The sequence below is a fragment of the Anabrus simplex genome, chromosome 1 (genome assembly GCF_040414725.1).
Source record: "Anabrus simplex isolate iqAnaSimp1 chromosome 1, ASM4041472v1, whole genome shotgun sequence".
NCBI lineage: Eukaryota > Metazoa > Arthropoda > Insecta > Orthoptera > Tettigoniidae > Anabrus > Anabrus simplex.
Genome location: NC_090265.1, coordinates 803,387,285 through 803,531,463, shown reverse-complemented (window position 1 = coordinate 803,531,463; position 144,179 = coordinate 803,387,285). Strand labels below are relative to the sequence as shown.

The 144,179-nt window shown below is 38.7% G+C and overlaps 1 protein-coding gene across 4 annotated transcripts; it reads left to right on the top strand.

Annotated features, from left to right (window-relative positions):
- Positions 1-39,876: 39,876 nt before the first annotated feature.
- fl(2)d (female lethal d) lies at positions 39,877-131,817 on the top strand. Of its 4 annotated transcripts, XM_067136319.2 has the most exons (6): positions 39,877-40,198; positions 44,332-44,527; positions 111,934-112,058; positions 114,952-115,130; positions 130,561-130,715; positions 130,803-131,817. In XM_067136319.2, exons 2-6 carry the CDS (start codon positions 44,341-44,343, stop codon positions 131,720-131,722), a joined length of 1,566 nt encoding a protein of 521 aa, XP_066992420.1. In that variant the 5' UTR covers positions 39,877-40,198; positions 44,332-44,340; the 3' UTR covers positions 131,723-131,817. The 4 variants fall into 4 exon arrangements, with proteins under 4 accessions (XP_066992420.1, XP_066992423.1, XP_066992421.1 ...); XM_067136322.2 differs by lacking the exon at positions 44,332-44,527; XM_067136320.2 differs by lacking the exons at positions 39,877-40,198; positions 44,332-44,527 and adding an exon at positions 44,552-45,281.
- The last annotated feature ends 12,362 nt before the right edge of the window (positions 131,818-144,179 follow it).

Genomic DNA, 144,179 nt, shown 5'->3' with positions numbered 1-144,179 from the left:
TACCATTTTTACACTAATACCTTAATTATCACAATACTTCACCATTGACAATGTTAATACTGAAAACTTTACTTTTATAAAACAAATTAATACCCTAGACCCAAAAATTTAATATTTTACACTGTTTTAAGCTTCGTCCAATTACCGCACACATGGACATGGACACGTACGACGGTGTGTCGAATTTTACGCCCGTCGCGATTTATGTCGTCCGACGCGATACGCCTGTTTCATACGGCCCTCTTGAAGTGTTCATGATAGCGGTTCGATCCTCCTAAGTACAGGCTATTATTCCCTCAAAGTACTGTTCGTCACACAGTATGTTATTTACGTACTTATTGCGGTGCAATTTATATTACTCATGCTTACAATGCAATTATTGACTTCACTATGATATTTATAACTGGCAAACACTGTCCTAAGTTAACTACTTCCAGTTCATGTTGCTTGAGCGCGATCACATTTTATAAGTACTGGCGGATGCTCGCGCCATTAAATGTTGAGTTACTGTACGCCCGACGGATTTGAAGTCAGCTGCGAACAACGGTTCAGCTCCAGAGATTCATTTCAAGTGTGGTTGCGAGTATCCCTTGCGCCCGTATATATGGATGAAGCTTTCCCTCGCGGATTCATTGACGTCATACCCATGAGGGAGGGGGTGGATTTTTAATATCGGCACTTGCACTCCGAATTGGACGTTAAAATTTATATCAAATTAATCCACTCCGCTAGCATATTTACTGGGTTAAATATGAACACCTGACGATCATAGATTCAGGATATACGGGTGGATTTAGCTCCTCACATTTCGCGCCTTTGGAAGCGTCCCTTACAATGTGGTTTTCGTCCAGCCAATGACATTCAAGCTGTCTGGATTCCAAGAAATCCAGCCTTCAATTTATTTAATTTGCCAATAATTATTGATTATTTTTCCATGCGCGACATCTAATAAGTCCAGTACGTCGATCCGTGTACTCACAATAATTTATTACTGATTACTTTTGAAGTTACGAGAATATCTCGTCCATCATTCCTCAAGATGGTATCCCTGAGTCTCCATCTAAATTTTCGTGATTGGCCTGCAAGTCGTCACGTGATTTAAGTTTCCACCTGCGATAACCTAGGCTAGCGAATGTCCTCGCAACCACTGTACTTTTCCATTCAACCTTTCCTGGAATTCATGACGTCGCGGACATTTCCGTCCGCCCAAAATATCCCAGCGCACTACTCATGTTGCAAGCTTCCTTTGCGTCAAACTACCCCCTTCTCTTTCTGACCATGGCTTATTTGTGGACTTGTATTTTTCCTGGTCGCCAACTAATGGGCTCTCCTGCTGTGAAGCAGATAAATTCTGTTGTGTCGAGCTAATCAGTCAGGCTCCAGTCTGTCGTGTTCCTTAGCTCATATTTCAACACTACACAGATGAAACATTTTCAACTACACTTCTGTATTTCAATAAATGCACTATTTCCCTTCATAAATCAAATCATGATTGACTTTGGGCCTAAGTCACTCGGGTTCAATACATACATACATACATACATACATACATACATACATACATACATACATACATACATACTCACTTACTTACTTAATTACTGGTTCCAGTGTAAGAAAGCAGTGTCTAGGAAGCTTTAGAAAGAAGGAAATTGTTTATCCTCTGTCTCAAGTCCTCCATTTAAGTTTGTGTGGCACTGACGCTCGTGCGGTTTTAAATTATAACTGTGCGTGAATTGTTTATCTCAAAATTTACACTGGTGCGGAAGAGATGTCTCGCCCTTTAAGCAAGGCGCTATTTCATCTAGTTTCTCTGGATGGGCTTTAGAAACATATTTCCTAAGAATTTTTATACTCATAACTTTTACAACATTCAGAACACGAGTATTGGACATTGCTCATTAGAACGCTATGTAAGTAGGCCTACCTACACTGAAGAAAAACTAAATGAACACGTGGCGCGTAACTAAATAGACACTATAGTTGGGCACACCAAACGAAATACACTTATCCCACAGGTACAGTTACGAACACTATCCACAAGTAGATATATATTAGAAAACACACACACGTAATTTTCTTCTCAATATAACTACTCGTACACTTTCACGCTGTCAACACGAAATCGTCACTGCCCGGTTCTCTTCGTATGTATTCGTACTGTACCTCCTAAACCCTATTATAGTTCAGTTCGTTCGTTGTTTTGACTCGACGTTAGCCTCTGGCAGATCAGTTAGTTCACTTCAGTTAGTGAATGGCATATGTTAATCCAAGCTCGCAAACGTTTGTTCTACCAATATAGGCAACACTCCATACCTCAAAATTATGTCCGGCTTAAACATCATATAGCATACGCTCGAAAGACGTTACATCACAAACGTCGTTTAGCTTGGCGAAAGTCCTTCTCTTCACTTACTCGTCAAGTTTCTATCACAACATTGTGGAATGTTATACGGGCTTTAACAAGAGTTACGCAGCATGCCCCTTCAATGACAATTCCAAGACAGGTATTATCTGATTTTCTTGTTCGTGAGACTCCCGATTATGTCGTCTCTAATTATGTCCCTTTACAAGAAACGTATGACACACGGTTTTCAGTACTACTACAGCCGTGCGACCACCAGGAATTAGAAGCGGTCTTTCAATCTTGTTCGAATTCATCTCCAGGTCCTGATAATGTATCGCATCAGATGCTTAAACTATTACCGATTCGAGCTAAGAAAGCATTCTTAGAGATATATAATGATGCCTTTCGAACTTTTATTCCGCCTCCTCAATGGAATGAGTTTTTTCTTATTCCTATTCTCAAAAATAGGCAAATACCCTCTGAACCGCACAATTGAAGGTCCCCTCGGAATAAGACTCTATGGCACAAAACTAAAACAGGAAACAGAAAAAAGTCTGAATAATGAGAAAATGAAAAATACATATTTTGAAATAAATCAGAATGCTTAAAGACCACTTGAAAACCGAATGATCACACATTAATCTTGTTAATGTGGTAAGAAAAACATTTCTCATTTTGAAATCATGGAATAAGGGTCTAAACCACATTTTCACAGTTTAATACAGTGTTACTTATTTGGAGATGAATCACTTCACTTCACTATAGAATCCTCTGAATTCTTGAGACATATAGTCACACATCTTCAGTAGGTAATTCTTTTTTCTTTCTTAATGGCCAGCGTTGAGCCGTAGAGTTGGCAATTTTTATGGCAGGAATAGTGGCTGATTCCGTCTGTTCTTGACACCTTTAACTAAGGTATATCTTTCTCGAGGAACAATCAAATTGTGGCATCTTCTCATAAACGCAGATGTGGGGTCATCTTCAGAAAACTTCGGTCACATAGCTTCAGTAACCTTGAATTTAGGGTCTTTGTCCAACATTTCGTGTCTTTGAAGTCAGAACTCTGGACAGACAGACTAAACATGTCTGAAAAAGTTATTTTACAAACCTGCAGTGAACTACTGTCACTACCTTTTGCTGGAACGTGGTATTCAAAAGAATCTTTCCGACGTGAAGTGGCATCTGTTCTCTTATTTCACCTCCTTTTCGGTTCAGAAATTTTGAGGCACTTATTCACAAGAAACAAAGACTGCTCATTAAGGTCCATGGTATAGTATTCTGTACACTACTCCTCCTTTTCACAGTCAGTGGGCTGAATACACCCATTCTTGTTACAGAACTCTGGATCATACACACGGCCCCGAAACAACGAAGAAGCACAAAATTATTATAATGTTTTACCCTATACCATTTACCGTAATGATAATTAAATGAATGGTTTGTATAATGCATTATGTATTAAACAATGACCAAATTTATTCTAAGGACCTTACTTAGCACAACATAACCCATTTATTATAGACCCTTATTCCACTCGCCTGTTGTGGCCTCGTTTTTGCTTCTTTTATAACGCCCTTCGTTGCTGTATAAACCTCACCCCTATTTCGTTTCCTTTTACATTCATTATCCTTCCAGTTATCCATATTTATCTAAGTTTTTCTGGTTTTATTCAAGTTTTTTTAACTCGTTGGACGAAAGATTCAACACACTGGCAGCCATATTGAATGAGTGACATAGACCCTTCTTCCAGGCAAAGCAGCTTTTTAACAGAAAAATCACCTATTTCTGTTAAAGGTATGACTAACGTAGTTCTCATGCAATAAGCTGAGATGATATAGACCCTTATTCCGCAAAAAACTCAACTTGCTGGAAAATGTGGCTTAGACCCTATACCGCGGTATAGTTTTGGGATCTTGTATTCGTAAAGTATGTCAAAAACGTATCAGATGTAAGGCTTTTCAGGCGTTTGCTCTATTAACCAGAATTTCGTCTTAGGTATGACTCTAGACTCATCTGAGTGGGATGTGTCAGACCCTACCCACTGACGCTGGGGTGTATGCAGGTGAAGCCCTTATAAGAGGCACAGTCTGATAACTGCATACGGGAGATAAATCTCCACAATGGAATTATTGCCCGCCTAGCAATTCTGAATGGAAAATTCTAAATTCCCATGGAGGGAATTAGATATTTTTCACTAATAGAGCATGTCAAAACTTATCAGATGTAAGGCTTTTCAGGCGTTTGCTCTATTAACCAGCGTTTCGTCTTAGATCTGACACTAGACTCGTCAGAGTGGGATGTCTCAGACCCTACCCACTGACGCTGTGGTGTATGCAGGGGAACTTATCAGAAGCCCTTATAAGAGGCACAGTCTGATAACTGCATACGGGAGATAAATCTCCACAATGGAATTATTGCCCACCTAGCAATTCTGAATGGAAAATTCTAAATTCCCATGGAGGGAATTAAATATTTTTCACTAATAGAGCATGTCAAAACTTATCAGATGTAAGGCTTTTCAGGCGTTTGCTCTATTAACCAGCGTTTTGTCTTAGGTCTGACACTAGACTCGTCAGAGTGGGATGTGTCAGACCCTACCCACTGACGGTGGGGTGTATGCAGGGGGACATCATCATTTATCGTTTTTATTCCCCACCCAAAGGGCGGGGCAGGCCCCTTAGATCGTAACGCGATCGCTAGGGCCAAGAGAGGTGAAGATAACTTAGAGATGGAATAAATGAAAAAGGTGGGTAAGCGATTTGACAGATTGAAGGAGGAAGGGCTGCGCTGCTGGTAATGAAAACGGATGATCATTAGACGTGAAGTTTTAAGGAAGATGGGAAAAGTGAATATTTACACAAGAGTGGCGGTTTGGAAGTCGCTGGGAAGGGTGAGGTGGTGAAGTGTTGAGACGATGTGGTAGAGGACGGTTGTGAAGTATCTAAGATGTTCAAGTGTCGGCGGTGGGGGGAAAGGGATATTCAGATGGTGAGAAAATGGGCGGACAGAGTGTGGAGGTTGAAAGAAAGGATGATCTGGCCGGGTGTAACGGTGTGGTGTAGGTATGGGGTATCTAGAGCGGGGAGGAGAACGAGAAGTTTCGACTTCATGAAGACGGCCGTAGAGGGTTGCACCGTTGGCTATGAGTTGGTCGACGGCTGCTGCAGTATATAGTTGAAGACGCACTAAGTACGTGGGGCCATGGGCGTTGAAAATACGGGAGGCCTTCCGGACTGAAATGTCGTGAAGACGAAGGTGACGTTGAACTTCTGTTGCTGGAAGGAGAGGGTCTACTCCCCGAACAACACAGCTGTAGACAGCAGTAGTGGATGAGGTTGACGGCGGTGATGACAGTAGGCTGGCGGCTGCTGCTGGTGCGGTTGTAGACCGTGGTGCTGATATTGCTTCAGTTGGTAGTCTGAGTTGCTGTGAGTCGGACCGTTGAACATGGTGTTGAGTAGGAGGAGGAGGAAACGTCATGATGGGGAATGGGTGAGACAGAATGGTAGTGGTGGCAGGAACGGTAGAGACGGCGGAAACGAAGACGGTAGTGGTGATAGGTGTGGTTGTAGTGGTGGTGGTAATAGCTGGGGCGATGGCAGAATAAGACGATGTCAACGGCGGTGTAGCAGTTGTAGACATAGCAGGCTCTGGGTCCATCAGCAGGGCAGGACGACGTGAAGTGTATATGTAGTCCGGTCTAGGGAAGTGCAGTGGGGATGCCATTTTCGAAGAGACCAGGTTGGAGTGGATCGAGGACTTAAGTGAATATAGCCGACTTCCAATCGCGGTGTCAGCCTTTGTGCTTTGGGCTCGGCGGAGTGCGAGTTATAGATGAGGCGTCACCCCGGCCGAAAAAATACAGAATCGATGTGTTTTCCCGCTGGCGAATTTTATTTATTTCAAAAGGTTATTACAACTCCTAACCCAAGAGGGTTAGGCGGGCCATCAGCCGAACGGGCGGCTCATAGGCCATAGTACAAAGAAAAGTTAGTAATACATATAAATATAGGAGTATGCATTGTGCAAACCTGTATATATATAGAAAAAAGTTAAGCATTTACAGCAACAGGAAGAACATATATACAAGTTAAGAGAATACAACGAATATGGGTAATAAGTCAGTACACAGATGAAGTAAACGTGTTGAAAGGTTTGAAGTGAAAACACGTATCAGTAAAACTTAATCAACAATATTAAGGGCACTTAACGAAAAACGGAACTTAATAGGGGGAGAACGAAGTAAGGAACAACACTGCGAAAAAAGAGCTTGAGCACTAACACTGCACTGGAAACACACAGTTCATAGATGGCACTTGCGGTGACGTAGATATAGTCGGTGGGAGGTGATGTACCACCGCAGCCAGGAGCATGCAGAAATGACAACATGTGAAAAATAAATGTATGAAACCATATAGAGTGGTGGAGAGCGGGGTGGTTGGAAATTAATAAGGGGTGGGATAAAGATGAGCATGAGGAGGGGTTCGAGTGTCATGGAGAATAACATTAGCTAGGGGGGATAGGGGAAATGCTTCTGTAATAAGTGGATTATTGTAACGAATACCGTTTGTAAGATAAGTGAAACGGAGAGAGTGGAGATGTGTAAGTAGGAAAAGTATACAATGGTTGAAAATTGACAGAGGGAGTTTCATAAGTCAGTTGATAAGCTATGCGAAGTGCGTGTCGGTCATATTTTAATAAATGATAGTAGTCTAAGGAATGGGTGTTCATCCAGGTTAGGGAGGCATAAGTGACAACTGGGCGTATAAAAACAAGGTAGACACGTAGGATTTGGGTTTTAATCCCCAAGAATGAGCCGTAAGGGAGCGGAGGGCACGGAAACGACCTAAAACTTTACGATGTTTTGAAGAAAGATTTAGAGTTCATTTAAGGTTATTTTGAAATTTTATGCCCAAATACGTTAATTGGTTAGTTTCGGTGAGAGGTTGATCATACATTGTTAGATGGACTTTGTTAGAGGGACGACGGATGCGGGATTTGGAACGGAATAACATAAATTGGGCTCTACTAGGATTAACGGATACATGCCAAGAATTGAGCCAACATTCCAAAGTATTCAGATATTGTTGGAGCTTAGATTGTAGGGAAGTATAGGTGGGACAAAGAGCTAAAACAGCAAGGTCGTCCGCATATTGATATAGACGTAGGGGAACAGAGGGGTGGGAAATGTCATACATAAGCACGGAATAGAGGAGAGGGGAAAGAGGGGAACCTTGAGCAAGACCCGAAGCGATAGGAAAAGTAAAAGAGTGCGTGCCACGATGACAATATCAGCGCTACGGGAATGGAGATAGTTATAAAGAAGGTGAAGAACAGTGGTAGGCAACGGTAAATGGCTGAGTTTATATAAGAGGCCTGGGCTCTACACAATATCAAAGACCTTATCGACGTCCAGACATATTAATGCGGCTGGTCTATGGGTTGGGAGATACATAGTGAGAGAAGAAGTAATATAAAAAAGATGGTCCTGGGTACATAAGTGAGGGCGAAACCCAGCTTGAGAGGAAGGAATAAGATGTAAAGAATGTAAATATTGGGACATCCGGCGAGTGAGAATACCTTCAAAGATTTTAGAGAGAACTACTAGAAGGGAAACGGGACGTTAGGAGCGAAGGTCTGACGGAGGTTTGTTAGGTTTAACGAAAAGTAAAGTAGTGGCTTTACCCCAGTGTCGAGGATAAACACCAGTGTAAAGCATAGTGGTGTAGATGCTAGAAAGAAGGTGAATTAAGAGCATGGGGGCTTCGCGAATATGTCGATATGTAATACGATCACTACCAGGGCTGTGTTACGGCGATTACGGAGAAAGTCGAGAATTTCACTAGGGGTAATAGGAGCATTAAGGGGATGAGTGTAATCTACTGTAGGAAAATGGCTAAAAGAGGGCTGTTATTGAGGGAGAGTAGGCTGGTAATACTGATAGATGGTAGGTTCATCAGGATGTTCATGAAGAGGGTTGGTAGAAGGAGAAAATGGTGGTGTAATGAGCAGCAAAGGCATCAGCTTTATATTTATCAGTCAGAAGAAGAGTAGAATAAGTACGGATCGGATAACTAGGAAGAGGAGGACGGGTATGCGTCAAGCGTCGGAAAGTGGTCCATAAATTTAGAGAGGTCGGTACAAGCAGTCGTCCAATGTTTGTGCTTAATAGCTTTAATGTAAGAGCGGGCGAGACGAAGTGTCTGACGATGTTGTCGTAAGGTATTGGGGTCCCGAGTTCGAACATAAGAATGATACAGATAATGAGGAAGTTTAAGTAAAGAGAGGGCTTTAGGAGGTATGAGGGGGTTTGGTAGGGTGGTAGGAATGGCGAGGGATGTGAAGTTGGTCTGCCTGAATAAGAGCTTGTTCTACCCTATCAATTAGAGAAAAGAGATCAGGCAAGGAAGTAGGAAGGGGACAGTCAGTTAATAAATCAGTTACAGTTTGTCGATAATTTGTCCAATTTGTGTGTGAATATCGTCGCGTGGGAGGGGGTCGGGAACTAGGGGTCCAGCGTGGTAGGAAAGGTGAGGGAGGGTTAGAAGCGCGGTAGAGTAGTCAGAGCCTAGTTCTAAACATTTAGTAATGGTAGGAGAAGGAGCCAGAGCAAGAGATAAAATAAGAGCATCGGGAGTGGTGTCAGAAATCGGACGGGTAGCGAAAGGGAAGGGGATCTGTACGCCCCGAAGGTGAGAAAGTAGATCCTGAAAAGTGGTAGTTTGAGTTACAGTATAAGAATGGATATTAATATCAGCAACAAAAACGTAAATTTGAAAAGTATTAACAACATACGTAAGAAAATCAGGAGTGGGCGGTGTACGAGGGGTTAGGTAAAGAGTAATAAAGAAGAGAGATAATTTTAGGTAGAAAGGTTTCAAGTATTAAATATTCTAAAAAAAATTTGAAAAGTGATAAAATGCCCTTTGGTGGTAATATGTTTTAACCCCAATAGCAACTCCTCCACGACCTGCAGCGATAAAAATTATATTGAGAGAAATGAGGATGGAGATTAGGAATCAAAAAAGTTTCATTTAGAGAAAAACGTCGGGGTCGTACAGAGAGAGGGAGGTATCCAATGGGGCGCGATTGGCGGAGACTGAGCGGATATTAGCAAAATATGCCTTGATAACAACTTACTAATCAAGGGAACTGTATTCAGGGGAAAAAATGCAAAACGCATTTTATTCCCCGAATAAGCCACATCTAGATGTGTATTAAACACCAATCGCGCGACCAGTTGGATCTGGGTAAGGACGTGGGGTCGGTTAAAAGGAAGGACGTTCTGAAGCACCATCGCAACAAAGCGGATGATGTTTTCAGAACTTGAGGGCAGGAGAGCGGTATTGGTAACAGGGGTAGGGAGGTCTTGGGAAATGACAGGTACGACGGATTCAGGTGGCATTGTAGATGCCTTCAAGGCTGCAATCTAGTCTGGTGTTCTTATAGGCACCGTTGTCCAAAGACTCAGCAATCCTGTAAGGGCCAAAATACAAAGGACAAAGTTTTGCATAGAACTTTAATTACGGGTTTCCGAATTAACACCTTGTCTCCCACTTGCAAGGGTTGTCTAAACTTACGGTTCCTACTCCTTCGCTGTCTGATGTCGGCAGCATGCCTCAATTTCTCTAAGGCTTTAGCGATTCTCGCTTCTCGATCGATTGCTGCATCTGGCGAAGCAGGGAGAACAGCATCCCATGGACGATGAGGAGTGTGCCCATGATGCACCAACATTGGAATATCTCCAGTAGATTCGTGGATACTGGTGTTGACTTTCTTCTGCATAACTGGAAGCACTACAATCCATTTCCAGTGTTCTTCTTGGCAGTATAAACGACAGAATCTGGCGATTTCCCTCATCAGTCGCTCAGCAGGGTTGGCTTCTTGATGACGAATGGAATTCATTATATGATGAATTTCTAACTCTTCTATACCCGCCTGGAATTCTGCGGATGTGAACTGGCTTCCATGATCTGTCAGCAAGAATGCACGTTTCCCCATCTCAGGAAAAAACATTTTTGCGGAGTCTTCTTAAAATATTCCCGGTGTTTGCCTTCTGGATAGGCAACAACATGGTGAATTTCGAGAAGACGTCGACGACGACTAAGACGTGCTTGTTACTTCTGGTCGCCTTCGGAAGTGGGTCGTACAGGTCGAGCGCCATCTCTTCCCGTGACTTCTCTGGGATGATAGGCCTTGGATATTCCCTCATAAAATTATTATTCGGTTTAATCCGTTGGCATAAGTCGCAAGTTCTTATAGTCCATCTAATATCATTCCGGAGGTTCTCCCAGATGAACTTTCCTTTATTACAGTGGCCACTTTATCCACTCCAGCATGTCCTGTGATGAAGTGGAAATGCCAGACGATGGCCTCTCCAAATTTAGCCGGGGCATAAATCCGTTTAGTGGTCCTCGTTGCGTCAACATACTTATAGAGTAGGTCGTTGTCCCATGAGAAATATTGGGCTTCCTGCCTAATGCGGGCGTAGTCTGGATCGTGTTGTGGGATCGATCCTTCACAGAAACGAATGATTTGTCTTAGCCTGTGGTGTCTCCGCTGGGCTTGGGATAGATACCGATGTCTTCTCAAAAACTCCTGATCATCACTATCAGTGACTGAAATCGGGCAGGCTATGGCAGCATCTGCGGGATTCCGACTGAGGGCGTCGGCAAGTATGTTTTTCTTTCCAGGCCGATGCACAATCGACACACTGAATTGCTGTACGAATAGCGCCCACCTAGTGACCCGTTCATTTGTGAGGTCGGAAGATAGAATGAAAGTTAGTGCCTTGTGGTCCGTATAGATAGTGATCGGAAACCCAAAGACAACCTTCTTCCAATATAGGAGCGAATACACAATAGCTAAGGCTTCTAGCTCTGTGTGTCGGTGTACACTTTTTCATGCGCCCTTAGCTTCCGACTTACGAACGAAATGAACAGCTTGACATCGGGCTCACTAGGATCGACTTGATAGAGAACTCCTCCGATCCCTATCCTACGGTCATCACATTCAATATGGAAAGGCCATTCATAATTAGTATAGCAGAGCTGCACATTATCCTGAGCATACTTTTAGTGGCAATAAAAGATTGCTAACATTCAATAGTCCATTTCCATCGATTATTTTTCTTCATTAATTCCTGGAGAGGCGCTACAGTCCCTGTGTACTGAGGATAATGTTGCGAAAAAAATTGGCAATGTCCAAGGAATTGCCAAACTTGCTTAATTCTGCAAGGCTTAGGAAAATCCACAATGTATTGAATTTTAGCAGGATTCGGGCGGATGCCCTCACCGCTGATGACATGACCAAGGAAAAGAACTTCCGTCTTGAAAAATTGGCTTTTCTTCAAATTAATTTTGAAGTTCTTTTCGTACATCTTCTAAGTGCTGCTCCCAGGTATCGGATGCTACCAATACATCGTCTACATAAATAGTGGCGATGGCCTTTACTTCTTCAGATAATTGGATTTCCAACACTCTTATCAAGACGGCTCCCGAGTTCTTGATGCCAAAGGGCAACCGGTTGAAAATTTATTTGATATTATCAAAGATAAACACCGTAAAGAGCCGGGCGTGCTCGTCCTATACAGTATGAAAGTAAGATGATGTCACGTCAATGCCTGAAAAATATATCTTTTTATATAAAATCGCTTAATGTCATCTTTAAGCGGAGGAGGGTGGTCGTACTCAAGTACCAGGGAGATAGGACAGGAGACAGGGATCTGCACCCAGATGGCCTTAACGTGAACCGCAGTGGTACATATAAGTTGGGAAACTTGTTTAGAAGGGTTATAGGCAGGTACATTCAGGAAAACGGGGTGGCCTAGGGAGCGGTGTTAAGCGAACAGGGAAATGGAAATCAAGTAGGGATGACCATGTCCACTTGATCGCTGCATGTAAAAACAGCGTGACATTAGTGCGACACACGCTCAGTCCCGTTCTTATTATGATAGAACTATAAATAAAGTATGTACAGTGTGTTTGATTCACAGCTCTTTTACGAAAGTTTAAAAGTGGTATAAGATCTGAAACGGAGTCAACCCTGGCACAGGTTCTCAGCTAAGTAGATATGCGTTTTAGGAGGAGAAATAAGAGGAGAAGGAGGATGAGGAGGAATTCTAAGTCTATGAGGAGGTAGTTATAAGCCACTAGTTCTATAAGGAAGATAGATCTCTGTTACGAGGAGGATATTCAGATAGAGGTTAGATTAGCGTTCCTCGTAGAGAGGTTAGGTTAACACGTCATAATGGCGTCATAACCTCAACTACCAGTCACTTTACCGGGTGGACATTTCCAAGGGGAGCCATTAAAGAGCCTGTGTGAGGTTAGGTTAGCGTTCGTGAGCAAGGTAATGTTAACCGATGTGTGACTACTCCAAGGGCGCCCTCCTGATTCACTCCTCCATAGCGGCCCGTGACCTTTCCGAGTCGGCTCCTCCATGGGGCCCGTCCGATTATGATCATCCAAAGCGGCCCGTGAGGTTAGCATTGCCCTCGTTCGTAAGGGAATGGCGTCATATCCTCACCTAGGGTTCAAAATACTCCAGTTTGTCAAGTTAGGTAAACATTGCCCTCGTACATGTGAGTATGACTTCATAGCCTCACCTCGGGGTCAAAATCCCCCAAGATGATTCCCTGACCAATCAGGCCCCTCAAATGGAGTCTGTGAGGTTAGGGTCGTTCTCGTACGCAAGGTTATGACATTATTCCGCGTCTTAACCTTACCGATAGGTCACTGAACCCGGGTAAGTACTTACATAGATTTACTACAAGGTCAATCACCTAGAACCTACATAGCTTTACTACACAACAAATGGGAGAAAATGCTGACTAAGCACCTATTGTTTTAGAACATACTTTGCATTTCTTCTACCCCATACTATCTGAGGTCTCTGACCACCCCACCTTGGAAATAGAACTCCAGGTCCCTTCAGATCGTAGAAACTGTTATGTAGTCTCCCAAACAGCTTACAATTTCAGGAGAGTTGATTTTGAACGTCTGCACACTGAGTTAGGAATCATAAATTGGGTAGCAATATACGGATGCACTCTTGCCGGTAATGTAGAAGTCTGTTTTACACTAAGGTACACTCGGCGATAAATGCATCTGTTCCTAGAACATTCAAGGTAAAGTGTTGGAAGTATACGGTTAGGTTTACGGACGATATAATAAAAACAATTAAAGGAAACTTCAAAAACGAAAGCACATTTCGGAATATTGAAATAGACGCTTTAAAATATTAACGTAGGAAGTAAATTTGGCGACAAGATCAGCTTATTAAAGGTATACAGCATCAGTAGAACAAAATGTATCAGGTAGTAGGAATATATTTTGGTTTATGTTGAACATAAAAGATAATAGTAATTGCAATGCATTCAAAACGTTTACACATCGGCGCTCTAAGCATAAAAGTGGTTGAAACGGCGACGAAGAAACTTAATCCGAAGTTTTCCGCGGGACCAGATCAGTTACCACCTTATGTAATTAAAGATTGCATGGCCAATCTTAAGTATCCCCTTATCTTCATTTCAAATGTGAGATTTAAAACGTTCGAATTTCTAGCCTTATGGAAAGTGTTGAGATTGTGTCCAATATTTAAGTCAGGAGTCCCCACGCTAAGTAATAAGTAGCGGCCGGTATCCATTTTGTATGCCTTTGCTGGCAGGGCCTAGTGTTTACAGTGCGCTATGTCTTCTGGTATAGGCTAAAGCAATTTTGTTACCTTCATAGATCTGTCTCTGTCTTATCCTTGGTATTGACAATACGGAAGTGACTGAGGTATGAGGGATGCTAGTAATGCCAATCATTATGCAGCCAGTCCCTGCTATGAATGTTGTGAAAATGTTGCTCATAGGGTCGGTTGGTGTATGCATTTAAGTGGGCTTGGCAGACTGATATATAGTAGCAACTCTGGCTCGCCGAGGAAAGCAACGGGAAACTACCTCACTCTTCACTTCCCTAGTACGCCTCTTCAGTGATGCCTAGGCCATCTATGACAGCTGATGGCAGAGCTGTTGAGGATCACACCAGCGGCATCGCTGACGGACTGAACATCCATTTTGTCAGCAGTGGCAATGATGTTTTGAATTTGTACTATTCTTAGAATATCGAACCACGTAAGACCTTTAATACCAAAAACTGCATGGATTTCTGTCGAAAAAAGATCTACTTTGGTTAATTTCACGCAGACGGTATCCACAGCTCTCGAGATTGGCGATCAAATGATTTATATATTCACGGATTTTGAGAAAGCTATCGACAAAATAAATAATGATATACTTTTAAATACATAAATAAAATGAGTTAGTGTTCTCTCATTCATTGTTATGTCCTTTCTGTTCCTACCTGAGTGGAAAACTACGTGTCGTATGGAAGATATAATTTCCCGTAAAATCAGGAGTAATTCAAGAGTCTAATTTGGGCCTGTTAAAATTCTCGCATTTATCAATGATTTACCTAACCGATCGAGTGAATTATTCTGATTGCCTAATATATTCTGATGACTTCAAAGTATTCGAAGCCATTCAGCCATTAGCGACTATGAACATCTCCATTTAGGCTTGAATAATATCACGGACTCGACGAAAGGTAATAAGTTATATCTCAACTTTCCAAAACGCCGTTCGCCCCAAGTAAGGCACTCACCCTCTTCACTTACAAGTTTGGGTGCGATGACCTGAGAGCAGTAACAGAATGGAAAGACCTCGGACTATTATTAGACCGGGAGCTGATCTTCACTCCTCAGGCACAGATAATTATGATAAAACACTGTATGCCTAATATATTAAACTATATTGGAACAATGGCGAGGTTGTTCTGTGTTTACGTTAAAAATACTGATATATAATAAAATTATATTTTCACACACCAAGACAAAAATGGAGCCTCCATTGTTCGGGTGGCAGTGCGCTGGCCTCTCACCGCTGGGTTCTGTGGGTAAAATCCTGGTCACTCCATTTCATATACGTGCGGGAGAGGGTTTTGTACGCGTACTCCGGTTTTCTTGTCATCCTTCATTCTACCACAGCCTGCTAATAAGAACAACGTGCTCGCTTATTTACTCTCTCATACACACACACACATTCAAAGCAACTAATAATTTTACGATGGTCGGAAAACATGCAGAGCCGATAACAACTCGTGAAGCAAACTCCCGCACTCCACCAGGAAAGGGCAGTCTCAATCGAGCAAGCAGAAGGACGGATGTGCTGAAGTATGGGGATACCGCTAGAGCTCTATCGAGCGAGGATTGGGAGTTGGCTATGCAGGAGGAAGAAGAAAACGGACTTGTGCAAGAGGATGAAGGGTGAGGAAGTATGGGTGTTGGCAGGGCTGTTGGTGGCGTTGGTGTTATCAGCGCTGCTCATAATAGGTGGAGTGGAGTTAAACGCAGGGCCAGGCCCAATTGGTGCCCTAGGGTAGGAAGAAATAGAGGCGCTAAAAGAAGTGGTGAAGGAGGCGTGTCATATAGACCAACGCAAGGAGATTTTACGTAACCATTCCAAGGAGCTAAATGAATTGCGTCAGTGCGTTAAAAGTGAGGTGGACGAGCTGAAGGAGAAGGTGGGGAGAAATGAGGCGGAGATGGAGAAAATGCGATTAAAATTCCAGGTGCTGGAGGGGGAGGGGGTGGCTAAACTGAAGAGAGAAATGGCTGATGGGATCCAGGTACGAATGAGGAAAAACATTTTTATATACGGAGTGGAAGAAACAGCGAAAGAAGGTAAGGTGGCTTTAGTTTATAAGATAGTGAACTTGATACGGGACAGAATGAAGATAAATTTTAGTGTAGTAGATATTGATGAGGCACAGAGTGTGGGAAGAGTGAAAGGTGGAGTTGGGAGACCAATTAAGCTCACGCTGATGTCTACTCTGATGGCGGACATTGCCCTAAATAACGCGGGGAAAGTATGGTTGAGACAGGACATACGTAGTGAAGCGAGCAGAGGGTTGAAAGTGCTAGGAAGACACATGTGGCATGCGAGGAAACAAGGATTGAGAGCGTTCATTAGAGGAGACGAGTTGGTGGTGGGAAACAGCCGCTGGGCAAGAGAATGGTCAATAGAAAGGCTGCAACATTTGGACCAAAATTATTTACAGACGATTACAGAAAAGAGAGCGATAGGAGTGACAAGAGAAGAGGAGAGCTCGGTGGTAGATCAGGGAGAAACGGCGGTTGGCGAGAGGGGGAGCGAGGACCAGCGTGAAGAAAGAAGAGGAGGCAAGAGTTGGACAGGAAGAAGAAGAGGACGATCAAGGAGTGGAGCATGACGTCAACAATCATGTACCACTGGGAAGTGCTGGAGTGGAAGCGGCGGCAAGTACCCGGAGAAAGGTAACGACCGGGACAAGAAGTGTAAGTCTGGAAGATCTATGGGGGAAGAGAAATAAACGGCAGGAGGAGAGGGGAACAAAGAGTCTGTAAGGGCTGTTAAGAAGGGAGAGAAGGATACAGAAGGTCTTCGTAGAACTAGAAGTAAGTTAAATAAGGCTAATAAATAAAAATAAGGGAGATTAGGATGTGGTAGGGGAGGGTAGTAGGTAGCTAGGGTGGAGGATAGGCGTGATGAATATTGAAGGGGTGGGAAGTAAGTTGGGGAACGAAGAGGTTTGCAAGATGGTGGAGAGTTTTGATATAGTGGCCCTCCTAGAGACATGGCTAAAAGAAGGGACAAATTTAACCTGGAAGGGGTTCGTGATAAGGAATGAAACGAAGAAAAAGCGGGAAAAGAAGGGGAGAACTTTGGGCGGAATTTCATTATTAGTTAAAGAAGAACTAGGTGATCAAATCAAAGAAATAGAAAATGATCTTGAAGAGGTAGTAAGGGTTAGGTTTAAAATGGGAGGGGGGAAAGAAAGAATGTGTGTTTGGGTTTTATGTACAACCCTCCAAGGGTATCAATATATGCGAATGATTACTTCTTCGATGGCCTGATAGAGGAAGTTAATATTATTAGTAGAAAGTACGAAGGGGATGGACTGATATTGTTAGGGGACTTAAATGCAAGAATAGGAAGCTCTTGTCCAGAGTATGGTAAAGAAGTAAGGAGAGTAGAGATGGGAGATAGGAAAAGTGAAGATAAAGTGAGAAATGTTTACGGTCAGAAGTTGTTAGAAGTATGCGGGGCTTGTGAATTTTATATCCTAAATAGGTGGTGGTAGGGTGATAAGGAAGGAAAATTGACTTATATTACATACGAAGGAGGTAGTGTTATTGATCTGATTATGAGTTCGGATGATATGTTGGACAGAATTAACAGGATGAGAGTGGTGGATTGGCTGGGATCCCACCACTCCCCGGTATATATAATCGTAAATAGGGATGGGGGTGTTGAATAGAAGAGTTCAGGAAGAGAATGGAGTGTGGGAGGTCGCAGAGTTCCTAAGTATATCTGGTCAGAGGAGGGGAAAGCGAAGTTATGCAAATATCTGGAGGAGGATGAATTCCAGATCATCAGAGAGTGGGGTTTGTGGCAGCAGTGAAAGGTAATATTATTGACATAACTGTAGAGCTTTTGGAGTATCCGGGGAGGAAAATAGTTGAGGAGAAATCATACAGGAATAAGAATAGAGAGGTGGGAGAGGGTTGGTTCTACAAGGAATGTAAGGAAAAAAGTAAGGCAGTGCTGAGAGCGTAGGCTGAGTTCAGGAAACATGGTGAGAGGGGGTTAAGGGAAGAATTTTGCAGGATGAGGAAAGAATTCAAGAATATGATAGGATAGAAGAAAAAGGTTTGGCAGGAGGCTCAAACGGAAGCTTTAAATAGGAAGTGCAAGAACAGGGAAGGAGAAAATGTGTGGGCGAGGGTTAAAAAAATAAACAGGGGGACGAGTAGATTGACGAAACCGAAAATCGGGTATGGAACATGGACAGAGTACTTCCAGCAATTGTTAGGAGAACAGGAAGGGTGGGTTAATGTCGAGGGAGGTGATAAAATAGATAGGGGGTTAGAGAGAGGCTGCCAAGAGCTGGAAAAGAGAATAACAGGTGAGGAGGTGAGGGTAGTGATAAAAATTTGAAGACCGGGACTGCGGGTGGGGAAAGTGGAATAACTAATGTGTATTGGAAGGAAGTAGCAAAAAATAAGCAGGTGATAGTGTGTCTGGTAACATTCTTCAACAAGTTATTGAGGGGGCGAAATTCCCTAAAGAATGGCAGAAGGGGATAATATGTCTTATTTATAAAAATAAAGAGGACAGGACTAATCCCAGTAATTATAGAGGTATAACCCTGCTGGATTCCCTGAGCAAGGTGTACACAGATATTCTAGCAAATAGATTGAGGAAGTGGACAGAGGATTACTCAATTGTATCGTGTTTTCAAAATGGATTTAGAAAGGGGAGGATGACGGCTGATAATTTAATGATCGTGAGAACCTACAGTAATTGATAAATATGTAAGAAAAGTAAGAGCCAAAGTATTTATTGCCACAATTGACTTCCAGAAGGCGTTTGATACAGTGAGCAGGGAGGCCCTGTTTGAAAGATTGGGGAGGGTTGGGATGGGAGAGAAGATGAGAAGAGCGATCAGAAGTATATATGAGAAAGTCGATTGTAGCATCAAGTTGGAAGAAGGGGTGGTGAGTGGAGTGATTGAGTCGAAAGTTGGGTTGAAACACGGATGTAAATTGTCGTCAATCCTGTTCCTATTGTTTATAAACGACCTACTAGGTGGCCATGTAGAGAGAAAATGGGCTTACCTAGTACTAGGCCAACATGAAATTCCAGGATTAATCTTAGCCGATGATGTGTTGTTGCTGTCGTTAACAGCAGGGAGTTTGCAAAAAATTTGAATAAAGTAGGGAGTTTTGCGGAGAAATGATCATTGAAGATCAACAGTAAGAAGTCTAAGGTGATGGTTGCAGGAAAGGGAATAAAAAGAAACCGGGGCTAAAGTGGTCAATAAACGGGGAAGAGATTGAGGTGGTGGAGAATATGGAGTACCTGGGGGTGATGCTGAGTAGAAATGGTAGTTAGATGGAGCAGATTAGGCGTATTAAATGGAAAGCCCAAGCAGCACTCTCAGTAAATAGGATATTGGAAAATAAATTTAGGGGAGCAAGCTATGCTTTATAAAGTATGGTATTCAACACGGTAGTTAAGGGTAAAATGCTATATGCTTCGGAGATTTGGGGAGTAGAAAAAGAGTGTGTGATATTAGAGCAGGTAGAGAGTAGATTCTACAAGACTGTTACAGGCCTACCCTTGTGCACAGCGAGTGCAGGTGTGAAGATGCTGTGTAAGGAGTATATTAAGATCGATATTTTAAAAAGAGTTCTTGGTTATTAGTGTAGATTAAGAGAAGGGGTAGGGGGCCGGATGCTACAGTCGGCCTACCAAAGTCAAATAGAGGATAATTATGGTGACCACTGGGTGGACAAGGTAAAGAACACCTTAGATAGTCTGAGGTTGGGCGAGTTTTATAACGTTAAATGGGGCGGAAGAAAGGGAACGCATTGGAAACACGTGATTAAGAGGGCGAGAGATATTGCTGAACAAGAATTGGTGGCCGATTGCCGGGAGAAGGCTACCCTAAAATGTTTCTGAGAGTAAATCACATGTTAAATCTGAGAGTGGCAAATGTAAACAGGGGGGTGAGAAGGGGGTTGATCTGGTGGTTGTTAGGTGTATATGTTAACAAAGTTGGACAAAGTTAAAAGTAAATGGGTTGTGCGTATTATGTGGTGAAGAAAGGAAAGACTTTCATTTGCTGACATAGTGTAAAGGAATGCTGGAAGAGAGACGGATGTTTAACAAATATCAGTTGGAGTGGATTTCGCAACCGTGCAATGAAGATGAGCTCTTGAGGTGGATAGTGGTGGAATGGAAAAGTCCTGGGAATTTGTGTAGGTTTTTGTCTAAAACCAGAAACAGATGTTCAGTAACCTTAAAGGCGAAGTCTCAGTTGTACCAAGAGAAGGAAGATAGTGTAGTGGCATGTCATGACACAAGCAATGTACTGAATCAGCACAGTGAAGTGATCGACCTTCGTAGCTGCTGACTAGTAGCCGTGAAGGGGAGAGGAGAGGTGCTGGCATGTGCCACTACAGAAAGACTTACTAGCATATGCAATAGTTGCTAATTCAGGCGGGTGACACATGCCATCACGTATCCAGGAAGTGAGGTGGTTTTAACATGTTTTGCCGCTTTTTGCCCTTTTAAATTTATTTTTAAATGCCATTTTAATTTTACTTTTTTAATTGCCTCTTTAATTGTAATTATAATTTTAAATTCAGCTGGCAGTGAGGTCAGTGGACTACCTTTTCCTTGTGTTCTTATTTCATCCTGCTATGTCCACTAATGGAGGATATCATTGTACTCTTAACAAAGTATTGTATATGACATCTAGGTTTCCTTGTTTTTGTTCTTGCTGTAATTGTCGTAGTTTTGTATGTTTTTCTTCTTTTTTCAATTGAGGATTGTTATTTTTCTCCGTTAAGATCGATTAGGTTGTGTAAACTGTAAGATCGGGAGAAAAATAAAGGTGTACCACTACTACTACTACTACCACCACTAGGAAAGACTTCCCACTGCAGAGCTTTTCTCATGAACGGAGGCCAGAGAAGAACGAACAGGGAGACGCCACGAACTATGGAACGTATTATGAGACGGGCGGCATTTTGAAAACGCCATTTTGGAAGAGGCCTCATAAAAGATATTTTGCAAAACTCAAATTTATTTGTGATCATAAAATGAATTGACATTGATTTAGTTACTAATTGACCACCTTATGGTGTGGTGGTTAGCGTTAGTGGCTTGAGGCCCCTTCAAGCATAGTGCTTGCTTTGCTTCAAACCGATTTGGCAGCCACAGTATGACACACGCCATCGACGGCCGTGTGCTGGTAACCATCTCCAATAGATTACCTATAAAATACGATTTCTCTCGATCAACATTTCATTTAAATATATGTATGGCTATGCAGTACCCAGTGTAAGGGGTATATAAACAAACAGGACAAATGCAAATAAAGAGCAGAAAACAATAGCTTAGAAAATAATAATGTTGCCATATTATTATAGGTAATATGCATCTTATACTTATGTATCATTTCATGAGCTGCAACGTGCCTATGGTAAACACAGCTAATGATAAACGGTATAACAAAAACTCAAAACACGCACACTTCAGTTTGTCACTTATTTTCTCCCAAACGGCGGAACCAGAATAATGGCTAATTATGCTGACTCGCTACTGTACGTCTTTTAGGTTGGTGGGGTATTTTCCCCTATATTCAGAGCGCTTGCTTTGATCATTTACTGATTATGCTAGCTTGCTACTATACGTCTCTTATGTTGGTTAGGTATTTCCCCCGTCATTCACACTTCTTTGTTTGACAATTTAGTCCCTCTCGCTCTTTCTGTCTCGTCAAGGTCAAGTTGTTGAAGCTATTAACAGAAAGATCGGCAACAGGCCTACCTGCTTTTCATTTTCTAACTCCACACTGTATGTCCTGTTACTATTTATTCGTATCAGAACCAATACATCATATATAAATTATTAGTTAAGAATTAGAATAATGATTGGATAACTGGTAACTGATAAAAACATATTAGAAGTACATTCATATCATTTCGACCAGAATTTGACGAGATCTCGACCATTAGGTATGGCCTTCACAAACTCTTGCATAATGCGTACGAGAGGGCAGGAGTTGCAATGAAAGAGGTGCGCCATGGTTTGTCCTGCTCCGCAGCTACAGAGGGTTGCTTCATCAGATAGACCTCATTGTTCATATTGATCTTAGATCGACCCACCGCAGACCGTAGCCTATTCATACTCTTCCATGTAGACCACGATCCTTCATAACCGGCTGGGAGAGTTTCAGATGGATCCATCCATCCATTTAGATGAGGGTTTCTGGATCTCCAGGAAGTTAGTTTTGATGATTGAGGTGAATCCGAAAGGCAGTCAGTAGAATGTAGAAAACTTTATTTCAATCGTTGTCGAACAGGTTGATAATCATGCAGTAAATGTGTGTGGGAAACGAAACGCCTGTTTTAGATTTTTCATGTTTGGTAGCAACTTCACGTCTAATATCTGGAGGAGAAATGCTTACCAAGCAATATATTTTATCACAGGGTGTAGATCTTAGGCAACAAATTCTAAGTCGGCAAGTTTCATTTGAAGCAATGTCTATCTGTTAGGCATGGCATGATCTATGCCACACTGGGCATGCATATTCTGTTGCAAAGTAGCACAGTGCTAAAGCAGTAGTTCATATTGTTTGAGCTTGGATTCTCCAGTTGGTACCACGTAACTTGCGAAGAATGGAATTTCGCGTAGATACTTTGTGTTTCGTGTTAACAAAATGTTGTTCAAACGTAAGTGCACGATTCAGAGTTACTCCTAGATATTTAGGTGTTGAGCAATGATCCAAGAAAGCACATTCCCAGAAAATCTTGAGTTTTCTTCTTGCCTGCATATTCTTTATGTGAAAAGCGCAAACTTGCGTCTTTGAGATGTTAGGCTTTACATGGTTTTCTCTGTAGTATGGACTCAGTTAATCTAAGGCTTCCACTAGTCTCCATTCAACACTCTCTATCTGATCACCCTGGGTGACAATAGTTCCATCATCTGCATAAATAAAGCTATTTTTTCCTTTTGGCAAGGGTTGATCATTCGAGTAAATATTAAATAATATTGGAGACAAAACACTACCTTGGGGTAGGCCAATCCCGAGGTTCTTCCAACAACTGTGTTGCTCTTGGAAATCTACAAAGAATCTTCGATTTTCAAGAAGACATCGAAGAAATTCAGTCAGTTTTTGTCTTTGTCATCTTATAAAATTTACTCAACAGAATTTGGAGACTAGCTGTGTCATAGGCCGCAGTTAGGTCGATGAAGACTGCCCCGGTTATTTTCCGATTTTCAAAACCACCTTCAATATATTGGGTCAAATGGCGAATTTGTGATGTACAGTTCTTCCCTCTTCTAACACCAGCTTGCTCTGGGATCAAAGTGATTCAACTATTTTGGTAAGCCTTACCAGAGTCATTCCTTCCAATATCTTGAATAAATGACAGAGCAAGGAATTTGTCTGTAATTTTTAGGATTCCTGCCCGTGGTGCCCGTGCATAGGTAGTCGGAATTGAATTTCCGTTACTGAACTGAACGTCTACATCCAGATGTATCATTAAAGTACTATCTGAAATGATTCATTCCTGTTGCTATGTAGATTTTACATTCATTACAATTCACAGTAATTACTTGATACATATCATTATATCACCCTAGAGCCTAGACACCGATGCTCTCCTTTATGATTTAATTCCAGAAAATGTACAAACATGTTATTCCTTCATCCAACCATTTCTCCAATCCCCCACCCCGCTGGATCAGAGTGAATAGCATAGTAAATAGACCTCCTCTAAGGAGCTTCAGTGAGTCCGATCTTGTTTAACTCATTCACATGCGATGTACGGATAAAGATGAAGTAAATATCCGGTATGAAAATGTACTGTATGTCTATGCGAATGACATGGCTATTGGTTCAGAGAACGTAGATGGACTGCAACGACTTACTTGTGGAATGGACTGAAGGAAATGAAATTTACATAAACGAGGATGAAATAGAAATGGTTTTTCAGGACAGGTGGTAAACTCCCGGAAGCTGACCAAATAATGTGTAGAGAATGAGCCACACATCGTAACCTGCTTGTCTTGTTTTTATATTCTTCAGATATCGCATTTTATGCGATGTCTTATGTCAGTCTGTCGTGGCTGCTTAGCATCAGGTATGCCGTGCCCGATGTGTAATTTATCCCTATTTTGGCAGATGTGTAATGCCATGAGGATCGCCAAAGCATTTTTTTCTATCTTATCTGCATGTTATGTGATCTTTGAGATTCGGAGGGTGAGAAAGAATAATAAGATGAAGACGATGTTTAGTGATGTTGCTTTCTTCTCTTACAGAAGGTATTATAAGCGTTATTCTGTAGGACTCGCAGAGTTTGGAGACGGAACTATGACTAATTATTCTCGAGGTAATGTTCGTTTCTATCATTCTCGGTTTGAAATGTTTGTTCCTATCATTATCGTTTTGACATAAGTAGTAAAACTGTTTATAAGAAGGTGTCTTGATTTGTGTTATCTTTCTTTTATATCTTATTTCAGGCTTATTATCCGTTACCTCCCTTCTTTTACATGTCTGTTTGTGTGTGCTCATTTTGGCTAAGAGCGAAAGGTGGCATCGGCCCGATTGTTCATGTACATGAAGGGTTTGATTGGAGACTTTTACTTTTTCTTTACCTTCGACGTCTTGGCTCGAGTTGGTGGTCTACATTGTGGTTTTTTGCTGATACTGTATAATTCATGTTCGTGTTCTGCACGATATGAATACTTATTTTGCAGTGAGTAAGTTGTTTACGTTGCGTGTTTGGATTGGGTGTGCTATGCCCCTTTTGTGGCAATGCAGGTTTCTGATCTGTGCTTTCAGATCGAACTCATGAGGCGTTGACAGAAGCATTTTATGTTGCACGATTCTTGTCGCCGTGTGTCGTGTCACTGTACTATTGTACTTTATATTTCGTATGCTGGTCTCTAATTGTGTGCGTGAATGTGGTGTGATTACCGGGCCTATTCTACTTTTCAGTACTGTACCATTACGTTACAGTTGAGACGGGCATTAACATGGAGATGTCGCGGATAAAAATGGCGCAGAGCAGCTTCTGGCGGTGTAAATGTATACGGAATGTAGTCATATGGCAAGTCGATCGTAATTAGAAGGCGGAGGATGATATTGACCGACGAGAAAGAAAAGAGTTTCCTAGATAGAACAACCATGGTCCGTAAAAATAATTGAAATCAGCCGATTCTTAATCTTCTTTGAGAGAAGAAAAACTGCGCTTAAGAAGGATAGCAATTTTCACTGCAAATTAAGAACATTCATCGCGACAGAGAAGATTATCGTAAAATACACGTTCAAACGAGGGATACAGCTATTTTACATCCGTAAAATAACTCAAATGCGAAAGGAATACGTACACACTTCGCTTCCAAATATCGAAGTAAAGAAAGCAACGGACTAGTGGAACGGTGTCGAGAAAAGGGCCAGTAACAGTACAATAAGTGGCCGTATATTATCAAGAAGCGCAGAAATGACTGTCAGAAACTCTAAGCAATATTCATTAGGCGATACATTTGACAGAATGCAGGCCTAATTGAATATATATATATATAATTTAACACTGTTTCATCAGTCATAAGGAATATGAATACCATCATACGTATTGGAAAACCTAAAATGCAAGAGATTGATATATATTCTACAAGATTTATGCTGTCTCTTCATTGCATGGACACTGGAGACGTAATGGAGCTCGCTTAAACTGATGGTGAAGGACTGCTCAAGATGCTAGCTCAAGCCAGACTGCCTGAACCGTTCCCAGCCGTGACGTAATCCTGGATCATGGATGATTACTCGGAGATGTCGTAGTTGAAGAAGAAGCCAGCAGCTAACCAGCCGACACGAGATAAGTAATATGTTTCAAGGTATTCATTTTAAAATTAGTATTGAATGATGAGAAATATTTATATGAGTGCAAAAAGTGCCTACAGTTAAATTCAATGTGCCAATAAGTGAATATTTGTGCGTGAGTTTTAGTAAGTAACCGCAAACATGTGCCATTTCAAGTTATTGTAATGCAGAGCTCGTAGATGATTTTAGGTTAATGTAAACAGAAACGGAATGTGTATATCAATGTTTAAGAGCCAATCTACTTGGAAAGATCAATTAGTGACGAACCAGATGAGGTTAAGAAAGGAGTCTGTGATGTATGAAAATGTAACCTAGATATTACTAATACTAGATCGGCAGACATGGCTAAATACGATTATGAAATTAGAAGAAATTGATTTAATGTTAGGAAGTTGCCATTTATGAATAGATATTGAAGTCAATGGACTGTTTTAATCGTAACAAAGAGGTTATTAAGAAGAAGTTAGATGAGAATATGTTTTAATATGCGGAGGTATCGGGAGGAAGAGATATATGGGAGTAATGTAACGATATTAGTGGTTGGAAATATTAATTGTTCCTTGTATAAGCAATGGCTGGATGATGTTATTGCGGAATTCTATGTTGGTTACGGTTATAGTATGGTAGATAATACTGCAAACGATGGAGTTAGGTCATGTCTGAATGAATATAAGATACAGTCAAAATATTAAATGGTTGATTGGTAGTATTTACATCAAAGATATCGCTAGGTTATTTGAATATCAGATGCATTATAGAGTAAATATAGGAGTATGAAGGAACATCGCTTAACAGGACAAACGTCTTATAATGTGAATGTGGACTGGTAGAGCAGAATTTAACCTAATTTTGTCACAGCGGTGAATGATATGAGAGTTGATTTGAACTGCAATGCCACGTAAATATGTAATCGTTTGGCGCGAGTTTCGTTGTTTGAACTGATTGAATATCTTAGTTGTGGCACTCACTACCGAGAATATTTTATTTCTTCTGGCACAAATGAAAGAATATAATAATGATATACTTGGTATTAGTATAGATAGAATTATTTAAAATGCATTGATGTTTTGATAACATTACTTGGGAAACATATTGCTTATCTAATGTCACGAGCATGTCATTAGGAAAATCCAACGAAATTCCAAAGAAAATCCAAATAAACCAAACAGGTAGAAATATCACTCCCTCCTAGTAAATAAAGATTTAACCCTCTCTTACCCCATGATATATGTTGAAATGATGAACTGTGGTTATATAACAGGGCAATAATGATAAATAATGAATTCAAAGATTGTAATTTAACAAATTTCAATTATGTTTATGGTGTTGATTTTTGAATGCAAGGATAGTAATGTAACTTAACTTCATTTTCTTTTCGCTATTACCCAGAACTTAATTTTTATTTCATTAATATGATATTAGCATGCTAATAAATTAGACATAGGACTGTTTATGCGTTTTCTTTCTGAGAGTAACTTAAAATACGTAGCCATAAGGTAGTAGCAGAGCTAATAATATATATTTATGTTAAGTTAGGAGCATTTTCACGGAACATTACCAGGTTTGGGGGGAATTGAATGATTAATTGCGTATATTATCACTCTTCAACGGAACCTGCGATTTGTTTATATGATTGGAGAACCGAATTGAAATACTTTACCCTGAGTAGCTAGCTGAACATATACTTCCAACCACCGTACATGAAATACGCAGTAAACCCCCGCTTTATGGAGATTCATGGAATTATTGATAGGTGGGAGGGTGTAGTACCTACCTATTATTTATTACAATAATTGTTCCCATTTTGTTTGACTTTCATTTCTGGCCTTCCTAGCCGATTAATCTGTTGGTTTTGGATTTTATCTTCATTTTAACGGCTTTCTGCCGCGTGTTTATTTATTTCTGTTTACTATGGCAACCCTTCCATTACTCTTTTGTGTCCCATGTTTGTTCTTTTCAGCCGATCTTGATTTCGGTGGCATCGTTGATTTTATTGGGGATTTAATCTCCGTGGAGTTTGTTAAAAAGTCGACAGTATATATTCTAATAATGTACATCGGGATGATCACCGTATTTGTCCTATTTCGAGAAAGAAATACTTTGGGAACTGATCTTGAGCGCTGTTCTCACTGTGTGGATAGAGAAATATTATATTATAAAACAGATTCGTCTACCGTGCTTTCTAGAGGAATACTAAAGATTTATGAGTTTGTGTAGCACTCCCTTTGGATGGATCGTTGTTGAACTGCATGTATGTGAGTAATTGACTTCACATATCCCTATTCATTTGTTCTATTCCCTATTCATTCCTTTCTTGTTTGTGATAATAAATGTGTTTCATTTAAATTTACCCCTGATATGCGTTATTTTATTATTATTTTTGGGACGTGACTCTTTCACTCTGTTTATAAGTCTAAGAGGCTCGGATTCAGCTCCTGGCAATTTTATTAGGCAGCTTCGACCGATCTAGTGAAAATAGGTAGTAGTAGGTAAGTTTGTTAAAAGATAATTCTTAAAAGAGTAGATTACTTAAAATATCTAGTTCAGTTCTGCAATCAAGTGGGCTTTGCTTCCGAATACACCTCAGATCGAGGAAGGTTTCGGCGATCGGAGCAATGAACGATATAGGGAATAACAGCTATGCAGCTCTTTAAGGCAAAAGTGCATCTGTGTGCATCAAAGACCACCACATCGCGTCCGGCTTATGAGCTGATGAGTGAAACTTTTCTGATTGAGGACCTCGCACATGAGCTAATATTGCCAGCTACTATAGCCTGCGAAAAGCTCCTACAAGATCTGAAAGCCAAGAAAGTGTAAATTTGGGAATCCTTCTATACTACCGAAGCTATGATGCACAGGAGGTGGATGGGCCTGCTGCGTCACATTGCGACACGAATTGTGGTCCATGGTTCTCATTTTATGTTGTGCTCGTAAACAACACCGTCTCTAGGGATGCACAGATGTACATATGCCATTGTGCTTTTCTGCTTTTAATGTTATTGACTGCATTCAAACATCATTACAAATACTGTATAATAATGATAAAGATAAAGTAAATATTTATAGAGGAATCAGCTTGATACCAGTTACTTACAAAATGTTTTCCAAAGCCCTGCTCACTAGACTTGAGAAACAAACAGACCATCTAATTGGTGAATACCAGGCAGGTTTTCGAAAAGGAAGATCTTGTACAGAACAAATTCTTAATCTCAAAACTATCTTCCAAATGCGCACAACCAGACAAACAGTCATTACTTTTGTAGATTTGAGAAAAGCATATGACTCTATGGACCGTCAACCACTTTTCAATACTCTAGAAGAATTTCAAATGGATAAAAAACAAGAGAATTAATCAAACAAACATTAACTGACAATACTTCAAAAGTTACATTTCTAGGCGAAATATCTGAGGCTTTTGCTGTTAACACCGGCGTCCGTCAAGGGGATGTTTTATCGCCGTTGCTGTTTAACTTGGTACTTGGGAAAGTAAGCAGGAGCTGGGAAAAGGAAACTAAAGGAATAACCCTTGGAAGACTACGTAAAGACAGAATTCACGCGCAATGCCTGGCTTTTGCTGATGACATAGCAAACCTTTCCAATAATAGGCATGAAGCAATTCATTCCATTTAAAAAATACATGAAATTTCCATCACAACGGGGCTTCAAATTTCGTATGAGAAAACTCAGTACATGGAAGAAGCCTCACGATACTTAGATCGACAACCTATGATAACTAAATTCGGCAAAATTGTTCAAGTGAACCAATTTAAATATTTGGAAGAAATTATTCAGCCCTCTGGTTTGAACCGCAAAGCAATTTGCAAATTACAGAAAGCATATAGGATCACTTGGAACAGGTATAATAAAAATCAATATCCCGGAATGCAAAACTTAAACACTATATGACAGTGATCAAACCTGAAGCGTTATATGCCTCATATTGAACCGGTTACGACCTGTACATAAGTATTTTTGAGCATAAGTTACGTTTATTTACCACGCTTAATGTTCCGAGCGCGGATGGTTTGTCTACCAACAGCGAGGACCAGCTAGCGAAGTGTATGACGACTGTGAGCTGTGACGTAGCCACAGGGGCTAGCTAGGCCGCCCGCTCGTCTCAACACGTGTTGCCAGCCTTGACTGGTATTTTCTGGATTCCACGTCACTTGTTCTAGTGAGTTCGATGGAGAAAATTTGGAAATTTTTATAATAATTGTCCTAGCGAGTCGAGCGATATGTCATCTTGTTTAGGATCACCTAAACGTCCCAATGCTCGAGTTTCAAGCAAATCCATCGAGGGATTCGGGAGATATTCAATCAAACCGTATTATGACGTAGACATCCCGGATTGAATAAAAAGGGAATCTACTGTAGCCTATTCACACAGTCTCAGCTGAGTAGTCAGCGAGGATACTCTTGCTGCTACTATCATCGTGGAACTCTGTCATTATACAAGTGTGGGAAGACGATTCTTCCAAGTTTTATAAAGTGGACTCATAAGACTTCGAGTGTGGTAGAAATTTTTCTAAGTCTTCGTAATTGAACTTGGAATATTTACAAGTGTTCATTGAATGGACTTGTATTATTTACGTGTCATCGAAGTTGGAATTTTTCTAAGTGTTAACTAAATGGACTTGTATTATTTCCATGGGTTCGAGACCCGAATTCTTCTAAGTGTTCACTGAACATTATTTACGTGTCTTCGAACTTGGAATTTTTCTAAGTTTTAACTGAATGGACTTGTATTATTTACGCGGCTTCGAAGCTGGAATTTTTCTAAGTGTTCACTGAACGGACTTGTATTATTTACGCGTAAACGAGATTGGAACTTTTCTAAGTGTTCGTAAAATGGACTTGTGTTTTTTACGTGGAATATTTGCAACTGTTGAGGAACTCATTCTTCTAATAGACAGTGATTGATTAACATTGCTAGTGATGAACTTTAACTTTCCAACGGCTTTGAACAGAGTTAGGATTTCACTTGCATTTACTCAAAGACTTGTACATTTGCCAGTGTTGGTTTAAAAGACTTATAAATTTCGTCAGTGAATTTATTTATGTGAATGGACTTGTGTTTTCGTCAGTGGTCACTCAAAGACTTTATGAATTTCACCAGTGATTAACTTTAAATATATTCAGACTTCCAAGTGAATGGACTTGTGTTTTTTTCGTTCGAGTTTAGGCAAAGACTTGCACCTTCGCCAGTAATGAACTTTGAGTTTAACTATAATTTCACAAGAAGGGACTTGTGTTTTTTCATTGCCAAAAGTCATACAGGGAAGGGGATCTTCCTAGTGATGAACTCTAAAATTATTAATACCACTCATATCATTTTAGGAGTGTTGGAAGTCTTAATGTACAATTATCAAGATTTCTGCTTATAAGTTGATCATCCAAGGTGTTCATGGACTCAGTGCTACTAGTGACCTTGGGAACATCAATCCTCTCAGTCTCATTGGGCTGAGGTAGTACATGACTATCTACAACATCGCCTGGATCATCGGGGTTCAACCCGGGCCTCAGAGTTCGAGACATCTCTACTCGCCGTCAATCCAGACAGTCCAGCTGCCTCTGTCTGGAGTATCTGGAGTCCCTGGAATCCCTGGAGTCTTCTGAAACGTGCTTCAACCAGCTTGGCTTGGTGAGCTGGAGAACCCAAGGCATACTATTGGAATACGAGGAAGACAGTCCATTTCTACTTAGAGGTGATGTGCAAACTCATGACTTATTTGAATAAACTCTTATACAATCAGAGTCAAAGTTTTTCTGTAGATACGACCCTACCTCCTGTACCGAGCCCTAGCTACGATTAATCCAGTTTTTTTGCCCTGAGATCTCTATTTCATGCCCCTATCAAACTTAATCTGAGAGTCGGGCTCTTTTACTGGTACAATATACCTTAATCATTGGTGGCGGATCTTTAACCAAAGACATTGAGAAACAAGATAGGAAAGTTTTACGAAAAAATTTGGCCCAGTTTGTATAGATGGAATATTGAGAAAAAATAATCCCAAGAGATATATAGTCATTCTGAAAAAATTTCTCACACTTTTCGGGAAAGACGATTGAAATTTTATGGACACATTATCAGAATGACCACTAACAGGCTAACTGAAAGGATTCTCAACCTGACCCTTTCGTCTAAAACCAAGAAAAGCTGGCTTCGTGAAATTGAAACAGATCTCCAAGAAATCGACACCTCAGAAGACATTCATAAATATTCAAGATAAACTTAAATATTATAATTAAGCGGTCCGCCTATTCAATACAATATATAATTTATTAATATCTAGGACATGTTTCGTCCCCTAAGGGACATCATCAGCTAATAATAAATTAATATTTATATATCAGAAATAAATATTAAAATTGGAAAGACACATTAAAATTTTTGACAATTTAAAATAAGATCTTCAAATTTTGTTAAAATTGTAAGTCATAAGACAGGTAAAACAGTTAAATTGTCCATATTTATCTTGTTGATGTTCTTGGAAAATACCAGTTTTGCTTATAAAATCTTAAAATATCATTTGCTGTAAATAGCACACTTGATTTGTATTCCTTGGTGAAAGATTTGTTGAAACTTAATAAGCATTCCTTAGATGGTATACTAAAATTTAAATGCTTCAGAATTTAAAGTCAGATCGGGGCCGTGATGGTAAAGTTCTGTGTGGCAATGGATATAATTTTATCTGAAATTAAGTAATACGATTTTATTACACTACATTATATTTATTTCATCTTCCATTTCACGTTACTTACACTTATATTATGTTTTATTTTTTCATTTTAATTCATTTTATTTTTTTATTGGCCCCGATGTGCGGAGAAGGACTCACTTCTACCGAGGTAAGTGTGCATCTGCTTTAAAACAAGTACCGGTAGTTGATACGCTGAGCGGGGAGTGTGGAGGGGAAGGAGGAGGGTGTGTCCTAAGTTGAACAACCTGAGTGTCACCGAGCGTGTGACGTGTTACAGTCTGGCGTTTCTTCCTAACTTTCGCTTTTAATAGTTCTTCATATAAAATGTTATACTTCTCATAAAGCTCATTGATATTATTTGTTCGATTGTTTCTCTGGTCCAGATAAATGTAGATTTCCTCATATATGTTTAATAAATGGCCTTTATTTACGGCTTTCAGTATTTTGAGGTCATTATCTATGTTTGTAAACATGTGATTGGAGTCGGTCATGTGTTAGCTCATGGCCGAGTATCTGTGTATTTCTTGGCTCTGGTGTGTTCCTGATATCTTATAATGAAGTTCCTACCTGTTTGTCCTATGTAACGTTTTAAACAACTAGCACATTTCAGTTTATAAACACCCGAATTTTGGAATTTATTATTATTATTATTATTATTATTATTATTATTATTATTATTATTATTATTATTATTAACGATATGAGTGTTATAAAATAATTTCGAGTTTGTGTTGTTAGTCCTAAAAGCGATTCTAAAATTACGTTTTTTGAATAGATTCGTAATACTATATATTTTACTGCTATTATATGTAAATACGGCAAATTTCTTATTCTCTTTTTCTTTTTGTTCTTGTATTAACGTTGTCTTAGGCTTACTTTTTACTTTATTTATAATCCTGTTTACAAATTCTTTATTATAGCCATTCTTGTATGCTAAATGTTATATAGTATTAATTTCTTTTTTAAATCCTGGGTTTGAAAGCGGAATATTAAAAGCTCTGTAAATCATGCTAAAGAAGCCGGCTCTTTTATGAGCTCCTGGGTGTAAAGAATCATTTTTGATCATGTTGACGCTCTGCGTTGGTTTTTTGAAGATGTTAAAGGAAAGGTTTTGACTATTTCTAGTAATTTTCAAGTCTAAATAATTTAAAGTGTTATTTACTTCAGAGTCAAGTGTGAATTTGATATATGGATGAAGGGAGTTAAGTTGGTTTAAAAAAGTCTGGCCATTAGTAATTCTTTCATCTAGTATTACAAAGGTGTCTTCTACAAATCTAGACCAATGGTACAAACCATCAAGTTTGTTGATAATTTTAGTTTTTTCCATGTGATAAATATAAATTTCGGCTACGATGCCTGATGCGGGGGCACCCATGGGAAGATCTTTTTGTTGGTAGATGTTGTTGTTAAACATAAAATAGTTATTGTTTAAGACAAAATCTAGGACTATTAAAAAATCACTTATTTCTTGTTGGCTCAATTTAGCATGATTTACAGAGCTTTTAATATTCCGCTTTCAAACCCAGGATTTAAAAAAAGGAATTAATACTATATACCATTTAGCATACAAGAATGGCTATAATAAAGAATTTGTAAACAGGATTATAAATAAAGTAAAAAGTAAGCCTAAGACAACGTTAATACAAGAACAAAAAGAAAAAGAGAATAAGAAATTTGCCGTATTTACATATAATAGCAGTAAAATATATAGTATTACGAATCTATTCAAAAAACGTAATTTAAGAATCGCTTTTAGGACCAACAACACAAACTCGAAATTGTTTTATAACACTCATATCGTTAATAATAATAATAATAATAATAATAATAATAATAATAATAATAATAATAATAATAATAATAATAATAAATTCCAAAATTCGGGTGTTTATAATCTGAAGTGTGCTAGTTGTTTAAAAAGTTACATAGGACAAACAGGTAGGAATTTCATTATAAGATATCAGGACCACACCAGAGCCAAGAAATACAACAGATACTCGGCCATGAGCGAATACATGACCGACTCCAATCACATGTTTACAAACATAGGTAATGACCTCAAAATACTGAAAACCGTAAAGAAAGGCCACTTATTAGACATATTTGTGGAAATCTACATTTATCTGGACCAGAGAAACAATCGAACAAATAATATCAATGAGCTTTATGAGAAGTATAACATTTTACATGAAGAACTATTAAAAGCGAAAGTTAGGAAGAAACGCCAGACTGTAACACGTCACACGCTCGGTGACACTCAGGTTCTTCAACTTAGGACACACCCTCCTCCTACCCCTCCACACTCCCCGCTCAACGTATCAACTACCAGTACTTGTTTTAAAGCAGATGCACACTTACCTCGGTAGAAGTGAGTCCTTTCTCCGCACATCAGGGCCAATAATAAAATAAAAAGAACATACATACATACATACATTATCATTATAGACTGTTATGCCTTTCAGCGTTCAGTCTGCAAGCCTCTGTGAATTTACTAAACGTCGCCACAATCCTCGATTTGCAACTAGTGTTGTGGCCTCATTTAGTTCTATACCTCTTATCTTTAAATCGTTAGAAACCGAGTCTAACCATCGTCGTCTTGGTCTACCTCTACTTCTCTTACCCTCCATAGCAGAGTCCATTATTCTCCTAGGTAACCTATCCTCCTCAATTCGCCTCACATGACCCCACCACCGAAGCCGGTTTATGCGTACAGCTTCATCCATCGAGTTCATTCCTAAATTAGCCTTTTTCTCCTCATTCCAGGTACCCTCCTGCCATTGTTCCCACCTGTTTGTACCAGCAATCATTCTTGCTACTTTCATGTCTGTTACTTCTAACTTATGAATAAGATATCCTGAGTCCACCCAGCTTTCGCTCCCGTAAAGCAAAGTTGGTCTGAAAACAGACCGATGTAAAGATAGTTTCATCTGGGAGCTGACTTCCTTCTTACAGAATACAGTCGATCGCAGCTGCGAGCTCACTGCATTAGCTTTACGACACCTTGATTCAATCTCACTTACTATATTACCATCCTGGGAGAACACACAACCTAAATACTTGAAATTATCGACCTGTTCTAGCTTTGTATCACCAATCTGACATTCAATTCTGTTGAATTTCTTACCTACTGACATCAATTTAGTCTTCGAGAGGCTAATTTTCATACCATACTCATTGCACCTATTTTCAAGTTCCACGATATTAGACTGTAGGCTTTCGGCACAATTTGCCATTAAGACCAAGTCGTCAGCATAGGCCAGACTGCTTACTACATTTCCACCTAATTGAATCCCTCCCTGCCATTTTATACCTTTCAGCAGATGATCCATGTAAACTACAAACAGCCAAGGTGAAAGATTACAGCCTTGTCTAACCCCTGTAAGTACCCTGAACCAAGAACTCATTCTGCCATCAATTCTCACTGAAGCCCAATTGTCATCATAAATGCCTTTGATTGCTTTTAATAATCTGCCTTTAATTCCATAGTCCCCCAGTATGGCGAACATCTTTTCCCTCGGTACCCTGTCATATGCTTTCTCTAGATCTACGAAACATAAATACAACTGCCTATTCCTCTCGTAGCATTTTTCAATTACCTGGCGCATACTGAAAATCTGATCCTGACAGCCTCTCTGTGGTCTGAAACCACACTGGTTTTCATCCAACTTCCTTTCAACGACTGATTGCACCCTCCCTTCCAAGATGCCAGTGAATACTTTGCCTGGTATACTAATCAGTGAGATACCTCGATAGTTGTTGCAATCCTTCCTGTTCCCTTGCTTGTAGATAGGTGAAATTACTGCTTTTGCCCAATCTGAAGGTACCTTACCAAAACTCCACGCTAATTTGACTACTCTATGAAGCCATTTCATCCCTGCCTTCCCACTATACTTCACCATTTCAGGTCTAATTTCATCTATTCCTGCTGCCATATGACAATGGAGTTTATTTACCATCCTTTCCACTTCTTCAAGCATAAATTCACCAACAACATTTTTCTCCTCCCCATGAGCTTCGCTGTTCACAACACTACCAGGATGATTTCCTTTTACATTGAGAAGATGTTCAAAATATTCCCTCCACCTCTCCAGTGATTCCCTGGGATCTATTATGAGTTCACCTGAATTACTCAAAACACTGTTCATTTCCTTTTTCCCTCCCTTCCTAAGATTCTTTATTACTGTCCAGAAAGGTTTCCCTGCTGCTTGACCTAGCCTTTCCAGGTTGTTACCAAAATCTTCCCATGACTTCTTTTTGGATTCAACAATTATTTGTTTCGCTCTGTTTCTTTCATGTACATACAACTCCCTATCTGCCTCGGCCCTTGTTTGGAGCCATTTCTTATAAGCCTTCTTTTTACGTTTACAAGCTGCTCTCACTTCATCATTCCACCCAGATGTTCGCCTTTTCCCGTCTTTACACACAGTTGTTCCATGGCATTCCTTGGCTGTTTCTACTACAGCATCCCCGTATGCCACCCATTCACTTTCTATATCCTGAATCTGCTTAGTGTCTACTGTTCGAAACTTCTCACTAATCATATCCATGTACTTCCGTCTAATTTCCTCGTCCTGGAGATTTTCTACCCTTATTCGTTTGCAGACAGATTTCACTTTCTCTACCTTAGGCCTAGAGATACTTAGTTCACTACAGATCAGATAGTGGTCTGTATCATCGAAAAATTCGCGAAAAACTCGTACATTCCTAGCAGATTTCCTGAATTCGAAGTCTGTTAAGATATAGTCTATTATGGATCTGGTACCCCTAGCCTCCCATGTGTAGCGGTGAATAGCCTTATGCTTGAAGAACGTATTCGTAACAGCTTAACCCATACTAGCACAGAAGTCCAGCAAACGCTTCCCATTCCCATTAGCTTCCATATCTTCCCCACATTTACCAATCACCCTTTCGTATCCTTCAGTTCTATTCCCAACACTCGCATTGAAATCGCCCATTAGCACTATTCTATCCTTGCTGTTTACCCTGACTACGATGTCACTCAATGCTTCATAAAACTTGTCAACTTCATCCTCATCTGCACCCTCACATGGTGATTACACGGACACAATTCTAGTCCTAATTCCTCCAACTGACAAATCTACCCACATCATTCGCTCATTTACGTGCCTAACAGAAACTATGTTCCGTGCAATGCTATTCCTGATAAAGAGCCCTACCCCAGACTCTGCCCTTCCCTTTCTAACACCCGTCAAGTACACTTTATAATCTCCTATCTCTTCCTCGTTATCTCCCCTTACCCGAATATCACTTACTCCTAGCACATCTAGATGCATCCTCTTTGCTGACTCAGCCAGTTCTACTTTCTTTCTTCCATAAGCCCCATTAATATTGATAGCTCCCCATCGAATTCCATTTCGTTCGCCAAGTTGTTTCCAAGGAGTCCCTCGCCTGTCAAATGGGAGTGGGACTCCGTTACTCCCATAGGTCCGAGGCGTGCTTAAAATGTTCTGAGCTCGGTCGATTCATGAAGCAGGATGCTGCCCTACTTGCACATAGTCCAAGTGAGGATCTCTCCTCTAACGGGTTATGGACCACCGGTGGATTGTATAGTCCTAGCCGCCTGAGCACAAGGAGGGCCAGGACTCAGAATATGTCCGAGATGCCCACTCCCATTCCATAGCAACTGGTATCCCGACTCTCAGGACCACTTACTAGGCCACTCAGCCGTTGCCCATGGTTCACGAACTAGGACGTGACTACAGTAACCCACAAACATGAACCATAAAAATAAAAATAAATAAAATGAAAAATAAAAAATAATATAAGTGTAAGTAACGTGAAATGGAAGATGAAATAAATATAATGTAATGTAATAAAATCGTATTACTTAATTTCAGATAAAATTATATCCATTGCCACACAGAACTTTACCATCATGGCCCCGGTCTGACTTTAAATTCTGAAGCATTTAAATTTTAGTATACTATCTAAGGAATGCTTATTAAGTTTCAACAAATCTTTCACCAAGGAATACAAATCAAGTGTGCTATTTACGACAAATAATATTTTAAGATTTTATAAGCAAAACTGGTATTTTCCAAGAACATCAACAAGATAAATATGGACAATTTAACTGTTTTACCTGTCTTATGACTTACAATTTTAACAAAATTTGAAGATCTTATTTTAAATTGTCAAAAATTTTAATGTGTCTTTCCAATTTTAATATTTATTTCTGATATCTAAATATTAATTTATTAATAGCTGATGATGTCCCTTAGGGGACGAAACATGTCCTAGATATTAATAAATTATATATTGTATTGAATAGGCGGACCGCTTAATTATAATATTTAAGTTTATCTTGAATATTCATTGATCGATTATAGTCAATACGGGATTAGTATTACTTGAAATGAAGCTGTTAAAGCTGATCGCTTGTAATCAGAAGACATTGTAGAGGACAGATTTAAATACAGAACCAAAATCGACAATCACCACTTCGAAGACAAACCCAACATCGGAGCTACTATAACTTGGACAGAAGAACGAAGGAAGAAGTTCAGCGAGAGGATGAAGAGATTTTGGGAGGAAAAGAAGGCCAACACATCAGCTAAGCAAGTTCAACCCTGCTCCTGTGTTGGGCATAACGATGTAAAAAAAAAAATGATACAGCCCGTTCTCTCATCTACATGTGGCTTGATGCGCTGTAAATTTACAATAAAGACCAGTTAGAGACACTCGCCAGTAGATCTGCTTTGACAACACTTATATCAAATACGTAAGCGGATATATATATATATTTTTTTCAGTAACTACTGTAGATTCCTTTTTTTTTTCCTTCAACCAATATGGGGGCCGTGCGTCATCCTTTTTGTTTTTGTTCAAGCAATGTACTGTCGATTCTATATTATTCTGTGCTTGTTACCGATTTATCAGTCCATAAGATTATACTAAACTAAATTTGCTTGTGATAGTTAGTTGTACCTATCATTTTTTAATAACTTTATTGGGTTTTCAAGAAATACATTGAGATACTGATAAAGTTGATGATAAAGGCGGGCTTATGAAAAAGTGCACAAAAAGTGTACTCGTTGGAATTGAAATCGTTCGTTGGTGGAGGTGCGGCTTCCTTTTACTACTGGGGTGCTTTCCTTCGCTGTAAAGGAGGGACGTCGGATCTATCTTCATTTTAGAGATAAAGTGCCTCTGTTTTTAATGTTTACAGTGTTGCATCAGTGGTTTTAAATTTATTGAATTTTGAGTTTTTTTAAATCATAATAACATAACTTTGTAGCGAAAACTCTTACAAACATATTCCGTTTGTGATCTAGCTGTGAGGAGTAAACTCGCCCAAATCGAAACCGCCCTGCGGTCGAAAGTGCTTTTACCAAGCTAATGGCGAAAATTGATTGGAGCCAGTAGATTATTTTGATAGATTTCGACTTCTATTTGTGTCTTTTACCGTTATTATTTGATCTGTTTGTGAAAAACGAAAAAGAGGGTCATTTTATTACTCAACTTACGTCTCCATGTGACTTGTTTGTCGTATTTCAGTGGTTTTAAAACATGCTTGTTCTCGAGTTAGTGGTGTCTGTGTACAGACGGTCATCAGATACATTTTGATGTGTGACTTTGTTATGCAGATTTTGCTTTTTGGAACTCATTTAATCTCATTTGAAGACTATTACGGTGGATAATAATAAAAGGTAGTTTCACTCAAGTAAAAGTAACATTTTTTCTTGCTGTGGGATTTATGAGCTTTGTTTCACATTTCATTACCCTTTGACTAGGTTATCTGAAATAAAGCTGCGATGATTGCTGTATGTATTTGCTGTGCAAGGAATTCATTTTACTCCTTATTTTGTAATATATTCTGAATGAAGGTCCTAAACATGTGTATAAGTACTTAAGAGTGATTCTCCACTTGCATGTATGTTTAATGGTATATCTAGTGCAGTGATTATAACTTACTTTTCGGTTGTAATTACTGATGAAAAAAGCAAGAGTAATTACTAATGGCCCTTACGTTTCCAGTCAGTGGATATTTCAGCTGGGTTGATGACTGTTATTGTTAGTATTTAAAATATTGGTTAGATTACGTTAGAGCACCCAAAACGTTTAGTCTTAACAACCCCTTTTATTGAGACTAAGAGAATTAGGAGTTAATGGATTGTGTGTGAGGAAATACTCGATGGAGAATATGTGTAGCAAATTTGTTTCTTTCATAGAAGTAATTATTTCGTGAAATAAAATTACATTTGAAAGTATGTGTAGGATAGTTGATTTTAATGTAGAAAAATGAAAGACTCTCCTATAATACTGTTAACTTCTACTTGGCAAAAGCAATGGTCTAAATAACTAGGAATGAAAATAATTTATTGCCTGTTCACTCTAGAATATATTCAGGGCACTTATAGTTTGCTTGATTCCCCTGTTTCGCTTGTCTGCTTCTAGGAGTGTATATAAGGCCTTTATATTTCCAGTCAGTGGATGTTTAGTGGTATATTTAGTATAGTGATCTGTAATTTACTTTTTGGTTCTAATTAGTGAGGAGTCTTTGACAGCTTACAATCTAAAAGGCCTTCATTTAATTTTAAGTTGATATTCTATCTCTCTCCGACTAAATTTGGGGGCTGTTGCCTACTCAGATGGCCTGAAAAAATTGGAATGTTACATGACCAATGCGATGACAGCCTCAACCTGCCAGTTGGCTCTGGTGACTAGGTTTGCTTCCTCTCTCTACAGAGAGACATATATGAACATGTTGCAGTTATGGTGGTTTTACATTTACTGTTCAAGTCTAAATTGAGTCGAAGAACAAATATTTAAATCCTACAAACACTCTACAGTACATCCAGCTCTTGTTTGACGAAATCTGAATGATGCCCTGCTTAAGATGGCAAAACGGATCCCAGTAAAAATAGTTACAAGGGGTTGTAGGAAATAAAAAATAAAATGTATTAGCAATCTCAAACTTGCATATGGAAAGTTAACTTAAATGTAAAAAGCTAATATTACTCGCGACACTTTTAGTGATACCTGGTCCCCCCTAGTGCTGAATCGGTATACCTCGGCAATCTTCGAGATTCATATTGGCAGCCTTTGAGCACAAACTATGAATGGCCGTGCGACAACTGGCGTACACTTTAATTACTAGTACTGTTGTTATTTACACAGCAAAGCCAAAATATAGAATTCATGTTAAGAACAAGATTCAGATCGAGAAATATTTTATAATGTGTGACACAGTTGTTGACTTAAGATAATGAAGATTTAGAAAATTCCTATTGATGGATCATATTATCGATTCAGTTCAGATTTCATTTCCATTCAGTTGGCAGTATTACCAGAACCTGGCTAGCTCCCTCCTTACTCCTCACCCCTGTACAAAGAAGAAGCGCTAACACTTTTGCGAGTAATATATGAGAAGACAGAAGTCTTAAAAATGTTACTGATCTGATACACAGTACTGAAAATCCTTCATAGCATGTATGGAGGTGGCTTTGCTTTTTTTTTTGTAATGATTTGGATTTATCTTCCTATTGGATAGTATTTTGGCAACATAAAGTTTATTGTACAGTGTACAATATAACTTTTCCTTTTGGGAAGGCCTGCAGATAATTGTCTTGGGAAACTGGTAGAAGGATGTAGGTTGGATGAAATCAACATTACTTTCTTTAAAATATATTATGGTGCCTTACATGATATGTAGTATATTTGTACTGTTTATGAGTCTGTTAATTTCAGAATGAGAACCAAGTGCCTTGGTCTATTTTAACAAAACTCACAGGCAGAAGCTGACTTAAGTGAGACTGCAAGGTACAAGATGCAGAATAATGCCTTTACAATTTTTGACCACCGTCCTGAATGGATTTTTTTCTGATGTGCCTTGCTCTTTCTTGGTGTTCTTTATTGATGTCTTATGCACCTTGGCACCTTTCCCATTTTTACCCCGTACACATTTAGCTTTTTCTCATCAGATTTGACCATACATAATCCTATAAAAGTAGCTGCAAATAGCCTACCGGTACTACATATAGGCCTATAATAGAAAAAATCAATGAGGAATTTCATACGTGCATTAAAAAATTATCTGAAATGTATAGCGTTTAAAGAATGCTTTTAGCTTCAGCTTTTTATTTTTTAAATTGTGCTGGGTTTTGTCTCGAAATCTTCTGCTAGACAAAAGTTATAATTTTTATAACTTTAATTTTTAACATTCTTACTGTGTGTTGACTTAATATAATTTTCTTGTTCTCAGATAAGTTCATTCAAGTAATAACTTAAATATTTAAACATATTATTGTGCCTGGTTTGTGTGTTCAAATGATTGGTCTTAAATCAATTTGTAAAAGTAATAATTATGGCTGTATTTCATTATACCAACAGGTGCTTAAGGTTTCAGGGATGCCATTGTTACTATTATCCGCGCACTTTTTAGTGATAGATTTTTGTACTCGTTGGAGAAGTAAGAAGGGTTCCGTTAATACTGCCAACTGAATGGAAATGAAATCTGAATTGAATCGATAATATGATCGATCGATATGAATTTTATAAACCTTTATTATTTTAAGCAAACAACTGTGTCACACACACAATATTTAATACTATATAACATTTCCCGTTGCGAAAAGTGTTCCTAGCATGAATTCTATAGTTTAGCTTTGCTGTGTAAACAACAACAGTACGAGTACTTAAAGTGTACGCCAGATGGCGCACAGCGATGATAAGCGATTCTTAGTTTGTGTTTCAAAGGTTGCCAATACGAATCTCGAAGATAACCAAAGTCGACCGATTCAGCACTAGGGTGTAAATCTATCACTAAAAAGTGCGCAGATAATAAATGTTCCTTAGAAGATTGATTATATGCTGGTGGTGAATTTGCTAGTACAAAGGCTTTGAATATTAATTGGTTTGATTTTGATCAAACCTCTGCCTGTGTCACTTCAAAAATTTTTACAAGCTGGTTAATGTTAATTACTTTGTGCATAATTATATTTGTGATTTCTTATTACTGTTAGGGTCTAGAGCCCTCTGACTGAGAGGGAAAAGAAGAGGAGTTCTGACTCTTTGAGAAATATTTTAAGTAAAGCAAGAGAAGGAATTTGCAAGAGACTTTCTAGGCATAAAGGTTGTGAAACAATAGTTAACTCATGGATATTGGGAAGGAAATATTACTAGAGGAGCCTGTCTGACAGAAGCAATGTTAGATTCAGCCTGAAACCTTTGACCGTCTAAAACAACCCAAGTTGTAAACTGTTGGGGATATTTGTTTGACTTCCTTATTCACTGAAATTTGTTGATGATCAATGTTGAAAAGGCTTCAGAAATATAGATGGTCATTTTTAACTGCATTTAATGATTTAGAATGCTGCCTAGCTAAGGTGGTAAAGGTATCCTTAGTTCATCAGGAAGGATGTGGGTTTGATTTACCCATCAGGAAGATGAAAATTTTAGAAACAAGTTTCCACTTCTGGAGAGCACAGGGCCCTGAGGTTCACTCCCCCTGTACCTAAAACCAGTAACAGGTTAATTCAGTGGGATGGGGGGGGGTAAAGGTAGTTGGGCATAGAACTAACTAGCTAGCTCTATCTCGTTTAGTGTCAAGGTTACGGATAGTGAGTGTGAATGCCTTTCAAATTTATGTTCTGGGCAAGCATGTAAGGCATGTGAGGTAGTAATTAATAGCATTACAGGCCTTTTGATAGTCCAATAAGAAATTGTAATTTGTGTATCCATTGTCTTTCCTAGAAATAAGTAATAGGGTGTAACAATATGAAAGCAGTGTTTGATTTTGTTTTTTTAGTAAACAATATACAGTGTTTTTTTCTCTTGTAAGGTCGGTAGGATGTCTGAGGAGCCGAGCACCTCCTCAGCAGCATCTCCAGCAGCTGTCTTGCACGTGCGTCATCTTCGTCGAGCAAAGCTAAGTGATTCACAGCTCGAGACGATAAGTCGCGAAGAGTTGTTGAGAAACTGGCGAGAACTGGACTCCTATGTGGACATGCTTGAATCCCAGGCTGCGACCCAAGAAGGTAGTAGTGTAATCTCATCATCACTGTTGCTTCCCACCAACCATCCCGTGGGGATTGGTTGACTTGTAGCTGCGCTCCACTGGGTGTCAGTGTGTCTCATTAGACCTGCCGTACTTTAGATATATTATTATTGCAGGATATTCATTGGTAGGTATAGGCAGTGCTTTGTGAGATACAATATTGGTTTAGCTCTGTAGTTGTTAAGGTGATGTGACGTGCTGTGGAGAAGAAGTGCTGTAAGTTGAACCTTGGTTCAGATGCATCATTGATACTGCTGTAACTCTGGATCATCGAGAGCTGTAGTCATCTGATTATGCTCAGCTTGATTTCAAGTTGTGTGTTCTGGCACATGAAATAGAAATCTGAGTGCCATTTACATTTTAGTTTTTGATACAATACCAGTATCAATATTATGAAGCTCAGTGCCGGTAATGTGTGCGTGTACTGAGAATCAGTATGTAAACAACGATTTATTTTACGTTTTTCCTACCCTCATAGTCTTGGTTTAAGTCTTGATACAGTTCTTCCTAGTTACGTACGTTTCTCGCAAGATACCTGTGCTCACAATGAATAATAGCCTCTTATACTACATTCAGTTGTGAAACATATACTCTGGGAGCAGAAAGAAGTGCCATAATTATAGAATCTCAAGAGCGCGCGAGAGAATCTTCTGAACAGCATGCCACGATTTGTAGAATAAACGCTGGGGAGGAAATTAAAAGTATGTTTTATCTCACCCTGCATGACTTGAATGGTGAGTGCTGGTAAGCTGTGTGATTAAAAAGTGTTTAAAGTAGGTGTGAGAACATTTCATGTGAAACACCTCTGTAATTCTTAAACAAATTAGTTTTCTTGACCTTCATAATTAATTATAATATTAGTAATGCCGTGGGGCAAGTCTTCAGTAATTTGTGAAGGAGGTAGATAGATTGCTGAAGAATGAATGTAGCTTAACCGGTGGTTAGTCTTGAGCACAAAGGTGATTTATAATAATCTCCAAATTTAACACACCTATCCAATTTATATTCCTTCCATTATGTTCTAAGACTTGTTTCTTTTTCTTTTTACAATGGATACAATTTCACCATTTTTGTGCTAAGACAGCCTCTTGCATGAGTTGAGCTTTCTTCATCTAGTTTCTGCCTCTTCTCGTAGTGATATTTATGTAGCTTCAAAAGTTCCAGTATTGGAGCAATATATATCCATAATCTTAGTAGGATATATATATATTTACTGTGACAAGAATGTGAAATCTGTAGAGTAATGTTTTCTGCTTTAGTGTGGCAAATCTTCAAAAAATAACTTTTATCATACAAAAGCAGAAGCCTTCCTCTCACAGTCTCCTTTTCCCATTGGAAAATGAGAATCTTGGTATGATATGTGGAATGTTCTGACAATTTGTTCTGTAAATTTGGAAATCAGTTTGAAGTTCAGCCCAAGGAGAAAATTGTTCTAAGATGTTATTTACTCTTTGTCCTTGCTAGATCATGTTACCTCGCTTTAAAATTCCTTTGTCTGCCCCATTTCTTATATTCAGTGTGTAAATCGGTTGCGTACTTTTTATACTAACAAAAAGTCCTGTGTCCACAAAAATTTCCTGTTATCGCAGTTAGTTTTTCTTCCTACGTTCCAATTTCGCTATAATTTATGTAGAGCTTGAATATGTCTGCTTTCCCAGTTATGAATGTGTTCAATATTTCTATTGATTTCACCTTTTACTAATCCGATAGCCTGTGTAAAGGGTATGTTTTTGTTAAAAAATCTTATTCTGAATACTCGCTTTGCAACTTGCCCTGGAAAATAATTTACTGTCCGCTTCTAATATCCGCCTAGATGTTATAGATGATGGACAGGTAACACTTCATCATTCAATTAAATATCGGTACAAGTTATTACGTAAAACGTCTCTGCCTGAAAGACTTCTGCCTCATGGATTGGATGAATCATTTAAAATGCTGTCTTATCAATTTAGATGGGACATTTTTTTTTGTAAAATTCTCCTTGCTATAAAGTATTATACAGTATATGGAATACAAGAGTATATGATTGACATAAAAGGTTGAAAATTGACAAAGCGTTTCTCTTCTTCATTGCTGACGTCTGTGATGCTTTGATGATGAAAAGTAAGATTTTTTTGATGGTTAATCAGTTACCTCAAAGGCGTACTTTCAACCGCCTTTGATGGTAATCCATCAAAGACAATAAATCCCTCTTATTGAGATTACAGTAGAACCTCGATAATTCAGAATTGGTTAATTCAAAATCCCGCCTAATTCGAAGAAAACATGAGGTACGGTTTAGCATGTTATTTAAATTGTTTACTTTGAAATGTGGATAATTCTTAATTCGAAGAACAATGTCGGTCCCATTAACGAAATTCAGGTTTCTAATTCAAAATTGTCTTACTTTTAAAAAAATAGTATTTTACAGAATAATTTAAATTCAACATTTATCCACGTCATGATAGAACTAGTCTTCTGGAACGTGCAGGGGTAGCTTTCCGCACTTTCACTCCTGTGTATCTTCATATTTGCTAAGTTTGAGTGGAATCGTAATTCTTTTGTATTCAGCATTTTAAGGAACGCCACACTATCACATAGCAGGCAGTGTACAGAGAAGTAGAATCTGCGAACAGTGGCGACGGCGACAACTGGCGAAAAAGCTTGGCCAATTCGTATGCACCAAACAATATTATCAATGCTGATGAAACTGCATTTTTTTTTTTTTTTTTTTAAGTTGAACCCAAATGGACTTATGGTTTTAAAGTAGAGAAGTGCCAGCCGGGGAATCATACAAGGTAGGGGGTCACTGTAGTGTTGCAATGCACATGGAAGCAGGATACTTTCTTCACTCATCATAGGAAAGTTTGATAAGCCACGATGTTTTAAGGGCATTGGGTACTTTCCGCGCAAGTACAGGCCATCTAAAATGCATACACTACAGTAATCCAGTGAATAAAGCACTTTCACAGGGGAGCCAGCATAGATTTCTTCTCATCTTTGAGTCGTGCTTTTTTTCTCTTTTGTTGCGTGAGGTTATGTTTGCCAGTGATTTATCTAAGTGCATTATTTTAATAACGTAAATGAACCTCGTTGGATGCATCTTGGAAAAAAAAAATTTTACCATAGCATTTGAAAGGTTTAAACTGTGAATCAAGTTAAATGCGTGCAGTAACGGGTCTTAGAATATTTTGTGACGTGGCATGAGTTGGCATTTCTGTAATTACGAGTTGGCGGTTAGTTCAAAATCACGTAATTCAAAGTCCTATTTTTGCGTCCCAACAACTTTGAATTAACGAGGTTTTACTGTATTTATTTCCAGTGAAGTTGGTGTTGTCTTTTGTTAAAAATTTTCTCATCAGGTTGTAAGTTTGAGATAAAATAATGGCAAAAGCAGGCATCAAAGACTTTTCTGTAGAACATTTTCTCTTGTTTTGAACCTCTTCTCCTGTTCCAAATATATTGAACAATATTGGTGGGCAGTCTGTACATTGCTTGTTGGAAGAAACTATATTTATGACATAGACCTACTATTTATGTGGAAGAAGCAAGAAGGAAGGTTATGGAAATGTTCAGAACGAATTAAAATTCTTATATCAGCTGGAATTCAGTTTGAGACAATAGCTTTCACTGGATAAAACTTCTGCCTTGAATGCTAGGTTATCTTGTTGGTATTTCAGCTGATGTAAGAATTTTTGTTTTATTGGGATTTTTCTTTAATCTTCTTATTTTTACCATTGCATCTTGAAGTAAACTACATTGAACATGATAAATTATTATTTATTTATTAATTCATTCATTTATTTTGTGTATGTGTCTTTGGAATGTGAATTTGAAGCTGTTAAGATACATCCCCAGAAAAAGGACGGTCATAGTTTTGCAAGGTAGTGTGTTTAAGAGCTTCTGTCGTAATTAAGACAGTAAATTATGGAGAATTTTGTTTTAAAGCATTCAGAACACAATTCATAATTCTAGTCGTAGGAGTTTATTCCATTAATAATACCCTCGCTTGTGCACATAATGATCAGTACAGCCAGTGCAACAGTACATACTTCAGCGGTGTATGGGAATGGTAATTTATCTTTTTGTGTGTGTGAAAAAGTAACACATTTTAAAGAAGAATCTCTTAAATATTATTTTCATTAGACATTGCGTGTGAAATGCCGTTCTAATGTTGAAAATTATAAAAGTTTAAAAGTGAAAACTATATGTGTGCATTGTGGAAAAGATCATATTGAAGCAATTCATGATTGTAATGCCAGCGATTCTTTTTTTAAAATTTTATCAAAATGAAAAAAAAACACTTCATGTGCAAGGCTTTGGGAAGCACAATTGTATGCTATAATCAAAATGGGAAGTGTTCAGACGTCAGTGTGCAGTACTGCTAGCCATTGTGTATTGCTGTACATGGCAGTAATGTGAAGAAAGTGGAAGAATTATGGACCTAATATCTACAGCATCTATAACCAAAATCAGCACATCACTATTGACGTGTATAGGCATCAGCAGTTTCAAAATGTAATGTTGGAAGGCTGCATATGCTACCATGGAGTTCCAGAAACAATTTTGTTTGGATATACTGAAGAACTTGAAAAATCATCCCCAGTTGGTTTAATTATGTTCATCTGGATTGCCCTTCAGAGATTAAAGTAATCAGTACTTTTTCTACTTCGAATGAGAACCATGTTTCTTGAGAAGCTACTAGTAAGCATGAATAACATATGCTACCATAGTAAAAGGTTCTAATTCCAGTGTTTCTCGTGATATTAATTTTAGGATGTTTGAGAGGAAAGTATGTGATCGTGTCAAGTTGTCCACTGTTGTCTGTTATACATGTGAAATTTAGATGACCACTGAAGTAGTTTTCAGTAATATTTCAGGAATTTTTGTGCCTTGAATGTTTGCATTCTGTGCATATGCTCTTTTCTGATTCTTTGCTTGCCACTTTACAAAGGGGAAACTTTCAATTCTAATTGTGATCTTGTTAAAATAAGCTGTTTCATACAGCCTCTTGAAAAACATTTTTATATTCCTTGGATTTTTTTCTGTGGAATTGATCTTTGGTTTAATGGCACTAATGTACCCTAAAGAATTTTCTGTAAGCTTCGTACATTTTCATTGTAAGATAAAACCACTCAGATTTGTTATGATACATTTGCTCTTATAAATTGTGTAGTTCTCATCAGATGATGGTGTTTTTCTTTTTTCCTCCTTTAAGTAGTACATACAGTAATACTGGTATTGGAGGACATATCTCTAGCAGGCTTAAGAATAGTATAGCTATATCATTCCTGTTTGTGAAGATTTTTAAAAAGTTCCCATAATTGTCAAATTTTTTAGTTAGGGTTGAAGGAAGTTAGCACGCTTAACACTGTCTCTAGACTTGGTAGACTTTTTCTTTGAAATACACAATTTATCCAGAATTGGTAGTATGCTCTGCAGTACTCGCTAATTTTGTTCTTACAGTTAGAGTATTACATACATCATTATAGACCATTATGCCTTTCAGCATTCAGTCTGCAAGCCTCTGTGAATTGACTATGTGTCGCCACAATCCTCTATTTGCAACTAGTGCTGTGGCCTCATTTAGTTCTATACCTTTTAATTGTTAGAAACCGAGTCTAACCATCGTTGTCTTGGTTTCCCTCTACTTCTCTTACCCTTCATAAGAGAGTCCATTATTCTCCTAGGTAACCTATCCTCCTCCATTCGCCTTACACGACTCCACCACTGAAGCCGGTTTATGCGTACAGCTTCATCCATCGAGTTCATTCCTAATTTAGCCTTTATTTCATTGTTCAGGGCACCCTCCTGCCATTGTTCCCACCTGTTTGTACAAGCAATCCTTCTCGCTACTTTCATGTCTGTTACTTTTAACTTATGAATAAGGTATCCTGAGTCCACCCAGCTTTCACTCGCGTAAAGCAAAGTTGGTCTGAAAACAGACCAATGTAAAGGTAGTTTCGTCTGAGAGCTGAGTTGTTGTTACAGAATACTGTTGATCTCAACTGCAAACTCACTGCATTAGCTTTACTGCACCTTGATTATTTCTTCAGAATATTTATTCTTTTATTAGCCTCTGCATTCAAATTAAAGATTATTTATTCATTTAAAGAGGAATAAATAAGTTAATTGTCAGATTTTTGTGTGTAGTTTGGGGTTAGCATATTGTGTCTTGATGGACAGTTTTTTTGACACACATAATTTATCAGGAAAGTTAGTATGCTCAGCAGTATTGGGTAATTGTTTCTTTGCTATTAGAGTATTTTTTTTTCAGAATATTAGTCTCTGCATTTCAAATTTAAAAAGTATTTATTCAGTTCGAGTGCTCATCTAGGCCACGGCTGCTTCCTTCCCATTCCTAGGCCGTTCCTGTCCCATCGTCGCCATAAGACCTGCCTATGTCGGTGCAACTTAAAGCAAATAGCAAAAAAAGAAGAAAAAAAGTGCCAATCGATTCCAGATTGATGGGTTAAAGTTGAATTGATATAAGTGATAGGTGAAAATTTAGATTATAGCATGTAAGTGCAAAATCAAACCATGTGGTGTTTCTTATTTTGATTCAGACTGATTTTTATACTGTCATACAATTATACATAGGTTTTTGCATTGCACCGACACGGATAGGTCCTATAGCGATGATGGGGCAGGAAGTGGCCAGGAGTGGGAAGGAATCGACCGTGGCCTTCTACATAGGCTGTGTCGTAATCATTGCTATTAAGTAGCTGCTAGATAAGACACTTGATACATTTAATTTTGAATGTTGGTGTTAGTGGTTCAACATACTCCTCCCTGTAAGTCTTCTGCTTCTGATTGGTGGAGATCTTCACGGTGGAGTTCAGGGATTGTGATGTTTTAACCAAGCAATTATTAGCTTTGTGTTTCCTATAAATGCTCAAACTGACTTTGGAAGTAATAATTTAAAATACAGTACAGCTAAATCATGTCGCAAGACCGTGGCTATTGCAATTAGGATTTAGTTGATACACATTGCTACTAAAACAATAAGGCATTCTGAGTAAAACAAAGATGGGTCTGCAATATTACCAATAAACAAGCAAATTAATAAAAGAAAGAACAATCAACCAGTGCTATTGTGATAAAGGAAATCTTACTTTTACTGGTGTTTCATCATCATCATCATCTTCTTCTTCCTGACTTTATCCTCTGTAACGTAAACTTGTTTGTTTCAACCTTTTCTGCAGATTTGTTTTAAAATATGTCCTCATTTTCACAAATATGGTTATCAGAGATCACTACTTGATTAGGATCACTTGCACATATTAAAGAAACCAGGTTCTGTATTATTCCTGACCCTTTTTGGACTCTTTAAGTCCATGATAAGAAATCTATAAGACAGTATTACAGACTTTGAATCAGGACTCTGAACAGTACATACTGTGATGTGTTGTTGCTATGTCTAGTTTGGAGACTTCAGTGTGGAAAAATGCTTTTGTGTTCTTAGCTGTCCAACCTGGAATGTAATTCAAACCTTCGACCTCTATTTCATTGTCACTTTCACTGGCAAATGTTGGAACAGTGTCACATATGTCTTCTTCAAAATAGCTTTCAACAGACAAATATTTTAAATCACGATACATTACTAACTACTTCCATAGCATTTGTGATGAGAGAAAATATCTGGTTTCTGTTTGTGTGTTTCTTTATTTTATCAGCATTTTTTCCAAGAATAATCATCTAAAGACGATAAAAAGCGTTTAGCGCAGTAGGGTGCTCATATAATCCTCCTTGAGAATGTATCTGGGAAAACAAATTCTTGAGTGAATCATGGCTCATTCCTAGTTTCTGAACTCCTGAGATCAGATATTTCAAGGAGGAGACAGTCACAAGGATAGCTTTCTGGAACACTTACTTAACTTTTTCCTCTTCCAGGTTATACTGCTAATAAGGCCACACATTTTACATAAACTTTCATTTTGTTGTTTTAACTGGAGACCATGCACATTTTTGCTAGGGACTTCAGAAATGGCCGCACTGTAAGAATTTATGCGATCACACCAATTATTAACAGTTACAGTGAATTCACTAGTGTTTTAAGCAACAGTTAAATCATTTCCTATCCTCTGTGGGTGGGGGATGCAGACAAAGAATACACCATGGTATCCTCTGCCTTTCGTAAGAGATGACTAAAAGGGGCAACCCAAGGGATAATGAAATTAGAACCATGAGACTACTTGTTATTAGAACCATTATGTGAGGAACACCATGGGTCAACGTTACTTGTGATCAGTACCACCATGTGAGGAACACCATGGGGCTACGTTACCTAGGGGCAGTACCATTATGTTTGGCACACCATGGATCTGGGCGTTGCTTGTGATTAGTTCCATCGTGTGCATTCCACTGTGGCGGGGAGTGGGCATTCGGTCGCATAGACTAGTGAGAGTAGGTGCTGAGCGCTGCGCTCAAATGGGTTGGTTCCGCTGTGTTGAGAATGGGTCTGCGTTACCTGTGATTAGTACCACTATAGGAGGAACACCATGGTTCTGCTTTACCCGTGATCATTACCGTTATGAGGGGCTGGTGACCTGGAATTTGGACCCCTTTAGATAATAAGAATCGTCCCAGTAAGGCATTGTGAATTGGATCCGCTGTTTGTTTCGGTTTCACGATCATGTTTACGTCATCATTCGTTTTAGATTCTAGTCAGTGGATACATTTTGAAGTTTTAATTTTTATTTTGTTGCACCTCGTACTATTAGGGGCTGATGACCTAGCTGTTAGACCCCTTTAAATAACAATCATCATCATCATTCATCTCCTAATTTGAAATTATATAATGCTGAAGCTGTTCTTCTTGCCTTGCCCAGCCAACCAGACATTGGCGATCAATATGGATAGTGTTCTTCTATCTTCAGCAACACGGTAGAAATGTTCATTGGTTCTTATTCCAGTCCATTCTTGAATGTTCTTGAGACTTTTTATTTCTTTTTTTTTCTTTTTTTTCTTTTTTTTTTCCCTGCCTATTCCTTGCTACCATGTTTGACATTAATTCTCCAGCTTGTCTTATATTAATGACCGAGCTTGATAGCTGCATTCGCTTAAGTGCGGCCAATATCCAGTATTTGGAAGATAGTGGGTTCGAACCTCACTGTCGGCAGCCCTGAAGCTGGTTTTCCATGGTTTCCCATTTTCACACCAGGCAAATGCTGGAGCTGTACCTTAATTAAGGCCACGTCTGCTTCCTTCCCACTCCTAGCCTTTTCCTGTCCCATCGGCGCTGTAAGACCTATCTATGTCAAGGTGGCATAAAAGCAATTTGTAAAAAAAAAATATGTTCATCCTTTCAGTGCCTCTCTAGTTTAGATGACTGAAATTGATTTTGTGGCATGTTTTAATTTTGTGGCTGTCATTCTTATGCAGAGCTTCCACAGGTTCTTTTGAGATAACTTTTCCATCGGAAAATTCAAAGTTTGTATCGAGAAACCAATTCCTAATTAGTTTCAAGAGGTGAGGGGTATCTGCAAAGAAGTATGCATTTTCTGACGTTCCTGGAAGTCCATTTTTTCCAGCGTTTTAAGTCCAGGAAGAGGGTAATGCTGTTTTTGTTACATATAATTGTAAGTTGTATTCCCTAAATTCCTTAACATGAAAGCCGCCGATGTATCTTCATTAGTCAAATTCATGTGGTTTTGCTTGTTTGTGAGGTTTTTCAGTAAAAATTCCTTTCAGAACGTTCACCATTTTTGTGTGGATACTCTGAACAAAATTTTTTAACCTCCTACATTGAATGAACTCCCTATACAAATTACTTATGGACACACAGCTTTAATGTAATTTGGTAAAGTGAGTATTTGATGTGAATTTTGGGTGAATCTTTACCAATTTTCATCCTACTGTTATTGCATACAACTACTGTACAATCATACCGAACAGTTTTGCTATGCTGTTATTACACACAACAACCGTACACTTATATAAAGCATGTTTATATGATGCAACCTGAGACTTAAATCAAGTCAAGTTGAACTCTTAGCAAGACTGACTGTGGGTGGGACCCCTCAGCATTACAGGTCTCCCTGTGATGTCATAACCTTATTATAGTCAAAGCCTTCTGAACACAGAAAGCCCTGTTGTGGGCAACCCCTTATATACCAACCTTGCCTTAGACTGTACTTAAGTTAGACCTGACTTCGGTGGGAGTGTAACTACAGGCCAAGGAAATGTTTTCCATAGACCTGTAATATCAGTGCACTAAGAAAGTCTCCTGATCATCCTTATACATTGCTACCAAGCATTGTGGTACACATATGAACATGTGCAAATTACATTTGGCATGTTTGAGGAGTCTGCACCTACTCACTTTTGTTTTATGTTGACATGTGATTCACAAGCATTAATAACGGACAGTGGTAGATTTAGGAAACTAACTGGTGCCGATCAGTATTTATAGTGTTAGAAAGACAGGGTGAATCTTCCCTCCAGGAACAAACACAATGTTCCATGATGTTTTCGGTCTTTTCATGCTTTGCATTGTAGGCTGTTCCATGATTCCTTACCCCTGAGAGATTTCTGTTGGTAAATTTTTCCTTCAATTATGAACTTTTTTTTCACTAGGGCAAGATTAACATGAAACATAAAAAGAGTCTCTCTCTCTTCCTCTGCCCCCCCCCCCCCCCTACTGCACCCTCCTTCACACACACACATATACACACACTATCAGTTCTCCGCTCAGAAATATCTATAGGTTCAGAGTTTTCCTCAAAGTGTACATGCAAACCAGCATCAGCAGTAAATAAGAACCTTTCGTGCTATTCCAAACCCCCCCCCCTCCCCCCAACTCTGTTTGAATTTCTTATCACCGTCACCTGTGTCGTCCTGCATCATTGCCACCTCTCGAATCACTAAAATAATTGTCACTGTCAGCATCACTGCATTCTGAATCTAACAGTATATGCACAGTAACATTTTTGGCTAAATCCTTTGTTTTTGGCTCCAGAACCACTGTTAAGTCGCCATGCTGGTAGCACTGCCTACTAGATGCAAGAGTAGTGTTTTGTAGGCAGGACAGGCAAAGATCTTGAAGATGATTTACCTTGCCCCCCTTCTCAAGTTCATTGATCAGCAAGACAATACAGCCAACACTCAATAGACGGCAGAAAGTTTTTACGCTTGTAAGCGGCTCGTGTAATGTGCAGTGCTAATTTGAAATGGCTTGACGCTTGAAAGTGGTTCACGCAACTAGCGGGCGGTATATCATGATGTATATAAGCAGTTGATGCAGCCAAATGGTTAATGGTAATGCTGAACCTTATATCCACCCCCCCCCCCCCCCCCCCCCAGAAGGTTACAACAGCTGAATTTTCCATTTTCAAACATACTTTTTTGTCTACTCTCGTTAAAAATTTGAGAATCGTGAATGCTAGAGACCTAGAACCCAGAAAAATATTGAGTTCTTATTAATAGATGCTAAAATAGTGTACAATTTATTAATTTTGTTAGCTGAACTTTCAGGGGAAAAACATTTTTCTGATAATATAATTTTGTGAGTCTTCCCATCCAGGATTTGTAATCCAAATGTGTGTCCCATGTACAGCTCCAGTGACGTAGAACAAATTTATAATGATTTCCGATGTAATTACACATGTTATATAGGCTATTAATAAAATTCATACAGTAAACTCGCACAACTCTGGGCACTTAACAATATCTTGGAACTTTCTCATTGACAGTAGTAGCGATGGCAGTTGAGACAACATAAATGAATCACTTGTCTTTGAACTAATTCTGTGCAGATCTATGTTATTGTATTGGATTTCTCCTCTTGCGGAATAATGCAGGGCAAGGAGATTTCTGTTTTCTATAGAAACTGATAGCACTCTATTAGAATCACGTTCATATAGGACTCACAAGATCTATTAGATCTCTTGTATTGGCCTTGATAAAACAATATATATTCTTGAAAGTAATACCATCGTTCTTTAGGGAGATAATCAATCTTATTCCATAAGTCTTCTCATGTCTCATATTTCGTGAACTAATGCAAATTCACCTACAAACTCAGTGTGAATGAAGATAGTTCTCAGCTAAACTACCTCTGGACCAGGACCAAAATGAGTCCACACTGAAGCCGGTTCATTGTCTGACTTACAGAAAAAGCCATCAATGAATAACAGAAACATTAGTACCAGCTTGTTCTGGACTAAATACAACTATGATTAGCACCTTGTATCTGAACGATTATTAAACTTTTATCTGCTACTAACTTCTACCTCAACTTCTGTTTACAGTTCTTTATGCAGTTTTGCCATTCCATGCTAAATGAATCAATCTTTAGTCCTAGCAGCTTTTCTTTATTCCATGTGATTTTTTGTGCATGTTGATGTATCTAATTTGTTAAAAAGTTTTGAAAAGGTAACTCAGCTATGGTTTAACATATCTACATTTCCTTTTTTTTTTTTTTTTCAATTTTGAACTACCAGTTATTTCTTTCCTCCATCACATATAGCCAGACAGTCACAAAATAATCCATGCATCTTCTCATGTCTCGTATTAGTGCACTAATGCATACGTCATGCTGATTGTTGAATGTCAGACTCTGCAGCATGTTGTAGGGGGAGCATTCATGATAGTCTGCAATTGCTTTTAACTCTTGCTCTAACGATAGCTTTTTCTTATTGGTGTACAGTCTGAAGAGAAACACCTGCCATTGCTGGGCCAAAGAAATAGTCCATACTAAATACTATGATGTCTCCTTTTACAGACCATACTCTCAGATTCAAATTCAGAAGGACTACCAGAGGGTCAATCTTTGTGAGTAAAGAAACTAGTGCAGTACAACCGGCGAATTCGAGATAATGATCATCCGGCTTAACCGGAGAATATGGAAAGAATCCAGGTACGGCTCCATAACATGAGCTGCAGAGCTTCCGAACCACCAGAATGAAAGATAAAGTATACAGCGATTAGCGATCCCATCCAAAGATCGAAACCTATACAGATAGTAGTGATCTGGCAAGCCTGTTTAGATCTGTGAACAACAGAACATTAGGAGAGTACACTGAACTACAGCTTTCTTCCGATAGGTGGCTGACAGTCACCGATAATATTCTGTATGAACTGCACTCCTTGCAGTTCGGCTGGCCTATTCGCATGTGTGTCACTGAGACCATAGAGTTAGTAAATAATACACTAGAGGTAGTACCAGCGCCGCCGTCTGTGAGAGAATCACTGCAGTGAGCGAGCATGTTGAAATCTCAGACGTTTTGCAAAAACTGTACTCATCATTGTAAATCGAGAACTTTTAAAACTGTGTGGATATTGGTATGGTTTAATATTCTTACATGTCAACATTCTAAGATAGGCCTACTACAGTATAGTTGTGATGCTTCTGTTCAGGAAAGCCCAAATAGCTTAAATACAGGAGAAATGCACGATACAAGAGGATGGTTGTGATTAAGTAACATAAAATCAATATATTATTCATGTTAAGTCTTCAAACAATGTATTTTAAGATTGGGGGTATGTATATTTATCTTTCGTGTAACTGCCCGGGGCTTAAGCATAATTTTATCCAATGACCAAAAATATTCTCTTTCGTACGAAGTGAATGAGTGAATTCTTAGGCCTACAAGTAATCGTGAATATGTTTCTCCGTAATAGTAGTGAATTCTTCCGAGGTAGGTAGTTGTGAAAAATGAAAACAGGAATGTTAATACCATCAGATGATATTCCAACTCCATTAAGAAAGCAGACTCCAAAAGATGTATGCAGGTCTCAGAACCTCTGTAAATATGAGTGTGTTGATACTTGATCAACTTTTTGATCAACAGAAGAGAGGCTTTACATTTTGTAACTTTTTAATTGTTGTTTTTTGTACAAGTCATTTATTTATATCGTCGATGTCCCTTACAAATTGAGGTGTACGTCTACCTGTATTTTTTCTGTACATTTTTGGGAACACACTGATAGGACATGGAGTAAAGAGTTTGCATGGAGTTGGGGGATGGATAGATACAAGCTCAGTTGGCTTTCCATATGCAATACGAATTTAGATGTACTACACTTACTGCAGTGGACTGGGCGTCACAGCGCAGAACCACCAACATAATTCAGCACGAGCTGCCACTGGAAGAATCAATATGGGTAACCTACAAACTTTCCCATATATATTGAACAAAACACATTTATAGATTACAAAAAAAGTTTTCACACAAGAAATACCTGTTGACCTACAGTAAAAGTCTAGTTCTTAGAAATCTGTTGACCTACAGTAAAAGTCTAGTTCTTGGAGATGTAACTTTTGAGCTTCTTGCTGAACGGTACAGTAAGACTGCGAGCACCAATTAAGGCAATATTTTTTGCACAAAATGCGTTTTTATTTTCTGTAATGTTTATTTGTGAGTTTTAACTCTCTCTGATAATTGTGCAACCTTCATTCCAATCATTAAAATTGGTCTGTGTTGTCTGGAGATCCAAAATAAAGGGGATCAAAACGATGGTTCTACTAAGCATTCAGTGTAAGCCATTCTTGTGTTATTCTCACTGTATATGCCATTACAGAATCCTGCTGGAAGCTCCAGTTCTCATTTTTAAATCGTGGATTTCACCTGCTTCTCCCCTCGATCCAAAACAGTTTGTTCACAAATTTAACTGTTTTTACTCCTACACAGATACGCGACTTTGGAAGCCTGGGGATGCTCTGCCGAACTGTGCTTGAAGATTTGATCTTGTGGGCTCTTTCTTGACTTCATGGAGAGACAAACCTTAAGTAAAATTCTCACAGAGTGAGTTGACCGTGCCGTTAGGGTCGCGCAGCTGTGAGAGTGCATTTGGGAGATAGTGGGTTTGAATCCCATCGTCGGCAGCCCTGCAGATGGTTTTCCGTGGTTTCTCATTTTCATACCGGGCAAATGTTGGGACTGTATATTAAGGCCATGGCCACTACCTTCCTAATCCTAGCCCTATCCCATTCCTCCGTCACCAAAAATCTTTGATGTGTTAGTGCGCCGTTAAACAAGTAGAAAAAAAAAATCTGGAAGAACTAGAACTAGACAACAAAACTCTCGACACATTTATTGCCAGGTATTCTGAGGTGAGGGGGTAAACTGGTTTGATGTTACAAATAAAATTTCATATAAAGAAAAGTAGCACACATAATAGCATGAAAATTTCAAGTTACCTTCAGTGATGTTTAAAATGAGAAAACAATTTCTAGGCATAACTTCTTGAATATGCGAGTAGCAAACATGTTTGTTTTCTAATACATTTCTACCTTAGACTTTTTTATGATACCGGTCATCATCAAGACTCCTAAAAAAATTCTCATCTCATCCAGAGTAACAGGCCTCCAATTATCATACATACAGTATTTAGTAAAGGGTCTTGCTACTGTGCTCAAAAATTGTTTCGCGTATTGGTTAGTATCTGTTACGAGAAATGACAGATATGCCGGCGTGAAAAACAACATGAAGTATACCATGCAAGATTCATCACTAGGTAATTTACTCATACCTGCGTTCTTCGAATAATTGGGTATGTGTCCAAGTTAATCGGTGTCTGACCAGTCATCTGAATCAACACCAGATATATCCTCTGAAAATAAATTGTTGACTATTGCTGGACCTACCTCATCAGGTTCACCACTCACGTCATCAGGTGATTCACTATCACTTTCCTCCATGCAAGGCATTAAATGATTTTCCGACTCACAATCAGCACACATTTCTTCTAACATACCCCACATATCCCTTTCCCGCAAGTAATCTGCACTTTTGTACGATTTACAGGCCATTTTACAAGAGCGCAAAAAACACTGAGAACAAACGTGCGGTTACTCAACAAGTGAAGATAGCACATGTTCGGATGTCATCTTTACTAAGGAATGTGGTTCGCATGTTTATCGATCGATACATTGATCCTTCATTTTGAATCTGTGAAAGTTAGACTGCATTTGGGTGACATCTGTGGGAGCTACAATCAACTATTTGAACATACACATTTAAATGTCAATCAGCGTGTTTGGCACTGCCAGCACGCTAGTTTTAAAACGCCGATCGGCATGCTTGGCGCTGAGTGAGTTAAGACTCGTACAAACCCTGACTGACACACTCAGTTTAAATTCAGAGGCGAGATCTCGGCACCTTTCAGATAAAAACAGGACTCAAAAACTAGGTGACATATTTTCTCTACATCTCTTCAACTGCGTTCTTGAAAAAGTTGTGAGAGAATGGCACAAGGAACTAGTTAACTTGGGTGTCCAGGTAGACCCCTCTCCTTAGGTTGGCAACGGGAGCTTTTCATACAAGCCCAATCGCCAGCCTGCTCGCTGAGTCTGGTGTGCCGCCTTTACACCTGAGGCACCAGCAGCTCCTGCTTTTGTATGCTGCAAATTTGCGACAGATGCAACTTCATCCAAGCTATCGTTGCATGTTCAACAATGGCAACCGTTTGCTGTACTCTGCTTGTCCTCGAGCAACGCGGCTGGTTTGAATATGCTTGGATAGCAGTTACAGATTGTTTCACGTACCTTTGGTTCCTTCCCTTGTCAGACAACCAAGTGGGGTACCTCCGTGGGTAGTACGGCGACCTGAAATAATCCTGGACTTGCACACTGGCCCGAAGGAAAACACGGACCCTTCGATTTATCGGAGGCTCTTCCTGTCCGTTGTTGGCCGATATCCAGGTTCAGTCGTCATCTACACGGATGGTTCAAGGACAGAAACGAAGGTGGGCTGTGCGTTCATTGTCGACAATGATAGGTTTCGTTTTGCTCTCCCGGAAACCTGTAGTGTGTACACAGCAGAGTTCTATGCTATCCGTGAAGCTCTGTGGTGCGCACTGTCCAATGAGCGCTGACACTTTCTTCTGTGTACTGACTCCTTGAGTTTGCTCCAGTCTATTGATATTTATTTCCCTCGTCACCCTCTGGTGCAGCGGGTCCAGGACCTGCTGGCCAGGTGTTCGGATGCCGGCACCAGAATCACGTTTATGTGGCTCCCAAGCCACATGGGTGTAGAGGGAAATGAATTAGCAGATCAGGCTGCCAAGGAGGCAGTTTCGTTGCCTTTCAAGGTTCCAGCAAGTGATATTCGCACTCATCTGAGACATCTGGTTATGTCCCATTGGGAGATGGAGTGGCAGGCCATTCCACTTCCCGATAAAAGGAACAATGAACGTATGGAGGACTTCCTTTCGGGTTTCGCGGAGGGAAGCTGTGGTATTATGTCGTCTTCGGATCGGCCACGGTATCCTGACTCACTCGCACCTTTTGAAAGGAGAACCTCCTCTGGTGTGTATCTGTGGCGATCATCTTACCGTGGTGCACATCCTTACGGAGTGTATGGACCTGGCCGATCTTTGCCGTAGTCTTAACCTCCCGAGTACAATCTACCATATCTTGTGAGATGACGAGCAGTCAGCAGACCTCATCTGCTTTATGAGGGATAGTGGTCTGTTTTATTGTATGTAATGATGTCCTTTGTGCTAGTGTCTTTGTGTCAATTGCGCTTTTATCCTATTGACTTCATTTTAGTTTGTGTTGAGTATTTTAATGTGTTATTTTCACGTCTAACGTAAATTATGTATATATATCTGTACTACCAGGCATTGCCTTATTCCTTTGTCTCCTGTATTTTCTCTTATTTTATTAGAATATAAGGCATTGCGAATTAGATCCACTGATTGTTTTAATCTCATACTCATTTTTCATCACCATTTTTTTCTAATTCTAGTCAGTGGATACGTTTTAAAATTTTAACTGTCATATATCATTTCGTCCATCTCGTTTCATTAGGGGCCGATGACCTTCGATGTTAGGCCCCTTAAAACAACAATCATCATCATCATCAGACCCCTCTCCGGACAGTAGATTGTCTGGCCTTTGCAGATGACATGGCAGCAATCGGTGAATCTCGAGAAATAGCGGCAATCCAGGTCAGTTGTCTCATAAGGCAGGGTGCCAAAGTGGGCCTTAAAGTGTCCCTGGAAAAAATTAACTACTTTACGATCATCAAAGAAGTTAACAGAAAGGGTAAAATCAAGCGAGTGGAGGAAATCCATCCATCTTGTCAGAGAAAGCAGCCATCTCCACGAGGGTTAAGAAGATTGAATTGACCCTATTGACTGACTCACAACACCTATAACAAGCAATCCTTGTTAGGCAATCTAAAGCTGAAATACTACACAATAGTTATCCATTTGGAAGCCCTGTATGGTATGAAGTGTCGGGTCACTAAACAGAAAGGGCTTGATTTACAAATTGAAAGTCAGAGAAGATTTCTCAGGAAGATCTTAGGCCCAGTACTGGAAATTGGGGAATACCAGAGATGTTACAGCTCAGAGCTCTAGTCCCTGATGGAGAGGCTTTCTGACTGTGCCGGGGAAAAAAGGGTAGACTTTTTGTTGTCATGCGGTACACTTTTTTCCCAGCTGACTGACCAACTGCCTTTTCACCTTTTGGTGAAACAAAGTCCATACCGCCTGGGTAACAGAGGACATACGAAAACTGGGGCTGACGGACTTACAAAGCAGACAGGCTGTGAGGCTGAAGATGTGACGTGCGATATTTATAGTACTTGGCACATAAGTCTATACACTCTAAAGCAAATATCGCTGCCCTGTTGGCTTTTTTTAATGGCTCATCAATGCTGCCAACTTGACTAGTTACATATTGAAATCACGAGACATAACCATCAACAAACTAACCTCAATGTAAGCAACAGTGATGGAGGTTCCCTTACTCACGTAAATGACCAAGATATTAATAATTAAGTCGGTTTTCGAGCTCAATGAGGAATTAAGGAAATAAACACTATCTCTCACCCACACACAATTTAATGTTACATATTTCTGCCTTTTTTTAAATATACACATTACTACAACCATATTCTTCGGTGTTTGCCTGGTGTAAATAATTCAGCTCCCTTCTTGAAAATTGCTATCACTTGTCGGACTGAAGTGAAACCACAGTATATAATACACACAAGCAAATATATTACATGTAGATATGCCGTACGTCAATAAGAATACACAAAGGCTACATCTGCAAACTGTATGAAAATCGGGACAAGACAAGGTTAGGTTGATAACAAAATTTCCTTCCATTTCAAACTGAACTGATGTTTATAGAGGAGGTAATGTTACTTTCCTTTTTCGGAGGAGTTCTTGCAGATTTTTCTTGCTTCTTATACACCCTAATTGAATTCTATACATATGTATATGTATATAGTCATTTAACGACTATGTTATTAAATGCATTATCCAAGCATGCCACAATTCTACTTGCTTGGTATTACCCAAGCAGATTTACAATCTCACAGAAAAAGAAAATATGCTTTGTTATACCCAGAAATGTAACACTAGTGATTTTGCACAATACGGCAATGGCAATACCGTTTAATCCCACAAGACGTGAAAAAATAGTGACTATGTAGTGCCAACCTGCAGGATTAACAGTACCTGTAAGACGTATTGGCAAGTAGTTTCCCTAAACTGTATGGTTAGTGACACTGAATCGAATCCAGCAGTTAGAATATAACTATAAATCACCACTTTTAGTATTAACAGGGGATGAGAGTAAGGTTGTACCCTTAGTATATAAGCTTATATGGTAGGAAATATACTTGCATCTTCCACATACACCCCCCACCCCACCCCACAACTTTTTTTTTTTTTCAATTCCTGCAGCTTTCAGGCAAATTATTTTGGAAATTTTAAATTTTACTTGCATAATTTTCCATTTCAAACGGAACTGATGGGCATTTGTCCAAAGTTTTCCCTCAACGCTGTAAGCATTGAGATATTTATAGTACTTGGCTCGTAAGGCTATACACTAAAAAGCAAATATCGCCACCCTATTGTCTATTTTAATGACTCATCACTGCTGCTAACTTGACTAAGAAAGGCAGGAGACGGAAACCCACCAACTGTAGAGGAATAACACCGCTGTCTCATGGGTTAAAAATTCTAGAGAAGATCATAGAAAGGAGATTGAGAACCATCATTGAACCACAGTTAGAGGAGGATTCAGGAGTAACAGATCACAATAGATCTAATTTATAGCACCTGCATGCTGATGGAAAAGTATTGGGAAAAAGGCAAGCACCTGGTCATTGTATTCCTGGATATAGAAAAGGCCTATGACAGTGTTATAAGAGATAAGATCTGGGAGTGCCTGAAGGACTGGTAAGGAAAATTCAGATGTTGCACAAAGACTGTACTAGCTGTGTACAAATTGGGGAAGGTCGATCATCATGATTGGAGACCAAGAGTGGAGTTCAGCAAGGAAGTGCACTGTCTCCACTACTGTTCATCACTGTTATGGACAATATAATGCAGAACATCAAGGAAAAGTTACCTGAACTGAATGCAGCGGCCTTTGCTGATGATATCATCATTTGGGGTGAAACAGAAAAGGAAGTACAGACCAGACTCAACGTATGGAAATGCCAGTTCCAGGAATATAATCTCAACATCAGCGAGACCAAGACAGTGGTGATGGCAGTCAACAGAAAAGGGCGTCCAGCAAGTGTTAAACTAGGAAACCACCAGCTAGAGTGTGTGGATAGTTTTTCATACCTTGGAAGTGTGATCTCCAGTGATAATTTGGTCAGAAAAGAAATTGCAAACAAAGTGCAAAAGGGATCAGAATTCTACCAACAAGTTAGAATACTTTTATGGGATGACATGATTCCAAAACCGGCCAAACTGATGATGTTTAACAGCTATTTCATACTAATATTGACCTATGGTATTGAAGTGTGCACCCTCACAAAAAGATTCATGAAGACTGCAAGCATCAGAGATAAGATTTCTTAGATCCACCATCCAGAAGACCAAGATGGACTAGTTAAGAAATGAGGAGGTGAGGAAAGAAGCCGGAATAAAGACATCCTATTAGACCGAATTGGCACATCCACACTACAGTGGTACGGGCATGTGATGAGGATGGAGGCTTCAAGAACTGCCAGAATAAAATAAATTTGGAAAGACAGCTGGAGGGGAAAAGACCTGCAGGAAGACCTAAAACCTGATGGATGGGCATGATCAAAGTTGATGTAGTTACCAGAGGATGGACAATGGATGATGTTCCCCATTACAAGTTTATATGGACAGGAAAAAGTGGAAGAGGCTCGTTAACAATACCCAGGAAACTGGGACTGTACAATGATGATGAATTTTCCGTGTAATCATTCAGAACAGAAAATTAACTCATCCGTGAAATACAGTATTCATACAGTGTACGAGACTCAGAGCCAACAGAAGGGCGGCTACCAACGCAACATTAGATAGCAAATAACAGCTTTCAACAAACATAGATCATTTTCCAATATCTACTGACACTTCCTGACATGGTCTCAGTCATTTTATTGCTTACCAGTGCTAAAGGCCCCTTGGGTGCAATAATTCAGCTGATGCTTCTGTTTCACATTATGCTCATGTTTTCATCAGCGGCCTTGAAGATGTTGTTTTTATGACATTCATTTTAGTGCTTGGTTTTCACACCCTCATGTCGTTGGCATTATATCATTGTCACACTGTTTTTCCACTAAATTTTTTTTTATTGAACCGTTTTAATTAGAAATGTTGTAACAGAATAATTTAGTCTCTGACAAAATATTTTTATGGTTTAATCATTGACAGTGTTTGTATAATGTATCATTTCTCACATTTTTATATACTGAATTTTAGTAACTGGCTAAACTTTTAATTTCGATATTAATATAAGGTGTACTCTTGAAGATTGTTTTTAGGCTGAAGTTGCCCTGAATTGAGGGCGAAGCATGTCCCATTTAACTAATGGTATGTTTATGTAACCACTATAAGTGGAAATTAATGTATTGAATAGGTGGATTAAAGATCACCTTTATTGTTTTTGAACAGTATTATGCTGAAATTAATGATGTGCAGACATAGGAGGAAGCAGAATAACGTGTCAATCAAGACAGATTCAAAACAAAAATCAGTTCACGGACTGAAGACCGGAAATTGATAATGAAGTGCTGAATAATGTAATGGAACACTCGTATGGTTCAGTCGGAACAAGAGAAGCAAATAAAAAGGTAACACTGCCCTTAAATTCAAAATGAACAGAGGATGGAATTGTTCATTTTATGAGGTGAAATATTCTGTTTGAGGAGGAGGAGGACAGCACTTGCACAACTACAGAAGGACTTCACAGCAAGGTATTGGAATTTCATAGCTTCATGGTCCAGAAAAGAATACACCCAGTCTCAAACGGATAAGGAACTGACCAGACTCAGGTATTTTTTGACATGCTCTGCAGCACTACAGTAAATCAAAAATGGTTGCCTTGTGTGATATTAAAAACTACAGGAGTTGAAAAAAGTGTGTTGCACATTTGAGTTGGCTGTTACTGTTGATGGTAGCCTACTAGTTGCCACTGCCGATAGTATCTCCCAAATGGTATCATAGTTACGATCCAAGGAAAAGGATTGACACCATTTGAATTAATGGAGGAGTGGCTCCAAATTGTGTGGAGTTGCTGATTAGGAGCATTACTGAAAAAGTAGTAGTCATTGGTTTTGGACAGTTTTCATGGATATTTCATAGAAGATGTGAAAGAAGGAAATGAGTTGGTCCAGCACCATTCCAGTCATCATTCCAGGAAGGACTAACAAATGTTCTACAACCACAAGATGTTTCAGTGAACAAGCCATTCAAGTTCTACAATTGGAGAGAAAATGGTAGGTGTTCAGCTAAATTTAAATTAGGAGTGTCAAAATATGCCGAAATTAATGGTGTGCAGACATAGGAGAAACTTGTTCTCTACGATTTAAGAAAACCTGAAAAAATACTGCATCGTTCTGTTGAAGTGATTTGCTCGTGGATTGTACATGCATGGACTTTGATTTATGAAGCATATGTAGTACAGAGCTTCAAGAAGAATTTGCAATGTGCTTGGTTGCTCCAAGGCTCTTGTGGCATGGGATGATGGAGAGAGGATGACGAGGATGAAGACTACAACAGCGATGACATGCGTGCAATACAGGATTACACAAAGAGTAGTTCTAGCTGCAATGTGTGATATGAGGTACAGTACTCATAATGCAGAAAGAGACAATTATATACTGGGCTGTAGGCTTTAAATAAACAATGTTATGGTATTAATGTAGACCTTCAAAAAAAATTCTATCTCCTTCCTTCAGAAATAGAATTCTTGCACAGTTTTTCCTTTTCGATTTTCTTTTGATAAATTCCATATAGGGGATGGGGATTATTATATTTATTCCATAAACCATCATTGAGTATGTTTGTTTAGGATTTTGATGAACCAGGACTACTCTGGTACTGTTGGTATCCTCAATACCTTTATTGGGCTTAGACTGGTCATCTGTTCCCTGACTAGGTAAATTAGTGGACAGACATCCTGATAGGTGAGCATACTGCTCGATTTTCAGCTTCTATAGAGTTAGAAAAATCTTTTTCAATGCAGTTACTGTTAAAATATTTCTGATCACTACTAACACACACTGTCCCTTCTTCCATTGAACTTTGACAGGAAAGGAATTCTGCGAAGGTTGTATATTATCTCTCTTGCATACGTGCTAAAAAACTTAGCAATATTTTTGGGAATGCCAGGTATAGCATTCATTTTTCCTAAGTAGATTAGTAGATTAAAATGTAGTGTCATTAACTTGTTTAATGATACACTGTATTGGAAACTGTCAATCTAAAGGTCTTTTTTTTTTTTTTTGCTAGTGGCTTTACGTCGCACTGACACAGATAGGTCTTATAGCGACAAAATCTAAAGTCTTGATGAACTTGAGAAGTATAGCTAGTATGGTGTGAAAATCAGCATTCCCATAATAAATACATTGTGAGGTTGGAAGGATTGAATGCAAAGTGGCCAATGCAGAATTCAAGCAGATGAACTGTTTCAAATACATAGGAAGTGTTTAATTTCTAGCATGGCAGTACAATGGAAGAAATGAAGGAAAGTAGCATAATGAGTTCACAGTTGTGATCAGTGATATTTTGTAGTGTTGTAAATATGTTTGAAGACCATTATACTGTTTTACAGTCTTTTTTATGGACAGACTGACAGTAATGCAAGATGAATGTACACTGAATATCTATCTATATACACTAGAGTCCCGTTAGTCCAAACTGATTTTTTTTTTAAAAATCTCATTATTGAAATGAAAGAACATATTATAGAATGAAGATTTACTTGCATTTTATTAGTCATATTCTACTAGAATAACTTAATCTAAACATAATTACACTTCGTAAACCATCAATCACTGGTTGTTTACCTTTACAAAGTCTGTTAGTTTCTTTTGCCGTAGTGATTGGAACCTACTCAAATATGCAGTGTTAAACCAGCGTCTCGTAAATATCACATCAGTGAGTCACCTGTTCACATTCTGCAGCGCTACCACTGAGAGAGCGGCAGAAATATTAAATAAACATCACAAGCAGCTCTTCGCATCTCGGGCACAATACAAAAGTGTAATTCGTTACCGTATTTTAGCAGTTTAGGAGACAAGTTTTAACCTAGTTTTAGTCGTTTTTCCTCTACAGGTTCTTAACTACCCTACTGTAATTTTATACAGTATTTTATTAATGTAAATGCTAAAGAATGGACGTTTTCAAATTACAGTATGTACTGTATTGTAGAAACTATTTTCCTCAGATGGTTGAGGCGCTGGCCTTCCGATCTGAACTTGGCAGGTTCGATCATGGCTCGGTCTGGTGGTATTTGAAGGTGTTCAAATACGTCAGCCTTGTGTCGGTAGATTTACTGGCACGTAAAAGAACTCCTGTGAGAGAAAATCCCGGCACCTAGGCGTCTCCGGAAGCCATAAACATAGTTAGTGGGACGTAAAGTCAATAACATTATTATTAGAAAATATTTTCCGGTTAATCCGAAAATTTCGTAATCCGAACAGACTCTGGTCCCAATTAGTTTGGATTAATGAGACTCTACTGTATATATAAAATAAGAGCTTTGTACATCGCTCAGAATAGAATTGAAAAAAAATAATGGTATTTCTGTATCATTTAAAGTTAAAAACATCACTGATCCGTATTGAACTAATAATTACAATGCTAAAAAGAATAAGATGTTCCACCTAATCAATACAATAATTTTGTTGCACGAATTAATGTAGCAACATATTTATATGTTATGGGACCGGTTTCGACATATGTCCATGTTAATGGTTATGAATTTCATGTTTTTGGTCCGTATTGAACTGAGAATATATAATAATAATAACAACGTAAACGTTTCCACCTTTTCAATACTAAAATATATTCACAAAATTATAAATTACACGGTACTAGTTTCGACCCATCTAGGGTCATCATCAGCCGTATTAAAGCAAAGATCACTTTTCACTTGATAACATTTTCTTAGGATTTCGCCAAAAGTGATCTTTGCTTTAATACGGCTGATGATGACCCTAGATGGGTCGAAACTAGTACCGTGTAATTTATAATTTTGTGAATATATTTTAGTATTGAAAAGGTGGAAACGTTTACGTTGTTGTTATTATTATTATATATGTCCATGTCATCAGCCGACACACAAATGGCAAGAAGTCAACACAATTGTAACACTTATGACACTTTTCTTGAATTAAAAATAGTTCATGTAGAGGTTCTTGAGCACTCTTGCTGTAGATCTTGAGGTTAAAAAATGATCTGCAGCAAGAGTGCTTTAATTTTAATTTTTAAATTCATATGTTATTGGTCCTATCGAAAAGTACTACATAACAGAAGTTATAGAGAATACAAATTCTGATCATTTATGTTTTATTCAGTTTTACCGTACCGACTGTGATAAGAGTGGTATTTCAGAGTGGGAAGAAAACTGTGAAGGCCATTGAAAGCTCAAAAAATTGATCAACAATAACATTACATTACCATTGTTTGTTGTGAAAATCTTTTTCTCTTTTGCTGCCTCTCATCTCTGATAGATGGGATTACTGCTGTGTTCCGAGTATAACAGCCTGCCTGAATATTGGCGGGAAATAGTTGGGGAGTTAGATAAGTTTCTTCTTTAGCATGCCATTCCTCTTGTTCATATATTTTCTGATACTGCTAGTACATAACACACTGGTTCATCATAATATTCCAGTTATTCGATCCCTACTCTGAGGTGCTGATTGGAATGGGCAGCGTCCACACTTAACGGAATAATAGTAGAGGAGTGTTCACGGCTGTCTGCGGCCTGGTCATTCCAGCTCTGGAACTTTGGACTGTTAGATCGGCAGCGTAGTACTATAAATACAAAGTATGTTACAAGTGTTATTTTTAATACCCATCTATTCAATAACACTTGTAACATACTTTGTATTTACGTACATTTCAGTACGGACCTAACATGAGAATTATAACGTGTAGCGTAGTACTGTTCGATAAAAGTGAGAAAATGTGTGGTTTTCCATTTGATTGAATATTTCATATGATAGCATTGCTTTTAATCGCGACATTTCTGCTGGCGTCATTGTCATGAACTATGTTGATATCAGTTGGTAAAACCACTAAGACAGTCTTTCCGAGGATGTAAAATGCCAGGTGGAGAGTGAGTGTCTGCCATTATAATGAAGAATCCCCAACTTGATCGTGATTGATGGTAGGCAAGAGGGCCTACCATTACCAGTCTTCACACAAGAAAAGACGTTTGGTGACTTCCCTGTCGTGTTTCTAGGGTAACATTACAAGCTTTCCAATTTAATACAATCTTACAACGTGTACACTACTTAATCTACAGTTCTTTATACAATGTAGAATTCCGTAGGGAAGCACGGGTACATCAGCTAGTCATACACTAAAGCTGAAAGTAACGGACTGAAATGGTGTGAATGATTGTTGATATTAACACTAAATGGTGTGAAGGATTGCTGGAACAAACAGATTGGAACGGTGATGGAAAAATATTTGTTAAGAAGTGAGGAAAACAGTTAGAATGAACATTTTGGATTAGTCTGTGGATATGACTTGGCATGAGATTGATGCAAGTTGTGTGCAGAATGGTTGCTTATCTAATAGACTAGAGCCATAGGCTCTTGAAACAAGCAGCAGAGACATGCGAGATACAAGACTGCTTTAAAGATGAAAGGCGTAGACTGAAATATGTACCATATGCAGACATGTTTAAGAATTGTAAATTTGTCTTGGTGCCGATAAAAAGATTGTGTTGCACATTAAGATTTTTTATTCAGCATATGACCTTTAGTGCCAGGAGTGTCAAAGGAGATGTTCGGCTCGCCGGGTGCAAGTCTTTCTATTTGACGTCCATGAAAAACCTGCATGTCTGGGTGTATTATTATGATGAGGTAGAGAGAAGTTGGAACCTAGTGTCGGCACATAGCCTACTCCTGCCAAATAATGCCAAGGCTTAATGTCTCCATCTGATCGATGAATCACCATCAACAGCATCGTTTGTTCTCATTCCATATTAATAGTGTGGATAGGTTTGAAACTGAATCCAGGCATTTGGCACGGAATCTAGTGATTAGAAATTGTGTACCACCACCTCTCCTACCCTGCTGGCCAAAATTTTGTTGGTGAAATTTGTTCTTCCACCAGCGGGACTTGAACCGGCTAACCACGGTGTCAGACCATGGCGGCCAGGCAGGCTAGCTACAGAAGAAAATGTCCAGCATGAACATACACAGTTTTAATTTTTCTTTCCTTTTTAAAAATTGTTTGATCAAGTAATTTTTCCACATTTAATTTGTTGATAAATAAGCCCTGTTACTTGTTGATGACGGCTTTCATATTTAACCGTCTTAAGTGCCATACTAAGTGGCTCAGATTGTTGAAGCGCTGGCTTTCTGAGCCCAAGTTGGCAGGTTCTATCCTACCTTAATTCGGTAGTATTTGAAGGTGCTCAGATATGTTAGCTTGGGGTCAGTAGATTTACCGACATGTAGAAAGCTCCTATGGTACAAAATTCTGGTTCCTTGGCATCTCCGAAATCTGTAAAAGTAGAAACCAGACCGTTATTATTATTATTATTATTATTATTATTATTATTATTATTATTATTATCCTTGTTAGGAGGAATTATAAATTATGAGAAACACTGGAACTGATAAGTTCTTTTTCAGCGCAATACATATCTAACAGGCAGGGAAACAAGGGCTAAGGATTTCTGTTTAAGTCAGTGAACCTGAATGTGAATCATATTTGTGGCCACTGCTTATGAACTTTTTGATTTGAAGTCATCATCATCATTGACCATCTCCAGTTGCCCGCGTGTGGTGTACGAGCCCCCTCGATCTCTGTCCACGAACCGCCATTCTCTCGTAATCTCCCAATCTTTTCCTCTCTCCTCAACATCTTTTGGTCCAGTTTCCTCTGGGTCTGCCCACTTGTCTTTTCCCTTCTACTTCTTTCATATTCTCTTTTTTTAAATTTTAAGTAAGGTCAGGAGTGATCCTGATACCGTATCCGACAGTAGACGGTACTACCTGCGACTGTCTGGCCGAGGGTTGGGCGGCCGACACCAAACCCGACAAACTAGGGGAAGACCAACAGCTACGGGTGGAGGAGTTTTCCCCTAGAAGGTTTGATGAGACCCTTGTGTAGGAAATGACACATAAATTCATCAGCTGCTGCCTTGCAGTGAGGTAGGGGACTGCCAAAGGCTAAGGGAGAATACCCCTGACAGAAAATCCCCAGCAGTGTTAGGCTTAGCAAGTCAACTGAAGGGTTATATCGATTGCTTTCAACTACAAAACGAGTCTCGGCACGCAAAGAAAATACCGGATAGACACGACTTCTCAAACATCTGCAACGTATGATGACTGTAAGGCTGATGTTCAAGTACGATGTTCTGAGAAGAAGCCCAAAAGAAAGAGTCCTAAACACAGAATTGGAACATTAAATATCCTGACCCTGACTGGCAGAAGCGAGGAGCTGATAGATATGATGGAGAGGAGGAACCTCTGTATTCTTGGCCTGAGTGAGGCAAAGTGGAAGGGAAGAGGAACAAAAAAGCTAAGAAAAGGATACAAACTACATTGGAATGGAAATAAAACAGAAGCCAAAAATGGTGTAGGTTTTATATTAAGAGAGGACATTGATGTCATCAGTGAGGTAATATATGTTAATGAAAGAATTATTAAGTTGAACATCTCTCTTAACAAGAGTGTGCTGACAGTAGTCCAGGTATATGCCCCACAGACTGGCTGCAGAGATGCCAACTATTACGATTCAGTCGTAGTAATTACGAATTACGCATCATAATTACGCCTTTACGAATCACACACCACAAATTACGATTTTTTGTTGATTTTTAAATCTAAGTGTATGAAGTGTTCTCAGAATATTATTTTCTGATTTCTCAGTAATCATTTATACCTCTTTCCTGTCCCTCGTTTAAGAATATTTCGAGTTTTCACGCGCCGAACGCAGTGTGTGCTTCCAGTACCGGAAAAATAGGCACCTGTGAACTGGTATATCTTGCGGAGTTGTTGTCTTTGTTCGTCACATGAACAGACTTCCATGCAAGTATGCGAGTTCTTTTGCCTTTGTTTTGGCGGCGAAGTGGTGACAAACTCTGTTTCATAGTGAATACTTTGTGTGTGACTGTTGAAGAGTTACCTATTCCGATTTTGGTTGCCAAATTTACATATATTGCTTTTCTAGGATGTATGCTAATCTTGTGTTACGAAATGCGAAAGGTTTGAAATAATGAAGCGATTTCCTATGCAGAAAAATACGTGTGATGATGTTACTGTGACTAGTGACGCTAGTAATAAACGAAAAATGGTTCAAAAATTTACGGAGGAACATTCGAAATAATGGCCCTGTTTACTGCGTTCCTCAAAATCTCATTCACACGTGTTTTGTAGTGAGTGTAGCCGCGATTTTCAGGTGTACATGAGGAAGGACAAGACAATTCCGTGCTAATATGAACACAGAACTGTTAAGTGCTCTGTTAGTGCACAGGACGCACATGATATCAAAAGAAAAAGCATGTCACTAGTGGACGTTTAGCAAACAGGAATTACAAGCTGCTAAGGAAGCAACTACAATACTCAACAAAAGAAATAATCCTTCAACCTCCACTCAGATATGTACTGCAGATCACCTGTTACTTTCTCATGTAAGAATCATACACTCTTTATATGCGATCTGGTTGAATTATGCGTTATTCATTGATTTTTCAATGATATGTAAATTAGTAAGATCTCGGGGGGGGATTATACGGCCGCCGTGCCGCCCCCTCCCCCCCGCGCCCTAACGGCTGCATTACGAATTGCCTTTCTTGAAAATTGGCATCTCTGTGGCTGTAACGAAGAGGAAAAAGAACAATTCCGAACTGATTTAGAAGAAGCTATAGAAAGAGAGGAAAATATCATGATAATGGGAGATCTAAATGCTCAAGTTGGATCAGACAGGCGTGGATATGAAAATGTACTAGGTCCACATGGTTATGGAGACAGGAACCCAGAAGGAGAAAGTCTTCTAGATCTATGTGTAAGGAATGGCTTGAGAATAAACAACAGTTGGTTTCAGAAGCAGCTAAGTCATAAACTAACAAGATACAGTTGGAATGGAGATACTAAAACTCTGATAGATTATTTTATATCTGACAATGAAGCAGGAAAGACCATATGTGATGTCAGAGTTATCCCAAGTGAAAGCCTGGACAGTGACCACAGACTTCTCCTCGCAACAATAAAGCACATTGAAATGTATAGACCTCAGAAATACAGGAAACCAGAAATTAAGACATGGGAGCTAAAGAAGACAGAGAAACAAGTTGAATACACAAAAAAAGTGACCAATAAATTACCATCAGATGCATTACAAGAAGGCAACATCGAGTGGACTAGATTCAAAGAAAGCATTGTCGGAGCTGCATTAGAAGTTTGTGGTAAAACTAATAGCAAAATGAAGGGAAAAGAAACTCCTTGGTGGAACGATCGGGTGAAGATTGCTGTGAAAGTGAAAAATGAAACCAGGAAAGCCAGTGACAAAGAAATGCAAAAAGGAAGTCAAAGGAACGAATCTAGAGTAAACGAACTGCAGCAGAAATACAGAGATCAGAAGTTAAAAGTAAAGAAAATTGTGGCCGAAGAAAAACAGAAAGCTTGGACTGATTTCACAGATAAACTAGAGCAAGACAGCAAAGCTTAATTCTAAACTACTTTACCGAACAATACGAAATATAAGAAGAGACAATGAATACATAACAGCAATAGAGGAACCAGATGGTAACATAGTTAGGGAGGAGACAAAGTAAGGAAGATCATGAAATCCTATTTTGATAATTTATACAACAGTACTGGGAAAGACTCCAATGATGTAACCACGCAGGTCAGTTTAAGCTGCAATGATGAGTCTGACCAAGAGAGTCCGCCAACATGGAAGGAAGTAGAGACGGCCCTTAATAGTATGCCCAAAGAAAGATCTACAGGATTTGATGAAGTCAGTGCAGATATGATCAAAGCAACTGGTGCAATAGGAATACACTGGATTCATAGAGTAATTAATGCAATATGGAAGGATAGGAAAGTCCCAGGTGATTGGAAAAAGGGAATAATAATACCTCTCTTCAAAAAAGGAAGCCGGAAGAAATGTAGCAATTATAGAGGGATCACTTTATTGTCTCATGGTTTGAAAATATTTGAGAAAATACTTGAAAAAATGCTAAGCAAAATAATAGAACCACAACTACAGGAAGAACAATATGGATTCAGAGAACACCGATCAACTACCGATCTCATATTTGCACTTAGAATACTGTTAGAAAAGCATTGGGAGAAGGGCAAAGACTTAACACTAGTGTTTTTGGATCTCGAAAAAGCATTTGATAATGTTCCAAGGAAGACTATATGGGAATGTTTAAGAAAGAAGAATGTACCCAAAGGGCTTATCCAGAAAGTTAAAATGCTTTACGAAGACTGCTGCAGTTGCGTACAGATAGGAAACGGTAATTCTGATTGGTTCCAAACCACTAAAGGAGTGCAACAAGGCAGTACCCTTTCACCATTACTTTTTATCACTGTCATGGATGAAGTCATGAAAGAAATTAAGCAGAAGAACAATATGGACATCAATGCATTTGCATTTGCAGATGATATAGTAATTTGGGGAAATACAGAGAAGGAAGTCCAAGAGAGGCTGAACACCTGGAATGAACATTTGAAAGCACACGGATTAACAATAAATAAATCGAAAACTGTTACTATGTCTGTCAGCAGGCAGTAGAAGAAAGGAAAAATAATGCTGGAAGGTACACAACTGGAAACAGTAGACCAATATAAATATCTTGGGTTCATCATTTCAAGTGATAACAGAATACAGCACGAGATTAACAACCGCATTCAAAAATCAGCTCAGTTTTACCATCAAGTTCGGAACCTCCTCTGGAACGAACAAGTTCCCTTAAGATCAAAGCAGATTCTATTCCAATCATACTTCACCCCCATAATAACATATGGCCTAGAAACCTGCACAACAACCCAACAAGTGGACAGCAAACTACAAGCTGCAGAAATGAAGTTCCTACGAACTATGGTACAGAAACCAAAAGGGACAGCGTAAGGAATGAAAGAATAAGGGAGCAAGCTGGTGTGTACCCATCCCTGAATGAAAAAGCGACAAGGGCCCGTTTGAAATGGTTTGGCCATGTCAAACGAATGGACGATGGAAGGACAGCAAAACAATGGCTACACACAGTCGTGGCCGGAAAACGACTGGTAGGAAGACCTAGGAAGAGGTGGCTGGACCAAGTGAAAGAGGACATAGGAACAAGAGGAATCAGCTGGGATGTCGTCTTGAGAGAAGAGTGGTACATGGACAGACAGAAGTGGAGAGTGCTCGTAAACCACACCCGGGCAACTGGAGTGGAAAACTGATGATGATGAATCTAAATTATTCAACTAAAAAGCCCACGAACCTACTACGCTGGCGTAGTATGGGGGGAGGTGATGCTCCCACATGACGCGTCTCAGATGGCAGATAGGGGGGTCTTAACCGGCTTGCTGGCAGACTCGAGGGAAATAAAATACCTCTTGCGGACCAAACACACAACCCCCTGTGGGTGGGGGATGCAGACGAAGAATACACCCACTGTATCCCCTGCCTGTCGTAAGAGGCAGCTAAAAGGGGCGACCAAGGTATGATTGAATTAGAACCATGAAACTACTTGTGATTAGTACCACCACACGGGGAACACCATGGGTCGCTATTACTTGCGCGTAGTACCACTATGTTAAGTACCAAATAGGTATTTGGTTAGTAGCTATCAGGAGCACCGTGCGGTCAGGCTTTTATGGTACGTGTGATTAGTAGCACTATGTGAGCAATACCAGGGTTCTGGCTTGCCTATGATTAGTACCCACTATGTAAGGAACACCACAGGATAGTACGAGTCCCTGTGGTTGGTACACTTGTCTGTATGTTGGGTATTCAGCCCGAAAGCTGGTTTGATCCTCTGCAACTCCACCAACAGCTGTCATAAATAGCCTAGGCATCACTGAAGAGGCGTACTAGGGAAATGAGGAGCGAGGTAGTTTCCCGTTGCTTTCCTCACCGAGCCAGCCGCTGCTATTACATATCAGTCTGCCAAGCCCACTGAAATGCATGCACCAACTGACTCTATGAGCGATATTTTCACACCATTCATAACAGGGACTGGCTGCGTAAGGAATGGTATTACTAGCATCACTCATACCTCAGTCACTTTCATATTGTCAAAGCCAAGGACGAGACTGAGGCAGGTCAATGAAAGTAACAAATTTGATATAGCCCATACCAGAAGACATAGTGCACTGTAAACACTACATCTCGCCAGCAAAGGCAATTAGTACACTTATGTGATGAAAACCATAGGTTTGCATTGCCTGTAAATGGCTCTGCTATTTGTGAAACACCATAGGTCTGTATTACATGTGCGAATTTCATTACCTGTGAGTAGTACCATAATGTGTGGAATACCGCGAGTCTATGATACTTTTGATTAGTACCGCACCATCCATGGTTCTACTTTCCAAGCGATAAGTACCATTATGAGAGGCCGCTGACCTATATTTTGGACCCCTTTAACTTGCAAGCATCATCGATTCAGTATTGAGCTATAGAAGCAATCCCGTGTTCAGTATTACTATTGTTTTCCATCAGTTTCTGAGACTGAGGCGTTGCGGGTCGTCTCCACTGATTGTTTTAACTTCATATCCATCCGTTCATTTTTCGTCCTCATGCTTTGAATTCTGGTCAGTGGAGGATTTTGGATTTTTATTTTGTCATTGCATTTTGTCTCATTTCGTACCATCAGGGGCCGATGACCTAGATGTTAGGCCCATTAAAACAACATGCATCATCATCAACTAAAAAGCTCACCTAACTGTTTTCACTTGTTTATTGAAATTAGTTTTGTGGTTATTTCTAAGCACAACATATGTGCATATTTCTTGTGTTGTTTGGAAGTGCAGAATTTATTTATTGCAAGTATGAAAGTTCTGTGAACAATTCTGTAATTAACAGCCATACTTAGACACATGATGTCCATAGTAATATTTTTGCTAGCTTCGCCCCAATACAACTGCAGTTCTGTTCACTGATTCCATGTGTGATTTTCAAAATGTGGTTTGAATTTTGCATAAAATTGTTGGCCACTTGGCTTACCTCAAGATTGAGCTACATAAGACTTCATGTTTGCTTTCTGATTCTCCCTCAACTTAGCAGGTCTGTGAATATCAATTTGTCCACTCCTAGAATTTTTTTCTGTAATAGTCGTTATTCCAGGCAACAAAGATTGATCATATTATTAAGTGCCTTATCCATGTCAGTCAGAGTTCTTTGCTTCTATTTGCATATCTATGAGGTAACACTTCCTTCTGAACACTTGCTGCCTCCTTTTCAAATGTTGATTCTCCCAATTAGTTCATTTATCCAGCAATTGGCAGTCAATGTACATTCTCTTCATCTTTTGTCAGTGAATCTTCTTTGTGCTGTTAGGCGTCGGGGCATTTCAGCCATTTATTTAAGTTTCTTCTGTCGTGCACCATTCTCTGAACATCACCCAAGGTCTTCCCTCGCTTCCTGATCAGTCCCAAGATGTATTCCTCCCATTCAGTCCGTGGCGTCCCTCGTGATCTTCTTCCTGTTGGTCTGGCTTGTCACACCTGCTTTGCTTTCCTTTCACCTTCCATTCTTTCTAGGTGACCAATCCAGCCCAATCCTCTCCTCTCAATGACATCCATTATTGGCTCCTATTGAAGCTCATCTCTCACCGTGGTGTTTCTAATATAGTCTCTTCGAGTTTTCCCAGCAACTTTCTGCAAATATCTCACAGCGACTGAACGACTCCAGTTTTTATGCACTGTCCAGGTCTCTGCACCATACAGGAGGGTTGGCAGGTACTCGGCATAATATACCCATATTTTTGTGTTCCTAATAATTTCTTTCTTCCCGATGATTGTGTTGTTTATACCATAGTAAACTTGATTAGCTTTTCTAATTCTGTTGTATATTTCTGCCTCTTAATTTTCCATCCTCTCTGAAGATGGTGCCCAGATACTCAGTTTGTTCTACTTGCTCAATATCCTCATTGGTCCACTTGATCTGAAGCTGTACTTTTTCTCCTTTGGTGAACTGCATGACCTTGGTTTTGCTCGCATTCACTTCCATCCCACGCTCCTGGAAGGCATAAGCCCATTCAGTAAGAGCTTGTTAGAGACCCTCCTCTTTCCCAGCCAGTATCAGAATGTCATCTTCATAGACCAGGAATTGGACATATATTGGTCTCATGTTCCAGTTAAGAATTTCATATTGTTCCGTATTGAAGTGAGTTCACTAATAAGTTAAAACAAATGTTGAACCATTTTATACTTTCTTTTAACTTATCATGTTCCAGTTGCCAACCTTAATTCTTTTAGTTCTTCTTTTACACTGCTTAATGACTTGGTTCATGAAAATCACAAGGAGAAGAGGGCTCAAGCTGTCACCCTGCTTTACTCCCTTTGCCATTTCAAATTCTCTATAGCATTCACCAGCTATTCTCACCACTCCTTGGACTCTATTGTACATGCTCCTAATGCGGCATAAGAGTGTCTTGGTTACCTTTTCCTCTTCGAGTGCTGCTCAAAGTTGTTCCCTGGGGACCGAGTCAAATGCAGCCTTTAGGTCAACAAATGCAGCTAGAACATCCTTCTCATGACTTAAGGGTTCTTAGTGTGTATATATGGTTGTATGTTTGTAGATTTGGCCTGAAAGCACACAGTTCTTCTTCCAATTTTTTTCCTCTACTTCTTGTCTCAGCCTCCTCTCCAATATGCAAGAGTATATCTTTCCGGCCACACTGGAAAGACAAATTGCTCGATAGTTTGCACAGTCCAGAGTGTTGCCCTTCTTATGGATAGGAACAAGAATGTTCTCCCAATCCTTTGGAATCTTCTGAATGCTCCACAATTGTTGGCATATCCTTGTCATCCATTTCACCACAGCCTCTCCTCCATACTTCATCAATTCCGGTGAACTTCCATCCTAACCAGCTGCCTTTCCCACCTTAATTTCAGTGATAGCTTCTCGTACTTCACTCTGCATAATTCTCCCCTTCTTCCAGTTCTTCTTCTGCCCCATTACCGGAGTCGTCTTGTGAATTCTGGTCTGCACGGAACATGTCCTCATAAGTGCTCCATGTATCAAGAATGTCCCGTGGCCTCGTTTGGATCTTCTTCTGGTTCCTGTCTTCAATATTTCTGATTCTATTTCCTCACCAAATTCCTGCCAGTTCCTTTCTTTTGCCTCTTGTACTTGTCGCTTAGCTTCATTACATGCTTCAAAATTCCTCCAGTCCTCTACCCTTCTTGTTTTCATGTACTCCTTCCATGCTGCCTTTTTCCTCCTTACACCTTCCTTGACTTCCTCAATTCACCACTTTGTTTCCTTCATGTGTTTACCTACAGACCTCTTCTGCTACTTTGATAATATTTGTCTTAAATTTCCTCCATCTCTCTTCTAAGTTCCAGCCTGCCTTGAGTTCTTCTCTTTCTGTTTGCTGAAGTTTTCCCCCCAACTTCTGAATATAATTCTGCCTTATCTCTTCCTCTCTGAATGCAGAAATTCTTATTTTCTCGAATTGAAGATGAGAGGGTGTGGGTGTAGCCTTAAATCTTGTTTTCATAACCAGAAGCCGATGTTCTGTACTCATTTCTGCACTGCGGAAAATCCTTACATCTAGTGCTGCATAAGTCATGTTATTGGTGTAACAAAAGTAGTCATTGCAACTCTTTGCTTCTCAGCCTACTGCCTCAAAAGTTATTTTATGGATACTTTTATGGTTGGGGCGGAGGGGAGGGGGGAGGTGTTGCCAATCCTTAGCTCGTTATCAATACAGAATTCCAACATTCTTTCACCATTGGTATTAATGGTACGTTCTGCTCTATGTTGGCCCATACATCCATGTCCTCGACGTAACCTGTTTCCAATCCTAGCATTCCAGTCCCCCATCACAATAACATGTTTCCTTCTTTCCCTGGCTTTGTCTGTAGCTTTTTGCATTTGAACATAGAATTGCTCCTTATTTCTTGCATATCTTCAGTGGGGGCATAGACCTGCACTAGCGTAATACTTTCTTCTAGTTCCACATCCACTGGAGTTAATAGGTTCCCATCTTGTCACTTTGTTTTCCACTGCTTCGGACATAATGATGGCCACTCCTTCTTTTGCCCATTCATTCCTGCTGACTCCTGAGTATCTCATTACATGTCCCTTATCCAAATTTATTTGGCCACTACCTTTCCTCTTCGTTTCACTGACTCCAAGTATGGCAAGCTTGTACTTCTCCATTTCTTCAACTATTTCTACCTCCTTCCCTGACAGCAAGGCTACATTCCAAGTACCAATTCTCATATACCGTTTCACACCACGTTGTTTCCTTGATATCCGTCCGGTTACTCTCATGTTTCTCTGAATAGTTAATTTCGCTCCACGTGGGTTATTAGCCCTACAGAAGCTAGCATGATGAGGGGGCTGCTCTTTCAGCTGTCATGCCAGCCAATTTTCTGTCAGGGTATCTTCCCTTAGCCTTTGGGGTCCTCTCCTTATCTGCAAGGCAGCAGTTTGTGGCTCGCAGTTCCTCTGCCTCCTCTGCCGTTGAGGTGTTTATAAGGTTCCTTCTTCCGCCTTCGTAGCCATTGACTGCCAACTTCTGATGAATTTACGTGCCATTTCTTGCACAAAGGCTTCATCTGGCCTCCAAAAGGGGAACTCCTCCGCCCGTAGCCGTTGGTCCCCCTTCTGGTTGTCAGGTTTGGTAATGGCCGCCTGACCCTCGGCTAGACAGTCGCATGTACTGCTTACTGTCACATACGGTAGCAGGATATTCCTGACCTGACCGGCTTGTGTCAGTGAATCATCATCATCTTCATTTCCTGTTTCCAGCTTCCCGGGTCGGGTTGTGAATCAAGGACCTCCATCGCTGCCTGTCTCTCCACAACTCTTCTCCTTTTTTAAGTACATCTTCTGGTTGTCCTCCCCTCTTCACTATGCACTCCCACACTGAATCTGTCCACCTCTTTCAGGGTCTTCCTCGTGGTCTCTTTCCTGTTAACTTCTCTTTGGCAATCTTTTCTCCCATTCTCATCATATGCCCATACCACTTTGGCTTTGTTGTTTCTATCCTGTCTTGAAGTTTCAAGATTCCTGTCCTTTTCCTTATCTCTTCATTTCTAATTCTATCCTTTCTAGTCTTACCCTCGATACCTTTTAGGAATTTCATCTCCTCTGCCTGTATTCTACTTTCCTCTTGTTTTGTTCTGTATTCTACTTTCCTCTTGTTTTGTTGTAGTCCACAATATAGCTGCATAGGTTAGTATGGGTCCATAATAGGTTGAATATAATACTTTCTTATATTTCTTTGGGACATCTTGGTTCCACAAAATACCCCTTATACTCTGGTAGAAGTTGTTTGCTTGTTGTATTCTTTTTCCAATTTCCTTGGTTATCTTTCCATCTTCTGTGATCACACTTCCCAAATACTTGAAACTTTTAACCACTTCCAGAATTATACCATTCCGTTTTATCTTTTCCCTTCCTTCCTTCCTTCCTTCCTTCCTTCCTTCCTTCCTTCCTTCCTTCCTTCCTTCCTTCCTTCCTTCCTTCCTTGTCATCACTGTTTTACTTTTCTCTGTGTTTACTTTCATCCCAAATTTTTCTATCTCTTGATTTCCTACATCTACTTGTTTTTGCACTTCCATTTCTTCCTCACCCCATATCACTATATCATCTGCAAACAACATGGCTTTTGTTGCCTGTCTTTCCAATCTCTGTTTAATGTTCTTATGAATTTCATCCATGAATATGATGAATAGTAATGGGGGATAGTACACTTCCCTGTCAGAGACCAGTTTCAACTTTAAACCATTTTGTTTTTCTTGTACTAGTCTTCACACCACTAACACAATTTTTGTACATAGCTTTATCATTTGCACCCACTCTGTTTTTTTTCCATAATGTGTCCCATACCAACTGTTTGGGCACACTGTCATAATTTTCTCAATGTCAGTAAATGTCATCACTATGTCTTTTCCAAACTCCCATCTTTTCTCCATCATACATCTTAATGTCAAGATCAGGTCAAACGTTGATCTGTCTTTCCTAAAACCATACTGTTCTTCTATTTCTCCTTCTAGCTTCCTCCTCAGTCTTCCTTCCAATACTCTCTCAAATTTCTTAGCTACATGTTCAATAAGGGTGATCCCTCTGTAGTTATTACATTCCTTTTTATCACCTTTTTTAAATATTGGGATAATTAAACCCTTTGCCCGCTCTTCTGGGATCTCGTTCTTCCTCCAGATTATTCTAAATAATCTATACAGCTATTGTAGCCCTATTGGTCCTGCTGCTTTTATCATTTCCGTTGTTACCTCATCCACTCCTGCTGTTTTACCGCTCTTCATCTTTTGTATGGCTTCCTCTATTTCTAACATCGATATCTCCTTTTCTTGTTCTTCTTTCCCCATTGTTTCTTCTTGCTCCTTCTCATCTACCAGTTCACTGTATTTAATATTTAGCAATTCTGAGAAGTATTCTTCCCATCTTTTTAGTATGTCATCTCTCTGGATCAGTATCTGCCCTGTTTCAGTTTTTACAAATTTTGTATCTTTCCTATTTCGTAAACTATTCTTCACCAAACCATACAAAACCTTTTTACTTCCCTTTATATCTTCCTGTAAAGTTTCTGTAAAACTTTCCCAGCTCTTCTGTTTCCCTTCTTGTACAATTTTCTTACATATCTTTTTGGCTTCTTTATATTTCTGCCAATTCTCTGTACTAATGCTGCCTATCCACTTACTCCAAGCCATTTGTTTCTCTTTTTAACTGCTTCTTTTACCCTACTGTTCTACCAAGGAGTCTCCTTTTCTTTTTTCCACCCTGATAGTCTTCCACAGGTGTTTACTGCACACTTTACAAATCCATTTCTGAAGCATGTCCATTCCTCTTCCGCACTGTTCACATCTTTGGGAATTTCTTTCTTCAGATCCTCTTGAAACTTTTCCCTTATTTCTTTCCCTTTTAACTTCCATCCCTTTATTTTTCCTTTCCTTTTTTTCTATTAACTTCATTATTTTACTAAGTCTTAATTTGCCTACTGCCACTTTATGGTCTCCTTCAAAATCTGTTCTTGGCATTACTGTCACATCTTCCAGTTGTCTACGTTTCTCCTTCTCCACCAGAATAAGATCAATCATTGTCTTTGTCTTTCTATCTCCCCAACCATATCTAGTTATTTTTTGCGAGTTCTTTTTCTAAACCACGTATTGCCAACAATTAATCCATTCCTTCTACAAAAATCTATTACCTAATCTCCTTCCTCATCTTAGTTTCAATAACTATAGGTAGAGCCCTGCACGCATGTGGATATCCGCAGATTTATTCACGAAGTTAGAGTCTTGGCGGATACAAACTGTATGGCAGTGCGGATAATTTTGGTGATAATGTCTAAATAATTACGGTTATTGATTTTTACTCAGGTATACTCTTGTCTTTGCTTGTGGTTATGCGACCCTTCACATTATTATGGGAGAGTAGTTACAGTATATATAAAGAGCCTTGAAACCATAAATCTGACCTAAGCCTAACTGGCTCCTGCCCGCAGTTAATGGAAGGAAGGAACAAAGGTCAGTACGTCGGTAGTTGTCACAAGAGAAAATCCTTCATATACCTACGACTGTAGGGGTTCTGGTGCCAGGTGACAGGCCTGTTGTATTATGTTAACGGATCTATCCGCTTCAGTACCTTGGGTGTAATATACTTAAGTTAAATATTTAAATTATTCGCGGATAACCATTTTGCGGATGCGGATAACCATTCGAGGGTGCGGATGAAGGAAATGCAGAGCGTATGCGGATATTATTTTGTATATCTGCGCAGGGCTCTAACTATAGGGGCCAATTATCTCTTCTTTTCCCTGTTTGTCTGTTCCAACATGTGCATTGATGTCTCCCATTATTACAACCTCTTTGTCTTCAATACAACTTTCCAGTTCTTCTAGAAATTCTTCTAAACATTCGTCTGCGTTCCCCGATTGGGGTGCATAAACCTGTATAAAGTCCTTGATTCCACTCTCAAATCAAAGTCTGACTTCAATTATCCTGTCACTGATGTGGTCAATTTTGTCCACATATTGCGCTAGGTCTTCTCTCAATATAATACCAACACCATTTGTTGCCATCTTTCCTCCACTCCAATATAATCTGTACCCTTTCTTCAAGTCTTTTCGACCTTTCCCCTTCCATTTTGTCTCACTTATTCCCATCATTGCTATGTCTTTCCTCTTCATATACTCTATCAGTTCTTCTACCTTGCCATTCAAAGTCCTGACATTAATGATACCGATTCTTGTGATGTCTGGTAGCCCAATTCTCACAGTTCCCCCAGTGCACCAGGAACTGCGTGTCACTTCAGGGTGACGCCCTAGCATTTTCCAAGGCCTTGATTCACTCGCACTCATTTTATAGGCTGTTTGTACGATGGGTTTGCCACTCCCAAAGGCATTTTATTACCTTCTGCCAGGTTCAAATTAGGCCACCCCTAATATGGAGTCTGGCGCCTTTCGTAGCCTCTCCTCTGGAGTACAGATGTTACGGGTTTGCCCCTTCTGCCATCTCCAGTGTACCAAGGTCCACCTTTTCCGCCATAGATGCCGTTGTGGTCTTCACTCGCAACCCTGAGCTGGGACCCATACCAGATGTTACACACCGGGTCAGTGTGCTCTGGGACTAGCATAGGCAGGGGTGCCACTCACTGGGTAGGGCTGCCTCCGAAGAGGGTCCCTACCTGCTACATGTCTTGTCAGTGAATGCTGACATTAAATCTTTATTAGATGATTTTGTTCTTCCTAATATTAGTGTTTTTCTTCTTTTTAACTATTATGCATGCTGTATGTCAATCACTTTCTCAGAGTATTTGCTGCATCAGCATAATATTCATATCGTACTATATTTTATCAATATCTTAATTACTCTCATATATGTTTACTTCCAATATATTGCTCTTTAGTTGTATATGGCATTGTGTCTTAAAACTAAAAATTTACATTTCCAGATCTTTCTCTAATCAATTCCTGTTTGTAGGTAGTTAGTGTGAATCTTTTGAGGAAAAACACAAGGAACTGTCTTGATTCATTAACATTTCTAAAAATGCCTCTTCTTTGTTCCAGTGAATTTGTTGAAATCTTCCTACTGATCTTAGATGTGGAAAAATGGTATTATAAATAATGTATAGTTCAATAGACTTAATTATTAGTGAATTAGTTTGTTCTCTTCTTAATTTCATCATTGAGTAAAGTTCTTGTGAATAAAAAAGATGGTATTATAAATAATGTATAGTTCACTAATTACACTAGCCTGCAAAATAATATATTTTTCCCTCTGGTAAAAAGTTTAATAGGTGATCTTACCTAACATAGGTGTACCGAGTTCAAATCTGTTTTCTGTTTTTCCATAACACACCAGGATTTTTCACAGTAGCCTCAACATTTTTGTTATATCATGATTTTGAAAACATTTCACTAAATTTTGACACCTCTTAAAGATCTGTAAAATAATTCTATTAACAAACATTAATAAAACTCCTGTGCTGATTTCAAATATCCTTTCAGTTTTTCACCCCTTAAAGATCTGCAAAACAGTTATTTGATAGGTGACTCTAAATGACTTGCCAGCAAAATTAACTATTTTCTGAGGTCTGAGATGTTATAGATTGGAGTACAGTTTTCTTACAGTGTATAGAAATGTCATACAAGTTAGTTTTTACCTAATAAAGTACACTGCATTTTAAAATAGAAGAAAGGCCCTGTACAACGTAAAACAGACTACTACCTACATACCTCTACAAAGCACCACTTGAATAAAAACTCCTTTTCTTTGCCTGTAGGGTTCTGTTGACTGACTTTTACAGCCGTATTCTGTAGTTTCCCTCTTCAAGCACCAGCTGTAGTCAACCAACATCGCTACATTCTACCATCCCTGGTATCTTCTTTCCATTTCCTTTGTTGGTGGAATCTTTCATCCTGCTCATCACTTCAGGCTCCCAAATTGTCAGGGAAATAGTCCAGATGATTGTTCAAGAAATGGAGTTTTAAACTCATGTTGCAGCTGGGAGCTTGAAATAATTTCAACATATTTTTCACAATTGTCAGTTGTCTTTCAAGTTTCCCAAGAATGTATCAATTACTTCTCTGAAAGCACACACCATTCCTGATGTTCAGCATCATTCATAGTGCCCAAAAATGCGGTGTCCTTCATAAGGAGCCTAATCTGCCGTCCATCGAATACTTTTATCTTAGCTTCTGACAGGAGTGGAAATCTTTTTTTTTTTAATACTCCAAGCACATACCACTTTTGTTCAGTGCTTTTACAAATTGCTTAATGATCCCAAGTTTGATATTGTATTGTATTTTCCAGGAGTTGAACTTTACCTCTTAGGCCACTCTTTTGTTGTCCAATGTTTATCTCTACTTTTACTATCCCAATGACACAAAAAGCAAGGCAACTTTTTGTAACCTGCTTGTTGGCCTAGCAAGATAGCCATTACCTTTAGGTCTCCACACAGTAGCCACTGATGTTCCTGGTAATTAATTTTTTCTAGAATCAGCTGAAAATGTTTCTTTGTGAAAAACAGAATACACTACAGGAATCGAAGGAAATTCGCTTCTATTACACTGTAACGTTGCTTTCAGGCTTCTCTTTGACACATAGATAAATATTACATGTTATAATTCTCATATTTTGGTCTGTATTGAACTGTACAATGAAGTCAAATAAATAATAAAGTTTAATGATTCCACCTATTCAGTACATAAAAAGAAATGTTAATAAAATTAAATCTGTAAAGAAAATTATCATGACATGTTTCGCCCTTTAATTAAGGGCATCTTCAGCCTAATCTCAACCTGAAAGTTACTTAATCAGGTACCTGATTGTAATTAAATTACGTTTGAATATGAAGATGATGTTGGAAATGTGTTTCAAATGGTGAGCGAAATGGTTGACAATAGTTTTGATATTCTTAAAATGAAACCTTAATAAAGTCTAATATACAAATAGTCGTAAATTTATGAATGTCCTTGTTTAAAAATTGGTAACAAATTGTATACTGGTAGTTTTTTAAGAACGTAAATTTTGTAAAGAGACGTTTCCGTTGCTCACTTCAAGTGAGGTTTGAAATAAATTGTTACGTTGAGACAAGTAAAGCGGTGCCTTTTGATGTTGGAGGGTGTTAGAGTAAATTTATCGGGTATTAAACAGTTCAAACGTCGCATAAAAATTGTTAGACTGTTGAAACTCTCATGTGAAGAGATGCAGTTTTATCTCTTCACATGAGAGTTTCAACAGTCTAACAATTTTTATGCGACGTTTGAACTGTTTAATACCCGATAAATTTTCTCTAACACCCTCAACCACCAAAAGGCCCCGCTTTACTTGTTTCAACGTAACAATTTATTTCAAACCTCACCTGAAGTGATCAACGGAAACGTCTCTTTACAAAGTTTACGTTCTTAAAAAACTACCAGTATACAATTTGTTACCAATTTTTAAACAAGGACATTCATAAATTTATGACTATTTGTATATTAGACTTTATTAAGGTTTCATTTTAAGAATATCAAAACTATTGTCAACCATTTTGCTCACCATTTGAAACACATTTTCAACATCATCTTCATATTCAAATGTAATTTAATTACAATCAGGTACCTGATTAAGTAACTTTCAGATTGAGATTAGGCTGAAGATGCCCTTAATTAAAGGGCAAAACATGTCCCTATAATTTTCTTTACAGATTTAATTCTTTATTAACATCTCTTTTTTATGTATTAAATAGGTGGAATAATTAAAATTTATTATTTATTTGACTTCACATAGATGAATATACGCCAGTCATTACTAATCATGGTTTTCACCACCAAACTGAAGAATTAAACTGATATATCACAGCAATAAACTACGTGTTTTTCCCTTTTGAAAGTCTTATGGTATTCTTCCTCTCATTTCTTGTACCAACTAAAGATCACTCCTGGTGCCAGCATTTTCTTTTCTTTCAATCTTGATTTTGCAGTCTCATTCTTTTCCTTGGCAAGGCCTAATTCCTGCACAAAATCATTCAGCTCTGCCTGAGTAAAAAGCTGTGGTGGGGAGAAATGAGATTTATTGCTTCACCATGTTGGTTTTGTGTTGTCAAATCATCCAACCCTCCAAGAATTTTAATCACATGACCGGCCAGAGATAAAGAACGGAGGCTGAAACAGGTGTTTTGTTTCTCGAAAATATTTTCTGCTTAGGTTTGCTTTTTCTATTTGTTATTATATAATACACCAATGAAGTTTCCAAAGCAATCAATAAATCCAATACAGTTTAACATTGAGGTTGTATTTTATTTTTACCTAGGGATGTCTTAACCCCTGTAGTACTTTTTTTTTCCAGATATTAAATCATAATATTATGTATTCCACCAATTTTTTTTTTTTTTTTTTTTGGTTTGGTGGCATTGGAAACGGGAATATCTGGACAGTGTGGCACAGGCTTAATAGCTGATTCTAAGCTTTTGAGATCTTTTAATATTGACATCTTGTAAAATATACATGATAAAGCATTTCTCTTTTTTTTACTGAATTCTACACACTAATATTAGTGTTGTTCATGTATTTTGATGCATGGTTAAAAAAAAAAAATTGGCCTGGCTGAGTGGCTCAGACGGTTAAGGCGCTGGCCTTCTGACCCCAACTTGGCAGGTTTGATCCTGGCTCAGTCCGCTGGTATTTGAAGGTGCTCAAATACATCAGCGTCGTGTCGGTAGATTTACTGGCACGTAAAAGAACTCCTGCGGGGCTAAATTCCTGCACCTTGGCATCTCCGAAAATCGTAGAAGAGTAGTTAGTGGGATGTAAAACAAATAACAATAACATTATTATTAAAATTTTTCGAAACAATGAAATTAATTCGAATTTCATTAAATTTACGTTAAATCTTGAACATCGATATGTATAAAATAACTAATTACATAAAATCTGTACATGTTATGACAAAATGGTTGGTGTTTTTGAAATGAGCACATCATTTTCCATATGAACCACTTAGTTTCACCGAAAGCGAGAAATCATTGCAGACTAGTGTTATTAATGAATTAGTTTGTTCTGTTCTTCTACCTAATTTCATCATTGAGTAAAGTTCTTATGAATATAAAAGAAATACAAGGTAACCAAGAATGTTCTGTTAGTTTCTAAGTGTCGGACACAAGATGGTGCACAGTAAATGTTAAGTATCTTCATTCCTCAAAGTACTGTAATCCCCATTGGCATCCAGCACCTGTTCCCAATGTGCCTGCAACTGTGCAATGCCCTGGTAGTAAAAGTTGTCAGTCTTGGGTGCAAAAAATTCTGCAAGTGCTTCCTGTACACCTATCTCATTGGGGAGTGATTTCCTACTAATATAATATGACTCTTGATACTTTAACCTACTTGATGCCTTTTATGTAGCTGAAATAACAGTTCAGGAAGCAGGTAAGCGTGCATTGAGTCAAGCGGTGTGTGGCACAGAGTCCCGTGGTGACAACCAATGTCTGGCATGCTTGAATGTGTTGTACAGAACTCACTTTTGATCACCGGTAAGCACTCTTATCAAATATGTGTGCGTTGTGATGTCATAAAAACAGTGGTAAATAGGCTGTCACTACTGTTCCTTGTTGGCGTCCAACAGTATGCGCGGTATCCACTTACTTAACTTGTACACAGAACAAAACAAAGAAACCGCAACCCTAACAGCACCAAAATCAAAGCAATTAACAACTACACAATTTATATCCAAGAAGTTAACCTCACTTGGAATCACGTGAAACCAGATTATTATACAAAGGCCTAAATATAACCTGTAATACGATCACCATAAAGTAATCTGAGAGGCATCGACACTGTTGGGGTAAGTAGCTCATATGGTAGAGTCCAGGTTGACTGATTCGATCCTGGCTCAGTCCGGTGGTATTTGAAGGTGCTCAAATACATCAGCCTAGTGTCTGTAGACTTACGGGCATGTGAAAGAACTCCTGCATGACAACATTTCAACACCTCAGCACCTCCGAAAACCGTCAGAAGTAGTAATGGGATGTAAAGCCAATAACATTATTAATCTGGAGTACAAGTCAACTCTCAGAATCATGATAAACTCAGGCACGAACTGAGCAGAGCCGTAACTGATATCACTGAACCACCCGTAGCGAATAGCAAGCACACAGTGAACTCGCCACTGCAAAATAAATTTCAGAAAACAAAACATAACCTCACTTTTGCAAAATCATACAAAGGTTACACGAGTCATCATGCATGGGAAAGACTTAATCATAAAAGTAACAATCTCTATATATAAAACTGGATGTTGGTATGTTTGAAGCTAATAGCTGAAATTTTCACAGTTTGTTCTTATTACATCTGAGAGGGATTATGAAGTGGTTTGAACGAAATCTGATTGGTAGTTTGGCACGAAGGGGTAAAAAATGAAACAGGGGAAGATAAGCAAACCGGAAGACAAGTCCAATCAGCGGGTTGCCTACCCAACAGTATGTGAAGATTATGATGTGTTCCTTAAAACATCAAATAGTGTGGGGGCAGGACACCCCTCCCAGCCCAAGGGGAGAGGATGAAATGTAAAAGTAATTGAAAACGACCGATATTAGTGTCGTATATGCTGAGGTAAATAAATGTACACAGGCCGGATAACGTCTGTTGGGTTTTGCTAGTACATTATAAAGATAAACATAAAAGAACTTGTATCTTCATCCCACTGAAGCATATCAATATACTGTTAAATAAATCAACCACCTCAAACGCATAATTGCCAAGCAAAACAATTGTTTCCTGAAACAAGTACTTCCTGCACCAGTACCAAATGTCCACCCTAAATGACACCAATGTTGCAGCCTACAAACTAGCTAAATTCTTGGACAAAGAAATCAATTAGCAGTTGGCATATGGGACTAATGAATAATAACCTCATATGGGAAAAAAAAAAAAAAAAAAGGGACATTGATATCCCACTCAAATCAACCTTACTCTCATTTGACTACAGCTAAGCCTTACACTATTATAATTGTTGCTAAATAATTAGGCATACTGTGGAATACACTAGAAAGAAATATAGTGCCAAAGGACATTTGACATTTTGAAATAATATCAAGAAGCAAATTTACTTCACCTTCGACAACAAACATTACATCCTACCTGAAGGCCCTCTGTAGAGAGAAGGTGCAGAGTCCGCCCAGGAGTAACTTCACAGCACACTGATCGAGGCTTCAATAAACTTCCTTATGGACTGAGAAATCTTAGCCTGCAGACGTCGCACCATGTAATTACGTCCTAGAAAAGAACAGAAGAATTTATTTATTATACAACAACCATCGTGTCTAATGACACCCTTAAATGAAAACCTTATACATATGTTTTAACAAGTTTTTAATAAGTATACCAGTTTCAGTATAACATTTTAATGCAGCATACAAACATGTAAGTTCTTAAGGATCATCACACGATCAACATGTTGGAAATTACATTGCATGATTGAATTGTGTGGCATGGGACTAATTGGTGTTTTAAAGAACACGACAAATATTGTAGTGAAGTTATTAACTATAATTGTAGAAATGATGCAAGGTGTTAATGTGCCCTTGTATGTAAAGCACGATAGGTTTAACATGTATTTGCTCTGTGCACATTATTTTAATTCAACATGAGAAACTTGTCAAGACTCACACAATCGAATTAAAAAAAAGACATTACAAAACTTGATTGTATGGCATAGGACTACTATGTGTCCCACCGAGCTCGATAGCTGCAGTCGCTTAAGTGCGGCCAGTATCCAGTATTTGCGAGATAATGGGTTCGAACCCCACTGTCTGCAGCCCTGAAAATGGTTTTCCGTGGTTTCCCATTTTCACACCAGACAAATGCTGGGGCTGTACCGAAATTAAGGCCACGGCCACTTCCTTCCCACTCCTAGCCCTTTCCTGTCCCATCGTCGCCATAAGACCTATCTGTGTCGGTGCGACGTAAAGCAAGTAGTAGTAAAAAAAAAAAAACGGAACAAAAAAAAAACTGTGTGTCCCAAAACATGCCAAGTTCATAATTTCAATGACACTGTTAATTCTATTTGTGAAAATGAAGTATGATGTTATGTATCTATATATGTATAAAATTTATTATGTACTTGCTCTTTTAGTGATTTATGCTGATGATGACATTATTTTGTATATGTCAAAACTGGTCCCATAAATAAATAAATGTTGTAGACAACATCTTGTACAACTTACATTTGTATTCAAAAGGTGGAACTTTACTGGAATCTTAACTTCGTGATCTCAGTTCAATACAGAACCGTAATGTTTATATCTTTAAAGAACCACATCATACAAGAACTGCCTTTGCTTTCCAGACTACAGTGTTGGAAAGGACACAAAAGTTAGTTGCCCTGTCCTGGGAGTCAGGTGTTAAGCATGCAGCAAGTGATTGTAAGTGTTCCAGTGGGATGATTCGTTTAGTGTGGAGTGAAGGCAGTGAAGTTCTCTTAAAATGTAGACTTTCACATTCACTAAACGCCATAATGGTATAACCAAGCGAGTTGGCTGTATGGGTAGGGTAACGCAGCTGTGAGCTGCATTGGGAGATAGTGGGTTCGAACCCCAGTGTCGGCAGCTCTGAACATTGTGTTCCGTAGTTTCCTATTTTCACACCAGGAAAATACTGGGGCTATACCTTAATTAAGGCCACGGTCGCTTCCTTTCCAGTCATGGCCCTTTCCTATCTCGTCGTCGCCATAAGACCTATGTGTGTCAGTGCAGCATAAACCAAATTGTTAAAAAAAAATAGTTTATGGTATGTTGGAGATACTTGGTCATGGTTTAATAATTATAAGCTTAGATTCAAACTCATCTTACAATAAACACTACTTGCTATCCCCAACATTCTATTATGACAATGAAGTTCTGCTGAGGCCGTGAATTGTTACCATTACTATGCAGGAGATATAAACATTAAATAATTGAAATAAGTATAAATTGTAATACATCTGAACTTCATTCTTGCGTTTTTCATTGCATTAAAAATGCTGTAAAGATAGTAATTGCTTATTTAATCTCTGCATCTCTTTGTATTTAATGGTCTTAATAGGATAATAATTAGCCATTCAATGTAAGAAAGTGAATGCAGCAACTATTACCCTGTTCTGCTATGCCATACCATGAAGCAATGCCAGGAGAGGGGATAGCATATGGTAATAGAAAGTTCATTCAAATAAATGTATTTCTAAAACAGGTATTGATATATAGGACAAAGAATTACAGACTGGAATAATTTATCAAGGGTGCCTTCTGCTCCATCTCTTTTGAAATCATTTAAGAAAAGAATATGTAAACAACTGACAGCCCTAAATGCAGGCGATTGATTGATTGATTTATTTATTTATTTATTTTATTTATTTAGAACTGCTGCTTTTTGAAATGCATCAGATATTCCCCAGGACTGTTATTTTAGAATGCAGTCTTATCCTACCCATTTCCTAGAATATACTAATTCATAGAATAATACTTATGTTTTGAATTATTGTCGTATTTTTATCTAAATATATGTCTAGATAGCATTGATTCTATTACCCCAAGTAAAGCATTCTTGAATGAAAATAGTAAACTGCTTTAAGAATCAGGAATGTAGTGTGATATTACATACAGGGGATGAAAAGTATTGTGTATGTCGGTTTCTCTTTCTTCAATATCATATCCACTATATAAGGATATTATTGATCTTCCCTGCTAAAATATTTTCAACCTGATTCACCATATAACCTCATATTATTATTATTATTATTATTAATATTATTATTATTATTATTATTATTGGCATATGGCAACAAGTTAGATACATATATACAAGTATATAATATTTACAAATATGCACAGACAAGAAACATGTTTAATAGCAGAATGTCCAGTTGGGTGATCCACTGTATGGCTTCCTCTGTTGGTTCCAAAAAGTAACTCGGGCTACCTGTATAGGAACGTCGTGTACATTCACTTACAATATGGGGGATCATCTGCCGAGATGCACCACAGTCGCACTCTGGTGATGAAATATATTTCCACTTACAAAGAGCATCCCTGCATCGTCCATGATTTGTTCTCACCCGATTCAGAGTGGTCCAAATCTTACGCGGCAGATGGTGTCCACCTCATAATTTATGTTTTACATGTAATGCATGAGCTTGAGAGAATGCTTGTGATACAGTTAGTGTTCAGTATCACTGGTGTTTCAGTGTGATTACTTCACAAACATGTTTCTTACAAATAGGCCTCTGCATTAAATGTGTCTACTGTCGACATTTAGTTAAAAATACTCTACATTTACAGATTGATGACCTTATTTTGTTATTTCAACTTAACATTATATATTTAAATTTGAATGTTGTTATAGACAACTTTGCAATTCAGTACGATAATCAGAAGTTTATGTATCACAGGCTTGTGTTCATTCAACCAATGCTTAGCCGTGTTGATTTTGTATTAAGGTCTGATATTATTGGAGATGGACTTGAATGAGGTCATGTTTATACAGTGGTATGTTCCTCGCGTTTAATTTTTGTGTGTATGTGCTGAGTTGACTTTATGGGCTGTGTGGCAACAACCAATATCGCTTTAATGTCTAGGTCTTGTTCTTATTCTGGCTTTGACTTCCTGCCATTATTTTCTGAGCCCATGAACAAGTGCCTTTTTGTGCTCTTCGGGTAGAGGTCCCCTCTGTCTTCTGGAGTTCGGTCATCTTATAACCGTATTAACTGTTCATCAGTCATCAAAATTTGTCAGTCGTTAATTTCTCTGTCCAGGATACCATCATTTCTTTGTATCAATGCTGAAAGCTATGGTCTACAAATTATTGATTTGTTTTGAAGCTATCAAATGCATAGTCACCTTTACTGTTTATAATTGTGATGAATGATATCATGAGGTACGAAAGTAGAAGAATTGGCACAATACTGTTTGTAGATGAAATTGTGATTTGGGAAAGAGTGTAAGAGAAGTCGAAGAACAGACTGATGCACTAAATGGGGTTGGAAGATTGGAGAATTAGAAACAGTGGAAAGGAAAGTATGACAAATGTGATGGCAAGAAAGAGTGGGAGGAGAGAAACCACCAATCGAAATTGGAGATAGAGATATTGCCTAGTGTAGTCATAAATAGTCACAAACTTTTGGCCTTGGACTGTGGAACTGGTTTTCATGGGAGCAAGCAATCCTTGCACTGAAGGTTAGTCCTAACCAGTGTGCGTTAAACAGGGGAAAAGGGGATCTTCTTTGCTTAAGCATAGAATGGGGTGAATATGAAAATTGGGTAGCTGTAATTACCTTGCACAAGGTTGAGAAGTCACCAATTTAGATTTTCCAAATATTGAAACAGCTGGAAATCAGCAAGACGTTTGTCTCCTGGACAATCCCGTGATTTGCTGAGACAGGAGACAGTGTAAAAAATAGCATTAGGATTGGTCGTCCTCACAGTGTGAGAACAGTGACAACCCATATCCAGTGAAATTTCACCCGGAAGCAGAAGATAATGGCACAGGAGCTCAACATTTCACCACTATTAGTATCTAGAGTATCTTCTGAAGACCTTGGGTTTAGAGCATATCGACTGAACACTGGACATTTCCTGACACCTGAAACAGCAGAGGAAACTGAAATCAAGGCAGCTACTGCAGCAGTACGCCAGCTGTTGGCATTGATGTGTTCCATTTACCTAAAATCTTCACACTATTGAAGTGAGCTTTAACCTCCAGATGGATAGGGTATCCGAATGTGCGGCATGTTTTCGGGAAGCTCGTGAGAGGGTTCCTAAGGCCCAGAGAAGTGCCCATCTCTCCTCAGTCATGGTTTGGTGGGGAATGAGCTATGAGGATTCCACCAGGTTTCATTTCTGTGTGTGTGGGGGAGGAGGCATAAAAATGAATGCTAGAGTGTATGGTGGGAATTGTTCTGGACCCTTTCATGAAGGACTTTAGTAATAGCATGTTCAACAATGATTTAACAAGATTCTGCACCAGCGCCTAAGGCAAGAATGATGCAACAGTGGTTGTAGGCCAATGTACCAGACTTCATCTCCACTGCTGAATAACCCTCTGGTAGTCCCAATCTTAACCCCTTAGACTTCAAACTATATTCAGTGCTAGAGGGACACCCTTTGCTTGAAAGTTTGAAATGTTCCTTGGTGGCAGCAGTGGTTGATTTGCCAATTGATACTATCCATTCTGCAATGGATGACTGGCCAAAGAAACTCCAAGCCTGTGTGCGTGTTAACGGTGGACATTGGTGAAAACTGTGAGCTATATTGAAAGAAAATTGAAAAATCTCAAACTATATTTCACTTATTCAAAAAATAGTTTGTGTCAGTACTTATAGGGGAGTTTCAAGTACAGTACTTAGAAAGTGAAATGAAGGAGAATTCAAGATTTTATATAAACAGTATATTTTGGAGTGAATATTTCTGGAAAAGCCAAATGTACATTCATAAAACTGGGATCAGACGATTCTCTTCATGAAGGTTGAAGGATTTCTACTTCCCACAATGTGCATTGCAATGTTTTACATCCCAGTTTTGTGTTTGCATACTGTAAAAGTTTAGGTGTAGTAGAAATATCAGATCTCTGCACATGCTCAACTATATCTTAGTTTAATGGTGGTATGAAAAAATTTATACAATATTTGTTTACCTTTTAAAACAAGCTTAGTTTTACTTTCCAGTATCACAGTATTCTTTGAGGTGGTTTATCTGAAGAAAATATGTACACCCAGTACGTGAGCTAACTACCTAAATAGCATTGCACATTTGGTTTGACCTTCATCTCCTATGCCCTAGGTTGTGGATTCGAAATCAGTACAGTCAATTGGTATTTGAGAGTGTGTGCAAGTACAAGACTTATCGACCCATTCATGAACCTCTTTCTAGTTTCTGGAATCTCCTGCAGACATCAGTTACCATAAGAAAATATTTTTTTATTACTGCTTGTGGTGTTGTATAGTGTAAGCAGTTGTTACACTAAAAGTTTATCTAGAACTTCTCAGCGAATGCTTTTGCATAAATTCACATTAGAAACTCAAAAGCAGTTGTGAGCTTGCATTCAGGAGATAGTGCCAGGCTGAGTGGCTCAGACGGTTGAGGAGGTGGCCTTCTGACCCCAACTTGGCAGGTTCAATCCTGGCTCAGTCTGGTGGTATTTGAAGGTGCTCAGATATCTCAGACTTGTTTTGTAAGATATAATGGCACGTAAAAGAACTCCTGCGGGACCGGATTCCTGCACCTCAGCCTACAAAAACTGTAAAAGTAGTTACTGGGATGTATTACTAATCATCATTGGGAGGGGTTTGAATCCCACTGTCGGCAGCTCTGAAGATGATTTTCCATGGTTTCCCATTTTCACACCAGACAAATGCTGGGGCTGTACCTTAATTAAGACCATAGCTGCTGCCTTCCCAGTGCTAGCCTTTTCTCATCCCTGTGTCGCCGGAAACCTTCAATGTGTCAGTGCGATGTTAAACAAGTTGTAATAAAACCGCGAAAGCAAATTGTTTTCAACTGACAACAAAAAGTTGCTGTGTCTGATTATTTTACTTTTAAATAATCTAATCTATTAAACCTCTTGGCATTGCCTGTGATTAGTACCACTATATGAACGACACTGTGGGTCTGTGTTGCCTGTGATTAGTACCCACTATATGAGGAACACCACGGGAATACCAGAGACTGTGATTAGTACACCTAGGTGTGGAACACCATGGGCTTGCGTTGCCTGTGAGTGGCACCATTATGTGAGAAACACCATAGATCTGCGTTGTCTGTGCGACATACAATACTTGTGAGTAGTACCATCATGTGTGGAACGCCGTGTGTCTATGCTACTATTGATTAGTACCCCAACATGACAAATACCATGGTTCTATTTTACTAGAGATAAGTACCATTAGGAGGGGCTGTTGACCTAGAATTTGGACCCCTTTAGAAAACAAGCATCCTCGATTCAGGATTGTGCTTTAGAAGCAGTCCCTTGGACAGTAATACTATTGTTTATGATAGTTTTTGGTTGGATCCACTGATTGTTTTAAATTCATATCCATCTATTCATTCTACATCATCACCTAGATGTTAGGCTCCTTTAAACATCAAGCATCATCATCAGATTTAGAAGTGACAAGAGAGGGAAGTTAAAAACACTGAAAACAGGAAAAAATGCTGTAATTCAATGTCATTCACCATCTTTATATGAGAATAACAGTTTTTGTATTCACCTATTTATCAGTAATAATTAGTCTATTATTATTATTCCTCCCAAAATCCTCTGGGATTTAAACTTTGGGTGGAAAGCCACTGCGCTAATCACAATTCCTGTAAAAAAACGTACATTATACTTGGGCTGTCAAGGAGTAAGTCACTAGTCTTGGACTATGTTGAGTAGTTGAGAGTAGTCAACCCAAAGGCTGGTCAGATCCTCAACAACTTTACCATCAATTTCCATAAGACTTAGCCATCACTGAAAAGGTGTACTAGGGAAAAGAGGGTTAAGGTAGTTTCTCGTTGCTTTCCTTATCAAGCCAGAACTTGCTATTACATATCAGTCTGACAGCTCCACTAAAATGTATGCACCAACTGAACCTATTTACTAATAGTTACTATAGCATAGTTCATACCTCAGTCACTTTCATATTGTCAAAGCCAAAGGTGAGTCTGAGACAGACAGACAGGAAAATGAAAACAAATTGGTTCTAGCCCGTACCATAATACATAGTGCACTGTAAAAACTAGGTCTCGCCATCAGACATTATTGTTAAATAAGTTAATACGAAAATTATCATTCTCATATGAAGAGGGTGAATGATATTGAATAACAGCATCTTTTTCTGTTTTCACTGTTTTTAACTTCCCTCTCTTGCCACTTCTAAAATTAGGTTCATTGCTAGATTATTTCATAATAATGAATGATGGTGTGAATTTTCCACTGAAGGTTTTATGAGATGAGAAAGTTGCTAATCTTCATGTATATCAGATGTGAATTTGATGGTGTGGGTTTCATACGTATCAGTTTTTAGAACCAATGATTAAGGCTTAACAAAATGCATTAAATACTGAATGCTCGTTACTCAGACTGCCAATTGTGTATCAACTATGATAATAAGACAACCAACTTGCTACTAAAAATGGTTTAATGTTCAAATATATTTACATACTGTACCTCTATCTCATATGGACTCCTTTCAGTTTATACAGTTTGTTGTTATTGCCTTCTTTTTTTTAATTATACTATCTTATAATGATGTAATATATTTGGAGAAGAAAATGGTTTGTCTCTGTGACTTGTTGGAAATTTTAGGGTTTAGGAGGAGCATCTGTCTTATCAGTCCCATGTACCAAGGCCGCACTAGATAGACAGGCCACAAGGCTCGGACCGTGACGTCACGCTAGTGGCTGGCGTTCAGCATGGCAGTGTAGGGCCCGCTCTCACTTTCACCATGATATTGTTCATTTATTCAACCTTAACGATAAAATTGAACACTCCTTCAATTGTGGCTTTACTTAGGCTTGTATACTACACGAGTTTTATGCGGGGAGAAAACTGGCAGGGCAGTACATGTACATTTCTTTACGTAAAATTATGATGACATCTGTCACTTGTAACTCAACACGGTATCTTTAAAAGATTAGAACGCATAATACGTATACAAAAAGTTTTAATGTTACTAGGAAAATGCATGATGGCAATTCACAACAATAGTCTGAAACCTTTCTTAGAAATTAAGCTGCAACTTAAAACTTACTTAAGAATTCCTAAGGTTTCAGTTTGTACATTTTTATTTTCCTGGGGATTTCTTCTTCTCAGCGATGAGTTTATCTACGGTAACTTTTCTATTGTTATTCAATAATATATTACAAAAGATGTATATACATCTGTCAACGAAATGTTTAAAACTATTTATTTAATCACTGCATGTTTAAACATTTTCGTTTTCCAGAACATTGTTGACAAGCGAAGTCAGAATTTTTCTCTGAGAATTAGTATTAGAACATTAGTATACAGGTTTACATTTAGTAGCTCTAAAGGAGTCTGGTACAACACCTTTTGGTACAGGGCAGGAGCAAGCCAAGGCCGCACTAGATAGACTCAGACATTTTTTTTTGTCTGACTCAGAGTTGTCAAAGTCAGGATAAGTTGTCAGCTTGATTAAGCCAGTTATTTATTAAGATTTTAAATAAATGACCAGTATCAAACAATTCTCTGTGTGTGTGTGTGTGTGTGTGTGTGTGTGTGTGTGTGTGTGTGTGTGTGTGTGTGTGTGTGTGTGTGTGTGTGTTTTCGTCAAATGGATTTTGAAAAGTGGTTTGTAAATTGCTTTTGCACAGCTTTTCAAACATTTTCCTGTTATTATTAGAAATTATGCATGCTACCTTATAAGCTATAGGACTATCTGTTAATACTTTAAAGACTTGCGAAGTTAGTTCTTCTAAAAAATGTCACATTAGGTTCTTACATGGAAACAAATCAACAACGTCTTAATTTTTTTAAAGACTGGATGACAACATAAAAGTTTGTGCAGTTGTAGCTAATGTAGTGTTATTTTCTCCGCTTTTACTACTAAAAGCAACTCCCTCTACCTTTCCTCCTAGCGGGCGATCTGGCCACGCGGTTAGGGGCGTGCGGCTGTGAACGTGCATCGGGAGATAGTGGGTTCGAATCCCACTGTCGGCAGCCCTGAAGAAGGTTTTCCGTAGTTTCCCATTTTCACACCAGGCAAATGCTGGGGCTGTACCTTAATTAAGGCCACGGCCGCTTCCTTCCAGCTGTTATGCCTCTCCTATCCCATCGTCGCCATAAGACCTATCTGTGTCGGTACGACGTAAAGCCACTAGCAAAAACAAAAATAAAACCTTTCGTCCTTTATAGTTCAGCTCACGTTTTATGTAGACTCCATTCAACAAGTTACAAAATATTTCATGCTCCTTTAACAATTTTAGTTTCTTTTTTCAAGTAATTCCAATGTGAATCATCAATACCCGAATTTCCCGTGCCTAGTTTTGCAGTAAAAGACTGTGAATAACCAAGTGGGGCATTGTAAGAAACGTTGACTGTCTTATCTTCTTTTACGCCCCAGGAAATGCGAAAAATATTGAAGTGAACCATGTTATTAGAATACAGGAGTAAGATACTTTCATTGCAAAGGCTATATTTAACTGTTCCTTTAAAAAATTATAATTTATCAGTAATGATACACTCATTAACTTCACTTTCAATTTCATCGATTATTTTGTGTACAGATTCTATTTTGTCGTGGACAGTCACTTTTGAGTTACGAGCAGGTCTAAACAGGAAGTTATAAATACTTTTCTAATTTGACCATTTTAATATCTTGCCCCCATCACCTAATGCACGTATATCAGGGTTATAACTCATGAAAATATCATGTTTAATGGATTTAAAATCAAGAGCCTCGTTTAATGTTAAGGAAGTACCAATTTTCGGAATATTTTCCTCAGTCACATAAATTTGGAAAATACAGACTTTGGCTGTTAAAGTTGACGGAAACTTTGTCCAAATCTAATTTGCGTTTAATACTGAAATTACCCTGAACGTCATCGAAGTCGTTGATCCTGTCATATTCTTCCTCAGTTTTCTTTCCTTCCTCTTCCCGTTTTTCAATTTCTTCTTGTCTTTGAATAGGATTTTTGCTCGTTGTTGGAAGATTTTTTATACAGATAGGCAGGCACATTTTAAAAGGAATAGCATCGTTTGAGAGTTTTAAATGGTTAGGTTTTACAGTTAAAAGAGACTCATCAGGTCTTTTAACGGAATCGTCCCTAATTACGAAACTTCGTCGAAGTGTTTTATGCACACAACTGCTCCCCCTGTGGGGGAGGGGCGGTAGAATAACACCCACGGTATCCCCTGCCTTTCGTAAGAGGCGACTAGAAGAGGCCTCAGGGGCTCTGAACTTTGGAGCGTGGGTTGGCGACCACGGGGCCCACAGCTGAGTCGTGGCATTGCTTCCACTTACTTGTGCCCGGCTCCTCACTTTCATCTATCCTATCCGACCTCCCTTGGTCAACTCTTGTTCTTTTCCGACCCCGACGCTATTAGGTTTGCGAGGGCTAGGGAGTCTTTCATTTTCACGCCCTTCGTGGCCCTTGTCTTCCTTTGGCCGATATCTTCATTATTCGAAGTGTCGGATCCCTTCCATTTTTCCCCTCTGATTAGTGTTATATAGAGGATGGTTGCCTAGTTGTACTTCCTCTTAAAACAATTATCACCACCACCACCACCGCACACAACTGAGCTTGCTGAAGGAATGAATTCGGTTCGATGGATAGCTATGATCCACTTTTGTTTCCGAAACACGCCAGTAGGAAATTTAAACACTGAAATATTAGGCTGTTTTGAACTGTAGTTGATTCTACGACCAGGTATACAACACGACGTGGCCATAATTCACAATGTGCACACACGTTTAAATCATTCAACACCATCGATAGCCTCACTGCTGCGAGGTTCAGATCAGCTTACTGGTGAGAAGTGAAGCGGCTGGCGACTAGTGTGACGTAGCGCCCGAAGTGGAGGGGGAGCCTTATGGCCTGTATATCTAGTTGGCCTTGCATGTACTTACATTGTTCTCTGATGACCCTTGTTTTTGTTGGGTCTATAGTGGTGGGTATGTAATTATTGATCTGTGAAGTGAAAAAAGTGCCTCTGAATTTATTACAGGATGCTGTGGCAGTTGCCTATAGCAAAGCTCGTACTTGGGATAGTTGCTGTGACGTATCATCTGGATTAATTTGAACTACTGTCCTGCTCTCAGCTGCCAGGCCAGCTTGTGTGACACCTTACTGTGCTTGACTATGACCGTCAGTTTGGAAAAATTACTCTTAAGCTATGTATTAAATAGGAGGGAGATAATTAGGTATTACCGAGGACAGCAACAGTTTTATATATAGTCATCATTCCAGTAGGACCAGTCTTCATGTCTAAATGCTCCTGTTAATTCAGGGATAGTTGACAAGGCAGAATGAAATTGTTGATTGGTCACCTTGTGGATTGACTTCAATCCAAATGAGAATATTTGGGTGGAGACTGTCTGCATTGGCTGTTAATTGTTATGCCATTAGCTACATATATGCCTAGAAAGAAGTTGCAGGTGATAACTTTGCTGTTACCCTGGTAAATTACCTTTCGTGTTTTGAGAAAATGGGAACCGATCATTGTTGTGAAAAAAGTCATAATAATATAGTAATAAATCCTTAACGTCATTCAGTTAGTGGTTAAGTTTAAGACTGGGACAAGTGTCCCTAACTTTACCGGGTAAAATACAATTGCTAATTTTTTTTTAGTTTGCTGGAATTTTTCCCTGAAAAGAAGAAATCTTAAATGTGTGTCTGTATGTACCGACATAGTCTGTCACTTTTCTGCAGTCTACTGACTTTTCTGTAGATAGATTATAAGCATACTCTTTAAGTGCTAGAAGTGCACTTATAATGAATTAAGAAGGAGGTGTAATATATCACTGAAGGAAACAATGGAGCCTACCAAGTGAAAATTTACAGAAGCAACTCAGAGAACTTGAAAACTCCTGATGTCTTGCACTTCCTACCTTTGCTAGCTATGCTAATATGAAAATGGAGACTCTTAGTTAAGAACAGATCAGTTTCCATGTCCAAAGGTGAACTTATGCTAAAAAAAAGTTCTATTTTAATACCTCCAGATAAAACTTGAAAGTGAAATGTACTTTCTGCGAGTTTGTCCGTTACAGAAGTTTTACTGTATATGTGTAATATAACATTTATTATAAATATATATGATGAATATAGCTTGTTATAATTATATTTTGATGATAAACTTTCTTTTAAAAAAATATTTTTACTTAGTTCACAGTACAGCACTAAAGTATCAATGATTCTCTCTGCAGTTGAAAGAAATAATTAATGTATACGCTTTGTTTAGAAAATAACATCATTGTTAGCACTACCCAACTGATGGTACATAATCTATAGGATTGGAGTCCACAGGAATATAATCAATTTAGTGACCTTTATTTTGTTTGATTTTAGGTATGCTTACTTACATATAGTGCATGTGATTTGTGATTGAATATTACATATCCACACCAAAGCTTTCACTTCTTCAGGTGCAGATTTTTTGTAGGGCTATTGTTAGTGATTTCCTAAACTTTCATTTTTTATAATAAAGCTTTTGATTTTTACCATTCTCAATACATACTTACCATGGTAAATATATATATATGTACACATGCAGATCACTCTCGCCATCCTTGTTGTATGAAATGTTATGTTAACTAATTATTAGAAGATTTTACCGACTACTAACTGAAGTCTCTTCAGTAGTTGAAGTAATAACATTGATTTGTTTAATGAGTAGGCTGTTATTTATAAAATCATTATTGTTAACTATTTTGTTCTTTAACTTTTTATTGCTCCCATGAATAGATTTTCTTCATTACCATAAGTTTTCATGTTTGGAAAATTCTCTGGTGGAATATGTGCACTATGTATATCTTGAGTTTTTTGTTGGTAAAGGTATTATTAGACTGGTGAACAAACCTGACGAGAGAACCTCATCAGTAAAACATATTATTGTTCAGAGTAGTTCACTGAAGCTCTGGTTATTGCTTTCTGCTGTTTAACAGTTGAATTTGAATGTGTTGAGCTGAGTAAGATAAGGGCAACTTATCGCAGAGAAAGCTTTGTTTTCCTGATGTTATGAGTCACATTCATTTTAATCACTAATCAAGTGATATCAGTTTTTTCTAATGTTTGTGGGGTGGGTCATCGCTGCATCAGTGTGTGTGCCTGCTAGTGAAGTGTGTGTGTGTGTAAGTGCAGTGCGCTGGTGATGGCTAAGCAACAAGAGCCAAATATGCAGTGATTAGTGCCTTAGTGAAAAGTGCGTCAATCACATCGTGCTGTTATCACCGTAGCATTGAGGCCATCACATTGAGCACGCGTGTTCTGAGCAAGGCCATCGCATTCCATACACACGTCCTATAGCATTGGGCTTGTTCTGATGGAAGAGGAGCAGTGAGAGAGAGAGAGAAAGGTTTACCGCAGATTCCGGAAGTAAGTGCCAATGGGTAGTAATAATACATTTGAGTCCCTCGGCCTGGTCCTATGTCCGTAGCTCCTGAACTGTGCTGCAGCTCAGATGTCCAAATAAAAACGCAGCTTTCCTGTTTTGAAGGTGCACAGCAAAGCCATTTTGCCCTTGTTCTTTTGCTAAATTCTAAGGAGAGTTCTGAGTAATTTATTGATTGCACAGTTAACATTTTTCTTGAGTCCTTCCAGGAGAATGTTCATGATGGATTTTAGCTCATTTTTCCATGTGAGTTATGTGCTTGTTTCTTTATGCCAGAACACAAGTTGAATATTTGTGGAGTCAATAGTTACTCTTTAACTTTTCTAAAACTTTTTAATGATTTTTGGAAGATATATTTTCTTTAATTTTGATTTTTAAATGCTGTTTTTTGATAAAATTATGATCTTGTTTCACAATGTAATTTTTTGTATCAGTGGTAATAAGTATGTAATGAACTTTCTTCTCTCCTAAATTTTACCATAGTGTAAGACTTCAACACCTTCGATATTATTGTTGATGTGTAACTCACTTTTAGATAAGCATAACATCTACCTCTCTGTTATTGTTGTTAGGGTCATTTCTACATAAATATTGCATCCTACATAAAATCCTCTAATCTTTTTGTCACATTTGTATGTTGGCCTCCCACTGTCATTCTTACCCCACTGAACTGAGCTTTTCTTTCTTGAACCAAGCAACATTTTATATCCTACTTTCTTCTGCAACCTTTGGTTACTCTACTACCAAAGTAACACTCTTCTACTTCCTTTTTAAGAGTGATATTTCTTAATCTGGTATTTCCTGCATCCTCTGATTTCATTTGACTGCATTCTATTCTTCAGTTCCTCCAGATCCTCTATATCCTTAAATCTGAGTTCTTTATTCCTGCAAGTTTGTTGCCTTTCTCAAATTTAATTTTCTTTACCACCTGTTATTTATAAATAAAATTGAGAGGGGTGGGGAGACTTAACTGGCAACCCTGCATCATTCCTGTCAGGATAGTTGCTTCTTTTTCATATTCTACTACTTGTATTTGCAGTTTGATTTTTGTGCGGACTGCAGAAATCACATCCTTTTCTGTACTAGATTCCATTCCCATTCAGAATCTCAAGTTGGGCTGTCCTCATTGACTGTTGGTTAGTCTCTGTTTTTCTGGTCCAAAGATAACATGTTTGTCACAGCTGAGATCAGAGATGATAGAGTTGAAATTCTTCAAATCGATGTCAGCTTCTGGCAGGTTAAGAACTTCTGGGAAAAAGAAAATAAGATTCCAACACCCTGACATTTCATAAAATTTAAACCAGTGAAAGGTAGGTTAAATAACATTCTTCTTCTGATACAGTCTCCTCACATAAGTTTGGTAACCATCATGGAGTAGGTTTTCCTATTTTGTGTTCTGCTTATCCGAGTTCCCTCATCATGGATGCCAAACCAATGTCCAATGTTCCATGTCTAGGATAATCTTCTCTGTCCAGTCCTCATTTTTTTTCTTTAATTAGTTGTATCAGGCTGTATTTCTCATTTTGGAAGATGTGATTTAAGTAGACTGCTTTCCTATGTTTTGCAACGATGAAGACACCTGATTTTCAGTCTTGACAAAGTACGTCCTTGATGGTGATGAGGTCTTTGCTTGGGATCTTGGAACATTTTGCAATACATTTTCATTTTAAAGGCCTGCACTCCATTCATTGACGAAGCCTTTAGTGTCCATCCTTTGATACTGTAAAGCATCACCAGTAGCACAGAACACTCCACAACATGTCAGTGAGTTTTGAATCGGAGGTCACAGTTTTAATTTCAGAAATACACTTCTTGCAGTGCTGATAATGGTTTTGATTTCTACATCCAGGTCCCATTCTTGTGTTAACCAGCATCCTCGGTTCTTGAATTGTAACACCCCTATTAATGGCTTTTCCAACCAATGTCATAACATTGTTGCAATTTTCAGCTTTATTATTATTATTATTATTATTATTATTATTATTATTATTATTATTATTATTATTAATGTCGTATCCAGATCTACAAATGCCACCGCACTTTACTGATCTTCTGACATTAGACACAGTCAGTATTGATTGTTCTTGCATTTCTTTGCAAGCCAAATAGATGTTCTTCCAATTTTGGCTTTAATTTTTCTCTCCTTCTTGTAGAAATGATTTGTGTCGTCTTTACCTTAAAGTGGTTTTCCATCTGAACTGATATTCCTGTGCCTTCTTTTCGTTTTTGTATAGGGATAGGAACAAGAAAAGGAACATGTAATTGGATAAACAGTAGTTTCTTCAATTTTTCTTTATGCACTTTCCTACAACTAAGCAATCTTCAGTATCTTTACACCATTCATTTAGTCATTTGTTCTTAACTGTCTTGCAGTTCTGCAGTCTCTCATAAGTTATACTTTTATTTTTACCTTCCTTTCTCTCTTTGCATCAGCAGCCTATGGTATCCCAGTACAGATTTTGTCCATGCATACAACCATCTGAAGTGATTTTGGAACAAAGTTTTTGCTGGGCTTATTTTATGATCAGTGCAGAATTCTGGTGGCTGGCTTCCTTTTTCATTCTTTTGTCTTAGTTCATATTCTTCCCTTTGTTAACCTTCTCTCTCATGGTGTACCACTACATTCCTTTCTCCCATCATTATAAGGTTTTCTTTGTATATGCTGTATTCAATCTTCTGTCTCATGTGCTGAACCAGTAGGCATGTTTACCATTACTATTGAGGGCATTGATTTAATGTCTATTGTAATAATAATTGGTTCATTAAGCTGGTCATAGTAACTTGGTCCTGCTTTCTTGTTCATGATATAGCCAATTTCTAGATTTCCTCTATTTGATTTGACTTTCATTCTGTAGTCACCTGTTCAGAAATCCTGCTCTTCCTGTCAATGCATCTCATATATACAAGATACATTACACATAACTTGACAATCCATTTCCTTTTTCAGATTCACCAACCTATCACAAAGATTCAGACAAACATTTCATGTTCCGAGTATCAGTTTTTCATCTTAGTGTTCACAAATGGAAATTCAAATAGGGAATTATTTTACCGGGAGGAAGTCGTCATCAGTATATCATACAGTCATTCAGAGGGAGCTGCCTGACCTCTGGATTTTTGGCTTCAGTTTCCATTTGCTTCCACCCGTGCTGCAGTATCAACGTTGCCAAGTCATGTTGGGTAATAATACAAGATTATTTCAGTCAGTCATCCAGATTGCTGCCCTTGCATCTTTTGATGGGCTGCTACCCTGTTTTTAGGAACATTTCTTTAATCTGGTCTTTTGACTGACACCCATCTGATGTGGTTGCATATATGACTCAATTATTTACTACTTTGGGATACACAAGCCTTCCCACTGCAGAAAAACCAATAATTGGTTGTATTTGAAAGTATCCGCATGAGGAAAGCACTACATTTAATGCCAATGAATAATATTGTTGCTACGTAAGTTGCCTGCGCAGTTAGGTCATGTAACAGTGAGCTTGCATCCAGGAGATGGTGTGTTCAAACCCCAGTGTTTGCAGCCTGATAGATGGTTTTCCACGGTTTCCCTTTTTCACACCAGGAAAATGGTGGGGCTCTACCTTAATTAAGGGCACGGTCACTTCCTTTCGAATTCTAGCCATGCCCTGTCCCATCGTTGCCATAAGACCTATCTTGAGTCTGTGCACTGCAAAACAGATAGCAAAAAATACGTTATTACAAACACTGTAGCAAGCCAACTTTTTCATTCTGGTCAATATATCATTACCTTTGGTAGGATTTCAGTAACCTGCTGGAAGAAACACAGTATTGTGAATAAAATGTGGTCGCTTATTAGAAGCATAAATAAATAGGTTCTGTTTTTTTGTATAACTAATAAGCCCTTAAGCCATATTTCCTTTCTGTGATGTAAAAAAAAAAAAGAAAAACTCCATCCTTAGTGTGTACTTTTCCTTCCCCTTTTATTAAAGAATGTGTGTTGAAGTTCCTTAAGCATGCATTAAGGGTTTGCAATTCGACATGTTTCATAAAGAAGTAGCACATTATATTTAACAATATGAAATTAACTCAAAAATGTCTTCATTTCTCTTGGAAGAGGCTCAAATTTTGGAGTAGTGGGTATATTATTGTTTTACATTTTTGTGAATTAAATAGGTAACACAATTGTAAGTACCAGAAAGCATCTGAGGAAATAATTTAAATTTGTGTCTGAACAAATGATGCCTGCAGTATAGAGTATTATAGACTGACAGTTTAACAGTCTGTTATTTATATTCTCATAATTGGAGTGTATTGTTATGTTAATTAGTAGAAACTTACGGAAGCTAATTGAATAATTTATAAACTCTCTTCATATTTTGTAAGCGTTGTAATATTTACTCTGCCGGAGGCACTAGCCTTGTGTTACCTGTGAATTACATTGGAGGGAAAGTGTCAGTTAGGCCTTAGATAGACTGTGTGTGCTGAGTATTTCTGGGTTCATTTCATTTTAATAATCGTTATTTATTACTTACATGGAATTGAGATTTTTATAGTTTTTCTTATTTATTGCAGAGATTGATATAATGACAATATTGTTTCTGCAAAGTTACATTTGCAAAATAGAGGGAAATACAGTATGTTCATTATAGGTCTATGAACTTCTTTAAATACTGTCAGGTGTTACAGTGTGGAGCTCTGTTTTTTAAGTGGGATTTTATAGTTGACAAGAATTGTGAAAAATTTATCTGTTCCTTACTACTTTATTACAAACCAGTCGGTATTTTTCAAGAATGGTGAAATCTTTTAGGAAGATGCATGTATCTTTCTTTTTGCAGCTGAATTGGTAACCTTACGGGAGTCTGAGGATCGTGCCAGACAACAGCATGCAGAGTCAATGCACCGTGAGAAAGTTTTAGTTCGACGACTCGCCACTAAGGAACAGGAGATGCAAGAATATGTTGTAAGTATTTTGTGCTCTTTTAGCTTCACTTACAGTACTTCAAACCTTACAAGTTAAACCAAAATTACCTCACATTTCTTATTTTACACTTCCTATAGCCATACTGCCACTATACTAGTTTCAGAGCTGCCTACGGTAGGATTCAGACCCATTATCTCCCAAATGCAACTGTTGTAAGCCAATGACTTCCATCCGCATTTGCACATAATAAGGTTAAAAGTTTCGCTTTGCTATGCTTTCGACCTGGTAGGGTCCTCATGCTTATAAGCTTGCATGTCTTCAGGTAGTGAATGCCAAAACAGCCCGGTATAGTTGAGCGCATGTCAATCCTTCCTTGATTAGTTTGTCAAGTCGTGTTCTAAATGGCTCAGCACTAGCTTTATCATTACTGTACTTAGCATTTCACCAAACACACTCTTGTTTGCAATACCATGCTGGTTGCGGAAATGATAGAGCGAGCCATCGCTAGTTTGAAACTTAATGTTTGTATGCTTAGCAAGTGTCTCAGCTACCTCCTGAAGCTCCACACCATGAACTGCAACACCGCTAGACCACTATTGCACTTAACCATTTATATACGGCATTTTCCATTTTTGTTTCACCAGTCAACTTCACTCTGTTGTTTCAACATCACATTGCACAGCAAACGTCTTTAGTTTTTCCGTGTTCTTTCTTATGTTCGAAACTGTTTGTTTTGCTATGCTGTATTCTTTACACATATTTGTCACATAAGCAGTCCAACTCTTAACTTTCCAGTAAGTTTCCGTTTCTCTGCAACACTTGAAGAAACACACTTTCTCTTGGTTGATGCTATTGTTACACACAAGCTCCTCTTAATTGGCTGAGACCAGTGGCTGAGACACACTGGCTCTGATATGGTATGCTGCTTGTTTTTAGCACGGGTGGTAGGATGAGAAGAGTATTAGCGCTGCATTGTAAGATCTCCTCCAGCCCCTAGTATTACCTGTAACATTTTAGTCTGCCAGTACTGTTTTTTTTTTAACGTCCCAGTTATCCAAAGTCAGACATCGGGGTCTGAGTTATCAATCATTTACAACAAACAATTGTTATGTGTTTGGGGTATTCTGTTAAGATAATTTGTTTTATCGGTTCATGTTTTCTTTGTCAAATCTAAATTTTCAGGGGTATTTAGAGTAACTTCTTTCATTGGTTCGGCTTGTGTTGTTTAACCCTCTTAATGCTGAGATCTCTCATGCTGAGAATGTGCCAAGAATGCCAGGCTGATTAGTAGCATTTTGCAAGTCCCTATTTTGACTTTAAACTTGCAGGAAATGTTGAGGATGGCATGTACTTACTACTGACAATGATTACAATACTGTTAAATTTCAAAATATGTTCATATTTTCTGAACACTCGAAAACAAAATAAAAAACAAATTTCAAAAATAACAATAATTCAAAATTAAGATTACAAATAAAGCGTGGTAATCCCTCTGCAATGCAGCCTTCCAAGGGAATAAACACAGAAAATTGTAAAAGTATCTGTTTGGTAGTTCAGTAGGTAATTACCGCTACGTAATTGCCAATCGTCACATGACCAGAGAAACACATGAAATTCAGAAATTCAGTGTGTGTAAATAAATGAACAAATGAGCCGCGTAGTGATAAAATGAGAAACCACAGTACATTCTTTACTCTATAGAAAAATATAAGATATTGTCATCTGCCGTTCATAATCCTGCTGAATGCAGATAGTAAGGCACTCTGTTCCATGGACGATATGTCGTCTGGCATTCTTAAGGCTAAATTTCCTTCAGAGAGTGTCTGTGGTAAGACTGCTACATGGAATTAAAGTTGATGATGCACATTCTTCCAAATACAGTTTTTTTGTGAAAAAATTATATACCTTTATGTTAATACAGTAAAAGCAAATAATTTATCAGTTCGGTAAATGTAAAAACTTTATACAGATTGAATGAATTTCTTACACACAACGCCAAACACCAATTCAACCGCAGAACAGAACAAACAGAAATAGCAGAAACAGAAAAGAGCACAATACGATTTCTGACTTCTTCATTGTCAACAATCCATAAAAAATGCGAAGTCCCTATTACATGCTGAGCATTCTGTTCCTTATTATCTCTGGAGAATTCTGTGACTGCAATAGTTATAGTAATAAAATAATGGTATGTGGCCTCCAGAGGGGCCTGGTGCAGGTCTTTCGAGTTGACGCTGTATAGGCGACTTGTGAGGATGGGGCCCTACCTGAGATGAATTCTAATACTGAAGACTGTACAAACAGAGTCATAGGAATTAACTAATGAATTTTAAAATCCCTGACCTGGCTGGGAATTGAACCCAGGACCCCTTGAACCAAAGGCCAGCGTGCTAACTATTTAGTTATGGAACCAAACAACACTTCTAGTGAAGAGCTTTTATAATTAATGGCATACATTCCATTATAGTATGAGAGGGTTCAAAAATTGTTTGTTATATTTTATTTATTATTTTTTAAAAAATAAAAAAATGCTATTAGTTTGGGGCGTCAACCTAGAAAGATCTTTTGCCCCTACTTGCACCATATGTTAGGAACCTGCGTGTATGTGGAAATTGTGAAGTGTAAAGTGTTCAATGTGAGGAAAGGAACGTTAAGGACAACACAAACACCCAGTCCCCAGGCCAGGGGTATTAATCATTTACAATTAAAAACCCCTGACCCGGCTGGGAATCGAACCTGGGGCTGCTGGGTGACAGGTGGATGCGTTGGCCCCTACACTGCTGGGCCGGACTATTTTTTATTTAAGTTTCCAGTTTTTTAAATGATGAATTATTTAAGGATTTACTAGGTCTGTCAAAAGAAATTCTAGAGACTTACTGTTTTGAAGATATATTTTTACCCTTGTTGGTAAATTAAAAAAATTATTTTACAGAGCCAGATTTCTGAATTCAAAGCAGCCCAAGCTCCGGGTGCAGCTGCCCTTCGTTCTGCCCTGCTTGACCCAGCTGTAAACCTGTTGCTTCAGCGTCTTCGCCAAGAACTTGTAACCACTCGAGCCCGTCTTGAAGAGACACAAAATGAACTCAGTGCTTGGAAATTTACTCCAGACAGGTAATACTATAATTTATTATTTACCCTCGTTGAAGGTGTTAATATTGTGACATCTCTTGCTTAACCCCTATCCTTTCTGAGGGTATCAGCATTTTAGTACTGCTCATTCCTCGTTCCATTTCTTGCCCCCCCTTTTTTTTTTTCCTTCTTTGGCATCGATTGCTTTTATTTGCTGGAGAATAATATTTGCCCTGTACGTACAGTGGAACATTCAGAACAGCATATCTTTTCATACTGTGTGACATTTCATGGAAACTTTTAGACTAATAATAATAGATCCTAGTAATAACAAGAATAATCATATGGCCTCGGCTGCCGAGTGAAGTGGTGCTGTCTATGCAGCCTGCGTGCCAATTTTGACGTTATGATTTCTTATGTCTAACAATGAAAGTGAAATTCTTATTTACCATTTTGTTTTACGTTGCACCGACAGATAGGTTTTATGGCAACGATGGGATAGGAAAGGCTTAAGTTAGGAGTGGGAAGGAAAGAGCCATAGCCAGGTACAGCCCCAGAATTTTTTTTTTTGCTAGTTGCTTTACGTCGCACTGACGCAGATAGGTCTTATGGCGACGATGGGACAGGGAAGGGCTAGGAGTGGGAAGGAAGCGGCCGTGGCCTTAATTAAGGTACAGCCCCAGCATTTGCCTGATGTGAAAATGGGAAACCACGGAAAACCATTTTCAGGGCTGCCGATAGTGGGGTTCGAACCTACTATCTCCCGAATACTGGATACTGATTACATACAATTTACAAAATATTCGTTTAATGTTAACCTAGTCAGTACTTACAATACCACATTTTGTGGTTAAATAATTATAAAAAATAGAAAGATCGTGAACATGTTTCGCCCTTGTTAATGGGCATCATCAGCACAATGGATAACCTTAAAACAAATAATAACAATTAAGACTGTTTACAATTATTGGTCATATAAAATTGGAATGAGACGTGATGTTAAAAGTTATTTTCAATATCATGATTAAAAAGTTTGACGTGAATGTTACAAACACAAGTTAAAACTATTGTAGTACAATTTTACAATTTTGTCTAAAAATTATATATTTATATTGGTGAGAAGGTTTTTAATCGGCATTCGTCTGGAATTGAAATGGATCCTCTTCTAGTAACTTTTTGGTGAAAGTCAATATTATTGTCGTGTTAACCACCAAGTAGATTTGAAGAATAAAATATGTATAAAACATATGTTCCTATTGTAGAAAATTAGATCAGGAATGAACATTTGGTGTTTCATCTTGAGTTAAATTGGTTAAAACACATTCAGGTGAGAATACGTTAAAATGGAATATACGTTGAAAATTTTCTGATGTAGTAGTTGGAATATTTATCACTATAACAGTAGTCTTCCCATTTGTTGTGTAAATCTCAATGGTTCGAATGTTGATAAACTGCAAAGAAATACAAAAACGCATTGAATGTGTATATATAAATAATGGATGTGATTGTATAGTGTTATGGGTTACGTAAAAATGGATACTTACTCGAATGCCGTAGATGTCTATCTTGTTCTCTTATTAGCGTTAGTCTGACTGGCGTTCCTGCTACGCGTATTGTATGGGTGTGGCAGAGGGAGGGGGACGGGTTGAGGGAGGGAAGAATTGGGCGGAGTAATACGTATTGGTATTGGACCAAAAATGAGGTTAATGACTTGTAATACTGGATACTGGCCGCACTTAAGCAACTGCAGCTATCGAGCTCGGTAAAACAAGTTTTATTAGAGTAATCATAGAGTAATCTTTTTACAAGGAAGGCTACACACACTTTTCAAACGTTTTAACAGTTCCTGTACAGTTTGTGACGTACCTTTTGTAAAGAATTTGTCTACCTCTTTTCTCACCAAATCACAGCAAAAATTATCAATTTTGCTAAAAATAACCCTTTTATTACCACACTTCTTTTTGGAGTTGTGGGACCTCTTTTTATGATTTTCCTTATAGTTTTCCTGTCAAGTTTCAAACTGTTAGATGTCTCCAAAATATGGCCCTTGCCTACATTGTTCTTGGTAATTTATTCATACGCGTTTCACACAAAGAAATAAGGTTAACATGCTGTTGACGCTTATGTTGAAAAGTCTTCCTAAATCATGAAATATTATTCCAGTCCTGGGTGTAGAGTTTGAGGGATTTTCCACCATTCAACACATTGCAAAATATATTAAATTATAAGAAGACTGATTTCAACTCCCTTGGAGTCATCATTAGAGTTTGTGATTTTTAGCATTTGCGATAAATGTGAAATACGTCAAAACTTTGTCAGTGTATGTTCCTTCATCTTATATAACCCGTACGAGTGGTTTTTAGCGATTTTGAATTAGCGATAAAATGCGAAATTGCTTCAAAATGTGAAATTATGCAATTTATGCGAAATAGATGCGAAACACTCGGTTTTATACGAAATAAACAATATGTTTTAAAAACAATGCATTTTTCTTAAAAATAAGATATATGTTGTTATTTATTTCAGGAGAAAGAATTATTACAGCGCCCATTGCGATCATAAGGCGGTAACATACTTTGATGGACACTTCCGTCCTGGTGCACGGAACATTTATAACATTATCGCGGTTAGCTGGTCAGAGAGATTTATTCCGTTTTGTTTTGCAGCCTACCTGATTGATGTCAGATGATACCTGAAGCTATTTTCTCTGTGTAAATAGTAACTCTGAGCTGAAGTACGGAAAATAAAAAGCACCTCAGTTTGCCGCTCATTGTAAACAATCATGGCGGCATCCAAGCGCGGTATTTATGAGGTTATTCGTAACTGGCTTGAAAATAGTGTTGAAAGTAGAAATGATTCTCTGGAGAGTGAAAATACTTCTTCTTCTTCAACTGACAGTGATGAAAGTGATTCTGATTTCAGTTCCGAGATAATAGTGCCAATTGAAACTACGTGACAAAACCAGAATGCAACAAGAGCGGATGAAAAGTCTAGTAAAATGATACTTGGAATTATGATCTTGTTGACAATAAGTCTGTTTCTGTAACATGCAAACCAGTTTCTGAAATTCACTCTATAGTGAGGAGGGGGTTGGGAAATAATCCGAAAGAAATGGACGTAGGGAATAAATTTCTAACCCCCACAGCTTTGGGATCACGTTACTAATTCTTGCTTCCCTTGAAACCAGTAATACTTACGAACAAAAACATTAGTTTCCTGTTACTATAGACGAGCTAAAAGCTCACTTTGCTCTGTGTATTCTTATGTATGTGATTAGTCAAATTTATGTTAAAGTGATGAAAAAATACATAAATTGTATGTAAGGGAATATTTCCTTTCACATGGTGGGCCAAAGGGTTAAATCATTCAATGTGTGGAATAACTTTCACTGGCCAAAGAGCGCTGCAAAGAACAATCAATCAAACAGCAAATGCACTTTCAGGCACACACGTTCATTCTTTTTGTGTTGACCCTTGATCATAGTTGGTTATTCTTGACATTGGTGTTGAGCACTAGTTACTGTTTTAAAGTACGGTAGCGATTTATTTTATTGTCCGGTGGCCATGGGTAGAAGCAAAGTGACGATCAAACAACATGCCGAGAGTCACAAATCAGGACATTTTTATGTAAGCGATACACATAGGCCTATATTGATGTGCCGACTTTGCAATCAAAGACTTGTAGGAAAAAAATGTTTTTAAGTCCTTCTTTTGCCTCGGCAGCACTGCTGTGCATTTGGGCCTCAACGAACAGTGTCGATGTAGAATTTTTTTTGCAAGTACAAGATAATTGTAACAGATAGGTGGTCTCGAATGAAGGAGGACACCGTTTAAACAATTGGCACTTGTACTTCATCATTGAAATTCCTGTTCCTTGTAGGTGTGTTGTACTGTGATAAATACGTTCAGAATAGTATTTTCCACTTTGAAATTGTGTGTGTAAATTTGTAAATGGGCATATTCGTGTGTGTGCGTTAATACTTCTTGCAGTCTAATGTTGATGTTTTTCTTATATTCTATAGTGAATTCAAAGGTTGTGGGCTGGAATCCCACTGGTGTCCGGTTGGCTATTTTTGTTCTGTACTTAACATCTCTTCAGCCCATACTAAATGTACGTAACACGACCTAATAGGTTGAAAGTCGGTTTTGATTAGCAAATTATGCCCATTTTTAACCAATTTGCTACAAAACGCTAAATTTGAGAAATTTAGATGCTACAAAATGCTAAATTTGAAAATTAAAACATTAAATCTCTGATTTTTAAATGCTATAAACCACAAACTCTAGTCATCATCAGTTCGTAGTGAAAATTAAATTAAGGGGAATCTGATAACAATCATCATAACGAAAAACCATGTACCTATAGGTGATTGCATTGAAACACATCATTGAGTTGATAGACATTACCTTGAAAAGCAACGTACACTTGTCAAGCAGAACTTGGAGCTTAGAAAGTTTCCAGTTCTGGCTCTAACAGTCTTATGTTCATGGAACATGGAACACTGAAATTATATGTACAGTAGAATTCCGCTGTAACGAACACCAGTATAACGAAATTTTCAGAATAACGAATAATTTTTTTGGTCCCTTCCTTTTTCCCTATTTGTTGTATGTTAAAATATTTCATTTTAACGAATTTCGTAGTTTCAGTTTAACGAATTAAAATTGAGCTCTTTTATTTACCAGTTTGACCATATTTTCTCAAATTAAAACCAAAATTCATCCTGTTTTATGACCAACATTTTTCTTGTTACATTATTTCGTTATTCAGACGATATGATCGCCATTTTCCATACATGCACCGTACGCGATCGAGAAGGCAATCGCTTTTGTGTAACCAATACGCTTCGCCCAGTTCTCACATATGGTATGGAACTTATTTGGGAAAGACGGTGTCCGACCTTCGAACTATTGAAAATGTAAAGGCCAGATTTCTGAAACGAATACTGGGCATCTCCAGGATGTCACCATCACGACTTGCGAATGAATCATCCAAAGAAACTTTTTTTACGGGAAGATTTGAAAATAAGAATGCAGCTTTCACATACGCAGCGAGTAGTTCTCCAAGAGATAAAGAGATAACAAGCAGAAATCAGCCTGGATTTTTATTCAGCTGATGCTATGATTGACCGCAGCTGGACCGGTCCAAATAATGACGTGAGAAGTGCTTTGAATAGGCGGGCGGTACATGAGTTTCACCATAGTCTATGCAGCGATCAGACTTTTATGAACCGTCCCTACATTGTGTGATAAACATTGCGATCGCAATCATTTCAGCAAGTGCAACAAGAGAACAAAATCTTCACTAGAATATGCGAAAGATTAATGTATTTTTTCTTTTAATGCACATTTGTACGCTATTAAATAAATAAATATGGTTCGCCCGTCATCCAATGTAAGACGTCACTCTATTAGCTGAGTACGAGCGCCAAGTTTGCAATCCACCAATGAACGTTACGCTTTGCGCAACCAATAGGCTTGGCCCATCAACAAATGTAAGACGTCACACTATTGGCTGAGTAGGATCGCGATGTTTGTAATCCACCAATGAACGCGACGGATGCATTGCATGTTTCTTCTTCGTATTTAATTCGCAAAGCCTATCCAAAGCACTTCTCATGTCATTATTTGGACCGGTCCAGCTGCGGTCAATCAGATGAATAAAAATCCAGGCTGATTTCTGCTTGTTTTCTCTTTCTCTCTTGGAGAACTACTTCTTCTTGCTGTTAAGGTTATATCATTAAACTTGCAAATTTCGTGTGCATTTCGTTAAATAAATAAGTACCGTACATATCATCGCAAATGGATAGGCAGAAGCGACAGCAGTTTTCGTTGACTGAAAAACGTAAAATACTTGCGGAAGTAGAGAAAGACGGAAAGAAAGGAGATGTAGCGAAGTAGTATGGCATTAGCCGTCAACACTTTCTGCGTTTTTAAAACAGAAAAGCAAGATAGAGGAAAACATTGATGCTGATGCCCTAGGTCCACAGCGTAAGAAGATCAGAACAGCCGACTACAAGGAGGTGGACCAAGCCGTCTATACGTGGTTTGTGGAAATGCGGAGTAAAAACATTCCAATAAATGGCCCACTGTTATGTGAGCGTGCGCGATCTTTCGCACGTTCGCTTGGGTCACCTGAGTTTATGGGTAGTGCTGGTTGGCTTCATAGGTTCCGGGAGAGATATGGCATATCCCACAAAATTATAAATGGTGAAGCTAATGATGCCCCGAAGGAAGTTGCGTCTTCATGGCGGCTGGAGACTCTAAAGGATGCCTTGAAAGAATATTCGCCGGCAGACATTTATAATGCAGACGAAACTGCTTTATTTTATAAACTAATGCTGAACAAAACCCTTGATTTTAAGGGAAATAAGTGCTTTGGGGGCAAACGTTCAAAAGAACGTATCACGGCTCTTTTGTGCACCAATTCCACAGGGACGGACAAACTGAAACCTCTCATAATTGGGAAATTTGGGAAGCCAAGGTGTTTCAAGGGAGTGCAACATCTGCCCTGTGAATACAGGCACAATTCTAAGGCATGGATGACATCTGTGCTATTCAAAGAGTGGTTATTGGACTTGGAACGTCGGATGAAGGCCGAAAAGAGGAGAATTCTTCTATTATTGGACAATTGCTCTTCTCATAATTGTGTGCCTCGCCATTTGGAGCATGTAAAAGTTTTATTTTTGCCTCCAAATACAACTTCAGTTCTGCAGCCGCTGGATCAGGGTATAATTCATGCAGTAAAGCGGTATTACCGAGCTCGTGTAGTCCGTCGAATGCTGTGCAACGTTGCCACGAATAGAGCCATTAACATCAATATATTGGAAGCAATGCAGATGTTTAATGCTGCATGGAAATCCCTGAATGCAGACATCATCACAAACTGCTATAGAAAAGCTGGAGTGGTTTTTACAGAAGACGTCGCAGAAAGTGAAGTGTCGGATGATGTGGAAACCGAGGAGAATTGGAAGCGTTTGTGTACAACGTTGGATGTGCCATCTACGGTAAGTCTTACCGACTACATCAATGTAGATAGTGATGTAATAGTCCACAAAGAAATCACAAATGAGGAAATTGTGGAGGACATTATGAATGATAGAGATCCATGCGATGAGGAGGAAGAGGAAGACAACCCCCAAAATGATTGTGATCGACAGAGCTTGACTCTTCAGCAGGCAACGAACATGGCACGTAGCCTTCAAGATTTTCTTGTGTCACGAAGTGATGTGCCAGAATCTGTTTTAACTTCATGTGCAGTGGTTGGTGACTATTTGGAACGAGCTTTTGTGTCTGGATCTGTTCAGAAGAAAATCAGGAGACTTTTTCAAAAAATGATGTTCTGGAACAGTGTGTGTAGACTTGCTGGTACAATGTAAAAATAGATTTTCTGAAAACATCTGTCAGTACTGTAACTCTTATTATTATAATGGTATTTTGAAGTTATATAGATCCTGCAGCTGATATAACAGGGCAGATGACCTCGTAGTTCCGCCCCTAAAAACAACAATAACTAACGGATATAATACTAGGCGAGTTCTTACGAATTGACTTATTTCAGTATAACAAAATTTCAGTATAACAAATTAATTTCAGAGGTCCCCAAAATTTTGTTATACTGGTATTTTACTGTACTGGTTGTAAATATATACGAAACACAATAAGGACACTTACGCTCTCTGAGAGCATTCTTGGATTTGACAGTCCTGTTTCTGTCTGAAAAAGATTGGATGAAATACACACAATGAAGCAAAATGTACAGAGACATAGTTCTAACCTAAACTGTCACGCGTTCATGTACACGGAATACTGGTAACACTTGTATTGTTTGAAAACACACACATTCGAATGAAAACACTTATAACCATATGAAATATTGGTGTTACAAGAACATTTATGGGTTTGACTGTCCTGCTTCCCCTGACTAAACTAGTGAAATATATATACATTGAATGTACAAAGATAAACCACTTGGTGTTTAAAAGTTCTGGTTTTTGTTTCAAAAAATTGTCATGTGTTCGTGGAATACAGAATAGAACTGCTGGTCCTGCTTCTGACTACTGGAAACCAATGCATTAATGCAGTTGGAATTAATTGATTGAAAGTTTATACACCAATGCAAAACACTTGGCACTTTAATGTTCTTGGAATCTGAGTAAAGATGCCATCGAATGTTTACACAACTTGGCATAGACTTGTTGAGCAGACTTGTCAATCAACCGGAATATGTGAACTTTACTATTGCAACCACACATTACATTACACATTACAACTGAAATTATACACTGGCCTGAGATGCTTACTATTTACGAGAGATCTTGGGTCTAAATTAGAATTGTTACCGTGTGTTAGTGGAACACGGAACTTGATTGTTGGTCCTGATTCAAACTACTTACTGGTTTTAGTTTACATGAGCTTGCAGTGTTTTAGGATAGATGGAATGAACATATTAGTAGATTTAAGTTGGTTGAATGTCTGGCTGAGTGGCTCAGACGGTTGAGGCGCTGGCCTTCTGACCCCAACTTGGCAGGTTCGATCCTGGCTCAGTACGGTGGTATTTGAAAGTGCTCAAATACGTCAGCCTCGTGTCGGTAGATTTACTGGCACATAAAAGAACTCCTGCGGGACAAAATTCCGGCACCTCGGCGTCTCCGAAAACCGTAAAAGAGTAGTTAGTGGGACGTAAAACAAATAACATTATTAAGTTGGTTGAAGAGCTGGGGGAACATCCTTCAATATGGAATCTTGCTACTGTAGTTGTAACTGTCGTCGACTATTGTTGTAGAATGGTGATGGTATGGCCTTGGCTTATGAAAACGTGCATTGAAGGTGTCGGAGGAAAAAGAGAAAGACAGAATGAGAAACTGTTGTGTGTGTGTGTTCGAGTTAAATTGAAATGATGTTTGTATTAATTTACTCACTCTGTATCCTCCCGCGCTGACCAGCCTTTGAAGAGTGGGTTACAATCTGTTCAACCGTGCGTGTGCGTGCGTGTGGTATTGTTGGTTAGAAGGGGGAGGGGTGTGGCTTGCTTTGGGTTGGTTGAGGTGTAGAAGGGATTGTGTGTGAGAGAGAGAGAGAGAGGGGGGGGGGGGGGGAGTACTTTGTTGTCGAGCCGTTCTGTCTAGATAAGTCTTGATGATTAGGGGATGAATAGCCTCGTAAAGAATGTTTGTTTTTTCGGTGGATTCGTTCATATTTTGATTAAAATTAACTTGTTGGTCTAATGATATGTAAAACGTTTCTTTGATATTGAGTAGGGGTCCCTTTTCCATGGTTTCAATAATTTGCATGGCTTTGTCTATGTCAGAAAAATTATGATTGGATTCGTGCATGTGTAGATCCATGGCTGAATGTCTGTTTTGTTTAACTGCATTAATGTGTTCAGTGTACCTGGTGTTAAAGCTCCGTCCTGTCTGTCCGATGTAGCTTGCTGTACAAGTTTGGCATTGTAGTCTGTAGATGGCTGAGTTGCCAAATTTGTCCGATTTATTCTTGGTCCCTGGATTGTGGAAATGAGAACGATTGTTGTTGGTTGTTTTGAATGCTATTTTTACTCCGTGTTTCTTAAATAGGTTTGTTATTTGGTAAACTGAATCGTTGTTGAAGGTAAAAACTGAAAAGCTGTCCTTTTGTTTCTTTTCTTTGATAAGAGTAGATTTAGGTTTGTTTTGGATTTTAGATATAATTTAGTCAATGAACCTTTTGTTGTATCCATTGGAAAGAGCGATTGTCCTGATGGTGTCTAGTTCCTTTTTTAGGTTGGAGCGAGTTAATGGAATATTAAAAGCCCTGTGGACTAAGCCATAGTAGGCTGCTTTTTTGTGGGAGCTAGGGTGAATTGAGTGTTGTTTTATAGTGTTGATAGTTTGTGTACGTTTCCTGAAAAGAATGTCGTAGGTGAGTGAGTGTTGATTTCTTGTGACTGTTAAGTCTAGAAAATTTAGAGAACGGTTGGACTCTGATTCCATTGTGAATTGTATATAGGGATTCAGTTTGTTCAACTCTTCAAGAATGGTTAGGCTGTTGGTGTGTCTGCCATCTATAATTGTAAAGGTGTCATCGACAAACCTGGTCCAGAAAAAAATGTGTTTCATTTTGCTGATGTGTGTATGTTCTAGGTGGTCTAGGTAAATGTCAGCCATGATGCCCGATGCGGGGGATCCCATTGGAAGGCTATTTTGTTGATATATTGTTCCATTAAAAACAAAGAAGTTATTGTTAAAAGTAAACTTAACCAGACTGATGAATTCTTCTATTTCAAGTTTACTCGGTTTACTGTGTTGGTGCAAGTTACATTGTATGGTGGAAATGGTCTCATCTAATGGAATGCTCGGGTACATATTCTTAATGTCGAAAGATGGTAGTGAATGGTAAGACTGAATTTTGAGGTTTTTGGTGTTGTTGCAAAATTCTATTGTGTTTTTAATGGAAGTTTTTGCTTGATGGACATAGTGTTTTTAAGGAATTTTTGGATGAATGGGGCTAGTTTGTAGGTAGGGCTGGGTCTGAAATTTATTATTGGTCTTATCGGGGTGTTTTCTTTATGAATTTTGGGGAGTGCTCGTGCTGTTGGAAGTTTGGGGTTCATGTTAATTAATTTACTGGCATCTTGTTCACTGAGGATGAATGAAGTGTTCTTAAGTATGAGTTTCAGGTTTTTATTTTATTTTTTTTATTTTTTGGGTGGGGTCTGTTTTGATTGTTTTGTAATTTCCTTCTTGAAAAAAATTGGTGGTTTTTTGGATGTAGACTTCTTTGTCTAATATGACGGTGGTATTTCCTTTGTCCGCTTGTGTAACTATGAGATTGTCTCTTTTAACTGTTTGATTTGTTGCTACCTGCAGGTGAAGTTGCATACACCCCAGCGTCAGTGGGTAGGGTCTGGCACATCCCACTCTGAAGTCTCGATTATATCTTGTACAGTACACGACTGGGTGACTTTTAAATAAAGAACGAAGAAATACTGCCTTATAATTTGAGTGAAATATACAATGGGTAGGCCATAATTTATTTCTTATTATCTTTGTTAATGCTTTCTGCCACCAGATTTAATAACAATCACTCTCTCGGAAAGTCATGTTAGGCTTCTTTCTTCGTTTCTGCTCAATAGCTGACATAATTTATGCAAATTATTTGCAACCCCCGAATGGAATCATCAACTTGGTTTACATTTCAATCGCGGTGGCAACACGTAGTCATTTGTTTTCCGTGCGGGCGTGCGTTAGTATGAAAAATTCGCGGTTCAAACTCAGATTGAAACAAAAACTTAGTTTTGGTAAACTGAGATAATAAATTCTGTGGTGAATACGGAAGTGAGCATTATCCGAGATAATGACATTATCAGAGTTTTGAAAATCTAAGATAACAGCAAAAGTAACTGACGTTGGTGAATATGGGCCTAAAACACTTCTCACACGTGGTCCCTTTTTACTGGACAGTAACACAACTGGTGGTGGATAATTCTTTTCGTGCAATGTAAACACTTGAAATAGACACACCGGCAAAATCTGATGTTAGTTTTGCGATACAGTAAAACCTCGTTAATTCAAAGTCATTGTAATACAGAAATCGGACTTCCAATTACGTGATTTCGAATTAACAGCCATCTTGTAATTCAGAAATGCCAACCCTCACCAGTTTTCGCGGATTCTGCTTTTCCACGTACTGCCTGCTACGTGATATTGTGGCGTTCCTTAAAACGCTGAATACAAAATAATTACGATTTCACTCTTATTTTCAACTATGAAACACACTATAGAAACTCCGAAGTGATTGAAAGTGCAGAAAGCTACGCCTGCACATTCCGGAAGACGCGTTCTATTGTGACGCGGATAAATTTTGAATTTAAATTACTCTGTAAAATACGGTACTATTTAAAAAATGTAAACTCGGTTTAGAATTAAAAGTCTGAATTGTTTTCCGTTTAAATATGACATATGGAGACAGTTTTCTTTCATCTACGGTTGCACAAAGCATAACTGTACACTCAGCATCGAAAACTAGGTGAGCCAGGAGCGTGTTGGCAATCTTGACGCAAATAAAACCCGCACCCCAATTTCGTGCCTCGAATTTTTAAAAAAAATATGCGGGGATTACTCGCGTAAATACGGTAAGTTCCTTATAAATGACCTAAATTTTAAGTATCTAATCTCCTTAAGCTGTATTTGAATTATCATCCTTTCTTTAATTTGAATTTGAATCTGAATTTCATCATGGGCTTGTTGACTATTTAAGCATCGGAATATTCAATAAGTTTCTTGTAACCTGCAGCTAAAATTTGCTGGTATTAATCTGCTTTACCTATTTCCAATATAATCTATGATTCACATATTCAGCACATGTACTACGTTAGCAAGATCAAATGTGTCACATCTGGCTCATTTACTACCTGTGTGCCATTAAAATGTATTAAAGCTCTCAGTATCCAAATATATATTACTTCATAAAATCACATACTTTCTTGTGTGCCACTAATCTAAATTATTTCGTAGCTTTCAACCCTGACTTGGTTCATCCTGAAGACTGTAGCTCAATATGTGGTTACTATACTCCAATATCTTAATTCATATTTCGGCTTGAGTACGTTGAAACTGTGGTAGAATACCTATTCTCTAAGACAATTGCCTTTCTTATAAACTCATGGGCAAGTATGATTCTATTTTGCATGTATTACAACCCAACATATTCCATTTCTTCTTACTTTCGACAATATATACATCTCCATGTGCTTCATATTCCGTATTTCTCTTCAATCAACTCTTTTTCCCTATAATTACTGCATTTCATATTACATCTCTTAATATTAACTCTACATTGCAGGAATATTTTCCCTCGACGTATTACTTGCTTCTATTTCCCTTCATAATAACATAGGATCCATTTCTTCTTGTACTCTTATAACCTTTACCCTGTCTAATGACGATACTCTTCCATAAACAGTCTCACTAAATACAGTGTATAACCTATATGATATTCTTTCACTGACATCTATATTAACCTTGGTTATGTATAACCTATATGATATTCTTTCACTGACATCTATATTAACTTTGGTTATGATTTGGGGTCTACACACATTCTCCTAATGCTTTCCTATGGTATAAAATTTGTTGACAAGGCTTGGATTAATTCATATTACGGTCACTTCTTACTTCAGTATACATTGATTGGCACATATGTTAATTGGAGAGCTAGGCATGTCAGAGAAGTTGATTTCGACGATCTCATCAGGCACAACATTAATTTTACACTTTCAAACAACATATTATATTCTATCAAACTACGTAAATATCTTAAAATAACAAGAAACTTATCTCAATTCCTCCACGATTTTGGGATGGACTGGTCTGCTTGAACACTGCCAACAAATCTTGCGGCTAGCAGCAGCACAGCTGTTGTCATCTGGGTTCTCGGCTGATCATCTTACGTTGGATCGGGCAGCTCTGAGTAATCCATTTCCCACACCTGGCTAAAACTTCTCCATGGCGTACAGCTCGTTCATGTAATAACAACAGATGAATTGGGTTAGATAATTACATGTTAATGCAGTTTTCTCTAGCAATCTTTCAGTTGATTAAATGTTAGCCCCTGTATAATTTATTCTGGTCTCTTATTTCCTTTAAGTGATTATTTTCTCAACTATTTCCGTAATTGAATGAAATTAGCATAGATTTACTCTCTTGATATGGGCTACTTTATAGCTAATCTGTAATTCCGATCTTTTTCTTCTCCGTGCGGATCGATTGTGAAGGTGTATAATGCTCTACTCTTCTCCCAGTTTTCTAAGTTGTACAAAAAGCACGTTCTTTTTTCCGTGTTTGCGAATTGATATCACTACTAATTTGGCAGGCTACACTCCTTAATATGCTTCTAGGTTAGTATTTCCCTTTCTTTTCTGCAGTTTTGTAATATAGTTTTATCGTCTTGGCTGAATTACGTCTGAATACTTGGATTGCCGATAAAATAGTCGTTCATTTTTTCTACTGTTGTCTCGCTTTAATAATCCAAATCTCATTTCTTTTTCTTTTACACGGCCAGCATGATTCTGTGTATTGTGCTATTCTGTTAATCTGGATTTCTATGACGTATGCTTATTTACTCTGTTTGATGTCGCCGCCAGCCATTGTATTTATTCCGATCTCCTTAATATTTCTTCTTTAGGGATAGCATAATGGTACAGTATATTTCATACATTATAATAATAATAATAATAATAATAATAATAATAATAATAATAATAATAATAATAATCGTTTGGCCTCAGCTACCATGTGCAGACATTTCAATTTTACGCCATCTGGCTGTCTGCTCATCAATTTCGACGTTCCGTTTTACTCTAGGCCCCCACTAGATGGCAGACCGAGTAAACCGAAACTCTCTTGGGCGTCTATGGCTGAGATTTAATGAATTTTGTCGGGTAAACACCAAATGTGTCACCAGAGATCTTTTACATGCCGACCCGACATCGTACGACATGGAGTGTCGAATGGACTTTTTTCCGCCCTTCAAAAATCCGACTACCTCTGCCGGGTTTGAACCCGCTATCTTGGGATCCGGAGGCCGACACTCTACCGCTGATCCACAGATCTGATCATACATTACAACTATATTTTAAGTAGCATACTGTTATGTAACAGATGTATTGTAGCTACAGTAAGTACTGAGAGGTAAACACACTTAAGTTATTTATATGTATATATATGTCTGCAGATAGTGGAAAAATAAAATAGAAGTTCGCTCATCGGCAGCTTTTATTAATATTTACAACAATGTATACCATGCAGTTATCAGATTTTAAAAGAAAGTCTCATTTTTACCAGGTTGAAAAATGACATAATACTGGTGTTTAAAATTATGTTTAAAAATAGTGCCTTGAAGACGTTGAAATGAACATTTGAAACGCACAAATGCCATTCAAAAGAAGTCATACCTTACCCAAAACTATTTTTCATGTAGTTGTCAGCTTTCAAAAAAATGCTCCTAATTTCTTTTCAGCCCCTGACAAATTAATTTCTGCTTCATTGGGAAGGCAGGCATCAGCACTCATTGAGGAGCTATGTTGTCAAGAGGAAGGTCTTTCTCCTTCTCCTGTGTTTATCAAATAAGACTTTTGAAGGTCTGTCAGGTTTGCTCCTCAGTAGGTACTGTTGTTGCCTGCCCCCTCGATATATGGTAGATGAGAAGCAGAAATGAGATTGTTGGGGGTTCAGAAGAAATGGATGTAGAAAACTGAATTGGACAGAGCCATTTGAACAAAACAGTGCATGAAGATTTTTTTTTTTTTTGTCCTCATCTCACATTGCCCTGTCATTGTGTTTATCTGTGTTTGTCCAAATTATGTGTTCTTTATCATGTTCTATCACTCTCTATATGATTTGATTTGATTTGACACTTGTTTGTAATTTTCCTTTACTTGCATTGGAATCATTGTGTACATGTAGCTGATATTATTATATGTTGAATATTTGCAGTAATACTGGCAAACGCTTGATGGCCAAATGTCGACTTCTGTACCAGGAAAACGAGGAGCTGGGCCGAATGATATCAAGTGGTCGTATGGCAAAATTAGAAGGTGATTTGGCACTACAAAAGAGTTTCAGTGAGGAAGTCAAGAAATCTCAATCAGGTTCGTTCTTCTCAAATCTTCAAAAAATTATGAGCTTTCCAACTTTTTAATTTATTTTTTCACTCATTTTTAAATTTCTGTCCTTAGAATTGGATGAATTTCTTCAAGAGCTTGATGAAGATGTGGAAGGAATGCAGAGTACCATTTACTACTTGCAGCAGGAACTACGTAAAGCAAAAGACACTGTGCAGTCGTTACAGCAAGAAAATAATTCTTTGAAGAATGGTTGCATTTCATCGATAGGAAATGAACTTCAGTCTCAGCAGGGAGTTGGGAATAGTGGTGATGTTGGACAGGAGTCAAGGACACGGACACCTCCTTCGTGTCATAATGGAGTTCAGGAGAAGGGGGAGGAGGATTCCAGGGGTTGGGAGGAGCGGACTCAGGGTTCAGATCGTGTCCCTTCGCCTCATAAAGCAACAGATGAATTAGTGGGAGATTCTTGTGCACGTGGAGAAGCATCGGCTGCTACTGTGCCTCTACATACGGAGGAGGATAGTGTGTCGTGTGATGTTAGGACTCCAGAACATTCCGCACAACCAACGTCACCTTTATCACAGAATTCCCAACGATTAAGAACGTTTGATGAGTTAGATGAATCTGCAAATATGCGACCCCATAGTCCACCTGCCGTGCAGAAGGAAAGACAGTGGCCTGTGAATGCTACAAATGATGATACATCAAGTGACTCTACTGAGATTATCCTCAAACTGGAGGCGGATGACATTGCCGATGTTGAAAGTGAATCTCCTGATCCACAGGAGAGGAGAGTGGGAAACAGTAGTGCTAGTGAACTGCGTACAGAACAAAAGACCAAATCACCAGAAGCTGAGGTGCCGTCCTCAAGAAAACGGACATGTCCCAGTGATGATAGTAGTAATGATAGCGACAACATCCCACTTATTAAAAAGGTGCGAAGAGACTCTGAAATCTCTCTTCATTATAATGAAGACGATGATGAAACTGGATTAACAAATGGTGAAACAACTCTTGACAATGGGAAATAATTATCTCCCTAATGAAATAAATCTTTATTTTGTGGATTATGTTTAAATGATTTGTATTAGTGTTATTGGTTATATAAAAAAAATTGTCCCATGGTTATCTTGGTTCATTTCAGACCTTCTTCCTTTGAAGAGCAATTTTCCTTCAAAACTGCCATAAACCTAGGATTTTGGGTTCTTATGAATCATGTTTAAATGCTTGAGTTCAGCGTTTCTTTTGGCGTATAATATTATGAATACTCTAATGGCAGAGAATGATACAGGATATCTATAGTATACTCTGATTGGTCCAGATTAAATGAGAAAATTTCTTGAGTTATGTTAACGCTTTGGATGGCGACCCATAATAGGTCATCATATGCATAGAATGCCAAGCTTGTTTCAATGGATTTTGCATCAGTGTATAAAATTTTTTATTTACGTCTCATTTTAAAATATATGGAGGTAAAATTTGGTTATTATTATTATTATTATTATTACTACCGTATGGCAAGGAAATTATATACATAATATACAATATATACACAATAACACAATTGATTCACTTCAGGCATTAGTGTTATATCTGAATGTCCAATTTTTCAATCCACTGTAGTGCTTCCGCTGTTGGAGATAGGAAGTCTTCCAAACTACCTGGATAAGCCCGCAGTTGACACTCGCTTACAATGTGGGGAATAGTCTGGCGAGGGGCTCCACAGTCACATTCTGGAGATGGTACAAAGTTCCATTTGTAGAGAGAATCCCTGCACCTTCCATGACCTGTCCTGATCTGTTCAGTCTGGACCAAGTTGCACGTGGTAGTTGGGATCCATTTGCAATATTTTCCCCTCTGAAGATGTTATGCAGGGGCACGTTGGGAGAGTTATTCCAGCAGCCTTTCCACTCCTCCAAAGCTTTGAAGTTGGTGGACGTCTTCAGAGCAGCATCCCAAAGGGGTGGATGTCGTGATTTCAGTCTTTTGAGACTAAGAGCTGGTATGTCATTTAGAACAGGTAGCAGAGGATTCTTGCAGATCTTGTTGTACTCTCGAACAAGAGCTCTGGATCTTCGTTAGTCAGGTTTCATTATTTCTGACAACAGAGGGAGCCAGTGAACTGGAGTTGATCTGATGGTGCCAGATATAAGACGCATGCTGGTATTCAATTGTGGGTCAATATACTTTGTCTACAGACTATTAATCCACACTGGAGCACAGTAGTCAGCAGCAGAGAAAACCAGTGCTAAGGCTGAAGAGCGTAGGATGTTTGCAGTAGATCCCCAAGTGGTACCAGTTAGCTTCTGAATAATATTGTTTCGGGTTTTCAGTTTCTTCGACAAGTTCAAAAGATGTTGTTTGAATGATAATGTCCGGTCCAAGGTAACACCGAGATATTTTGGATACCTATTGTGATTAAGTACTCGATTGGAGAAGGTAATATTTAGTTTTAAGTTAGCGGGCCGGTTACTCAAATGGAAGCAAGAAACCTCCGTTTTGGCTGTACTGGGTCTGAGTCTCCATTTCCTGAAATAATCTGCCAATGTGGATAAGTCCTGGGTCAAAATGTCTTCAGTTTTCTCAAAGATCTTGTGTTGTGTGGCCAGGGTCATGTCATCAGCATAGCAGAACTTCCTGGATATTGTTTCTGGAAGATCAGAGATGTACAGATTAAACAGTAGTGGCGATAAAACTGATCCTTGGGGCAAACCATTATGCAGTTTTCTCACTGAGCTTTTCTTTTCACCTAACCAGACCTAAAATTTCCTGTCACTGGTCATGTTGTTGAAAAGCTGTGCAATCGTTCTGCAGGGTATAGCTCTGAGTAATTTATAAATCAATCCTTCCTTCCAAACGGTATCAAAGGCAGCAGTGAGATCCACAAAGACAGCAGATGTTTTAAGCTTTTGCTGGTATCCGGCCTCAATGTAAGTTAATGAGAGTACTTGATCACAGCAGTTTCGGTTAGGTCTGAAGCCTGCCTGATCCACAGGAATGAGTTCTAAAATGGTTGATCCAATTCTGTTGTAGATAAGCCTTTCAAACAGTTTGTAGCAACAGCTAAGGAGGGCTATTGGTCTGTAACTTTCAGGCTTGTTTTCAGGTTTTCCAGGCTTCAATATGGAAATAATTTTAGCTTTCTTGAAGTCCGGGGGGATTTGTCCAGTCTGAAGAATGTTCGTGTAGAACTGTGCCAACCGTCTCTTTGCATTGTCTCCCATATGTATGAGGAATTCTGGATGAATTCCATCGACTCCAGGTGCCTTTCCAGGTTTTAGTTCTTTGAGAGCCTCTTGAACATCAAGGGCTGTAAAGGGACGTGAATAGATAGAAATGCGAGGTACTGATGATTTCAGAGCACGAAGCTGGCATCTAACATACTTTGTATGCTTCTTATCAGCTGGAGCTCGGGAAGTTGTTACAATATGGGAAGCAATTTGGTCAGGTGTCACCTGAGGTTGACCCTTCACTACTGGTGCACCATCTCCTAGCCTTCTAAGAAGGCCCCTGGCCTTTCTGCTAGAATGAGTAAAATCTAAGCTTTCGACAGTTTCAACCCACTTTTGTCTTTGGCGATCATCCAAGCTAGCCAGAAGTTTGTTAGCAGTTTCTGCATCTCTGTTTTGTTGGAAATTCTTAAATAATTCCTCATTCTGGGCATTCCAGCCAGGAACATATTCTTTCCGATAACCTCTGGGCATGTTGTTGAAAAGCTGTGCAATCGTTCTTAGCAGTAGATATAACTGCGCCAACAAGACTTTGATAACTTTGGTGATTTGGGGGAATCCAACGAATGCATTTATCTAGTTCTACAGAGAATGCAGACCAATCGGCTTTCTGGAAATTCCATCGGGGACGTGGCGTTGAACGTATAATGGGAATTGTGACACCAAACTTGAGTATTACTGGTCTATGCTGGCTATGAGGGAAATCTCCCCCATCACTTTGCGTGTAGTGTGCGAGGGATTTCTATTTATATTGGAGCTGACGAAGCATAAATCTGGATTTGAATCTACCCCATGCAGCTGATCGAAAAGTTCCTCAATCTTTAGCATCAAATACTAGATGGAGGTTATTACTTTCGCACCAGTCCATTAATTTATGTCCACAATCATCTGTTGTAGAATACTTCCAGAGTTCATGATGACTGTTGAAATCCCCCACATAAATTGCAGGATGTTCTGCAGTTGGTACAACATACTGAGGCCATAAGATGCATGGTGGTTTGTAGATGTCGATGATCGAGACATTATTCAGTCGGACGACAACCTGATGGACATTTTCTTCTATGCTTTGAGATAGTAGCTCAGCTTCTTTGATGTCATTACGGACATATGTGGCCACTCCATATGCTTCATGGTAAGTTGCTCCTAGTGCTGTGTACCCAGCAGTACGACCTCTAGTACAGAGTTGTTCTTCATTAGCAACATGCGTCTCTTGAAGGACAACAACATCTATGTTGTTCTCTCTGAGTACTTCTGAGAGATAATCACACTTTGCTCTGCTGATACTTTCTATATTGAGTTGGAAAATACGAATGGTGGGACCAATGTTTCTTGTTAAAGAGCTCTGAGAAGAGCTGTTTCCACATGGTGTCTTTGACAGTTTGATAGCCAGGAGATCCTAGGATAGACTGGCTGCCTATTGCTGTTGCTCGCTTAGCACCACCCGTGGGACACGTGCAGGGCAATGAGGAGGTAAATCCTGCAGACGTGAGCAACGTTCATCCCCCTAAAATTTGGTATGTGGGCTTGATATACTCCAAGGAAAATAAACATACGTCTTGTATTTCATAAAACAAAATTTCGTGGAATATTGTGCACAAAAAAATATATTAGTATTTTTTATTTAAAAAAAGGAAAAACATAATTTGAAATTAATTAGCACATTTTACACTAAATTCAGAGTGACTAATTGATGATATTTAATCTTAACTCTTATCTGGGATCATATATACCAATTTATATTGTTGATGTAGGTCTACTTCCCAATTTATAAACTAATTTCCAAAAACATTGAACATGCAGAGAGAAAGAGACCAACAGTGTAACCTGTCAACGATTGGATATTTTATGAATTTGGGGAGAGTAATAGTAATCATTTGAGAGAACTGTGTCTTGTAGCAGTATTTGTTACTACAGAACTGTTCAGAACATCAGAACAACATACAAAATCAAATAAGAGTGTCAGGAATGAAAGTGTAAAGAACATATTGAAATATTCTATGGGTGGAGCATCAGGTTGAGGTAGGCCTACAAGTTTTGGCCCTAGAATTTGATAAAAATGGTGGGGAAGGACAACATTACTTTCAGGAAATATGCATTCAGTCCTAGAATCATCTAATTCACTGTCATTTTCATTAGCACTGTCGCTATAACTCTCTGACATCGCACGAAATGTTGTAAGCCCATTAGCCAATGGCACGGCTCCATCATTCTCTGGTGCGCTGTCTGAAGACCCCAAAAACATCAAAATCATCACTTTTGCTAAAATTGGAGTCGCTTACACCTTCGAAGCAACTCAAAAGTTTCTCAATTTCATCTCCCGAATTAGGCCTACGTGACGACATGGCTTGTGATAAATGAACTATTTACAACTTTACTACGACCTAAATAAATTGCTAAGTAACTATAACTACAGTAGAAATAATAAAAAACTTAATATATTACGATAAATAACTCAAATGCGTCAATTAGAATGTAAAATGATTGAAAACCAATCACAACCCGCGGACATAAACAAGGAGGCTGCCATATTGGATCATAGACGTCAAACACTCACAGATCATACACTCACAATCGACGAGTAACCCAGCAAAAATGAAGCTATGTCAGTGCCATCTAATGACATAAGAAGGAATTACTAACATTCTACCTTCTTTCTACTTGATTTGTGGAGCAATCTAGCGCCTTACTGCATAACTACACCACTTATAAGAGGGTGCCAATCAAATCAGCATCCTGGCATTTTTCGTACAGGATTTAAGTGCCGATGCATCGGCATCTTGGCACTGTAAGAGTTAATAGTCGTACTAAGTTATTACAAAAGTTTTTCTTTGTATTCCCTAGTACTCTATTGAGGCTACTTACGACAGCTGATAGTGGACATGTTAAGGTTCCAACCAGCCTTCGGACTAAAGACTCAAGGTACATGAACTGGGGGTAAAAGGATTTAAACCTTAGCGCAGGGTGATAATTCACGGCCGTAGTCTGCAAAAAAAAATACAAGAATGCATGCAAAAATTCGGGACATATACTAAGACAATGAAAATGTACTCAAATTAACCACATACCTTCTTTAAGAATGGAAATCCGACTTTGAAGTAGTCTGAAGGCAAAATAAATATCTGACAATGGTTAATCTGAAATACACATTAGTCCTCTGTGTACCCGTTAGTCCCATTTCCTGATACAGGGTGGGGGGTGAGGTGAGATGAATTTATATGGCCAGATGCCCTTCCCGATGTCAACCTCTGTTGAGGAACTCCATCATTCTCTGGTGCGCTGTCTGAAGACCCCAAAAACATCAAAATCATCACTTTTGCTAAAATTGGAGTCGCTTACACCTTCGAAGCAACTCAAAAGTTTCTCAATTTCATCTCCCGAATTAGGCCTACGTGACGACATGGCTTGTGATAAATGAACTATTTACAACTTTACTACGACCTAAATAAATTGCTAAGTAACTATAACTACAGTAGAAATAATAAAAAACTTAATATATTACGATAAATAACTCAAATGCGTCAATTAGAATGTAAAATGATTGAAAACCAATCACAACCCGCGGACATAAACAAGGAGGCTGCCATATTGGATCATAGACGTCAAACACTCACAGATCATACACTCACAATCGACGAGTAACCCAGCAAAAATGAAGCTATGTCAGTGCCATCTAATGACATAAGAAGGAATTACTAACATTCTACCTTCTTTCTACTTGATTTGTGGAGCAATCTAGCGCCTTACTGCATAACTACACCACTTATAAGAGGGTGCCAATCAAATCAGCATCCTGGCATTTTTCGTACAGGATTTAAGTGCCGATGCATCGGCATCTTGGCACTGTAAGAGTTAATAGTCGTACTAAGTTATTACAAAAGTTTTTCTTTGTATTCCCTAGTACTCTATTGAGGCTACTTACGACAGCTGATAGTGGACATGTTAAGGTTCCAACCAGCCTTCGGACTAAAGACTCAAGGTACATGAACTGGGGGTAAAAGGATTTAAACCTTAGCGCAGGGTGATAATTCACGGCCGTAGTCTGCAAAAAAAAATACAAGAATGCATGCAAAAATTCGGGACATATACTAAGACAATGAAAATGTACTCAAATTAACCACATACCTTCTTTAAGAATGGAAATCCGACTTTGAAGTAGTCTGAAGGCAAAATAAATATCTGACAATGGTTAATCTGAAATACACATTAGTCCTCTGTGTACCCGTTAGTCCCATTTCCTGATACAGGGTGGGGGGTGAGGTGAGATGAATTTATATGGCCAGATGCCCTTCCCGATGTCAACCTCTGTTGAGGAACTAATGTAGATGAAAGAAAGTTCGTAAATGAAATTGGTTAAGTAGCTGGAAAGAAACTGCTCTGGCCTACGAATAGGAGCTGTCCTGGCATTTGCCTGAAATTAATACAGTGAAACTTCTTTAGTGCATTCCTCATTAGCACATTTTTTTGCTTAGCACGTCGTAAATTCGAAGTCCCGATTCTTATCCCTTTTCCAGATTCTCTCTGGGTAGGGTAGTGTACCAAAACCCTCCACCTTACTGTATCTTTCCACCATTCCTCTTCTAGTAGTTTATTACTATCGACTCCTCTATTTGCAATACAGTCCATAACAGAGCTCCTCCATCTCATTCTAGGCCGTCCCCTAGGCCTCTTTGCAGTCTCTGTATCCATAAATGTTCTCTTTGGTATTCTCTCTCCTGACATTCTCATCGTGTGTCCAAACCATTTTAGGTTTGCTATATGAATCTCTTCTTGAAGTTTACACACTCCCACGCTTCTCCTTATTTCCTCATTTTGTATACTATCTCGTCTTGTCTTTCCCCGTATGCTTCTCAAGAACCTCATTTCAGTTGCTTTTATCTTACTTTGGCTCCGCTTAGTCAATGTCCAGGCTGCTGAAGCATAGGTCAGTATAGGTTTATAATAGGACGAGTATAAAACCTTCTTGCACTTCATTGGCATATCTTTGTTCCATACAATGTCTCTCACACACTGGTAGAAACTTGCAGACTGCTGTATTCTTAAATAAATTTCTCTATCCAAATTTCCATCGTGTGACATCATGCTGCCCAAATATTTAAAATTTTTCACTTTTGAAGATGTTCATTTCCTATTTTTATCATTCCCCTGGATTTTCTGTTACCTCTCGTCATGATCAAAGTCTTGCTTTTCTCAGTACTAATCTTCATTCCAAAATTTCTTATCTCCTCATTCCATAAATCAACTTGTCTGTACCTCCTCTTCATTATCTCCCCAAACTACGTCATCAGCAAGGAGCATAGACTTGACTTGCTCGCCCATCATCTTTTCCTTGATATGTAGAATTCTATCCATGATGATAATGAAGTGAGTGAAATTCCTTACTAATGAACACAAAATTAAAATCCGTCAGAAAATGCACTGGCGTCCGCATCTTTAAGCGCGCAGGGATCCCGAATTTTTAACTCGCACCTTTGAGTTTCATCTCGATCATGTGAGTTGGACGTAGTTTTATCAACTTCAAAATGGTGTCCCAAGTTATTCCTCCCGGTTGCACATAGTCGAATGTAACCTCCATTTCACTGTGTGAGAGTGTGACCAGAAAGTAATGCTTAATAACTCACTGCTCCGAAATAAAAGGTTTATAATAACATTTGTTTGCATCAGAGTGAAATTTGGAGCCGGGCTGAATGGCTGAGACGGTTGAGGCGCCGGCCTTCTGATATTTTTATTGGCCCCAGTGCACATTTTCATATGCGTTGTGTGGTGTTTATTACACCTTTCAGTACACTTATTTTATAAGCCCTAGTGGAAAAGGTTTTCATATTTGTTCTCATGTTTTTTCACACCTTTTCATACTTTCCACTCATCTTTGTAGTTAAAGTTTTCACTGTACCTGCAAATACACGACATAAAATGTCATGATAAAGAGGTTGATTCCCATAGGGAACCTGAAATATTTGTTCCGGATGAGTAAATTTATAATACCAATATATAGGGACCTGAAAAATTAGCATCTATTTGTTTCAAAATTAGCATCTATTTTTCCAAAATTAGCATCTACAGTAGATCCTCGATAATTCGAAATTGTTTAATTCAAAATGCCACGTAATTTGAAGAATCTCTCTTTCCCCGAAACACGAGGTACGGTTTTGCATGTTATTTAAATAGTTCATTTCGAAATACGGATAATTCGTAATTCGAAGAACGTCGGTCCCAGCATTGAAATTCAGACTTTTAATTCAAAATTGTCCTTCAATTTGTTAAAAATAATACTTTACGGAGTAATTTGAATTAAAAATTCTCCACGTCACAATAGAACGCATCTTCTGGAACGTGTATCTTTCTGCATTTTCACTTTGAGTTTGGTGTGTCTACAGTGTGCTTCAGAGTTGCCAAGTTCTAGTGAAATCATAGTTCTTTTGTATTCTTCTAGTTACTCATTTTGCTTACAGTTTTAATGTGCAGTTATAAACTTCGAAGTTGTTATATTTTATTAATACTGTGTTTTAGTTTATTGTTATGATATTTTAGTTTAGAGCACAGGTGTTCCTTTTATTTTTTTGTGTTGCGATGGCTAAGTGTCAGTATTCTTCAAAGACACTCAGCAAGAAAGTGAAAATTATAAGGGAGGTCGACAAGGGACAAAAATAGAAAAACTGAAATAGCTAAAGACTTCGGAATTCCTGTGTCCACACTTTCAATGTTTTAAAAATATCATGAGAGCATAGAAGCTCACAAAATGTAGGGTGTAAATACAGCAAAGCGAATACGCATTCGAGGAGCTAAACACTGATTTGGAAGTACATTTGATCGAGTGGTTTCGGCATGTTCGGGCAAACAATATCCCTGTAGATGGCTAGATTATTAAGGGGAAGGCAAATGAACTGGCGCTGAAGATGGGTCTTGAGTTTCAGTGTTCGAACAGGTGGATTCAGTGTTTTAAGGAACGGCACAATATCACATGGCAGGCACTGTGCGGAGAAGCCGAATCAGTGAACACTAGTGATACAGACAGTTGGCGAGAAAACGTGGCTCACATAATCAATTCGTATCCACCGAACAATATCTTCAGTGCTGACAAGACTGCATTGTTTTTTAATGCCGAGCCCAAACGGACTTATGGTTTTAAGGGAGAGAAGTGCCATGGCGGGAAATCCTACAAGGATAGGGTCACAGTCCTTGTGTGTTGCAATGTGGACAGAAGCGAGACACTTCCTCCCCTCGTCATAAGCAAGTTCGAGAAGTCGTGATGTTTTAAGGGCATCAGGCACTTTCCGTGCAAATATAAGTTGTCTAAAAATTCCTGGATGACAGGCAAAATTTTTGAGGAGTTGCTGGTATGCCTTGAGCGCAACATGACATACCAGGATAGGAAAATACTTCTGTTGTTGGATCAGTGCGCTGCACATAAACATAATTTAACTTAAAACGTATCTCTTCTTTTTCTGCCGGCCAACACTATGAGCTACTTGCAGCCCCTAGACCAAGGCATAATTTCATCTGTGAAACAGAAAGCGACTGGTGCGTTACTTTCTCCGGAAAGTTGCTAGAAATATTCCGGCGGGAGAAATACGCAAGTGGAACGTAATTGATGCAATGCGGAGTGTGACAGTTGCCTGGGACTCTGTTCCTTCATCGACAATCAAGAACTGCTTTGTCAAGTGTGGGTTTGGTTCGTTAAATGAGCTAGGAGGAGGAGGAGGAGAAGAAGACGACAATGAAGATGAATGGGAGGAGTAACGGCAAAAGTCCAATGACTGTATGACTTTCTCCGAATACATCGCCATAGACCATGTGGAGAATACTTCCGAAGAGCGGGATCCCGCCATGATGATCAGCTGTGATCACGTGACGCCAGAGGGAGATACAGCTACAGCTGATGATGAACATGACGAAGATAGGGTGCAGGCGGCAACTATTCCGTCAAAGAATGATGTACTTGCCGCTCTCGCCGTGTTGGATTCAGTGATAAGTGCAAGTGATGCTGACGACGCTACAATTAAGGCTATGGACCATGTGGAGCAGTTCGTAGCTAGTGTTTATTAGGGCTGGGCACTATGTCCCTGTTTTGGGACACTATGCCGGTGCTCAGTTATGTTCCGATGTTCCAGAACGAGGAGTGTCACTTGTTCCGAAACATTCTGAAGCGAGACAGAGATATTGACTTGCTAACCCGTCAGAAGCGCCACTACGCACTGCCCTTCCCCTTCGCCCACTAGGTGACTTTCGATACCGGCAGTGTGCACTTTGTTCTAGCGCCTGACACTCAGGAGCCGTCATCGGCTAAGTTCGTGCATGATCGTCGTACCAGGATATTTAGCCACCGCTTGAGCTTGAGCTTTTCAGAACTTATGATTTTCAATTTCCTCAAGTTCAGAGTGTATTGCGAACAGAATTACAGGCTCAGTAATATAATTGAACGCTCACAATGCTATCGCGTGCCCAATTTGTAATTGGTTCTAATGCTACTTGGTACACATTCATTATTTCTAACACCTTTAAAGAGAAACTAAGTCGCTAATATTATTATGAAACACTTAAGGCTTGGTTTCTCAGAACTGATGCATGCGAGGTGTGAGGCCGATGTTGCGTACTTTCGTCCCAGTGACGCTGCGAGGCTCGTGGATTCCCAGGCTGCGAAGCGGATCAGTTGCCGAGCACGTCTTGTTACAGATAGATAGATAAATGTCTTTATTGGTGAAGTTAAGGCCATTGGGCCTTCTCTTAAACTAAACCAATTAGTATACATTAAAGTCATAAGTAATACTACCGTAATTAATACTAGAAAACACAATTGAAACACAATCAAAATATACATACATAATCATTATAGACTGTTATGCCTTTCAGCGTTCAGTCTGCAAGCCTCTGTGAATTTACTAAACGTCGCCACAATCCTCGATTTGCAACTAATGTTGTGGCCTCATTTAGTCCTATACCTCTAATCTTTAAATCGTTAGAAACCGAGTCTAACCATCGTCGTCTTGGTCTCCCTCTACTTATCTTACCCTGCATAGCAGAGTCCATTATTCTCCTAGGTAACCTATCCTCCTCCATTCGCCTCACGACCCCACCACCGAAGCCGGCTTATGCGTACAGCTTCATCCATCAAGTTCATTCCTAAATTAGCCTTTATCTCCTCATTCCAGGTACCCTCCAGCCATTGTTCCCACCTGTTTGTACCAGCAATCATTCTTGCTACTTTCATGTCTGTTACTTCTAACTTACGAATGAGATATCTTGAGTCCACCCAGCGTTCGCTCCCGTAAAGCAAAGTTGGTCTGAAAACAGACCGATGTAAAGATAGTTTCGTCTGGGAGCTGACTTCCTTCTTACAGAATACTGCTGATCGCAACTGCAAGCTCACTGCATTAGCTTTACTACACCTTGATTCAATCTCACTATATTACCATCCTGGGAGAACACACAACCTAAATACTTGAAATTATCGACCTGTTCTAGCTTTGTATCACCAATCTGACATTCAATTCTGTTGAATTTCTTACCTACTGACATCAATTTAGTCTTCGAGAGGCTAATTTTCATACCATACTCATTGCACCTATTTTCAAGTTCCGAGATATTAGACTGCAGGCTTTCAGCACAGTCTGCCATTAAGACCAAGTCGTCAGCATAGGCCAAACTGCTTACTACATTTCCACCTAACTGAATCCCTCCCTGCCATTTTAACCTTTCAGCAGATGATTCATGTAAACTACGAACAGCAAAGGTGAAAGATTGCAGCCTTGTCTAACCGCTGTAAGTACCCTGAACCAAGAACTCATTCTACCAATTCTCACTGAAGCCCAATTGTCAACATAAATGCCTCTGATGATTTTAATAATCTACCATTAATTCCATAGTCCCCCAGTATAGTGAACATCTTTTCCCTTGGTACCCTGTCATATGCTTTCTCTAGATCTACGAAACATAAACACAACTGCCTATTCCTCTCGTAGCATTTTTCAATTACCTGGCACATACTGAAAATCTGATCCTGACAGCCTCTCTGTGGTCTGAAACCACACTGGTTTTCATCCAACTTTCTCTCAACCACTGATCACACTCTCCCTTCCAAGATGCCAGTGAATACTTTGCCTGGTATACTAATCAATGAGATACTTCGATAGTTGTTGCAATCCTTCCTGTTCCCTTGCCTATAGATAGGTGCAATTACTGCCTTTGTCCAATCTGAAGGTACCTTACCAACTCTCCACGCTAATTTTACTACTCTATGAAGCCATTTCATCCCTGCCTTCCC